Here is a 142,241-nt window from a genome sequence, read left to right as displayed (position 1 = left end):
CCTTGGACTTCCTTCAGGTTTGTAGAGAAATCTCTCCTGTCTGTTCCAGGCTCAATTGTGCAGATTTTTGATCCACACTCTATGGCCTGGTTCATTATTAGATATATGATAGCCCATGCTGGAAAGCCAGCATGATGTAGTGGTTAAGAGTGGTGGTTTGGAGCGGTGGACTCTGATCTGGAGAACTGGGTTTGATTCCCCACTCCTCCACATGAGCAACAGACGCTAATCCGATGAACTGGGTTGGTTTCCCCACTCCTACACATGAAGCCAGCTGGGTGACCTTGGGCTAGTCACACCTCTCTTAGAGCTCTCTCAGCCCCACCTACCTCACAGGGTGTCTGTTGTGGGGAGGGGAAGGGGAGATGATTGGAAGCCAGTTTGATTCTCCCTTAAGTGGCAGAGAAAGTCAGCATATAAAAACCAACTACTACTCCTCTTCCTCCTCCTCTTCTTCTTCTTCCCAATGGGAACCCAAAGTGGTTTACCTCATTGTTCCATTTTATCCTCAGAACAGCTCTTTGAGGCTAGGCTAGAAAGAGTAGCTGGCCCAAGGTTACCCAGAGAGCTTCGTGGCAGAGTGGAGACTTGAACATGGGTCTTCCAGAGCCCAGTCCAACACACTTTAACCACTACAGCACACAGATAGGCTCTCAGAGATCTACAGAAAATCAAATCGATTGCCAACAATCAAAAGGCAAAAAACAACCATCTTTTCATGGTATCTTGCCAGCAGTTAAGTCTAAAAGGAAATTTTATTCTTGGCACCTTCAAGGATGACGGCAGCAGCCCAAGTTACTTTGAGGGTTGCATGAGAACAAAACAAACCCCTTAACGTGTGTTGCAACAAGTTTGTTGGATCAAGGCATTTGTTTTCTTAGTATCATCTTTCTTTGACCACTGATTTAGAACTGCACATATTTTTGTTAGGATTGCACAAATCTGTTGTTTTGTACATTAGGAAATCCCTTGGTTGCAATATAATCTTATCTTACTTGACCCCAGTGAGGCAGAGAGAGTTGCCAAGGCCAGGCATGAGCAGGGATTCAAAGGAGCATAGCATCCCCTGCCTCTCAAAGTACAACTTCACAGTCCCACAAACAGCTGAGCTCAGGAAGTCCAAAGCTGTGACTACAGGTGAGCAATTCCTCCCTGGCTGTAGCCCACACTCTGTGCATTGAGCTCTGGACGTGACAGTAAGCCATGCCAGGAGCGTGACAGCCTTACACCTTGGCTGCCCCGTTTACGGGATATTGCAGCGCACAGATTATGCTTTATGGATTCAGGAGCAAGCGCTCGGCAGAGAGGAAATGAGCTCAGGGCAGTGGCAGGTGTCTGCACAAGGAGCCCATTCAGGAGTGAAAATTACAAGCTTCCAGAGAGTAGGAAAATGAAGCAGAGGAAGAACTGAACCACGCTCCAGCCCAACTGTGGAGAGGGGAGCGCGTGGCAGGAGGGTTGGCCCCTGGCAAAGTGTAGCGCCAAGCCAACACTCTCCCACTGGCTTCCTGGCCAGCATTGCTTCTGGCTAGCAATCTGAGCTAGCTGTTACTAGGTCATTCTCCATGTAGACCTGGGGGTTGTTTGCCTTTGCTTTCCTCTCAAGAAATTTGCATATGCCGAGGAGCAACAGAGGGGTTTTTCCTTAAAGAACTATGTCAATCCTACTTCAGCAATCGGTCACCAAGCTGAGAAAATGTGACTGAAAGGTATTTGCCAGGCCTGTCTGACTTGTGTGTCTGGTTGGTTGCCCTTGATTCAGGGCCAGGGCTGTTTGACAGATGCTGAGACCACTGTAGGTCCCACTTGCAAGCCCCTGACCCGCCACTCCTTAGCAGCCTACCACTATTTTCCACTAGTCATAGATAGGGTTGCCAACCTCCAGGTACTAGCTGGAAATCTCCCGATATGACAACTGATCTCCAGCCGATAGAGATCAGTTCACCTGGAGAAAATGATCACTTTGGCAATTGGACTCTATGGCATTGAAGTCCCTCCCCAAACCACGCCCTCCTCAGGCTCAGCCCCCAAAACCTCCCGCCGGTGGCGAAGAGGGACCTGGCAATCCTGTTCATAGATTAGGAATTAAGGCAGTTGTGACCGGCTGTGGGGAGCCAAGTCTGCCGCCCACACTGATCTCTTGGCCATTGTGTGCCTCCTAAACCCTTCCAAATAGTCTTCTGTGCATCCCCCCCTCCATTTTTAGTCCCCAGCCCCTGGCAAAACAGTAGGAAGAAACAGAATAGACATCAAGGACAACTAAAAAGCACATGAGGAAGAAAGCCGGAGCATGAGGCAAACAGCATTTTATTAACAAATGGTACCACTGCTCTTAAATTCCTCATAATTCATCCCATCAATCATTCCTATTCAGTGCCTGTTTCAGGTTTTGGGAGGCCTTGGGCAAGATGTCCTTCTGGTCCGTCCCCCCCACTAAGCATGCTGCCCTGTTGTGTGCGTACATATACATGCATAACACATATACACACAAAAACCTCCACCAGGTGCAAGGAGCAACAGGGTCTATATCACACTCCGTTCATGCTGACTTTTGACACAAGCCCTTATCCCCCTTTTACAGATGGGGAATAGAGGCTGAGAGAGAGGGCTATCAGAGCTCCAGACCAAACTTTCTTGCTCCTGTCCTGGTAGGGTTGCCAGCTCCAGGTTGTGAAATACCTGAAGATTGGGGGGGTGGAACCTGAGGAGGGTGGGGGTTGGGGCGGGGAGGGACTTCAATGGGCTATAATGTCATAGAGTCCACCTTCCAGAGCGGCCATTTTTTCAGGCAAACTGATCTCTGTCACCTAGAGATCAGTTGTAATAGCAGGAGATCTGCAGCCCCCACCTGTAGGTTGGCATCCCTATGACCTGGCCCAAACAGGTGGTTATGTATTACATGCGTTATTAATTTACTCTCAGAATCTGGGTTTTCAGGCGATGAAATCCTAGAGGCCCTGGAGCCAGGAGCTGAGGGAAAGAGATGGTGCTCAGCATCACCAATGGCCACCAGGCAAGCATAAAAGATCACCCACTCCCCTCCCCCCAATTGGGACAGAGCCAAAGAAAGTCTGACTTCTCAGGCACGGTTGCTACACTATAAGCCGTGCAGAATTCACCACCCTGTGTGATGCACATTCCTGTCCTCTGGTGATGATTGCCTTTCCCCTTGTAGGAGGATCCAAAGCAGCCTGGTTCTGAGGCGCACGAGGGTGATCCGTGGGGTCAGCAAAGTAACTGTGGTTCCTGCCTGCATGGGGGAAGTTACTGGCAACGAGAGGGGCTGCACAGTCCCAGATACGTGCAGAGCATGAACTGTGCCAGGAAAAAAAAGGGGGGGAATCTACCCACGCATTGCTTGGCTATTACAGGAAAAGGTATTTTCAGCTCAGCTATTCCTGATGTATCGCATCTGCTCTTTGCCTGTGCTTGCGCAACACGCACACACCATAATCCAAAAACACAATCCACGCAATACCTTTTATTAGCACCAACCCAAATAACACAAAACGGTGTCCGTTTCTCCAGAATTCTTCATCAGGTTGGATGTTTAAAAATAAAGGGTGGGGGGTGGAGGCAGAGATGTGTCAGATCTTGCAAGCATCCTGTGGGAAGCAGTAGTCATAGCCTGAGACATCTCTCTCCCCTCCCCTCCCCTCCCTCCCTCCCTTTTTTAAACATCCAGTCTGGTGAAGGTTTCTGGAAAAATTGAAAGTTGGCACACTGTTTTGTGTAATTTTGGTCAGGTCTAATGAAAGGTATGATGTGGTTTATGTCTGGGGGTTTTGCTTTGGACCCATGCAGCTACTTGCATACCCTGGACCCCTCCACTGTAGCCATTCTGTTAGAAGTTCCACTGAGAGAATTGCACAGAAGATTCTCTTTCCACATCACTCTGGCTGGGTTGCAAAGTCTGGATCTATTTTGCAGATGTGGACATTTTCTAATTATATGTGTTTTTTTTAATTGGGGGGAGCAACTGGTGCCATTTTTAGGACTTTTCCATATGTCCCCCCGCACACTTCATGGAAGCATCCTGCAGCTCTTTACTCCTGCAGAATCCCTTCCAAGCACAGGAGATCCATCCTTCATCTTTTCCCCTTTCTCCTTTTCTTTTATTGCTGTCGGCACATCTGCTATTTAGTAACTGCAGGTCATGATGCATAACTTTTCATCTCTGGTGAGTCTCATCTGTAGGGTTGCCAGGTCCTTCTTCGCCATCGGCGGGAGGTTTTGGGGGCAGAGCCTGAGGAGAAGAAGAAGAGTTGGTTTTTATATGCCGACTTTCTCTACCACTTAAGGCAGAATCAAACCAGCTTACAGTCACCTTCCCTTCCCCTCCCCACAACAGACACCCTGGGAGGTAGGTGAGGCTGAGAGAGCATGACTTGCCCAAGGTCACCCAGCTGCTTCGTGTGTAGGAGTGGGGAAATGAATCCAGTTCACCAGATTAGCCTCCGCCGCTCATGTGGAGGAGTGGGGAATCAAACCCGGTTCTCCAGATCAGATTCCACTGCTCCAAACCACTGCTCTTAACCACTACACCACGGGGTTTGGGGAGGGGAGGGACTTCAATGCCATGTAGTCCAGTTGCCAAAGTGGCCATTTTCTCCAGGTGGACTGATCTGTCGGCTGGAGATCAGTTGTACTAGCAGATCTCCAGCTAGTACCTGGAGGTTGGCAAGCCTACTCATCTGCTCAGCCATGAGGGAAGAGCAGAGAGACACCAGAGGCTCCAAACAACCTGCAGAGGACACGGTGCTCCTCTTCACAAGAGTCTCTCTGCAGCCTCTGCAGTGCTCCCTCCTCTGTCTGTCAGAACATTGACCAAGCCCGCCTACAGCACTCTCGCCTGCGAACAAACTATGTGTCTTATCCCCTGATCCAGTCCAAGGGGAATAAATCAACTGGCTTTATGCAGGAAAACAGAAGAGGCTGTCATGGGGACAGATGCAGACATTTCTGCAGGGGAAGGCAGTGAATGCATAATCACATGTTGATGTGGGGAGTTGGCAGATGTTTCTTGAGGAAAGTTGTCATGGTAACGGAAAGCTTCAAAGGGGACAAACAATGACTCAGCGAGCCAGGCCCAGTCCTATCAGACAGCCTGGGGATTCCCTCCCTGGGGCCTGTCCTGGCCATATATGGGGATGTCCAAGAGGCCATTTTTTTCTGTATGGGAAATGCAAAGCAGCAGCACGTGGTCTCCCTGCAGGAAAGGAGGAGCCTCTTGCCCAGACACCCAGTCAGTTGGCCTGCTAACATTAGCTCTGTTGAGAGGGGACTGCCTCTCCTTTTCTGTGCTATTTCAAAGGCTATGCTTTCCTGCACCAATGAATAGGGTTGCCGGATCCCTCTTCGCAACTGGCGGGAGGTTTTGGTGGCAGAGCCTGAGGAGGGCAGGGTTTGGGGAGGGACTTCAATACCATAGAGTCCAATTGCCAAAGCAGCCATTTTCTCCAGGTAAACTGATCTCTATTGGCTGGAGATCAGTTGAAATAGAGGGAGATCCCCAGCCACCACCTGAAGGTTGGCAACCTTACCAACGAAGGTCTATCCAGTGTCTCCTTAACTATTTGAATCGCTGAACCCATAAGACAGCCATTGCATGCCAGGAGCAAAGACGGCTGGCTGTGGACCGTAGGACTTAGCGTTTACATTCTGCTTTAGAGCAGTGGTCTTATTTATTTATTATTTTATTTATTTAAAACATTTATTCGCCACCTTTCTGCCTTAAGGAACTCAGCATGGCTTTTTGTGTAAAAAAAACCACCCAGCAACCATTAAGAATACGTAAAGGACAATAACTGTAAACCACAATTGAGGACCGCCAATAAAAAGAAAAACTGGTCAAGTGTTTTAACCTTTCCAGACCCAGGACCCATCTTCCAACACTGAGACAACAGCGTAAGATGCATTGAGCTGCACCCACGTGACAGGAAGAGAAGCCAGAGGCAGAGTACATGCAGAACATTGGACTAGTGGGGATGGGCCAGAGGAGAAACAAGGCAGGGGAGAGTTTTTGTATTGGTGGTGGTGGGGAGTATCTAAATCTGCCTGTACTATGAAAGCCAGCATGGTGTAGTGGTTAAGGGCAGTGGTTTGGAGTGGTGGACTCTGTTCTGGAGAACCAGGTTTGTTTCCCCACTCCTCCACTTGAAGCCAGCTGGGTGACCTTGGGCTAGTCAAACTCTCTGAGCCCCACCTACCTCACAGGGTGTCTGTTGTGGGGCGGGGAAGGGAAGGTGACTGTAAGCCGGTTTGGTGCCTCTTTAAGTGGTAGAGAAAGTCGGCATATAAAAACCAACTCTGCTTCTTCTAAAGAGGAATCCCTTGCAACATGCGTGACTCGCCTCGCCAATCCTGCTGCTCTCAACATTTGTGCAAAGAGGCATGGCACTCTTGCTTTTCCACACATGTGCGCTAGGAGGAGGTACCTGCAAAAACAGTAACAAAATGGCTGTTCTTATAGTCACTTGTGACCTACATGAGGGTCTCAACCCAAGGAATGAATACCACTGATTGAGAGCATCCAAAGCACAGGCTCAGTAACAAGGGCAACGGTTCTGCAAGACAGGGCCCTGCATATGACAGCTGCAATGGCAGAGCCCGAGGCAGAAGAGTGGCCATTTTCTCCAGGTGAACTGTTCCCTTATCGGCTGGAGATCACTTGTAATAGCAGGGAGTAACGGTTAAACTATGGGGAAGTTCATGTAAATTTTTATGAATGGCAATAATTCATTATTGTTATTATAGATGGAAAGATATATTTAAGTCTGAAGAAGCAGAATTCTATACCCGCGAAACAAGATTAAAACCAGGGATCTTGTCACATTGTGGCGCAATTGCGCCTTGTGAATAGTGTCAAATGGAACAAATCTTCTGTGAGCGTTATACATCCTCATCAGCGGTTGCTGTATAAGCAAGAGTTAACAGCAACGCAGAGCTCCGGAGGACGTTTTATGATTGGCCAGCTGGTGTCTTACAACACGGCGCGGCGGATTGCGGTAGCCAGTTAGAGAAATATTTTGTTCCAATTCCTTGGCGTTTTGAAAGCTTCACAGTGGAAAGTGCTACAAAATTATACAGTTGGGACGATCTTTACTTATAAGACATGGTTCTATGTTGTACTATATTGTTATAGAGATATTACTGTATACTTTATTTCGCTAGTGGTATAATTTGTAACTTAATGAAATAAGAAGAATTGCAATACAAAAAGAGATTGCATAAAGTGGCTGCGTGTTGATATATATTTTCCGTAAGGAAATTTACCAAAGTACCTGGAGGTTGGCAAGCCTTTGCCCAGGACCCAGAATCTCTATGACTGCCCCTGGTTTTGTTGGTCAAGGGCTGAGCTCTGTGAGAAGCCGAAGAACGTGCAAGTGTGCTCTCCAGCCCTGCCCAAATTGTGGCCCATTTTCTTTGTTTATGGTCTGCTCCCATTGCCAATGGATATTCCCTTTCCTCCATCCCATTCCCAAGACGCTAAAGAGCAGAGCGAAAACATGTTGTTCTTGGATGACACTGACTGGCTTTGTCACAGATCCAGGCTTCAGCAGAGAAAGCAGTATTAGGGCCCAAAGGCAGAGGGTGGAATTAACTTCACATGAACACATGAAGCTGCCTTATACTGAACCAGACCCTTGGTCCATCAAAGTCAGTATTGTCTACTCAGACCGGCAGCGGCTCTCCAGGGTCTCAGGTAATGGTCTTTCACATCACGTATTTGCCTAGTCCCTTTAACTGGAGATGCTGGGGATTGAACCTGGGACCTTCTGCATGTCAAGCAGATGCTCTACCACTGAGCCACAACCCCTCCCCTGTGACATGCTAATTTCTGCCATTATAGAGCAGGGTGCTAGGTCAGGGAGATGGCAGAATCTCTTCCAGGGCGAGAGCACAAGGCAGTGGGCAGTTGTGGAATGGGTTTCCTGACACCTTAGAACTGGGACTGGTTTGGGCACGAGATTGGAAGCCAATCCTTGGCCTCCCACTAGCGGTCGTCAAGTTATATTGATACAATATTTGCACATCTCAATCCATCCCTGGTTGTGGCCCAGAAGGTATTTGGTAATGTTTGGTTCCACAAATCTGCTCCTGAATCCCTCAGGCCTTCCCCTGCCTGACTTCCTAAGTCCCTCTATTCCCCCTTACAACAATTACAGAGCTGGAGGCAGCAAGCCATTTAGTCCCATCCTCCAACTGTAAGCCAAGACCTTTGGCTGCCCCTCAGACAGCCCAGTCTAGACTAACCTGAGCAATTCAGAGTGCCAGAAGCTGAGAGATGGTACAAAGAAGGAGGGGGGGACCTTTACAAAAAAACAAGCTGGTACACGTTTCCACAAGGTGCACCACAGGAGGAGGAGGCAGTGTGGCATCAACTAAGCATTGTCCTGGGTGGAAATGCACACTGACCTTTACCTTCAGGCTCCTGCTCAATACTATCCAGGTGAGCTACCTGGGTACAAAGAACACAGCTGGAGCCAATGGCTTCCTCTTAAGTTCTGGTAGCAACATGCGCAGAACATATAGAAAGTCTCACAAACACCAGGAAGTTGTCAGTTATGATATTAATGGGAGCCTTGTGCAAAAACATCACAGGGCTGCCTCTGGCGGCCTTTGATGCAGTCGCCTCATCCATTCCCTCCTCCATCAGTGGAATGGGCATAATGACTGTTTATTTGTTCTCAGACTTGTGTGTTGCCCTGGTTTGTTTGTTGTCTCCAATCCTGCAAGGCACAGTCAAAGCACCATATCATTATATGAACTCTGCCCTGGAGCAAATGGGAATCCACCTTCCTCTTTCCATGCCCACAGAGGAAAGCCTGAAGCCTTGTTACAATGTGGTCTTGCTCCTGGGTAATCTTTTTTTATTTTTGTATTTTAGTGTGTCATCATTAGTGGCCTCAAATTGCTTTCAAGATAAAGCAGGTTGTCAATGCATGAAATTAATATCAATAACTTTAATACTGTCCAAGACCAGCAGATAAAAAATACATACATAGTAACATGAACATTAAATTAATAAATTGCAAACCAAACCTGCCCCCCCTCCATAGGGTTGCCAAGTCCCTCTTCGCCACTGGTGGGAGGTTTTTGGGGTGGAGTCTGAGAAGGGCGGGGTTTGGGGACAGGAAAGACTTAAATGCCATAGAGTCCAATTGCCAAAGTGGCCATTTTCTCCTGGTGGACTGATCTCTATCGGCTGGAGATCCGCTGTAATAGAGGGAGATCTCCAGCCACCACCTGGAGGTTGGCAGCCCTACCCCTCCATGATCAAGAATGGGCACCCTCAATGTGGTTGCAGGTATGCTCAGGAGCTTTGGGTCCTTCCTAGTTTGTCCAGAGATGTTGGAAACTGTGTACAAAGGAAGCTCTGGACTTCCACTTCTTGAGGAATCGAGAGCCACTGCTCCGGAGAGGCTACAGAAGGTGAAATCATTCTCGGAAATGACTTGCCGAGAGCACCTAGTTTCCTGCCCAATTCTTCAAGCACTTTCTCATTCAGGTTCACTTCAGGAGAGAAGGCTTTGGCAAAAGCTTCAGTTGAATGTCACTGACCTACATACTCCTCCCCAGACACTGCCTGTGGCTCTAGCTATCAAAACGGTATGGTTATGTAAGCAGAGATTAGGGATCGCATTCTGCGCTCTCCTCCTGTGTAAACACAGCTGACTCCGATTTGCTCAAACATGCAAGATTCCACTCCATGCAGAGCCAGCGTTGGGAAACTGCCATGCCTCTCAAAGGCCGCCGAGGCAAGAAAGCGCCTGAGCACAAAGACGGACGCCTCCCCTCTTGGACGTAGGGATGTGTCCCAGTCTGCTCCACAAAGCTTCGCAGCAGGACAGCTGTGGCCGTCCACCTGTCTACGTGGCCTGAGCGGTACACTGTTGGGCCTAAGCCAGCCAGCTTCACGGGAAGTAAACAGCAGTGCAAATGGCGCCCACATGGGGACACACACCCTGGCGCAGAGTTGATCCAGTTTCCTCAGGCTGTTTATGGCCACTCTGAGATTGTTGTGGCGTCTTCCCTCCTCTTTCCCTGAACCGGCTGGATTGCAGACGGGATGGGCAGAAGTCCCCTCCGGGAAGGGCAGAAACAGCAGCGGGCCGCTGAGGCTTACTGGGCAGGCGAGACAGAGTCTCCCCCCCACCCTTCACGGGGATTCTAATTCTATTAAGCAGCTCAGTTGCAAGGAACGGGGCCTTGTTTTCAGTTTGCACTCATTGCCCCCTTTCTAGGAAGGAACAACTAGTAAGCCGGGCTCACACCCTGGCGAAGAAGGCACTTCATGCTCTTTCTTCCTTGACAGAAACTGTCTGCTCTTCCTTTGGAGAAAAGAACATTGCATTGGCATTGTGTCCTTGTAAGAATATCTGTTTATTTACAAATGGGCCCAGCTGACTAGAGGAGGGCAGAAACAAGGAACCTGGTAGGCAGGCAGTGCTGGTCTTGAAGCAACGTCGGTGTCCTCAGATTCCCCCACAGCCAAAGCCAAGCAGTTGCTTTCAGCTTTCTCCTTTCACAAGCTCTGCCCCAACCTGCTTGGGATGTATGTTCCAGGCAACTGCCATTTTCACATCTCTGTGACATTGTTCCCCATCAATGACCAGGGCCTTTCAGAGCTTAAAGGAGTGATGCCCCAGCATGCTAGGCTGTTGAGCTTTATGGCTCACTCCATGCTCGCAAGTATCTTTTTCAAATTAGAGGCCAGCTTCTGCCTTCAAGTCAAGGGCATTGTACTCACATGGCACCCCAATGTGCCTGACTTAGAGCCATGCTTCCATAACCAACAGCCTCTCCTCTTACTTGAGATGCATTGATGACATCATTGTCTTGGACCCACGGAAAGGATACCCTTGTGAAATTCCAGGGGGACTTTGAATATCAGCCCACTATTAAGCCCATGCAGTAGATTGTCTTTCTGGACACCCTTCCACAACTATGCAATGGACATATAAACATTGTTTACCACTGGAAACCTATTTGCTTCCAGCTACCACCTGAAGCACCCCACGTGATGTACAAGCCATGATGTCTATAAGCCAAACTTCTGCTTTGAGCTATATGGACAGGAACAGCCTGTAGCTACTCTGACCACATCTTTTATTCTTCTGACTAGATCTCATTTGTAGGTGTTTGCTGCATCTTAATGTAACACGCCTGCCTCTTGGATTGCATGGAGTGCTGGCTTCACTAGGACAAACATCTCCTCCACTGAAGGTAAAAATTCAGATATCTGAAGAATTGAGCTCTGTGTCACAAACGTTTCTGCCACAATGAAGTTGTTAGTGTTCAGGGTCAGGTCGCTAGCCTCCAGGTGGGGCCAGAGTTATAACTGATCTACAGGAATCAGCTTCCCTGGAGGAAATGGCAGCTTCAGAGGATGAACTCTATGGCGTCACATCCCCACTGAGCTCCCTCTTTTCCCCAGACTCCATCCTCCCCTGACATTGCCCCCAAATCTCCAGGAATTTCCAGCCATACTTCAATATGCTACAAGATGCTTTGTTATTCTTAAAGGAAGGGTCACTTTGCATAATTTAGTCACAGATTTAAACAGGCTAAAAGCTGGGTTGCCATGGGCTGCAACCACACATCACTGTACATTGCACTAGGATTGCACTACCATTCATTTGCTTCTGGATTGTGTCTTGTCCACACAGGATAATCCAGTTGCTAATGATTACTTTAGTGCAACAACAGCATAATACCCAATAATATCTGGATGCAGTCTTAGTTTGCTCTCAGAGGTTGCTGTCCTCTGTTGTGGCCCACACCTTGTCGAATGGCCTGCCTGGAGAATTCAGGAAGGCCCCCACACTTCTGTCATTTTGCAAACTACATAAAACAGAATTGTTCAGGAGGGCATTTTTATAAAGGGAATAGGGCCATAGTCTATGCCGCGGTGTACGTTGCATGTATTGCCTATGCGTTGTATGTGCTATCCCGCTCTTACTGTGTTGTTTCTACTTTTGTAATTCCATTTTCTGCACTGTTTGACTGACGTATCATGTCTGATATTTACTTGTGTTGGTTGTAATGCTGATTGCATTGTTTTATACCATGATGTAATCCACCATGAGTCTTGGTGAGAAAAGTATGCAATATATAAATACATAAAGTCTCACCCTTCCTCCAAGGAGCTAGGGCTGACGTATCAGATCCTTCCTTTGATTTAGCCTTGCAATTGCCCACCAAGGAAGGTTAGGCTGAGCAAGAGCACCTGGCGCATCCAGCAAGCATCATACCTGCATGGGGATTTGTACCCAGGTCTCCATGGTCAGGTCCAAGAGAACTGACAGGAGGTTAATGAGAGATACCTACCAACAATGCTTATTTTCCTTCCCTTTCTGAGCTTCTTCATGTACAGAGTATGGAAGTCACTGTCAAAGTCATTCCCTCTACTCTAGGGTCGCCAACCTCCAGTTACTAGATCTCCTGCTATTACAACTGATCTTCAGCCAATAGAGATCAGTTCACCTGGAGAAAATGGCTGCTTTGGCAATTGGACTCTATGGCATTGAAGTTCCTCCCCTCCCCAAACCCCACCCTCCTCAGGCTACACCCAAAAAATCTCCAGGTATTTCCCAACCCAGAGCTGGCAACCCTACTCTACTCAATTGGATATTTGCCCAAGAAGTTGGCTTTGCTGGATCACCCAGCCAGCTAATAGCTAGATGCCCCACGGCTGGTCCTGCCCCAATGGCAATTCAGCTGCCTGGAAACCAAATTTCATTCACAGATAGTTGGCATCCCAGACAACCTGTGCGGAGGCAGAGGCCCATTGAATTTGTTTGTCCACTGTGGTCTGGTTTGGGAGAACCCTCTTTCCTTCATGCATTCTCAAAGGCCAGCTACATTCTCCCTACACCGTGGGAAAGATTCCCCAGTAGTGCTGCTTGTGCTTGTTTATAATGTTCCCTTTTCTCTCTATCCCAAGAGGCTACTATTGTGATAGAGTCTAGAAGGCTGTGCAACAGCCAGGCTAGGAGGAGCTGGCCCAGTCCCAATGGCTGTGCCTGGGCCCAGCGCCAGCCAGCTCCAGAATTGCCCGGAGGGCTAGGGTGGGGATGTATCCCTCAATCAAACAACAACAGGATCTTGCCTTGCTAGGGCTCCAGACTTTCATAGTCCTTGACTCTGACAAGTGGCTTAAGGGCCTTTTGAGGACAAAAGCTGAACACATTTGAACTAGTTATGCAGTATGAAGTCCAAACACACCTTGCAAAAGCCGGCAGAGAAAAATAGATTGTGTTTTGCATTCTTGGTTCCCTAAGTGGCGGGAAGTTCAGGGCAAGCAGTTCCTTTGAAAGAGAGAGTGTGGGAGTCTCCCTGGGATGCTGTGTAATAATCTGCTTAGATATACAGGTTGAGCAGGTGTGCTTGCAGAAGCAAGCACTAGGCAGGTAGTACTAATATACAACACAACAGTCCACCCCCCCTCCAACTCCTAATCCAGCTTCCCAGCTAAATTTCAATGCTGTGCAGCAACATTTGGGTGACATGTGACAAGAAGAATGATACTATTAATGCTACACAATTATTTATTTATTTACTTATTTATCTGCAACATTTTTAACTCACTCATCTCTAACGAAGATATTACATATTAGATATAAGTAAAACGCCAACAACAAACAGAATAAAACAGCAGAACTCAAATATCACCATCAAACCCTGGATTCTTTGGGCCCAGCCTCCGACATCAGTAAAAAGTATGCCGAAATAATTCAGTCTTACATTGCCTCCAAAAAATAACCATGATTATAGATCAACCTCCCCAGGGAAGTGCGCCTGCTCTCCTCACTTTCAATCTTTAGGAAGCAGCTGAAGATGGTTTTATTTAGTACTGCATTCTATTAAAGCTTTCCTAAACTGTGATTTTAAATTTTGAGTTTTATGTATTTTATTTATATTATAAGCTGCCTTGAGCTCCATAAGGAAGAAAGGTGGCAAATCTTTTTTTTTTTTAAGGCAGGGGCCTTCTTAGCAGCCCTACGTTGGTTTTGCTACCAAGAGGAGGTCACCACAGAAAAAGCTCTGTTTCTAGCTGACTCGTGGCCAGTTTGTAGGCATGTTGGAATTTTGAACAGCCTCTGTGGAATATATCAGGCAGTTGGTCCTGTAGATATGTGGGTCCCTGCCATGAAGGCTTATAATAACCCACCTTGAACCAAAACTGGAATCTAACTGGCAACCAGCAAAATATATGTGGCAATGGTGGCATATTAGGGTTGCCAGGTCCCTCTTCACCACTGGCGGGAGGTTTTTGGGGTGGAGCCTGAAGAGGGCGGGGTTTGGGGAGGGGAGGGACTTCAATAACATAGAGTCCAATGCCAAAGTGGCCATTTCCTCCAAGTGAACTGATCTCTACCGGCTGGAGATCATTTATATTAGCAGGAGATACTCCAGCTAGTTACCTGGAGGTTGGCGACCCTATGACATATGTATGTTGTGGCAGAATCCTGATGACAAACAGGCTGTAGCATCCTGCACAAGCTAACATTTCCAAATCATCGTCAAGGGCAGCCTCATGACAAGTGTGTTACAGTAGTCTAGTCTTGAAGTTACAGTGGCATAGATCATTGTGGCCAGATTGGCTGAGTCAAGTAAGGAGGCAATATAGGAGCAAATATCATATGTTTCTGTGTGCCGGAGAACCGTGAGGCATTCTGGGATGGTATGTAAATATACAAATATACCTAAAACGCGGGTATATGATTTCATTTGAACCCAAACCTCTCCAATCAATAGAAAACAGCTACTGCTCTTGCTTACAACAGTGCCTCCTTCTCAGAGCAACTTCCCCGCTCTCTGCCGACACAGAGCAAACTTTTCTTGTCCTGTTAGCTCTGACGCACATCGGTCACAAGCTCCCAAGGCGCTGCACATCTGGAAGGAATCAGGCTGCTCAGCTGCAGAGGGGGGCAGGAAAAGCTATTTATAGATCAAAGGTTGAAAACAACAACAACCCAGCAAGAGGAGCCAAAGTTCCCCCTGTTTTTCCGAAGCTTGTTTTCAATGTTTCCTCATCTCTGGGATGTGCTAAGTCCATCCCAACTTTCCATTGGGCCAGTTCCCAGGCACACATTTCTTGGAAACTGATGCGGCGGAAGGCCCTTGTCTTCAACCATGGCCTAGAACACTCTTTTGCTGAGGCAGCAACTCCGAGCTGCTGTTTATAGCAGACAGATATAGACCAGACCAATGATGAGCAGAAGGGTGAAGAGAGGGATATATGGCAAGGGGAGGGGAAGAGCCACAGAAGGAAGCATGCCAGAGCATAGTACAGCTGGAAGAAAGCAAATACCCAGAAGAAGGAGAAGGAGAAGAAGAAGAGTTGGTTTTTATATGCCGACTTTCTCTACCACTTAAGGGAGACTCAAACCGGCTTACAATCACCTTCCCCTCCCCACAACAGACACCCTATGAAGTATGTGGGGCTGACAGAGCTCTAAGAGAGCTGTAACTTGCCCAAGGTCACCCAGCTGGCTTCGTATGTAGGAGTGGGGAAACCAACCTGGTTCACCAGATTAGCATCCGCCACTCATGTGGAGGAGCTGGGAATCAAACCCAGTTCTTCAGATCACTGCTCCAAACCACTTATCTTAACCACTACACCAAGCTGGGGGACATTTTCAGATAGTGTCTCCTAACTAGGTTTGCCAGCCTCCAGGTGGGGCCTGGAGAACTCCCCAAATTACAACTGATCTCCAGACTACAGAGATCAGTTCTACTGGAGAAAATTGCTGCTTCAGAGGGTGGAGTTTATGGCATTATACCCTGCTGAGATCCCTTCTCAAACCCCACCATTCCGTCTCCATCCCACAAATCTCCAGGAATTTCCCAACATGGAGTTGGCTACCCTACATCCTATGGCTAGGGAGACAGACCTGTCATTAGCAGTCAGAATATGTGAGACTGGCAGCTGCCAGACTGGTATGTGAATATGAACACTGCTGAATGCAGAGGAGGGAAGTCCAGAGGCCATTGACAGGTGGGATCTGGCCGAGTAGTATGTCAAAAGCTTGAGCAATAACAGCAGCTGCTGGTCCATGGACCAAGACAACTGAGTGTAGGGTTGCCAACTCTCTCTTGAGAAATTGCTGGAGATTTGGGGGGTGGGGGTCAGAGGTTGGAGAGGGAGCTCAGCAGGGGTGTGTTGTCACTCTAGGATGTCTGTTTCTGCCAGACTCTACAGGTTCCATAAAATCCATTCTCTGAAGCTGCCGTTTCCTCCAGCGGAACTGATCTTTGTAATCGAGAGATCAGTTGTAATTCTTGGAAGACTGCAGGCCCCACCTTGAGGTTGGTAACCATAATTGGGGGGCGAGTCAGAGGAACCAGTTCCAGCAAATACAACTTTTCTGAAACTAGGAGGGCTATGCCAAAGAGGATTAGCAGGAACAGGATGCTTGGTCAATATCAAGATCGCAGCAGTTGACTCCCATGTGCTCTGGGGCCCCAAATCCTTCACCAGCTCTACGTGGGGCAGAAGCAGGCATCTCTTGAAGGCAGGGAAGCCACCACTTCTGAACTCACCCAAACACAGGTGCCTTCTTAGGGTCTCCTGCCAGCTGAGCCAAACTGTTTATTTTAGGTTGCTCACAAAAGATGTTTTTGTGGCTTCTGAATTTGTGCATTCAGCTGCTGTTAGGATTGGGAAAGAGCGTGACACATAGTGCGTGTTTAGGACATGGCCTTATAGATCCGCTTAATGGAGCAGCTGAATCACTTGTGTCTTACCGGCCTCCTTGCTCTTTCTGCTCTTAATTTCTGCCTTGGGCATCAGTGCTTTGGGAATTTCCCAACCACTTTTCTGCTGGCCTTTTTGAGCACAACAACATTATAGCATCACCTGATGCGACTGTTGCCCTCCTACACGTATGCAAAACCGTTCCTAGGAACCTGTGCTCGCAAGGAGTCAGTAGGTTTTCTAAATCCTGGAGGGATAAACAGCTGTGGTCAGCGAGGGGGGCACGGGGAGCAGAAGGAGAGGAACGGGAACAGTGTGGAGGAGTACGCAGCGGGCCAGGTGACTAAACCGTGCGGCAGAAGTGTCATAAGTGCCTCTCTGCATGAGCAGCATTTCACGTCTTCCTTGCTCCATCCCACCCACATCTTCCTGATGCCAAGTAAGGAACTGGGCGTTGGGCACAGGGCAGGTATAAACACCGACTCCGTTGCAGCCTTTCCGGTTCCCTCTGGAGTCTGGCTGGCGCTGGTTGAGGCCGGCTCAAAACCCTGGGAACTTCCCGTATGTGCAAAAACAGCTAGGCTCCAGTACAATGGCAGAACATAATCCGGGGAGGAGCTGGGGAGGTGTCCGAGGCTCTTGTGACGACCCCCATCTGACATAGTCACTACCTTACCAGTACCAGGAAGTAGTTCTTGGCTCCCGACTCCCTATATAAATGTCGTCACTGCATTTACATTAACAATTTACACGCTTCTAAAGGGGTCATAGGTGGCTTGCATGTTAATTCCTCAGGGTTGCCAGGTCCCTCTTTGCCACCGGAGGGAGGTTTTTGGGGTGGAGCCTAAGGAGGGCGGGGTTTGGGGAGGGGGGACTTCAATGCCGTAGAGTCCAATTGCCAAAGCGACCATTTTCTCCAGGCGAACTAATCTCTATTGGCTGGAGATCAGTTGTAATAGCAGGAGATCTCCAGCTAGTAATGGAGGTTGACAACCGTATAATTCCTACATGGAAGTAAAACATGAGAAATTTGGGGAGAAGGACTTTGAATGTCTTGTATTTGCTCCCAAAATGATTTCCTGTGACAGGGGAAAAAACAAACAGCACATGTTGGCACGCATAATATGTGGCACACACTCCTTGTAGCACCTTGTGTGAATGTACGAGTGGGCCAGGCCCCACAGGGATTCTCCTTCCAGCTTGGCCAATGCTAGCCCAGTTTCTTCATTGTCATCATGGGTAGGATTGCCAGCTCCGGTTTGGGAAATACCTGGAGATTTTGGGGGCGGAGCCTGAGGAGGGCACGTTTGGGGAGGAGGGACTTCAATGCCATAGAGTTACTGGTGCCAACCTCCAGGTACTAGCTGAAGATCTTCCGCTATTACAACTGATCTCCAGTGGATAGAGATCAGTTCACCTGGAGAAAATGGCCGCTTTGGCAATTGGACTCTATAGCATCGAAGTTCCTTCCCTCCCTAAACCTCACCCTCCTCAGGCTCTGCCCCAAAAGCCTCCTGGCGGTGGTGAAGAGGGACCTGGCAACCCTGCATAGAGTCCAATTGCCAAAGCAGCCATTTTTTCCAGGGGAACTGATCTCTGTTGGCTGGAGATGAGCTGTAACAGCAGGAGATCTCCAGCCACCACGTGGAGGTTGGCAACCCTAATCATGGGGTTCTCATGGCTTCCATCCCTAATAGGTTGTTAGCCACCCTGAGCCTGGTCTCAGGGAAGGGCAGGGTATAAAACAAACAAACAAACAAACAAATAATAGCCTGACAAATTCACAAGCCATCAGCCATACCGGAGTGCTGTGAAAGACCTCATAAAATGCCCTTTACTCCATCCTGTGCCCAATGCGCAATCTTTCTCCTACAATGCCCATGTGGCATGTTCTGATCTGGAGCACTCTGCAAGCTCTTGCTGGCTTCACCAGGAGAGGAACTGTCATTTGATCCACGGCACCAAACACAGCTCCAGCTTTCTGGCACATGCCAGTATGACCTACACAGCAGTAAGCCCCAGCCAGAGCCAAAGGCTGCTGATGTCATGGAGACAGCCCTTTGTCAGAGGGCAAGTCAGGAGGGCAAGGCCTCTGGCAGGAAGTGTGTGTGTGTGTGTGTGTTTGGGGGGGGTGATCAAACACAGCTGGGCTGCCTCTGGAAGAGAGGCGGGTGTCCTGTGTGCATGAGCCCTGGGGGGCAAAAGGAAACAAAGGGGCTGCCCACCCCACTCAAGAGCCAAGAGGAGCCTCTGCTTTATGACCCAGACCATAGGAAGGTTTGACGTCAGGCATTTCCTAACACGCTGTAAGAGGACTGGAAGCCTGCCCGATCCGCAGTCTTAACAGAAGAAAACAATTGAAGTCAGAAGGGGAAGCAATTGGTGAATGTATTGATGGGCTTGTTTCAACTGTGAATGCAGCCTAATTTCTGAGGCTAAGGTGGCAGGCAAATGCGCAGTTTAATCATAATGAAGCATAAGCATAACTTGAACAAAAGAACCCCCAATCCTGTCACATTATGCTTCACATAATAGAATGGGGAAAGATTAGCATGCAAAAGACGCCTCTAGAAGATGTGTGTGGTCCTGCCCAAGAAAGGGCACTCCAAAGTGGGGAAGTATCCTTGGGGAATGCTACTCTGGGTGTCCAAAAGATGTGTTTGGCACACTAATAGTCTATTTTTAGATGATGAAGCAGAAGGATTTGCTATTTTGAGCAAGGTTCTCCAGAGACTGCTGGCGGGCTGACTCCATCTGCCATGGTATGATGTCATTTTGCTCAATCCCTTTCAAGCGGGTTTCTAGCCTGGGTTTGGAACAGAGACATTTTTTCTTTTCACATAAAATACCCAAGGTGTTTTACAAAATATACAACAGCAGTTTTAAAAAATCACTGTACAACAATAAAACATTAGACTACTGGCAAACATAAAATCGAAAAGTATAGCAGCAATAATTGGTTGCTGTGGTTGATTACCTTCACTTGGACAGTAGGGTCCCTCTTCACCACTGGCAGGAGGTTTTTGGGGTAGAGCCTGAGGAGGGTGTGGTTTGAGTAGGGGAGGGACTTCAATGCCATAGAGTCCAATTGCCAAAGCGGCCATTTTCTCCAGGTGAACTGATCTGATTTCTCCAGGTAGAGTCTGATCTGGAGAATGGGGTTTGATTCCCCACTCCTCTACCTGAGTGGCGGAGGCTAATCTGGTGAACTGGATTTGTTTCCCCGCTTCTATACATGAAGCCAGCTGGGTGACCTTGGGCAAGTCTCACTTTCTCAGCCTCACCTACCTCACAGGGTGTCTGTTGTGAGGAGGGGAAGGAAAGGTGATTGTAAGCTGGTTAGATTTTGCCTTAAGTGATAGAGAACGTCGGCACATAAAAACCAACTCTTCTTCTTCTTCCAAGTGACCTTAGACAGGAGCAATATTTGGGGTGCCTAGAAACCTGCACAGCAGCAAAGCAGGCATGCTTCTCAGTGGCAAAGGTGTCCAAGTTTCCAAAGGCCCCTGACCTCCCTCAGCACGTTACCGGAGTAGTTTCCATTTGCAAAGCCCACCCCCAGGACCCTGGCTGCTCCTGCCCTGAAATGCACAACCTTTGAAGTCGGAGCAGCTGCTGCTGAAGAGTGATGGGCAACTGTGTGAAGCGAGGGAAGAGCAATGGAGGACAGGAAGGGCTCTCTCCAAGTGGTCTGGACGGCAGCCAAGCGGGCAGAGTCCCAACTTGCTATCCCTAACAAGCATCACTACAGCACATATGGAAAACGAGCAAGGGAACCCTGCAGCTAAAGATAAACTGGACATTTTCCCATCAATTGCTGGCCTCCCTACCTTGCCTGACCCCTGTTGAAATTACTGCCTAATGGGGGTTGCAACATAGCAGGCCTTATTGCGGCAAGTATGTTGCAAATTATGCATGCCATCTAATACTTGATATAGGTTTTGTCCGCGGATGCATAAATAATGAGAGCTGACACCAGAGCTGGGATAATAAAAGGGCCAACTTTATTTAATCGTTCAAGAGGGATCTGCAGCACACAAAACCAAAACATCCCCAATAACTGACTGCAGTGCGGGCCATTGCAGGGATGCTGAAGAGTCAGGCCTCCTCTTGCTTTTGCATCCCCGTTCTTAGGGCGAGACCCATCCTGGCTCTGAGCTCCGAGCCGTCACATGTGGTACGGCTCCTGCTCTTCCTTGCCAAGCCTTTTTAGTGCTCGAGGGAGGTGTAAATCTCCACCCCGGCGCTATTAAGCACTTTACCTGGCCCGCCCTCTTCCCACATCAGGCCAAAAGATGCAAAAAGACTGGCTCTCTTTCGCACCACCGCAGCCAAATGCGCCCCTCCTCTCACTTTGTTGAAGGTGGGGTGGGGGCAGTCTTCTATTTATTTGGGGGGCAGATTTTAACCTTTATTGATTTTATTGTGTTTTATTGTACAATTGCATTGTGTAAGCTGTCCTGAGCCTGGTTTTACTGGGGAGGGTGGGATATAAGTAAAATAAATAAATAATCTGCATCCCCTATCCAGAAGCTGGAGGAGACACTTGTGCATCAGGTAAGCATCTTTTGGGGCAAAAAGGCCAAGACTCCTGTGGCACTCAAAAGACTAATTAATTGGCAACAAAGCAGAATCATATTCTTCTTAGCCTACTGACTTCAATGGCTTTAGAAGGGTGTAATTCTGCTTAGGATCTGTGAATCTCCTTTGGCACAATCAGGTCTGTCTGAGTCTACATGGATGTTTCAGTATTGGCTGTATGTATGTCTAGCTGACCACTGCTGGAAACAGCACGTTGGGCTCAATTAGACAGGCTTTTGGTCTGATCCTTCACGGCGGTTCTTAGGTGATGCCTGGCTTTGCTCTATTGTGGATTCTTTCTGCAGGGAACTCTCAGTGCACAGGTATGAAGCCAAAAGCCTCACTTACGTGAGCTTCACACACCTTCTCCCCAGCACAACACATTAGGAGAATGAATGTAGGTCAGTGATGGCAGCTTAAGCCTTAGCTGTAACATCCCCACCCATATCAGCCCTTCCCTGTTACAGAAAAACATCCCGGCTCCTGCACCCTGGGAGAGGGGAGGCCACTGTGCTGGGGTATAGAAGGCGGAGCTGCTCCTTTAGGAGGTTCATTCACCCTGAGGAAATCAATGATACTGTTGATATTCCTGGGTGGGGAAGTGGGTGGGTCGAAGGGCAAAGCGTATCTCATCTCAAGGGCGCCTGCCTGCCTGCTGCCAAGAGTTGCCTCCAGTTCTGCGGCCAGTCCTGAGTGAATGCTGCCCTGAGCCTTATCAGAAAACTCCAGATGCTCAGAAAGGCCCTTGAGAGGCGCTCTCAACCATCACCTTGTTTCTGCACCTCTTTGAGGGATTGTTTTTCAGAGTGCTTAGAATTTGCTGACGTACACATATGTCCGGCTTATACTGTCTCCTTACGCATTGAGTTGGTCAGTGTTTGGATCCCCAAAAACTCTTGCAGTGAGTATAAATATTTCCTCCAGGCTGTTCCACTACATAACGAACTGTGTTAATAAGCAACCTGAAAGGTGGGGGGAGAACTAGTACCTTTAATTAAGCTTACTTGCTCTGATGAACAGACCAACCTGAGTGCAACTCGGGGTCATATTGAATTTTGCATCCCTGCTGATTATACTCAAGAATCTCATTTTTGAGTTTGCTTCTTCCTTGTGCAAATAGGGCCCGCGAGTCTCTATTTCCACATAATTTTCTGCAAAAAAATTCCCTATAAAATGTTTCAATTTTTAACATTTTAAATTGTATATACATGATGCACATACATATAAATGACATAAAAGTTACAAATGCATCAGAAACAGTGTCAACAGAGCTGGGAGGGGGGAAATGCCCTCAGTGACCCCCTACAAGAACAAACAGAAAATGGCATATTCATACATCACAGTGTGCAAATTAACTTTCAGAAGGGCTCAGCTCATCCTCAACACTTTCATGTTTCTTAAAGCTACAAAAGTCTCAGTCATATTATTGCTGAAAATTCTGGAAACTGAGATGAGCACCATGAGGGATTACTCCTACAGGCTTCAAACTGTACAGCTTTGTAAAATGCCAACTTTGCTGGCTAAAGCTTAACAAATTGTGTTCAGGCAGAAATTCTGACATGGCCATCATGAGGTCTTTCGAGAGGATGCCCCACCCCACCATGCAGCTGTTGAAAGGCTGATGTTCAGTTGGTGCAGATATAGGCATCTTTCCTCGCTGTCTTGGTATTGGGCATGAAGGTGGGGCCTTGGGCTGTGATAAAGTGCAATGAAATGAGCCCGTTTCCTAGTTCCTAGACTTGAATGTTCAGTCTCCCTAACGGCCAATATTCAGGGAACAGCTCCCCCATCAGTACATAAGTAGAGTCATCCAGTCCAGGATTCAGATTCCAAGTGTGACTAGCCAGGTGCTTCCTGGAATCATGTACGAATGCAATAGCGCTATCCTATTGAGAGTCTCCAGCAACTGGTGTTCAGAATGTACTGTCTTTGAATATGGCAGTTCTGTTTATTTATCATGTCTAACAGCTATACAACTGGGATGGATCAGCATAAGAACATAAGAAAAGCCCTGCTGGATCAGACCAAGACCCATCAGTTCACAGAGTGGCCAACCAGGGACCTCTAGGAAGCCCCCAAACAAGACGATGGCAGCATTACCATCCTGCCTGTGTTCCACAGCAGCTAAGATAATAGGCATGCTCCTCTGATCCTGGAGATAATAGGTATGCATCATGACTAGTATCCATTTTAACTAGTATTGTAACTAGTAGCCATGAATACCCCTTTCCTCCACGAACATGTCCATTCCCCTCTTAAAGCCTTCCAAGTTGGCAGCCGTCACCACAGTTTGGGGCAGGGAGTTCCACAATTTAACTATGCGTTGTGTGAAGAAATACTACATAGACAAGCTCCCATTAATACAGCAGCCCACAAAATAGCTCCAACGTTAACCGTAGCTACAGCTTGGTCCCCAAACTCTGCTGCTTTCACAAGCCATTCTGTCTGTACACTGAGCCAGGCAAGGCATGGATTCACTTGCAATGGACACGAGGTGCTGATGTACACTCGCACAAAGTGACTTTTTGCTGTCCCTCACATGTACTCAGTACACCCTGTGGCTGGTGAGTCCTGTCGCTTGACTCTTCCCTCTCTGGCACTTTTCTGCCAGTTTCTTGTCCTAAGATTATTTACCAGAAGTTTTTTTTTCTTTTGCAGAGTTTTGTCACCTCCATTTGGAAAAGCTCCCTCAGTCCTCAGCCTAGTCACCTGCTGAGAACATAGGGTTGCCAGGTCTCTCTTCGCCATCAGCAGGAGGTTTCTGGGGTGGAGCCTGAGGAGGGTGGGGTTTGGAGAGGGGAGGGACTTCAATGCCATAGAGTCCAATTGCCAAAGTGGCCATTTTCTCCAGGTGAACTGATCTCTATCGGCTGGAGATCAGTTGTAATAGCAGTAGATCTTCTGCTATCACCTGGAGGTTGGCAACCCTATGAGAACACCACAGGGAGGGTCTAGGACAGGGGTGTCCAAACTTTTTTCAAAGATAGCCAGATTTGATGTAGTGAACATGTGTGAGGGCCGACCATTTTGCCTGACATTCTTAATTAAATTAATTAAATGCAAATTAACTATTTTATGCAAAGTTTATTGCAAACGGCATACTTATTATGCCCATAACCACAGACTGCACCACAAAAACCATGGCTACATTCCTTCCTTTCCCCAAAGCCCCTTTCAGCTCACTGGACACTCCCCAGCTTCTAAATCTCCAACCTTCCTTCTGTAGGGAGGGAGCAGAAACTCTTCCTCCCCCCTCCCCCCCCCCCCGCTCATGTGCCTCTCTGGGACTGTCAACTCTCTCCCTTCAACCATGCCGGGGGTATTCTGTCCTCCCCTCATCTGAGCCAGGAAATAAACTGGTTTTCATTCTCATGGAGTCCAAGATTCAAACACTCTGACATCTCCCGTGCAGGGAGGAATGTGGAGTTTTTCTCCCCATGAGAGCCAGCGTGGTGTAGTGGTTAAGAGCTGTGGTTTGGAGAGGTGGAGTCTGATCTGGAGAACCGGGTCTGATTCCCCCACTCCTCCACATGAGCGGTGGAGGCTAATCTGGTGAGCTGGATTTGTTTCTCCCGCTCCTACACACGAAGCCAGCTGGGTGACCTTGGGCTAGTCACAGCTCTCTTAGCCTTACCTACCTCACAGGGTATCTGTTGTGGGGAGGGGAAGGGGAGGGCGATTGTAAGCCACCCTTAAGTGGTAGAGAAAGTGGGCATATAAAAACCAACTCTTCCCTTCTTCTTTCCTTCTGACCTCTTTGCTCTCTGCTTGGGGCTTTGACCTCTGGAATGAACATGGGTGTCCTCTGCTGACTCTGCCCCGTCTGAACGCACCTCATTTCCAAACACGATACATGCCAGGAGTCATTTATTTCCCCCACCCCATCCCTTCTTTCGAAGCAGCCACTTGCCTTGGAGAGAACCTGCTGGGAGGGTCTGACTCCAAACACTCCCTGCCCCCAAATCCAGCCCCCTCTCCCCCCTGCCTTTCCTTGACTCACAATCCCCCCACTCAAGACCCATCCAGTCTCTCCCCTCCTCCCTCCCACCCACCCTGCAAATCTGGATCCCTTGCGAGGCCTCTGCAATGCAGGGAAGGGGCTGCATCTCCCCCACCCCACCCCAGCCTTCTGCAGAGAGGAAGGAGGAGAGCCAGACGGAGCAGCCCCTCCCCCACTCCCAGGCGTTTAGGTGTTTGTGTGTGTGGGGGGGTGTCTTTCCTCTCCCGGATTGGGGCCAGCCTCTGACCTCCCTTGCATTTCCCTCCCCCCCGCCACCTTTCCCACCTTCGAGTCCCCCGCAACCATCCTCAGGATCCCCCTTGACCCACTCGGGAGGAGCTGCTGCTGCTTTTCCATGCTTCAGAACAACAAAGGCCGTGTCCCCACGCACGGGCTCTGGGTAGGAAGGAAGTGGCCTCTAGGGTTTCAGACTCACTGGCCTTCATTCCGGGGTGTGGGGCTGAGACAGCCAATCGAGGCGACCCTCCACCCAAGTGTCACCCCCTCGGTCAGGGATGCAAAGCACAGGTGCAGCCCCCAGGCGCCCCCTTTTCTCTCTCTGCAAAACAGGCTGGGGGGCCGTATTAAACCGGCCCAGGGGCCGCAATTGGCCCCCGGGCCGGACTTTGGACATGACTGGTCTAGGACCATCCAGGACCTGGTTAGACAGCAAATAGAACTACGTGGAGAGGATTTCGATTGCCTTAAAGACAACTGAGGTTTCTTTTACCAGAGACTGCTTCCTTTTGTCTTCCAGGCAGACTTTGACCTTTTAAGAATGCCTGTTTGCCTTTTATGGTTTTCTTGTTCCCTAGCCTGACATCCTGTTGAATTTCCTCAGATCTTTGCCACGCTGTTCAAGCATCACCCCTTTTCTTGGCTTCTATAACTTCTAAGCAGAGCATTGTGCCTCTGGACCCACTTTTAAAAAATTTAATTCTAATGAATCCCTTCACTTTTTAGATGCTTCCTGTTTTGAAATCCCATGTTATTGTGTTAGACTTTCTGGACAACTTTCCACTTACGTAGATGTTGCATTTGATTGCTCTGTGGTTGCTGTTCTCAGTCAGTTCAACAAAATGTGAATCTTGAAGTAGGCCCTGGTCACCACTCAGGATGATCAAGTCCAGGAACAACATAGCCCTTTGGAGCAGCAGCTCTAAGGGAGTCATTTATGGTATCTAGAAATATTTTCTCATTGTCACAGCCAGAATTTAAGCAGTCAGTGTGAGGGTAAAGTCATTACCACACTTTCTCCTTTGGCTGCCTGCCTGATTTCTTTCTCCTCAATGTAACGATCAGAGTTTTTTTTTTGGGGGGGGGAGATATTATATCCTAGCACTTTACTACGTTACTTTTCAATCCTCACATCTCCACCTACAGTGATTTTGTGGATTGTTATAATGGGAACTTAGAAAGATCATCCAGGTTTCCCAAAGGACTGATTCCAGATGCTTGTGAAGGAACTCAACAGGTTTAATTTACATATATACACTTTGGGCCTAGAGGCCCTATCTGCAACAACTCCAGCAGCCATCTTAACTACCACATTACAGCTTGTTCTTCCCAGCCACCGACAGGAGGCCCAACAACTCTCCTCCAAACGTTAACTCTTCTCATTGTTACTCTTTACCATTCCTTTATTAATTTTAGGTTTTCCTATTTATTGGACTCTGGTCCCCCTTTTGACTTGCAAAGCAACACCTGTACAGCCTTCTACACTCCTCCCATAGGAATACTCTACATGCCAACAGGTATTTGACATTCCCACAATATGTTCTGTTTAGCACCAAGCACTCCAGGTTGCCACTTATACATTGTGACCTTCTCGCCAAGTCCTCTGTATGTGTATTTTCCTCTGCAGCCCTTTAGTTTCCTTAAGAGGCTGACATTGCCAATACGTTCTTATTTCCATTTTAGAGGACATGGAATGTTGATCTCTTCATCACTTATGGATGAGTCTAAATGAAGACAAAGTATACCTTGGCAATAAACATGCAGAAGGAATCTTTACCACACCATCATTTAGATGATGATTTACCACATCATTTAGATGATGATTTACCGCACCATCTTCTTCTTCCTGCTTCAGCTCCCATCAGTTTCCCCCCAGGCATCTTTAACACATTTTTACTGCAGCTTAAGCTTTTGTGTACTACAGCCTACTTCTTCAGGTGCTATGAGTGAATTCTCACTATGCCATCATTTTATGAAGTGCTGACCTTGGTGGATTTATGTCTTTCCACACCTCTTACATAAAATGCAAGTAGCACATGAACCTGGCAATTCCCCACACTTCTGACCCAGAGCTGGCAACCCACAAATTAGAGTTGCCAGCTCTGGATTGGGAAATGCCTGTAGATTTTAGGGGTGGAGCCTGAGGAGGGTGGGGTTTGGGGAAGGGAGGGACATCAGTGGAGTATAAAATGCCATGCAAACCACCTTCCAAAACAGCCATTTTCTTCCAGTGAACTGTTGCCTGGAGATCGCTTGAAGGTTGGCAGCCCTTACCGAAAGGGGCATGGAACTGGAGCCCTCTTGGTGCAGAACCCAGTTTCTCCTAGTAGATCCAAAACAGACACCAGTGCCTATATGGTTTTTCAAAAGTGATGGAAGAAAGGGTGGGAAGCAGCCGGGCCTCTGGATTTCCTGGCAACTCCCTCCCTCCCCACCCACAAACCCTGGCCAGTCTGTTTTCTTTCAGGTCAGTTGGCAACCCTAGATCATACAAGCTGGTTTCTTTTATTTTTCTCAGATGTAAGGTTATACATACAAAGATGGTTTGAAATCACCATTAAAGGGGGGAAAAAGCGAGATGTGCAGTTGCTGTGGCAATTGGAAAGCAGGCATCCCATTCCCAGTAGCTGCCCGCTTCCCCTTGAACTTGGGCCCCCCTCAAGCTCAAGTAAGGGCTGACACTGGCATTTCTCCATCCCTCTTGCCACCACCCTTTTGCAATGCTGAACAGACCCGCCCCCAGATCAGGCTGAGCCCAGGTCAAGCCACGTTGTGACTTGGGCTCCCCCTTTGCTTTGTTTCTGTAAGAGCAGGCACTTGGTACAACCTTTGCTGCCCTGAGAATCAAGGCTTGGACCTGGGCTGAGCACACTGTGGGACTCTCTCTGCATAAAGTGCTTCATTTCTCCATTGCAGACGGAAGCCTGATCTGGGTCCAGACTCAAGCAGCCATGCTCAGTCCGGGAAATAGCAGGGCAGATAGGAGAGGAGGAGGGAAGAGTGAAGGGCCTTTCCTCCACTCCTCGGGAGTAGTAGCAGGATGCAAGTAGGCTACTGGAAGGAAGGGACTTGCCGCCATGCAACCCATACTATCACTGAAAGGGAGGCATCAATAGAGGTAGTAACCAACTAGAGCCCAAGATAAAAGATGACAGGAGGTATTTGCATAATATTTATTTATTTCATTTATATCCTGCCTTTCTCCTAAACGGGGACCCAAAGCAGCTTGCATCAATCTCCTTTCCTTAGGGTTGCCAACCTCCAGGTATAGGGTTGCCAACTGCCAGGTAGTAGCAGGAGATCTCCTGCTAATTCAACTGATCTCCAGCCGATAGATATCAGATCACCTGGAAAAAAATGGCCGCTTTGGCAATTGAACTCTATGGTATTGAAGCCCCTCCCCTCCCCAAATCCCGCCCTCCTCAGGCTCCGCCCCAAAAATCTCCCACCGGTGGCAAAGAGGGACCTGGCAACCCTATCCAGGTACTAGATGGAGATCTCCTGCTATTACAACTGATCTCCAGCCAATAGAGATCAGTTCACCTGGAGAAAATGGCCGCTTTGGCCATTGGACTCTATGGCATTGAAGTCCCTCCCCAAAGCCCTCCCTCTTCAGCCTCCACCCCAAAAACCTCCCGCCGGTGGCGAAAAGGGACCTGGCAACACTAGTCCCTCCCTTCCCCAAACCCCACCCTCTTCAGGCTCCGCCCCAAAAACCTCCCACCGGTGGTGAAGAGGGACCTGACAACCCTACTTCTTCATTTTATCCCCCACCATTTTATCCTGTGAGGTATGTTAGGCTGAGAATATGTGACTGGCCCAAGGTCACCCAGCAACCTCCCATGGCACAGTGGGGATTTGAACCTGGGTCTGCCAGATCTTAATCCAACATTCTAACCACTACACTTCAAAGGGGCCATGATTTAGGGTAGCCATCTGGTCCAGACTACCGAGATCAGTTCCCCTGATCTCTGTAGTCTGGACCAGATGGCTACCCTAAGTCCAGCTTTAGAGGGTAGGCTTTATAGCATTATGCCCTTCCTAACCCTGCCCCATTCCAGGCTCCACCCCCAGAACTCCAGGAATTTCCCAACCCAGCGATGGCAACCCTACCATACTCATTCACCCTTCCTTGAGGTCATCCATTTGGTGACATAATTATAGACAAGACAGTTACACTCAGATGAAAGCTGACTCATCTTCTCCGTGGAAATGGGTTTACGTTCCAAGATCTCAGTAAAATTTCAGAGGGAAAGTCTGCAATAGAAGAAGGTTGTAGAATGACCTTCCTTGAAGGATTTTTAAGGAGAACAAACTCTTCAATCTCAGCAGGAATCTTTCATGTACAGAATAGTTCAACTGAGGGCAGAAAACTGGACTGAAACTCCGTTCATTTCTCCCTACAGCCGTGATTCCATTGCATCATATGTTGCTCTTCACTCCCTTGAATGAAAGAAGTGGCTGAGAGTTGTGTGGTCCTGCTGCCCTTGTGGACCTGGGGCTTGACAATCAGGTTCCACTGAAGACAGCTGGCTGGATGCCACCATGATGGGCTCCTTCTAATTTCTCAGACGGAACTGGGCAGGTTGCTTCTCAGGTGGAATGCTCTCTGACTGCCAAGTGCCTTGTTCTTCCATCAGGGCAGAAGTGATTTTCACAACCAGCTGTGCACATGGTTGAACTCCCAACCCTGCAAAGGCGAGAAGCCGACACAGGAAAATAATCGAACTGGATGGGTGTGTGTCTGTGTGTGTGTGTTTGTTCTGGAGGTTCCCTGGCGCCCTTGATGCTGCTCTCTGTCAGGGAAATGCAACATGAACCTCCTGCCCTTTAATCTGGCATTAAGAAAAGACCCAAGTGAGAGAAAGAAAGGAGCTCTGTTTTCCTGTGATTATTTGCATAGTATGGACTTACCAGCTAGCAAGGGGCCCTGCTTGGATGCCAACCCCTTTACAGGAGGGCTTTGGTTCGCTAGACAAATATCTGCAAGGTGCACTCAGGCAAACAGCCTAGATTCTGCTCTGGTCCCTTAAGAAGGGCCTGGATGGTGATGTTCAGCATGGCTAAAAAGGTAAAGGTAGTCCCCTGTGCAAGCACCGGGTCATTCCTGACCCATGGGGTGACATCACATCCTGACGTTTACTAGGCAGACTTTGTTTATGGAGTGGTTTGCCAGTGCCTTCCCCAGTCATCTTCCCTTTACCCCCTGCAAGCTGGCTACTCATTTTACCGACCTCGGAAGGATGGAAGGCTGAGTCAACCTTGAGCCGGCTACCTGAAACCAACCTTTGTTGTGATTGAACTCAGGTTGTGAGCAGAGCTTGGACTGCAGTACTGCAGCTTACCACTCTGTGCCACGGGGCTCCTTCAGCATGGCAAAACCCCATGTTTTTGCATATTACTGAATTCATTCATTTGTTTCATTTCATGTTGCACCTTTCATCCTGTACATAGGGGGTTCTCTGGAGGCCTGCCATCCAAGCCCTGGCCAGACTCAAACCAACTTAGCTTAAACAACATGGTCTGTTTCATATACCTTCAGACCATCTCCTGGATGTTCTGGGTATGGACAAGGTGGGATTTCAAGGCCAAGAGAAACAACGTGGGCTTTCAAATAGTGTCGCGGTTCATTGGTTTTACTTACTTTAATGATACTGTTCATGTGGCCAGTTCGGCCCTGAACAATGTCACACTGACACCAAAATAAATAGGGGAAAAGAGGAACTATCTAAATAACCCATAAGGAAATTAGTATTTTTTAATCTTAATTGACTGGGAAAGAAAGTTGGCGACTGCCAAAGTAGTATTAAAATCCGCCCCTGCTAAAAGAACCCTCAGATTATCCAGTTCAGAGACAGATTCCTGAATAAAAGGCTTTATTCATCTGTCTCTAGCCTTGTTGAGCAAGTCACAGCTAAACAAGAAATGCTGAAGAGTGTCCATTTGGCCAGAACTACATTGACATACTCTCTCACAGTATGGTACCCTATTTAAATGACCTATTAACTCCCCTGATGGGATGGCATTGTTCATTGGTTTTAAACTCTGGACTTAATAGTCCACACACACACACACACACACACACACACACACACACACATTTCTTTATATGATAGTGTATACATAAGCTATGAAAATATAGCAGGCTTTTAGGGAGGCCCCTGCTGAGCCTGTGAACAACTGCCATGGATTTCCCCCCAGACTGCCCTCTTTATAGCCCTCGGTCTTGCAACACTGGGCAAGCACACAGGTATCTGGGAGTGAGCTCCAGGGCTTCCCTGCCCATGCAAGCAGGCATAATTGTTGCTTTGGCATGACAGCGCTGAGTTTCCCTGGCCATCTCAACCAGGCACAAGGAAATACTTGAGACTAATCAAGACACACCTTGTTGCAACTGGTTTAGGGTTGCCAGGTGTGCAAGTGTCCAAAGATTTCTCCTAATTGGGCACATGACAGAGGAGATGTGGTGTGACTCCTCGTAGAGCCTGCTGCACGAGAGACCTGTGACTTGATTGGATGGAAGCCAGGAACAAAAGAAACCATCCCAGACAAGCAAATGCACTGAAATGCCCTTCACTGAGAGCATCCTTTTTACCATGGGATGTGAGGTCCCTCAGCACAGAGGCTTTGTGTCCTTAAAACCTTAAATGTAGACTTACACTATTAGTACTTCTCAAAACCATTCAGTAAAATAGATGAGTATTATCATCCGCATGTTGCAGATGGAAAGCTGACAAACCGCGGCTGAGACCTGAAACGAGGATTTCTTGACTTCACACCTCAGCCTCCTAAGTAATAAGCTAAATTTAGGCTAGTATAACGGATTGCGCTATGTCAATGATGGGTTGACCAATGGTAACCACCTCAGCTGGCTCGCAGGCCGGATAAGAGCTCTGAAGGGGCCGGATCCGGCCCGCGGGCCTTATGTTTGTCACCCTTGCTATAGACGGTGCTAAAAGGACACAGCCCTGCTCCATTGCACTTGCCCACAACAAAGCAAGGCTTGCTGCAATTAATGCTGTAAGGCTATTCATCAGCTCCAAACCAAGGCAGGTTTGTAGAGGTTTTTCTCCACCTTGGGTTCGAAACTGGATAACTTTTTTACAGCATCCACATGGTGATGTTGTACTCTGATTATCCCTTTTCCAGTTTTCTCCATCCTCAGTATGCACTTTCCCAAACCCGCTGTACTACGGTCTTTTCAGAAAGAACAGAGGTCCAAACTAAATGTTCACTTTTTTAAAGAGTTGGGCCCAGGTTTCCCTTACCCAACTCTGGTTCCCTGCAGCCACACAGCATCTGTGGGGAATGGCTGTTGAAAAATAAAGGAGAGCTCATTTGGGTTCGGAATGCCACCACAGAATGCCACCGCTCTGCAGCTGAGGGGAGCCTAGACCCAACTCTTTAAAAAAAAGGCAAAAGTCTAGTTTGGCCCACAGTCCAAGGAATGGTTGCAATTGTCTCATACATGTTGGTGGCATTTCACTCCCATCAGCCCTTTGCAGGAGCTATTTTCCCAACATTTTTTTCTGCCATGTCTACTGATGACTTTTTTTAAGTAATTGGAATTAGGCTGTTGTAACCTATCAGCACTTATTTATTTTTACATCAAATTTTACTTCCTCTGAGTTACCAATTTTAATTTTTTTAATTAAGTCTCCAGCCCTTTTGGTTGCAGAAATGTAAGGGGGAAATATGGATAGTTTTTTTGTTCTGTTTGCGTTGAAAGAAATGGGAAGGGAAGCTTCAATGTATGTTAATATTTGCTATAGTACTATAACCGTCTATTGCTACTTATCTATTTCAAATTTATAGTGCTATAGCACATTTATTAAGAAAAGAACAACAAAAGGAGGAGCCAATGAGTTGCCACAATATCCATACCCCTGAGATCCCATGCAGAGTCACAATGGAGCATGTGTGGAAAGGAGAAGTTGGGGGGAAAGTCAGAAGAAAGAAAAGTCTCACTTGTGGAAGCCCCGTTGCCAATGTGCATGCCTCTGCATTAGCAGCAGTGATGAAAGCAATACGGAGAATCCTTCCTTGTGTGGAAGTGGCCCCAGGCACTTTCACAAGGCTGCAGAGACTGCTTTGCATCTCATCTTGCAAGTTCCTGGTCTGTGGTCAACTTCATGATGCAACAAAAACTAAGCAAAATGCTGCTCCCTCTCTCCCGTGGCAATTTCATTCATGGCTTGCCTCAGAAGGAAGCTCTGGGAATCTAGATAACCATATCAACAGCCATACTAGAGAATTCACTGCCTGGTATAGGACAATGGGATTTTCCAGGAAGGCCATAAATTCATTGTCTCACAAACTGATGTTTGTCAGTCGCCACTGGAGCACAGCTGGCTGGATCAGTTGATGTTTGGTTTAGATGGACACCAACATCGTTTGCAGATAGTATCTACTAAATGGGTTGGTAATCAAACCTTAATAAAGCAATAATGTCAGATAAATAGCAGAATGAGGGAACTCTAAAATCACTTTCCAAGCAAGTGCGTAATACAAGTGCGTAATACAAGACACAAGGTCAGTTACCCAACTAGAAGTCTATTACATGAGCATCTTAGTAAATTTGCCTGTGGCCACGGCATTGTCTTTGTGCTATCCTTTCCATTCTTATTTGCAAGCAGAAACCCCTACATCTGACCAGTGTTGCGCATCTCGTAAGCAGCTGGAGGTAGGGTGGGGAATGGACTGGACTCACTTTCAGCGAAGGGACCCACCCCTTCCCTGCTGATTGAAAAGGAATGTTTGTGTGTCTCACCCAGCATTGCTGACGGCATCTGCTGAAACATGAGAAGCGTAAATGCTCAGAGAAGTGATTTAGATCATCAACACTGTTTTGAACAGTTATGCTATCATTGCATACCAAGAAGTTTTAAAGATGTGATAATGTAGACAAACCCCTCTGTACAAATAAGTCGCACAACCTCTTCTTAAGTTCATTGCTGGCAGTCAGTGACCTAGGAAGCAATGAATTGAAAAACCATTTGGTTGAGCCGCATGAACAGTTTTTGGAAGCCAAGAAGTCTGTACAGCAGGCTTCGGTGGTGCCTGCTCAGTCCAAACAGAGCTTGGGCTGTCAACACGAGGGATGCCACACATTTTGTATCGAACGTGCACAACAGTTGAACTTACTGCGTTCGACTATGAGGATAAAGCATTAGCTGACCACTGGGTCTGTTCAGTTTGGCACTGAATGAATTGAATGTCTGCCGAACAGATTTTGCATTGGTTTTTCTTCAAACTGTGCACGCATGAAAATGCCGCCAGTTCAAACAGATTGGCAGCCATTAACGTCACTGAGGAGTACTTAAGTGAACATGGAATGATTTTTTTAAAAACACAGTATTTATTTATGGTTGATTTATATACTTTGTGACTGATTTAACTGTCTATTTAAACAATTGCCTGCTGAGCAGCGACATAGCAAGGGGGAGAGTAGAACTCAATTGGGCTGAGAACGCGCATGTGTTGTGCTGAATGGCACTATTAAGAAAGAACAGAGTTAAGCAACTTGCTGAAAAGCCACAACCAGGTGATGAATTGATGAACATTAAAAAAAACCTGGCTCCCTGTTTACAGCTGGGGAACAGGATGTGAGTCGAAATGGCAGGTCTTCGAGCATCCCTAGTCAGTACTCAAGGGGGAATTTTTTGTTTATTCCAAAAGACAAGACAATGTATTTTGATGATTTCCCATTTCAGCATAATTCAGCATAATTACAGTTTCTCATCTCCATTGTACAGACAGTGTGCCTTTTGGGATATCTAATATTGCTTTCCAAAGTTTATTTTCAAACCAGGTTCATATCCGTTGGTCCTTAGTGTCCCCATAGCTCAGCACCAAACAAAGCTTGCTGATGTAATTTAGATTCAATTTTTTGTTAAAAAAAATGGGTCTGATCTGCTTGCTCCAGAGTTTTAGGACACCTTGGCAGGATTATTCCACCTTCGGCTTGATCTATGCACAATATTGTTCCCAACTGCCAGTACAGGTAAATAAAACCCTGCAAAAGCAAGCCGATTTGCTTTGTCCTGTGCTGCGCAAATCAAGTCATCCCTGCATGCTGAACAGACTGAAGGTCAAACAAATGGCTTTAGTTTTCCCATTGCTGTTATTAAGTAGCTCTCATAATAATAATTACCTAGAACAGGCCTTGTGCACAAGACAGCAGCACCAGGTCATCAGCATATAACCAAATGGATAATTTCTGTCTGCCTACCACTGGTGGGGAAAATTAATTCCCACGAAGATCATATACCACTGTAAATTAAATCAAAAGCAAAGAAGGAGGCCAAATGCACCCCTATGTAATTTCTCCTATTTTTTTGGGGGGGGGGGGAGGGAAGAATTAAAAGGGAAATTTCCAGTAACAGGAAATTAAAAATCAGGCCAAGGCCAATGGTGCAAAATAGGTAAAAGATTTTTTATTATTCAGAATAAAAATTCCCTGTGTGTTTTGCCCAGGGGTCTTCTTCAGGGGACTCTGTTGTTATTGCAGTAGTTCTTATGAGCATGAAACTGACCAGTCACTGTGAAACTGACCAAATAAGCAGCCTCATAGTATTCCAGCATTCTCTGGCTAGTACACTTGCAAATGGCTTCAAGGGGAGGGGTTGGATAAAGGCGGGGAAGGATGAGTAGGAGGGAGGGAGAACCGAGAATATGGGCATGGGGAGACAATCCTGAAGTTAAAGGTATGCACTGGAGTAGCAATCAAACTGGCCTCGATGCTGCCATTAACCTCGTGGTAAAACAGCATCCTGAAAATGCAGGAGGAACACGGGGGAAAAGCGAAGTGACTTCTGAAGGTCCCAAAAAATGTGCATAATGAAAACGAAGCCTTGAAGAAGTTGGGAGTTGAATGTGACAGAAACAACCCATGCATAAAAGGCCTTTCACTTGTGTCTCCAAAAGTGGAACTCAAAAGAAACCCTCCTTGTTAACTCTTGCCTTGACCCGTTGCAATACTAACTGTGGCCAGTGATTCTAGAGTTCTAGCCAATGAGAACACAGCCTTCAGTTTCAGCTACAGCTGGTCCTGTCCTGACATGAACCAGGAAATGCAAGGCAGTGGAGGACTCTGATCACAAGAAGGTCTAATTTCCTGCAGACAGAGCTGCCTGCCAAGAGCCACCACAGACCCTCCCCCACCATCCCTCCCCCACCCCATCCCCTGCCGGGACCTAGAAATCCTATAGGCAAAGCAGGGGAGGGGAATCTTTGAACACTGTCTGCCCAGGGTTTCTCAAAACCTGGAACCGGCCCTGTATTACACCATAACACTGCTGAGAGGTGGCACCATTTCTATCATTAGCTGATAATTCCTTGTGTCCTGATGGATCTGTAGTTGCATGGCTGGACTAGTGAGCCTCTCCTTTGGACATGTACGGGGAGCTTCACAGCCAATTATCTGAATCCAGTCCCTCTTTCATTTTCCTCTCTGATAGTAGCAACAAGGACAGGGCTTTTTGCACGCAGGAGATGGGGGAGAGGGAGAGAGCCAGGCTGGGTGGTGGGGCTTCTCTGGACTAAGGCAGGTGGAGCCCTCCCTTTACAAGCGGGCCTTGTGTGCCAAGCTGAGCGAGCGAGTGGGAAGCCCACTGCCTGGGTAATTATAGCTCAGCGCCTTTTATACCCTTCGCCCTAGGCTGGAACAGGAAGGAAGCCTGCAATGCTCTCGTCTTACGTAACTGAGGCCTTTCTCTCCCACCCCACCCCCTGCTGCGTGTGAATTGGTCTCATATGACGAGCCATGAGACAGTCACCTTGTTTGTGTGAGGCTAAACCACAGCTTCTCTTTTGCAGCCCTGCTGTTGCCCAGCAGCAGCAGCCGGCTTGGAGGGGACCAGCCTTCCCAGGAGAGGCAAGCCTTTACCCCTTGGGCAGATGTTAACACCCAACCCCGATCTGCTGGATCTGGGGGGCTCTTGGCCTAGTGCTCTCCATGGGGTTCCTGATCTAGGAAGAGTCAGGACAAGAGCTGCCAACTCCCAGGTTGTACCGGAGTTCTCCCAGAATTAGAACTGATCTCCAGACTACAGAAATCATATCCCTTGGAGGAAATTGAAGTTTTGGAGTGTAGTCTCTATGGCATCAATCCTTGCTGAGCTCCTTCCCCAAACTCTGCCATCACCAGGCACCATTCCCAAATCTTCATGAATTTCCCAAGCCAGGGTTGGCAACTCTAAAATTGAGAATCCTCTCACGTGCCTACAGTCATCTCAGGTGTTCCATGAAGAGGGAGGATGGTGATATCATTGGGTGGTGTTCTTTGTGCCCATCTGGAGAGCCAGTGGGGTATAGTAGTGTCATATTAGGATTTGGGAGACTCAGGTTCAAATCGTTCGTTCTTTATTATTACAGTCCACGACCAGTAGGTACATAAATGTTAAATACAGAAAGAATAAAATTTATGTACAAATGATCTTGATAGACACAGGGTAGTCCTAATAAACACCAGCTAAAACTGCACATATCTGTCAACAATTTAACACTTTGATATTCTCCTGGGCAAATACTAGAGATTAAGTCGTCTCTGGTTCAAATCCTCACTCTCCCATGGAAGCTTGCTGAGATTGAGGAGTTTGGCCTCTGACTCCTTTTAAACACTTCAAGGAAGGTCATTCTACAACCTTCTTCTATTGCAGGGTTCTCCCCTGAAATTTCACTGAAATCTTGGTCTCAAACCCATTTCAGCAGAGAGGATGAGTCAGCTTTCAGATGAGTTCAGATGCATTGTATATAACTATAAAATGGATGACCTCAAAGAAGGGTGAATAAGCATGGCTCCTTTAAAAACACTTTGAAATACACCGGGAGAGCCAGACTAGGATCTGGAAAATACAGGTTCGAATACCCAGTGTGCCTTGTTAGCTTGCTGGGTTCCATTGGGCTAGTCGTACATTTTCAGCCTAACCTACATTACTTCTCCTACTTCACAGGGTTGTTATGTGGATAAAATAGAGGCAAGGAGAGCAATGTAAGCCACTTTGGGTTCCCACTTAGGAAAATGGCAGGATATAAATGAAGCAAATAAATAAGTGAATGAATGAATGAAATCTTGGGACCTTGAATCTGAGCTCTCCTCAGCCTAGGATAACCTCTTAATTGACTCTGATCTAGCCCTCTTCTCATCTCCCTCACACACACAGAGTCCCCACATCCCCCCAACCAGCTGAGCAGACCCTGATCTCCGCACTGCAAAGTACCTGGGATGCTCACGTGTGTGGGGGGAGGGGCTGCGGCTCACTGTTAGAGCATCTGCTTTGCATGCAGAAGGTCCCAGGTTCAATCCCTGGCATCTCCAGTTAAATGGACTAGGCAGGTAGGTGGTGTGAAAGACCCCTGCCTGTGACCCTGGAGAGCCGCTGCCGGTCTGAGTAGACAATACTGACTTTGATGGACCAAGGGTCTGATTCAGTATAAGGCAACTTCATGTGTTCATGGGGGGGGGGGGGTGGCATGTGGAATAGCACCATGCTTTGGCTGGAGATATTTTCTCTTAGCCTGAGACAGACCTAGCAGAAAATGCTGCTCTGGACCCTAATTAGATGACACATCCTGGCCTCAGGGCCCACCAAGAAATGCTGACAGTGTTGATATAATTGAACGCAGTTTCCCAATCTGTTCCCATCTTTGGAACGAGATCACAGCCCACAAAAGCTCAATCATGGAAATGGCTTCGCCACTGAAAGCTGCTACCCTGATCTTAGGACTTGTACCGCTGGGCGAAGAAAAGGAGAGGTGGTTATAAAGACAGGCAATTCTAATTGGGGAGAGCACCTAATGCAAAGATATTCAGTTTCTCCTGCCTCATGCTGTGGGAACCGGCAGTCAGGGAATATAGAGTGTGCAGCACTGGAGTCACAACCAGCCTGCCCTGGCCTGGATATATCTGGTAGGGGAGGGGTGGCAGAGGTGCCCTTATTGTGCCCTGTGGGAGTGGATAGACCTCAGACATCAAGCCATGTTGCACTGGAACTGGGGTTACGCTGAACTGGAGCCAGAACACTGTTCTCTGTGGTTTCCTTGCTTTTCAAGGGTAGTTTTCTACCCCTCCCGCAGCTCAACACAAGCAAGCGAGGCAGGAGTTGACTCCTATTTTCACACACACACACACACCCTTCGTCTGGTGCAGCTCATCTTGTCTGCAAGAGCCAGGGACAGCTGGCTCTTGTTTTGGTCCTGCAGGTCACAAATACCCTTGAAAGCAGAAGCTGAAGCTCTGCCGTTGGTTCACTGTGTTCTTTCCAGCTTCCGTGTTTTGAGTGACTTTAACCACAGAGGGGGTTGTGGGTGCTGGCATGGGGCCACCTTGCGTTTTGTTGCACGGAAGGATGGTGCCTCCGTCCCCAGCACGTGTTCTTCAGCTCCACTCACTGAAGTTCCCAGCCCTTCTGTTCTTCAATGGTCCCCAGACTCCAAAAAGGAAGGCCTGAGTCACCATTTACAGTCTCTGCTCCATGGCTGGAGAAAGCAACGTGATACAACACGGCTAGGCGGTAGAGACCAGCAGTAATGTTGTACATGCATCTGGGTGGCAAATAAAGCTGTAAATAGGCAGACTTCGCAATGGGACAGGCAGGGCAGCTGCCCCAGAGCCCTGACCTGGGAGGGCCCATGCTGTGGGGCACCCAACCACTGAGCTGCCCTGCTTGCTAGCTACCACTGCCTTCTCTACCACCATTCTGACTACTAGGGTTGCCAGGTCCCTCTTCGCCACCAGTGGAAGATTTTTGGGGCGGAGCCTGAGGAGGGTGGGGTTTGGGGAGGGGAGGGGCTTCAATGCCATAGAGTTCAATTGCCAAAGCAGCCATTTTTCTCCAGCTGGAGATCAGTTGAATTAGCAGGAGATCTGCTAACTACCCGGCAGTTGACAACCCTACTGACTACAGAATTGACAACAGCAAGAGATGTCACTCAGGCATTAGCTGAGTGTAAGGTGGGGATACACCCTACAGCTGATTACCGGCTGCTGCCCTGAAGCCGCCCCATCGATCACACCCAGTGATTCTGGGACTCCATCTTTGAGTTTTGCCCATGGGCCCAGAATCAGTAAGACTGCTCCTGAATCTGTATAGATCCTGCCAAGGAAAGATAGGATCCCACCAGAACTTGCTGTTCTTGGAGTTTGATAAGCTGCTGTCATATCCTTCTATACTTTTTGATGGTATTCAATGACTCTTTTCCTTCTCCTTCTCTGTCTTCTTCTTCTTCTTTTGGTAAGATGCTGCACTCAATTAGAGGCTGGATATATATTGCCATAATTAACAATCCTGAGTCACAATGTTCATTTTTCAAATATAAAACAAGTTTCTAGTCCTTGTGACAGAAGAAAATTTGTTGAAAACATGCGATTATTGCTAGGTGAACACTCAGAAGAGACAAGAGAGCTAACCAGGATGTCCAGTGAGCGTGGAATCAAGATCTTGATGTCTCCTGCAACACCCTACCACCTCTCCAGTATCCTTCAGTCCCTCCCTCCTTCCCTCTCTCTGCTACCTGTGACTTTGTAAAAAAAATAAAAAATAAACCCAAACTACATTGGATCCCGGAAGTTGTATTAAGTCTGCAAAAATAAACAAAAATATGCAGATGGTTTTCTTAATTTGCATAAACCAGACTGTGTGCTAAATCTGAATCACAACTGCATCCTTGCAAATTGTGGGAGTCACTTTCTGATCAAATTGTACAGCAGACAATGCATGCAGCCCCACTTAAAAAATGCTCTGTGCATGGGTACAAAGCAGAGGCAGGCTTTGCAGCCATTTGAAACCACACACAGCAGGGGGCAGACATTACCACGGGGGTTACCCGCTGACTGTTTTTGTGCCTTTTCTGGATATTGTTTACACCATCCTGACAAACGGTGGTTCCGGACAGGATTCTAGTTTTTCACCATTGAGCTGAAGATTTGCCTGCACTTTTTGCAGAGGGTGCAACAGAACACCCTCTCTGTGTGGGAACGGAGGCTTAAGCTGCTCTGGGAGGAAGGGAAGGGGATAAACAGCATCTTCAGCAGTTATATAACTTGCTGATGACGTGACGTCCTCCCAAACGCGGTGTTCAGCAAAAGGGCCTTATCTGCTAACCACAGGAGAGCATGAAAGGAAAGAGCTAGCAATTATTAGGGGCACTGAGGCAGAAAGGGGCACAGGTTCTGGCTGGCTGGTTCAGGAAGGGGTGGGGAGAAAAAGCTGTGCCCACAAGAATCGATGCACCCCGATGAGAAGCGACAAGGGGGAGGGGAAGCTTGCAAGAGTCTTGTTGCTACAGCAGCCCTCCATACAGGATGCAACAGCGGTAAACATGATCAGCTAGGCGCATGTTGCTTCCTGTCACCAAGATGGGCCAGTCTGTTCCCAAACTGGGGCTATTCACAACCAAGGAGAAGACCCAGGGCAGTGGCTGGGGGTGGACGGAGACCAGCAGCTGTGGCCTTGCTGGAGCTACACAGACAGGCTATGCCAAGGGAATGGGATCCCCCACTCCCTACACTCACCCACAAGGTGGGCAGATTTGCACCATGCCGATTCAATCCCCTCTCTTTACTCTGGCCGTCCATGCAGGTCACCTTCATTTCTATTGCATCTCATGTGAACTATGCAGGCGATCAGTTTTCTGCAGGCAGTCTGAGCCAGAGGAGACTTAAGTACATGGCCAGGCATTGCCCCAGAGCTGAGGCTAGCCTGCAGGTCCCAGCCCAGCCAACAGCCCAGCCACAAAGCCAAACCCTGCAGATCCTGAAGTCTTCTCCCCACTTAGCTGCTGCAAAGGGGCACTGGCAAATTTTAGAAAGCAAAAAGGTGAATCCTTTCAGACATGTGAAAGAAATCCAGTGAATGTATGTGTCTCCGGTACATTCTGTGGGTCCGGGGCACCCTCTCAGGCTCAGGTAGGGACGTCATTCAGCATACCCTCCAGATCAATCCTAGCTAAGAAATGCTTTCTTGGTGGTTAAGAGAAGAGTGCCATCTGCTGGCCCGTCTTATACCCCAGCAGGACAGAACTTGCACATAATGCCTGGGTTGCCTTGAGTGACACAGAAAATAACCACTTCCCTCACCAGCACTCCAAGCAAGCACACACTCACAGCTCCATAAGTGATTGCTACAAGTACCCAGTAGGACTAGACCACGCTTTCCTGGCACTGGAGGCTGTCTCTCTCATGGCCTATGCAAGGGAAATACCAATTCCTCCGGGCCTCTGAACTGCTCAGAGCATCCTGCCAGATGTAGCCTTTTGGACAGGTAATTGAGCCCCTGACCCCTCTGCTCAGTCTGGGGCATACATGAAAGAAGGCCTTGTGCCTATAGAAAACACCCTTTGGTCATTTATGCATGGGTACCTGGACTCACGTTCACTCCCTGTCTGTCTCAGTTGTTCCTTGGAGTTCTGCATGAGTTTTCCGTCCATTAGAAATGACCTTGTTGTCAGCCCTCGCAATGTCCTGCTCTTCTCATTCTTCTGTTAACCTGACTCTTCCCTCTCCCCTAAACTCAGCCCGGCTGAAATCTCTGTGCAGAAGGCAAAGCACGGGACACAGAAGCTGGCTTTCTCTCACAGCAAATTACAAAGCAGTGTGTAAAGAGGTGGGGATTCAAATGCTTCCTGGGGGCTCTTTCTGAGCAAAAGAAAGGCTTTTTAAAACTGAGGCTTGGATTTCTTCTCCCCACTCTTCCTTTCAGATTGCTCCATTTTTTGTTTTTGTTTTTTGTTTTTTTGTTAAAATGCTTTTTTATGCAGCAATTTTGGGGGGGGATTTTCTCTCACAGTGAGCTCTGCGAAGTAAGCCAATTACAAAGCAGCATTTAAAGGGGCAGGACTTGATTTGAGCTTGGAGACTGCTGGTGCAGAGATTCCCAAGAGGAAAGTGTGGGTCCAGCCAGCAATGAACCTGAGGTAAAACTCCACTGCATAAATGATCTTTGTTGCTTTCATCCAGAGGCCTAAAAGTCCATGTAGGAATTAGCATGATAATTGTCGTGCAAGTGGTCAGTCATTCCGGTATCCCAGGACTGAACTAAAAGAAGGCTCCGAGCCTAAGGCCATTAATGCATGGCCGTTTTGTCCTGAGAAACTCCCGGGCATGCAGCGAATCTGCCATGTCAACATGCATGGCCGTCTCCGGCCTGCGTGTTTGACCCGGCCCACCCCGGTGCTTCCCCAAGTTTTTGAGTTGCTGTTATTGGGACTTAAACTCAAGCCCCACTGCAAAGCCAAGAGTTTGCTGGAGCGTTAAGCTTCTGGGTCAACTCCCCGACAGAGGAGAGCCACTGGCAGAGCCGGCGGCGGCAGCAGAGGTACCTTTACGGCAACCAGACCCCGTGCCCTGACTCTCCTCCTCTACCTGCCGCTGGCTTCCCCTCACCTCTGGTGGGACAGCATGGTGGAGGAGCGCAGAGCCATGCTGCTGCCACCTGCCTCCCCGCCTCTGGATTCTCCTCACCTCACCTCCAGTGGGACGGTGGGACAGCGTGGTGGAGGGGCGCACAGCCATGCCACCGCCTCTGCCCGCCTCCCCGCCACCAGATTCACCTCACCTCGCCTCCGGTGGGACGGTATGGTGGAGGGGCACAGAGCCATGCCGCCACCTCCACCGGCTGCGGGACCCTGCGCCTTTCTCTCCCCCCCAGCAGCGCAGCTTATCGGTACATGCATTCAATTTTTTGAACGCGTGATCAAAAGGGGCGCTACAGAGGAGGGGCAAACAATTTTAAAACAGACCACGAGTTAACAGCCTAAGCCTCCATTCAGTTTAGTCCCAGGAATAACTCTTTGTAATGTGTAGAAATGACTGTAGAATCTTCCCTCCTGTGTGGTGTGTTCCCGCACTGGGTTTTTATGGCTTTTAAATTGTAACGCTATAAAATGGTTTCATGTGGGGTGGAGGGTGGGGCAGTGGCTGTTTGTCCCACGAGGCCACAGAAGGCTCCATCTGGGAGCCCTGGGCTGGCTGAGGGAGGGCATTCAAAACACTTCACACTGCACACATCTGCTTCCAACATTCGGCATTCAAAACTTCTTATTCTCAGTCTCTGTGGAATGCAGTAGAGCACAGAGCATGTTACATAGACTGCTTAAGCAATAAGCCCTTTATAGAACTGAAATGGTTATGTTGCCCTCCTCTAGATACATTGCCTGATTGCCTGGCATTTGCTCCAGAGAGTCAGGCCTTCCTCTGCATGGGCGGAGGGAAGCCATGTACTTGCTTCCCTCCATTCTGCCACTTGCTATGTGGCTTCCCACATCTGGGTTGCTGGGGAATTGTATCGACTTTTTGAGTAGCCCACTGGAAATGGCTTTGCTTTGGTGTGGTACTTATAGAATCATAGAATCATAGAGTTGGAAGGGACCACCAGGGCCATCAAGTCCAACCCCCTGCACAATGCAGGAAATTCACAACTACCTCCCCCCTCCACACTCCAATAATAACTTGTTTAATGATTTCACAGGATCCTTGAATCGATCATAGGAAGCTGGCTTCTACCAAGTTAATCCATGGGCCCATCTAATCCAAGGGTAATCAAAGCAGATAATGTTGTGGGTGACTCCAGCTACCCTCACGCTGACCAGGTAAAGATGCACTTGCATCATGCTGTTGAAATGAGAATCCTAGACATCACAAATGACTGTGCAATGTAACAGCTGGTCACAGAGCCTACTGGGGGGGAGAGTAATCTTGAACTTGGTTCTGAGTGGGGCTCAAGACGTGGTGTGAGATGTAGATGTTGTTGCACCAATTGGAAGCAATAACCAAAATGCTGTTAAGTTCAGCATTCATGTCAAAGGAAAGTTACCCCTAAAGTCTAGGGTGGCCAAAGTCTAGGTACTAGCTGGAGATCTGCTATTACAACTGATCTCCAGCCAATTGAGATCAGTTCACCTGGAGAAAATGGACAGTTTGCCAATTGGACTCTGTGGCACTGAAGTCCCTCCCCTTCCCAAACCCCACCCTCCTCAGGCTCAGCCCCAAAAACCTCCTGCTAGTGGCAGAGAGGGACCTGGCAACCCTACTAAAGTCCGAAACAATACCATTCAATTTTAAAAGAGGGAACTTTACAAAAAAAATGATGGGACTAGTTAGAAGGAAGCTGAAAGAGAGTCAAATCCCAAGAGGATGCTTGGAAGCTATTTAAAACCACACTAATTGAAGCCCAGGTAGAATGCATTCCCCAAGTTAGGAAATGTACTGCCAAGTCTAAAAGGATGCCGGCATGTGAACAACCCAAGTCGAGGAAGCCTGTGCCTGAGGGCAGATGCAGTTCCATCTAGCTGCCCTCCCTCCTCCCCTTGTGTTTTAGTTTATGCCATATTTTGTTATTCTAAATCCTTACTCCCTTTCGCAGATTATCTTCTCCCCTTCCCTTCCTTTACTCTCTCCCTCTGTTAGTTCTCCTGCTAATGTGTTGTTTAAAGGGTGCTGATGGAACAGAATTTTATTAGTCATTGGGAGTTTTAATTGTAAATTTATTATGATTAGAATTGTTGTGAGCCACCTTGAGCCCGATTTAAAGATAGATAGATAGATAGATAGATAGATAGATAGATAGATAGATAGATAGATAGATAGATAGATAGATAGATAGATAGATAGATAGATAGATGCCTACTTTGACTCGGCAGACCTGGCCATGCTAATTAGGTCCCTCTTCTCCACCAGCGGGAGGCTTTGAGGGTAGAGCCTGAGGAGGGCAAGGTTTGGGGAGGGGAGGGACTTCAATGCCAAAGAGTCCAGTTGCCACAGCGGCCATTTTCTCCAGGTGAACTGATCTCTATCGGCTAGAGATCAGCTGCAATAGCAGGAGATCTCCAGCTAGTACCTGGAGGGCGGCAACTCTAATGCTAATCCATACCACAGTAACAATAGCAGAGCTGGATGCCAGTTCTAAGGCTGTGCTCGGTGAAAAGACTTCCCGAGTATGGATCTTAGCCTCCCCGCTCTTCATTGCCAGGGAGGGTTGAGGTAAGCTTAGCGCAAAGGCAAGTCTCAGCCTGACCCCAACCACTACGCTCTCTCCTCGCACCTGAAAGTTAGCAGGAAGATTTCCTCTTTTGAGTCCTGCTACAGAGGAGAGCTTTTAAATTGGAAAACTGGTCCCCAAAGAGGCCTCTCAGACTCTTTGTACTCTACAGGAACTGTGCCGCCCCCTCCTCAGCAGTATCTATGGCTTATCATGTACCGAATCACAGAGGAAAGAAGGAAAATTCTAGGTCTGGGTCTCCTGGTTGAGTACCTTGTGTTTGCTCCTCAGCTCAGGAGCAAAGTAGTTTGCACTCATTCAATACAGAGCTCAGATTTAGGTATCTCAACATGCCTGGATGGTTTATGAAAATCTGAATGTAAAATTCGACCCCTCCTACTTGGATTCAACAAAGATCTTCCTGTAATGGATCAGGTTCTGTTTTGGTACAAAGCAAAACATTAACATTCAGGGCAGTCTGGTGTGTGGCTGGGGTCCCAGAAAAACTAGGGAGAAAGCTTTTGTTAAGGAAACAGAAGCCTTCCAGCACTAGGTTAAGGTCACGTCTCCTCCCATTCAGAACACTGATTTAGAAAATGTATATCCCACTTTTTCCAGAGACCCTTTTCAAGATGGCTAATACAAATACCATAAAATAATTTTTTAAAACCCATAAAATTATCAATATTAAAACAAGCCATAACAGCAAGCCATCAAAACAACATTAAGCAGTCTAAAATCATATTCTTAAAACAGTTCCTTGGACTAGAAACAAGCCTTAAAATGGCTAAAAAAGATGGGACACCAATTAGAAGCCTAGGTAAAGAGAGTAAGAAGGAGCCCTGTGGCACAGAGTGGTAAGCTACAGTACTACAGTCCAAGCTCTGCTCAGAACCTAAATTCAATCCCAAAGGAAGTCGGTTTCAGGTAGCCGGCTCAAGGTCGGCTCAGCCTTCCATCCTTTCAAGGTCGGTCAAATGAGGACCCAGCTTGCTGGGGGTAAAGGGAAGATGACTGGGGAAGGCACTGGCAAACCACCCCATAAACATAGCCTGCCTAGTAAACATTGTGATGTGACATCACCCCATGGGTCAGTAATGACCCAGTGCTTTAAAGAGGGTAAATGTTTTAGCCTATAACAGTAAAGTTAATTTCTGGCAAGGTTTAAAAGGAGGCATTCCAAAACCACCACTAAAAAAGTCATCTTGTGTTACCACCCACCTTATTTCTGCATGTGGGCAGCACTGAAAACAAGGCTTGGGAAGAGGATTTTGTGTGTGTGACTACCTGCATACATAGACCTGGGTACTGATCTGAAGTTAGGGTTGCCAGCTCCGGGTTGGGAAATACCTGGAAATTTTGGGTGTGGCACCTGAGGAGGGCAGGGTTTGGGGAGGAGAGACTTCAATGCTATAGAATCCAATTGCCAAAGCAGCCATTTTCTCCAGGTGAACTGATCTCTATCGGCTGGAGATCAGTTGTAATAGAGGGAGATCTCCAGCCACCCCCTAGAGGTTGGCAGCACTATCTGAAACTGACCACTACATCCAGAACTGAGATGCAAAGGGAAACAAATTTGACATGCCACCCCCAAAAGAAAGAAAGTGGCCAGGCCCTCTCAGTAGTGGTTGGGTGATATTGCTGGACCCTTGGAGCAGGATAGGTTGGTCCACACAACTCTATTCCAGATCAACAGCCTAAGCCAGCATCACAGACCTGTAACAGGATTTCCTCTAGAACTCCATTCCCTACTGACCTTAATCTTCTAGGATGCAGGAGGGAGGGGGCTCCTCTCCTCTGAGCACACAATGTGGATTGTAGGGCAGCAATGCTAAGCAGAAGGGTTGCCAGGTCCCTCTTTGCCACCAGTGGGTGGTTTTGGGGGCGGAGCCTGAGGAGGACAGGGTTGGGGGGGAGGGACTTCCATGCCACAGAGTCCAATTGCCAAAGGGGCCCTTTTCTCCAGGTGAACTGATCTCTATCGGCCGGAGATCAGTTGTAATAGCAGATCTACAGCTAGTACCTGGAGGTTGGCAACCCTACTAAGCAGCCATAGTTCATAAACTTGGCTCTGGTTGTGCTGCAACCCAGTTTTAAATTCCAGGTCTCCGAGGCACAGAGAGGGAGGTGAGGGCTTCTCCTACCACCACCACCCTCCAAGCAGGATTCTGTGCCTCTGGCTGGTGCAGCAGGGATGGGGCAACAGGGAAAGACGACCTTGCTGAATTTCTGCCTGCGGAGCTGCAATCAGAGACACAGGAGCCCCGCTAGAAAAGAAAGGTGTCCACTCTTATGTCCCACTGAAGGCGAAATGAGCCAGGTGTCCGTCATGAATGTCCAACTGTGCAACATCAGCATCTGAAGGAAAGAAATGCTGCGGGTGGGGGTGGAAACCAGGAGTGGCACCCAGGGCTTGTGAGAAATCCCTGCAGCTAGATGGACAAGAGTCAGATGGGGCAAAGCCCCATCTCTAGGGTTGCCAGGTCCTTCTTTGCCAGTGGCGTGAGGTTTTTAAGGCGGAGCCTGAGGAGGGCGGGGTTTGGGAAGGGGAGGGACTTCAATGCCAGAGAGTCCAATTGCCAAAGCAATTTCCCCAGGGGAACTGATCTCTATCAGCTGGAGATCAGTTGTAATAGCAGGAGATCTCCAGCTTGTACCTGGAGGCTGGCAACCCTACCTATCTCCCCAGCTTCCATTGCATGCCTGCAACACAAAATCGTGACCCGTCCCCCAGAGCTGTTGTGATGGGGAACACAATCAATTTTCGACACAACCGAAGCACAGTTACACACTTGGAAGAGAAGAGAATATCTAACAGGCTGCCTAGATCATCCAGGGTCCCAGTCCAGAGTCGAACAGCAGCCATCCAGACTGAAGGAGCTGCGCCTTCCAGGGGCCTCTTGTCTGGGGCTGGAGGCTGCAGTCTTGGCTGGGAGGCCGTCTTCATGAGAGGGGGGCTCACTGGTTTCATCTGGCAGCCTGTGAGAAGCTAGGAACACCACCGGTGGGGAAGAGGGAGAGATTTCCACGCAGAGCTATTTTAAGCTTCTTTTATGGAGACGTTGGCCAGCTGCTCACTGGAGTGTTCGCTTCCTAGAGATCCTGAAACTCAGCCTGGGGTTTCTTTTGTGTTTTTTCCCTCTCAGCACCTTATTAGCTGCCTCTCTGTGAGAGGAAGAAGGAAGGCAGCCGCCATTTGAATAGGCCACCTCACTCCAATATCAGCACCTTTAAAATTGCTGGTTGGGTTGTACTGAAGGTAAACAAAGAAAAAATGGTGGTATTTGAGGGTCCGGCCCCAAGTGAGCCATAGTTTAAAAGCCGATTCTAAGTGCAATTCATGTTATACAGGTGCAGAACTGAGGCACAGAAACACGAAGTCCCAAAATAGAGATCCTGAAGATTTGTTGGGGGAGGAATTCAAGGCCAGAAACCAGCCGATGGACCACTCAAGAGCTAATGGGCATATGTCCAAGCACACAGAAACAGCATTTCTATTTGTGGATTTCCACTAGGGTTGGGAAATACCTGGAGATTTTGGAGGTGGAGCCTTAGGAAGGCGAGGTTTGGGGAAGGGAGGGACTTCAGTGGTGCCGTATAGTCCACCTTCCAAAGTGGCCATTTTCTCCAGGAGAACTGATTTCTGTCACTTGGAGATCAGTGCTAATAGCGGGAGATCTCCAGCCGCCACCTGGAAGCTGGCAACTCTAATTTCCTCCCATTTCTCCGTCCCACTGCATATCCACACTTTGTCTCCTATGTTGTTCCTGAGGGTCCTTGAGCCCCCCCCCCCAAAAAAAAACATTTCAGAGAGTTCAGTGGTCTGCACTACAAGAGGGAAGCAGGGAAGTCCCACTCTGCGAAGTCCACAGATGGCTTCATACATGCAGGGGGCGGGAAAGAAAGATAGCGATGGAGAGACCAACAATTTCGGGCCAATTGATTCGCTCTGGGGGTGGCTTTCTAGGGACCGGTGGGACCACATTCCCCTTTTTTCATGTCCTTAGATTGTCTCGTCTAGAGGAGGGCTTTCTGCCTTGTAAATTCCCTCATATTTGAACAGTAGATTTCTGAACGTCAATTGTTAGGTGAGTATTTCTCAGGTCACGGGAATGTTTGGTTGTTTTATGCCTCTATGAAACTGGGATCACGGGCACACCACGTGTAGAATGGCAGGCAGGCCTGTGGGTGTGTGCCAGCTTTCTCCTATCGGTGTGGTGTTTGCTGTCAGGAGACATTTGTCAACTACCTGCTCTGGCTTTGCAGTACAGACCTGAAAGTGTATGCCTGCAAGCCCAGTGTCATGTTGTGGTTGTGTACATTGAGTCAACGGAGCATCTGGTGTGAGCCCCCTGATGTTTGTTGGCCCTACAGGTCAAGAGAGTGAACTGGGTCTTATTTCTCATCTCCTGTATCTTTGCAAGTCTAGCTGTTCTTGTGAGAATTCACAAGGGGGGGGGAATTTTAGGAAATTACTTCCTCCTCCAGACCTCCCTTGCCAGGCTACTATAAGCTCTTGGGGGTTAAAGGAAGCCAGTGTCCTCCCCCCTGCCTGTTCTGCTTCCCCCTCCTTTAGCTGATGCTCAGTTATGTTTCTCCTTTCCCACTCCACCTTCTAAATACACCTCCCATGCAATGCCTGGTTCTATGGAGCAACGAATCTGCAAAAAAGGCTGTCCAGCTGCCCCCCTCCCTGTGGGGAGCTGAGAGGTATGCCTAGGAGGTGGCTTCCTCCTGTTCCACCACAGGGTTTGTCTTGGGATTCAAGTAGGGTTGCCAACCTCCAGGTAGTAGGCTCTGCAAACTGTAATATATTATAATAAAATATCAAACAATCAGTTAAACAATGTAACACGACACAGTGAAACAGTGAAAATATGAAAAAGTGACTGATGATGACAATGTTGTATACAAAAATGGGCCAAAACAAGCAACAAGACAAGTGAAGTACTTGTTGCTTGTTTTGGCCCATTTTTGTATACAACATTGTCATCGTCAGTCACTTTTTCACATTTTCACTGTTTCACTGTGTCGTTACATTGTTTAACTGATTGTTTGATGTTTTATTACAATATATCACAGTTTGCAGAGCCAACTACTGTTTATTTTTGCAGCTTAACTATACAGTCTGATTGAGTAGTTCATACCACAACCTCCAGGTAGTAGCTGGCGATCTCCTGCTATTTCAACTTATCTCCAGCCGATAGAGATCAGTTCCCCTGGAGAAAATGGCAGCTTTGGCAATTCGAATCTATGGCTTTTAAGTCCCTCCCCTCCCCAAACTCCACCCTCCTCAGGCTCCGCCCCAAAAACCTCCTGCCGATGGCAAAGAGGGACCTGGCAACTCTAGATTCAGGAGATGATCACTGCAAGATGCATTCATCTCCTGTGCTCTAAGCACTCGAAGTGGGCAGCTTGCCCCTCCCTTGGTCCCACAAAGCTACTGGCTGGGGTTTGAGAACAACTCTTTATTTCCAAACCAGCTGGCTAATACTCTCAGCGCAGGAAATGCAACCAAGCCTTTGCGGAGAAGGGAATTTCCTCTCTCCCCAAGGATCCTTCAGCTGCAACAGGGACTCCACCTGAGGCAAGACATTGGGCTCAGGGGATGTGCTGTTCTTCTCCGCAGCTAATCCCCAGGGACTAGGCTTGGAGAGGGCTGCTGAGGTCAATTCTCAGCCCTTAACCACAGCCTCAGGCTGGAAGCCTGCATAGTAACAGGCTTGTGTTTTTGCTTCTTTCTTCTTCTCCCCCTGCACCCCAGTCATTGGTAGGGTTGCCAACAACCTGGGGGAAAAGTGTCCTGCCCCCCATTTTGCCTTCAAGTCTCATCTGACATATGGCAAACCCTGGTGGGGTTTTCAAGGCAAGAGATGGCCAGAGGTGGTTTGCTGTTGCCTGTCTCCACATCATAACCCTGGTATTCCTTGGAGGTCTCCCATCCAGGATCGACCCTGATTAGCTTCTGAGATCTGACAAGATCAGGGCTCCTTCCTCTTTCACAGAGGCTTAATAGGATGTTATTCACCAGGTGGTATTATTTACCTCCATGGAAAGCTTCAACTGTCCATTTCCATCATATTAAACCTGTGTTAAAGAGGCAAGACATTTCTTCTCCAGGTTGGTGTTAGCCACCCTAGCCATCAGAGAACTTGCACATGTGTGGCACTCCCTGCAGCCGTTCCTGGCCACAGAACACCCAGGCCTAAATCTCTGTGGCTTTTAGGGAATTAGTGGGGGGGAGAAGGGTTTTTGTATGGAAACAATATGGCTTTTGTAGGGGTTCTCGCATGTCAGCACTCCCATGCACACAATGTCGACATTACTAATAGAAGGTGCGGCTATGAATCCCAATCCTTGGAGATGTCTCAGGGAGACGCCCAGCCGACAGAGGCCATGGATCCACGGCATGAACCTCCCTGGCTCTCCTCAGTGTCTGCAGCACAGTCTTTATTTCTCCTAAATTCTGTATCCGAGAAGGGCCAGAGTACGTGAATCCAATTTACTCCCATTTGCTTATCCTGCATGTCTTACTCAAGGCGTGTGACTTCACTCAATTGTGCACAGACGTAAGCGGGGGTCTGGCTAAAAATTCAGCATCCTGACAGCCTTAGCTGTCTTGATCTTCTCTTACAAAAAGCCGTTGTGCAGTACTTAAGTTGCAAAGCCAGGCCCATCGTGCCAGTCCTCAGTAAGCACATTCCTTGCATGCACAAATTATAATTTATACCAAATACTACATTCAGCTTTTTCTTGGTGCTCTGCCTCCTCTTCACCACCTCCCTCTCCCCCTTTAATTCTGGCACTGAATATGCCAAGCCTGCCCTTCCGCTGTCAAGGTCCAGGCTACCAAACAACTTGGAGTTTTGGCAAGTAGCCTGTGCAGGCCAAGAGGGCAGGAAGGGTACAAAGATAGGGGGCAGGGGGTGGGTGGGACCAGCAAGCTGCAAGGAGCAGAGGAGCGGCACACGTTGTGCTCTGCACTCGCTGTTGTCCCAAGAGGCAGCACTCGGGGTCAATGTTTAACCAGGGATTATCGGGGACAAAACGGCTGAGGACACCAAAGCTGCCCGGAACACCTGATCGGAATGTTACTGGTGCATTTCCTCACCCCTGCCAGCCGGTGAAGCTCATGAGCCCCTGGCTTCATCTGTTTACCTCGGTTATCTGGGCAGAGAAAGGACAGCCTGTCCTCGCTTCTGAGTAGGGTTGCCAACCTCTAGGTAGGGCCGGGAGATCTCCTGGAATTATAACTGATCTCCAGATGATTGAGATCAGTTCCCCTGGGAAAAAATGGTTGCTTAGGAGGGTGGACTCTATGGCATTATACCCCGCTGAGGTCCCTCCATTCCCCAAACCTTGACCTCCCTGGACTCCTCCCCCAAATCTCCATGAATTTCCCAAACCAGAGTTGGCAACCCTTCTCCTGAGGAGAGCCTGGATGGTCCTCGGTCTGGTCAGCCACCCAGCTTGCTTGCATTCAGACTCTCCAGGAGGACCCCCAACCAGGGAAGTCTTTAGCACCAGCAACTCCTCTCCCACCAGGGACCCTCGCTGACATAGGGTTGCCAGGTCCCTCTTCGCCTGAGGTGGAGCCTGAGGAGGGCAGGGTTTGGGAAGGGGAGGGACTTCAATGTCACATAGAGTCTAATTGCCAAAGCAGCCATTTTCTCCAAGTGAACTGATCTCTATCGGCTGGAGATCAGTTGTAATAGCAGGAGATCTCCAGCTAGTACCGGGCATCAGGTTTGTGCTGCAGGGGTACAAACCCCAAAGGACCTCACATAGAGTTGCCAACCTCCAGATGGGGCCTGGAGGCCCCCTGGAGTTACAACCTATCTCCAGACTACACACATTGGTTCCCCTGGAGAAAATGGCTTCTTTGGAGGCTTGTCTCTATAGCATTATAACCAGCTGAGGTCCCTCCCTCGCCAAACACCAACGTCCTCAGGCTTAACCCCCAAATCTCCAGGATATTACCAACCCTCAGTTGGCAGCCCTAGGCCTCAGTGCCAAAATTCAAGCAGGTTGAATAGTGGGGTTGCCAGGTCCCTCTTCGCCATGACGAGAGATTTTGGGGGTGGAGCCTGAGAAGAGCGAGGTTTGGGGAGGGACTTCAATGCCATAGAGTCCAATTGCCAAAGCAGCCATTTTTCTCCAGGTGAACTGGTCTCTATCGGCTGGAGACCAGTTGTAATAGCAGGAGATTTCCAGCTGCTACCTTGAAGTTGGCAACCCAGCCGAATAGCCAGAGCCAATTTCATATTGCTCGACCCCAGGATCCAAGCATAAAGGATGGGGCCACCACAGAGAGAATAGCAAGGTGGGGTCACAAGCAGAAAGGATTCTGTTTCTGTCCCTACTCCAAACAACAAATCCAGGCTTCAGATCTTATCTTGTTCAGCATCTTTTCCTAAGGAAACACCCCTGTGCCACCCCCAATTGTGTCAATTGTCAAACAAAAACATATTTTTTATTTAAATTGGTATTTGAATAATAAGGATGGCTCCTACTCTGTGCTGTTATCTTGTTTAAAATGTTGTTGTTTTATGGTTTTATTGACATGGTGTTCACTGTCTTAGTGATTATATGAGTCACTTTGAGAGCCTCAGGGCTGGAAAAAATGATAATTAAAAAAAAAAAACCCTGTTAATCCCTTGCTTCAGTCGGATGTTTTTGTGCATGTCTTTTTTGCACTGCATCATGGGATCTGCCATCTTAACACCCCACAGATCACACCACATATGTAATTTTGCTGTGGCTGTCCTGCATGGTGGATTTTTCTATCGCACAGAATGCCCTAAGAATACGAAAAGAGGTTTGGCAGGAAATGTCAAAATGTTATGAGACTAAAGGTAGAACGAGAGCACAGAATTCTTATTGGCACAAGAATCATAGAGTTGGAAGGGACCACCAGGGTCATCTAGTCCAACCCCCTGCACAATGCAGGAAATTCCAAACTACCTCCCCACACACACACACACAGTGACCCCTACTCCATGCCCAGAAGATGGCTAAGATGCCCTCCCTCTCATGAACTGCCTAAGGTCATAGAATCAGCATTGCTGACAGATGGTCACCTAACCTCTTCTTAAAAACCTCCAGGGAAGGAGAGCTTACCACCTCCTGAGGAAGCCTGTTCCACTGAGGAACCGCTCCAACCATTAGAAAATTCTTCCTAATGTCTAGACGGAAACTCTTTTGATTTAATTTCAACCCGTTGGTTCTGCTCCAACCAACAGTAATGACAATAAAAATTTGCTGGAGAAGGGCAAACCGGGGGTGGGGGGGGGTTGTTCATCAAAAACACACAGGACTTGTCAAGGCCCTGACAATGTTGAGAGCAAGGGATGGAAGTGCTGGAGCCACAATATTTCAGCCAAATTTGAGTGTTTGCAAATTTGGGAGAGAAATCCTACACGGATTTGTCCTCCTCCAGCAACTGTTGCTGTTGCCAGGACTCTGGACACAGCTATTTCTTCCCGGGCTGAGTGTGAGACACCCACGTGGAGGACTGGAAAGGTCAGCAAGATGTTGCTTATGAAGCAGGACAAGAGGCTTTTGTTGTTGTTGTTGTTGCTGTTGAATGTGCCCATTCAGCATCTCTGCAGAGAAACTCCTTCCCGGAGTGCTCCAGCACACCTCCTCGGGCGGGGCTGTGCCACCTACAGCAGCACCTTCCTTGCACATGTGGTGAGTAGGCAAAGCAGGGTGACACCAAACAAAACACTCAGCAAGAGAACAAGAAGTCCTTGACAAGGCTAAACTTCCAGATTGTGCAAGGAGGTGCTGGGGAGGGTGTTCCCAGCTGGAATAGCAGCCTCCGGAGGGTGCCAAGGGGTGGGGCAGACTTTCCCATGCCTCCTTGCTGTTATCAGAGCAGAACCTAGGCTAGTACATTTCCACATGTCCCCTGCCAATGGTGGCATGGGGGGGGAGCACGGTGACTTGCCAAACACCCAGCTTGGAAAACAACCCCACTGAGCACAGCTGCTGCCCCAACTCTGGAACTTCTGCCTAGGCATTATACGTCTGTCAGCAATGACCTTGGGCACGTTTACACATGCTGAATAATGCACTTTCAATCCACTTTTAATGCACTTTGCAGCCGGTTTTACTGTGTGAAATGGCCAACTCCAATTGCAAACGATCGTTCAAGTGCACTGAAAGTGGATTGAAAGTGGATTATTTAGCATGTGTGAAAGCACTTGTCTGGGGGCCACAACTCTCTGGACCGACTTTCCTGGTAGGAGATGGAGGTGCCCAACAGCCTGAAGAAGATTGTGCGGCTGGCCTGCCGGGTGAGGTTGCTAGATCTTAAGGCCGGAGCAACATAATGGATGGCTTGATTACCTTTTGAAGGCACCACCCAGCACACCACCAATGTGCAAACAGATTGGAGGTTGCCAGGCTCGCCAATAGTACTTGTGATGCACGCAGGCACAGTTTTAAGTCTTCCTTCTCCCACCATTACCTTAATATTACTGCTCTGGAGACAACCAGCTCATTTGTTGATTAGAGAATCCATAAAGAAATGATTGATGGGGGTTTTAAACATAGAATCAGAGCTATTGTCAATTAATTTTTTTAAAGTTAGAAGCCAGTTTTTAGTTCTTTTTTTGCCTGCAAGACTTGCCTCTAATACCAGATGTAGAGAGGAAGAAGCATACTGGAGGGTTACAATAGTATTCTGTGTGCATGCTCAAATGGGCTCTTTCATAATTAAAATGGCAGGGTTGAGGTCTGGGCATTAGGGAAAAAAGGTTCCAGAGCAGCCTTGTTCAATACAACCTGACATTAACTTTTGATCTTCAATGTAAATGTGTGTGTGTGTGTATAAAGTGCCGTCAAGTCGCAGCTGACTTATGGCGACCCCTTATGGGGTTTTCAAGGCAAGAGACTAACAGTGGTGGTTTGCCAGTGCCTTCCTCTGTATAGCAACCCTGGACATAGGGCTGACCCTGCTTAGCTTCTGAGATCTGACAAGATCAGTCTAGCCTGGACCATCCAGGTCAGGGCAATGTAAACATGCATAAGTGAAAAAGCAAACACCTGACTTTGTCCAAAGCATCTCCGAGCCAATTGCCAAAGCCCAGCCCATCTCTCTCCTGGTTCTGATGGTCCAATGCATTTGCACACAAATGAAGTCTGTCATTTTCATGATCGTCTATCACAGAAACAGGGCAAAGTGGAAAAACCTGCACTGTCAAACTGAATTCCTTCCAGCCAGGCCCACTCTTGTGGGAGAACACTTCAGAGAGGGGGGAAAACAAAAAAACCTTGTGCCAAACTTTTGTTGGAGACTGTGTTTGCTGTTGTTGCCGAAATAAAACAGCAATCTTGTGGGATGATATGATCCTGTTATGTAATGTAAAGATGGCAAGTTAAAAAGGGAACATGGTGATGAGAAGCAGCCAGCTTTCTGCCGCAAAGGCTTTTGGCTCCAGCCTCCAAGGCCACAAGCCTCAACATTTTCAGGGTGTTCCGATCTCCCCCTCCCCCTCTAGGGTCTGGTTACATAACAATATAAAATTGAGAACATTTTTCTCCGTTGCTGTCATATTGTTTTGCTCTTTGTCTCTCTTCTCTTTCATTCGCTTCAGCTGAAGTTGACTCAGGCACCATACTGCATTTCCGTAGAGCTGGTTAACATGGGCAGAGCCTTGCGGCTCCCACAGATTCCTGCTGATCCAGGAGGAATCTCTGGGAGTAGCAAGGATGAAACAGGGCTATGGGGATTGCTGGGATGCGTTGAGTCTGGCCGTTCCCCAGTTTGAGAAATGCAGCCTGGCTGTGCTAGAACCTCCCCAAAACATTCAACAGCTAATGTTTGGGCACCACATCACTGACAAGTGTGGCAGTGACTCCTTTCACTGCCAGTGGGGTTTCTGCAGGAAAGAATTCTTACTTATTTAGATATTTATATCCCACTTTTCTCCTCAATGGGGATCCAAAGAAGCTTAAAACAGTGTGGTGTAGTGGTTAAGAGTGGTAGTTTGGAGCGGTGGACCCTGATCTGGAGAACCGGGTTTGATTCCCCACTCCTCCACAGGAGCGGCGGAGGCTGATCTGGTGAACTGGATTTGTTTCCCCACTCCTACACATGAAGTCAGCTGGGTAACCTTGGGCTAGTCACGCTTTCTCAGCCCCACCTACCTCACAGGGTGTCTGTTGTGGGGAAGGGAAGGCGATTGTAAGCCGGTTTGATTCTTTCTTAAGTGGTAGAGAAAGTCGGCATATAAAAACCAACTTCTTCTTCTTCATTCTCGCCTCTTCCATGTGTGTGTGCCAAAAGTGCCATCAAGTCATAGTTGACTTATGGTGACCCCAGCAAAGGGCTTTCAAGGCAAGTGATTAAGCAGAACTGATTTGCCTTTGCCTTCCTCTGCAGAGTCTTCCTTGGAGGTCCCCCTTCCATGTATTGACCCAGCTTAGCTTCCAAGATCTGACGAGATTGGGCTATACTATACCATTCTACATCCCCCCTCCTCCATAGGCCCAGGGAATTGTTACTTTGGTTCATGCAGAGTAGTGTTTAGAGTTTTGCTCAGGTTCACCACTTGCCTGGTGGGGCAATGTTCAGCTGAGCTAAATGTTACCATCTAGAGGAAGACTTGCATCCTCACCTCTGCGTTGAACTATAAGTTCTGGCAATCTGGGGATGGGGTTGCCTTCGTTTTAGCCATTTGGGACACACAAATGTTATCTGCACCTTTGACTGTTCATGAGGAGGGAAAGAGTTGTGCATGAGAGATTCTCCTTCAGGATCAAGCTCCCTCAGTTGGGATTTGATTTGAGCAAATCTGGAGAAACAGCAACTTGACTCGTGAGGACCTTTTCCAGGCAGGTGAGTAGGTGGGAGTCAGGTAATCGAGAATGAGAGCTCCTATCTTGGCTGAGACTCCTGCTTCTGTGGCCGGTGACACTGAAATTCAGACTGCCTTAGCCTGGGCCATTGGAAACAGAGCACCAAAGCAGAGTTCCCCTCCCCCTCCTCCCCCAGATTTTTTTGTGAAGTCTTGTGAAAGGGCAACTGGCATGTAAAAACACCCTGCTCTCCTTCCTACCAGGCTTAAGAGCTGCCCTGGAGCTTAGGAGGGGAACAGGCCAGGTACTAGAAACACCAGAATGTATAGAAGTACACAGCCACCAAGTTTCCTACTACTTCTTGTGCTTCATGGAGCCCACAGGATTAATTCTTAGGAAACCATCCAGGACAAGGACAAAAGCAGATCAGATTCTTCAATATTCTACCCACCGATGTCTTCAGGGATCTATTGGACTGCAGATCTCAAAATGGCAGCCCAATCCCGCAAAGGGCAGCTGTTGCCCCTAGGACCTCAGCAGGGCAAAGTAAATAGGGTAGAAGAAGAAGAAGAGTTGGTTTTTATATGCCAACTTTCTCTACCACCTGAGAGTCAAACTGGCTTACAATCACCTTCCCTTCCCTGCCCCACAACAGACACCCTGTGAGGTAGGTGGGGCTGAGAGAGCGCTTAACTTTTCTTAACTGTGACTAGTCTAAGGTCACCTAGCTGGCTTCATGTGTAGGAGTGGGGAAACAAATCCAGTTCACCAGATTAGCTTCCGCCGCTCATGTGGAAGAGTGGGGAATCAAACCCGGTTCTCCAGATCAGAGTCCACCGCTCCAAACCACCGCTCTTAACCACTACACCACGCTGACTCCCATTCAAAGTCAGCTTCCTGAGGTCTATTTGGGCTTTGAGTCCTGGCACTCACCACGCTAGTGACAAAAGACTTTTAGGGCAAGTATGGCCTTTTGCTTCTCACACCTAACTTGTTAAACAACTAGATCTTTGGGGTTCAGCTGGTGGGAAGTTCCAGTGCCCAAATATGCACTGGAAATGACGTGCCTCGTCTCACAGCACACACATCAAACGATCTCACCAGGTATCTTTCACATGGGCTGCCGCCGCAGCACAGCCTGTACCATTTCCTTGGCAGGGTCAACATGAGATTTTCCCTTCACCTGTTTTCCTTTGGGGGGAGTGAACTTTCTCCCTGCCTGGCTCCTAAGATACAGCCTGTTATCTTCAAGGTCCTGCCTGAGGAGCGGCCAGGGTCAGATTCCACGTCCTTGGAGGAAGCAAGGCTTCCAGAGCAATGATGCCCACTATCTAGTCCCAACACATGTGGGCATCACCTGCCAAGTATCCCCGCACAGCCAACAGGCCTATTCTTGCTCTCAGGGCCGCCGTCTGCAGGCAACAATGCAAGGAGTTGCCTAAAGGTCAAGGTAGTCCCTTGTGCAAGGAGTTGCCTAGCGATGCAGAATTCTTTCCCTGCTAACTTTCCGCCTGTCCTATAGCTGTGAAAAGGCCAGGAGGCCTGTGAGGTGGCTCCCTGTTATCTGCTCCTGCCTGGCCTGGAGACATTTAGGAAGATGCCGGCAGGAGCAGGAAACGGCGCTTCCGGCTTGGAGGGGCCGAGCATCCTTCAGGCCTCCCGATGCCAGATGGGACCGATCCCAGAAGCACAGCTGCTTTCCCAGGGCTGCAGGCAAACACAGCGTACCCTTAGAGACTAACAAAAATATTTTCTGGCAGGGTATGAGCTTTCGTGAGCCACAGCATGAGCTCACGAAAGCTCATACCCTGCCAGAAAATATTTTTGTTAGTCTTTAAGGTGCTACTGGACTCTTGCCCTTTTCTACTACTGATCCTATCTGAAGAAGTGAGCTGTGGCCCACGAAAGCTCACACCCTGCCAGAAAATATTCTTGTTAGTCTTTAAGGTGCTACCAGATTCTTGCCCTTTTCTACTACTGCAGACTAACACGGCTACCCACTGCGAATTATCTTCACTTGTTAGCCTTTAAGGTGCTACTGGGCTCTTGCCCTTTTCTACTACTGCAGACAGACTAACACGGCGACCCACCGTGAATTATCTTCAGCGTACCCTTGACTGCCTGGAGGGGGGGGGGAAACCACTGGGGAACATCTGCAGCCCCGCCCTCCCCGCTCTGGGGCCGGCGTGGGTGGGGAGACAGCGCCGCCGTGCGGCAGCAGGAGAGGGCGCACCCAGCTGTTTCTCCGCCCAGCCCGCCCGCTTTCGCTCGTTCTAGCCGCAGAGCGCCTTGCCGTGGAGCCGGCGGCGCCGGGGGAGCTGAGCCGCGTTGCCATGGAGACGCCCAAGGCCCGCCAAGCGTTGCGCTCTTCTGCAGGCCCAGCCAGGTGAAGGCCACAGCGGGGCCTCCCGCAGACCTCCGGCCCCCCTTTGCACGCCCCGCTTCGTCGCCCACCGCCGCTTCATGAACACCTCCGGAGCCCAAGGAGGAGCTGCTGCCTCCGCTTCCTCCCGACCGGGTTTTGTAGCTCAGGAGGTACAGTGTTGAGACCGCAGGGTAGACTTCCCCTGACTATGGAAGCTCCACTGATTTAGCAATTTCGCAATAACCTCTTTTCCTTTCTGTAAAATGTACTAGGACAGCCAGGGGATAGCTTGCTGCTGGGCAGAATAGCTCTGTGTGTCTGTGGGCTAAGGGATTGGGGCAAGAGTCATGGAGGGTTACAGTAAACCGTAACAAGAACTTGAAGGCTAGGGGAGTGGACCTGTTCACGGAGGAGAGGGCTGTTCATGGCTACTAGTCAAAATGATGCAGACCTATTCTCTCCAGGAGCAGAGGAGCATGCCTGTTTTCTTAGGTGCTGTGGGACACAGGCAGGATGGTGCTGCTGCAGTCGCCTTGTTTGGGGGCTTCCTGGAGGCCCCTGGTTGGGCACTGTGTGAACAGGCTGCTGGCCTTGATGGGCCTTGGTCTGATCCAGCAGGGCCTTTCTTATGTTCTTATTCACAGTGGGTCGCCGTGTTAGTCTGTCTGCAGTAGTAGAAAAGAGCAAGAGTCCAGTAGCACCTTAAAGACTAACAAAAATATTTTCTGGCAGGGTATGAGCTTTCGTGAGCCGCGGCTCACGAAAGCTCATACCCTGCCAGAAAATATTTTTGTTAGTCTTTAAGGTGCTACTGGACTCTTGCTCTTATATTCTTACGTTCACAGTGCGAGTGCGGGCTGGCAGGGCAGGGTTGCCAATTGACCAGGATAACTAGCTGGACCTGCTCTTGCGTCTTTGGTAGCCGCTTGACTGGTGAAGCTTTCCACTGCTTGGGAGATTGAATGCTGATCCTTACATTTAAGACCCCATCTTTCTCCCCTCACAGAAGTGGAGAGTAGGAGTAAACGGAAAGTTCTAGGCAATGGACGGAAATAATTCCTAGGCTAGGGTGGGCCATTTCCCTTTACAGGTGCCAGCTACATTGCATAATAGTTTAATATTTTAATGTTAATCTTTTATATTTGTTAGCTGGTGTTATGTTGCTTTTAACTCATTTATATTATTTTAATGTTGTAAGTCACCACAAGACCCTTTGGGTGAGTAGTGACTTAAAAAATCAAATACATAAAATAAGTCTGGTGTGGGGGGGCGGCCATGGAGGACAAGCAGAGAGAAGCCCTGGTAGCGCAGCTAGCGCTGCAGGGGCCACTCTGCTCACACCAGGCCAGCAATGCCAGTGATGGAAGTTGGCACACACATTGCCCCAAAGGGAGTCTGTTTCCATTGCTGGCATCACCAGCCACGTCTGAGCAGACTAACCTGTGGAGGACGGGCTTGCAGGGCCATGGGAGCCACCCAACATGTAGTGGTTAAGAGCGGTGGTCTCTAATCTGGAGAACCGGGTTTAATTCCCCACTCCTCCACATGAAGCCATCTGGGTGAGCTTGGGCTAGTCACAGTTCTCCGAACCCTCTCAGCCCCACCTACTTCACAAGGTGCCTGTTGTGGAGAGAAGAAGGGAAGGAGATTGTAAGCCGGTTTGATTCTCCTTAAAAAGGTAGACACAGCCGGCATATAAAAACCAACTCTTCTTCTTCAGTTGCACTTGCTCTTCTGACCCTGGGTTTCCACAGCGATTAATATCAGGGCCACTGCTATTTAATTTTACTAGGAGAGAGACAGAGTTAGCAATGAAGGTGTGTATCACACCAAATTATTCAGGATGGCAAGAACTAAAGCTGTTTCTGAAAATCTCCAAAAGGTTCTTTCTAAACTGGGTGAATGGGTGGTGACACAATGTTGGAAATCAGGTTGTCTTCACAGTGGATGAGCTCCAAGTATTAGGGAAGTACATTTCTTTCCCCCACCCCACATCCCAATATTTTGAGGCTGCAAATAGAGTCTTTTGATTATGGCTTTCCTCCCCCTCCCCTCCTTGTTTTGTGGACTTTCCATCTATTGATTATGGACTGTAGCTTTTTGTGGAAGATATACAGCTGCTTTTGTCCTGCAATTTTTATGGTTTCATTTTTTAAAATGTGATAAGCTTCCTTTTGAAATGGGGAGTGCAGCATAGAACCACCTTGAATTAAGTAGTGGTGTCTGAAACCCCTTTCATTTGTCTCCAAGCAGGACAACTTGCCTGCCCTTTGTGACATTCTGAGATGATCCTGGAATTGTGTTGCAGGAGCAAACCAAAGGCTCCTCTAGAGCAGCATACTGTTTAGGACTGTGGCTGGCCAGATGTGTGGTGTAGAGGTTAAGAGTGGTAGTTTGGTGCTGTGGATTCTGATCTGGAGAACCAGGTTTGATTCCCTGCTCCTCCACATGAGCGGCGGAGGTTAATCTGGAGAACTGGATTTGTTTCTCCACTCCTCCACATGAAGCCAGCTGGGTGACCTTGGGCTAGTCACAGCTCTCTCAGCCCCACCTACCTCACAGGGTGTCTGTTGTGGGGAGATGAAGGTGATTGTAAGCCGGTTTGATTCTCCCTTAAGTGGTAGAGAAAGTCAGCATATAAAAACCAACTCGTCTTCTACATGCCTCAATCACATGTTCATTTAATCTTCTGTGCTGGAAAGGGTCACACCTAAAGAACAGAGGTGCAAAGCAGGCCTCTTGCATCACTTCCCTATCCCAGTAGCAATTGCCTTGCCATGGCAGCCCAGGGAGTATTAGGGTCCCAAGGTCATAGTCCTTTCTATGATGTAGTACTTGCCCCTGGTTGGCCAGCTGCAGCCTATCACCCAGGGGCTCCCAGGGATCTCTGTCCTCAGCCAATGACATCAGCCTTGTTGCTCTCACTCTGGTCCAAGCCAAAGCCAAGATGATGGCATAAAAAGCTCCTCCATCTGGAGGCCCCTCCCCTTGCAACCCTCCCACCTGCCTGTCCTCCTTCCTTCCATCCTTCCTCCAGACGAATAGCCCAAAGACAGGACAGAGGGACAGTGGAGGTGGCTCCTAACCATGGTCACCTGATGTGGTGTTTCTCCTAGGGAGAATGGAGAACTACGAGAAAGTCCACAGGATCGGCCAAGGTGGGAGCGCAGAGGTTTTTCTCATGAAGAACACAAGGACACAGGAGCTGTTTGCCGTGAAGAAGGTCAAGATCTGCCCAAGTAAGAGGCTGCAGAACAAGGAGGCTGTGTTGCAGGAGGTGGCCATCCTGTGCACCCTCCGGCATCCCCACGTGGTGGCATGCCACGACAACTTCTTTGACGCAGAGAAGGATCATGTCTTCATAGTCCAAGACTACTGTGACGGCGGCTCCCTGGACCAGCACATTAGGATGAAGACAGAGGGCTACTTCCCCGAGGCCACCATCTTGGAGTGGTTTGTGCAACTGGCTGTGGCTGTCGAGTACATCCACTCCTTGAAGATCCTGCATCGAGACATCAAGGCCTCCAACGTGTTCCTCACAAAGACACGGCTGCTGAAGCTGGGGGACTTTGGCATCGCCAAGGTCATGGACAGCACAACGGACATGGCAAGCACCTTCGTGGGCACCCCTTACTACCTGAGCCCCGAGCTCTGCGAGGATGTGCCCTACAGCTCCAAATCTGACATCTGGGCGCTGGGCTGTGTACTCTTCGAGCTGTGCGCGCTGAAGCCTCCCTTTAACGGCCTCAGTTTGGGCAGCTTGTTTAATAAGATTGTGAAGGAGGACTACGCTCCTGTCCCAGAGTGTTACTCAGAACCTCTGCACAGGTTGGTCCAAGTTATGCTGCAAAAGGACCCGGAGGAGAGGCCCAGTGCTGCTGCCATTCTCAACAACCAGTATGTTCAAAAGCACCTCAGACTCTTCCTTCTGTATCAAGAAACCCAGCTCCTGAACAAGCCACATTTGGAAGCATCACATGATGGAGATGGTAGTGGGCTCAGCCCACCTGGACTGCACCAGACAGGGCCACTGGGCTATGCAGGTGACACAGACCAAACGGTAGTATCTATACCGCTTCGTTCTCACCAGCAGCACACTGAACACCGTGACCCAGAGGATGTCTCTAGCACCCTTAGCAGCAGTTCTGATTATTCAGAAGACTTTGAAAGCACAAGCACTTCCTCAATTAGCAGTTCAGATGAGGATGCTACAGAGACCACGGAGACACCCACTGAGACTGGTAAGTGGGCAAAGGTTTAGCAAAAGAATGGACCAGTGGATCAGAGCGGAAGGGGATGCAGGGCAGCGACATGGTGAGCCAAAAAAATCACGAATCAAAATGTTTTCTTGCAAATGTTGGTAATTCCTGCCAACCCAGTGTGTGTGAACAAGATCTTGGGGTAGGGGTGGGCCATAAGTTAAATATGAGCAGCCAGTGTGATGCAGCGACAAAAAAAGCTAATGCACTCTTGGGGTGCCATCAACAGAGGCACGACATTCAAATCACAAGATGTCATACACTGTACACTGCATTGGTCAGGCCATTCCTGGAGTAATGTGTGCAGTTCTGGAGGCCTCACTTCAAAAAGGTTGTGGGCAGAATCGAGCGGGCCTGGAGACCAAGCCTTATGAGGAAAGGCTGAGGGAGTTGGGAATGTTTAGTCTGGAGGAGGTTAAGGGGGGACATGATTGCTCTCTTTTAAGTACTTGAAGGGCTGTCACTTAGAGGATGGCAGGGAGCTGTTCCTGTTGGCAGCAGAGGATAGGACTCGCAATAATGGGTTTAAATTGCGGGAGGAAGGGTACCAGCTGGATATTAGGGAAACAAATTTTTACAGTATTAGTTCGACTGTGGAATCAGCTACCTAGGGAAGTGGTGATCTCTTTCTCACTGGTAGTCTTTAAGCAGAGTCTGGACAAGCACTTGTGAGGGATGCTCTAGGCTGATCCTGCATTAAGCAGGGGGATGGACTAGATGGTCTGTGTGGCCCCTTCCAACTCACCCACTCCTTTTCTTGTCCTTGGGGACCCAAAGTGGCTTACAACATCCTTCTCTTTTATTTTTTCAATTAGTCAATCGTGCAAGTTAGGTTAGGCTGAGAGCGACTGGCCAGTCACCAACAAGCTGCTGTGGCAGAGGTGGGATTCAGACCCAAATCTTAGCCTGACACTCTAATCATTATTCCACACTGGCTTCACATGTCAACTGGCATCTTTTTTTTTTTTTTTTAAACAGCTCTGATTGTGCGGCCGTGATCCTGGCATCACATAAAGATGACTCTCATGCAATTGCAGTTCTACCATTTCTAGGCTAAATCATGCTCCGATTCCGTTGTGGGCAAGTCCCCAACAGCATTCTGGTTCCCTAGGCTTTTACTGCTGGACCCGTCTGTAGCTCCTACCCATATCCTCTCAGGTGTTCCCCAGATACGACAAAGTGATCAGTCCAGGCAATTGAGAGACAGAAGCCATGATTCCTTGGTTCGAGTACGGTCATGTCAAGTCCCCTCTATTTTGGTTCCCTTTGACTACTGTGACAGCTGTTGGAACAGGTAAACAGGCTGAGGGACTCCCCTCCCTGTAGCACCTAACCCCCCAAACCACCCCAGAGAAGTTTCACTCCCAGGTGTTTATTTGCAGGGCAGGTGTAAGCAGCATAGGTGTACCCACTGCAAATTGACCCACGCTGCAATCTGGCATGATTAGTTTCCTTTCTCCTATGCAGGGAAGTAGATAGCTGAATAGCAGGAAAGGGGGCACTATTATGATACCCACTAAACCCCCCTTCCCATTGTTCACTGGTACCAAGAAACTGTCCTCTTATTCCTGCAGACTCTGAGGATGAGTGGGGGCTGAGCAGTTATCCTGAGGACTTTGAGGATTCTGAGGAAGGCCCGGAGGAATCAGAGAACCAGTGTAGTCTGCAGAAGGCCAAGTTCTCCTCCCCTCTGGGCAAGCTGCAACCAAGTACAGGTAAGGTGGGTAAGGAACTCTAGATATGGACTGGGCAAAGAGAGGGCTATCATTACTTCAAAGAAACAAACACCTTGCTCCATATAGATGGCTTCATTCCTGTCTCCTCTGCTCCCCTCTCTACAAAAAGCAAAAACAAAAAACCCACCCTTGCCTGTTATCTCATCACGACCATCTGGGTTCTCCATTACTCACTCCACCCACTTATACACCACACAGCCTGCAGCCCGGACCCCAAATCATTCTATTCTGCTTTTCCCCATGAACGGCTATTACTTTCACCTCCATCTTCTCTGGCCTTTCCTGCCACCTAACATCAAAATCTCCAGCTCTTGAGGACTGAAAACATTCCCTATTCCACCTATAGCACATCAGCTAAGCAGTCAGGGTCCCATTAAGAGCACTGCTTCAGTTTGACTGTTCTTCTTTACAGGTGAGGACAGCAGCTGTGGAAGCGAGGAAAACAGCTGGCCCCACAAGGGCTCGCAACCTGCAACTGAGCACCAGTGGGACTCTACACACTTGGAGACTTGTTACCTGCTCCAAAGCCTGGACCTAGAAAACACCTAGAGGAGTATGGAGGGGTGCTAGTTTAGATACCCCACAGGTAGTCCCATCATGTGCCAGCAGCTGGAGCTGGTTATGAGGGGTCACACTGTTTGCTGCTGTGGCTGTGGCTGGAGCTGCACAGCCCACTCGTTCCTCAGGAGCAGATCTCGCCTGCCCCGCCCCCCAGAGGCTCTCAGGCAGAGTGATGGGATCACCTGACCTCCCCTCCACACTGTGAGGCCACAACTAACACTGGACCCTGAACAGCAACCCAGTTGACATCGTAGCAGTATTGAAAGCCCACTATAAAAGAGATTGTGGCCTTGTCAAGAGACGTTACCTAGAATTCTTAGTGGTGGATAGCTTGGCCAACCCCCTCTTCCCAAGTACCCACCCAATGTCTCTCATTTCTACAGTGACTCTGATCTGTCAGGAGCAGCCAACAATTGCACTGCTGCATTCCCAGCTGGTGCAGGTTCCCAGTTATCAACTTGATTCCGTTTTGCCTAACTCCCACACCTTTAGCATCTTATATGCCCCTAGATCACTGCCTTTTTTCCAACAGAGAGACGCCCCAAAGTGAAACTTCCTCACATACTCTGTCCCAATCCTTTCATGAATAAAACAAAGTGGGACACTTTAATTGTTGGATTCTTGGTCATGTCTGTGAAAGTCTCCCACTTCCAGCTACAAGGAGACAGGTTGAAGCTAAGGATCAGGCATGGGTAGAGATAAATATTTGTCCAAAATAGCTGTCAAAGCTTTTTGACAACCATCGCAAAAGCACTTGCTAAAGGAAGTGAGAACCAGCAGGGATCTCTAATGAGCAGACTTGCTGGGGCTGCCTGCACTGACACAACCTCCAGCATTCTCCAAATAGTTTCTTCTCTGGGGCTAGTTACAGCAAGAGGACACAGACCTCTAAGAGAGCAGTGGGACCTCAGTAGAGGGCCTCTGGCCCTAGTGCCCTACAAAAAAAGTTCCACCTACTTGTGAAGATTATGCTGTCAAACAGGGGCGGGGAGAGAAGTATACTTTGCCAGAGTGGGAGAAAGCTTTGGATTCAGGTGACAACTGTATAAATCTGGAAGATAATTATGCCAGTATGTTGTAGGGGTTAAGATCTAGGAAACTTGGGTTTGAATCCCCACTCTTGTTTGAAAGATTGCTGGGTGACCTTAGGCCAGTTATACAAACTGAGCCTAACTTACCTCACAGGGCTCTTGTGAGGATAAAATGGAGAGGAGAAAGATGTAAGCTGCTTTGGGGCTCCAATGGGGAGATAGGCAGGGGTATAAATTAAATAATCCACCCGTCCCCTTGTCTTGTACCAATAGGTTCAAGGACATCGCCAGTGTCTGAGAAGTGTGCCTTAGTTGCTATATTTGCTAAGCAAAATGGTCAGTTATGCTACAGAGATTGCCTAGTGTTAGTGTGGCCAGGAACCCACAATGATCTGAAAATACAAACTTGTAGACATTACCTTAGACACAACTGATGACACTGACTTCTGCTGCATGAACTTTATTTTCAGTAGCGTAAGATGCAGCCCTCGATTGGCCTTACCGCAGCAGTGAGGATTGTTTTTCTAAGTGACTTAAACATCAGCCTTCTCTAACTGAAAGTCAATTTTACCATTTGAGGGGGGTTCTGCCTCAAATCATGAACAGAATGTCATGGGAGAGGGAAGAAAGATCCCAAGCAATGTTTGGAAAAAGTTTTATTTGTCAAAGGGTCTATGGGTGGATCTCTGTGCCAGCATTCCAGGGGCTCAGCCACTGCTCTGTTTGGCTGCCAACCTCTTGTCTCTCTCTTCAGCAATGGTGAGACGGATTCCCTTTCCGCGAGGAAGAGAGATCCAAGGCTTGTTACCCTGAAGCGACAAGGTGAGAAGTCACGATCTGGAACCACTGACCCTGCTCCCCCCTTTCTCAGAGAAGAGTAGGATGAGCCTCCACCAGTAAGATCCAAGATAGGCCACAGAGAATATCAGCAACAGCTCTCTCAATGAAATAAAGCCCTTGTGGATTCTCCTCCCCATTCCCCACTGGCAATGTAGAGGCTGGAAGCACATCCACTGAGCTCAGAGGGAACTCCGGCATCCGCTACAGAATGCAGCCCCACAGTGGACCGGCTTTGTCAATAAACTCCAGATTCAGTTTTGTGGCAACCAAGCAGGTTAACAGCCTAACCCCCCTTCTGAAAACCCTCTTACCTTGCCAATGACAAAGATGTTGGACAACCTGGTAGCAAAGCTGTTGCCATTTGCATCCTTCACATGAACCACATCAAATGAACCAGGATGCCTCTCCCGGTTGGTGATCACACCAATACGACCCAAGTTAGCTCCACCAGTCACCATGCACAAGTTACCTGTGGTGGGAAGGCGAGCAAATTATCAGACCCTCCTGTGCACACAGCCCTGTTAAGCAATGACTAAACCTGGCCAGCAGTCACAGAATGTTTCCTGCCTCCCAACCACCCCACATCCTCAGCCTTCCGCTTTTTGCTGCCTTTTACTCAGGCAGGCACACTTGCCATGAGAGTCCAGCTGTGGCTCACAGACCAACAATGCTGATCTTCTGCCAATTGCCCTCAACCAGAGTCACCCTCAATAAGACTGCAAAACAAACCTGTGTCAAACTTAATGAAGTCTGTGATCTTGCCGGTCTCCAGCTCAATCTGGATGGTGTCATTCACCTTGATGAGGGGGTCTGGGTAGCGGATGGTCCTGGCATCATGAGTTACAAGGTGAGGGATCCCTTTGGTACCTACAAAGATCTTCCTCACCTTGCACAGTTTGTACTGCAAAGACAAACCAGAGGAACAATTGCAACAAGCAGAGTCTCATGCGGGAAGACCCCATCACCAGGCAGGGTACTCTGGCTGTCCCCTTTTTACAATTTTTAAGACTGTCAGTCTAGGAAGACAACTGTTTCAGCCAATGACAGGGCTCTCACTTTTGACGGACTGCAAACGCAACCCACATATTTGGTGGTGGGGCTGGTATAGATTTTTGCACAAACCACTGTATCCCATAGTAACTCCAAAAAATTTCAATTGAGAGAACTACCAACACTCCTCAGGGCAAGCCAAGCTCTTTCCTGTAGACTCATCACCTTTAGAGATGACAAAATGGCTAGACACACCCAGACCACTGCATCCCACAGCTCCCAAATCATCCCAAGCATCCACGAGGCCAAGGACTTACTTACCTTTGCCTCTTCTGGGGTGATTCGGTGAACAGCAAAGCGGCCTTTCGTGTCATAAACGAGGCGGAAGTGTTCAGCTGTCTTCTCAATGCTGATTACATCTGACAAGACGAACACATAAGTCAGAAGCATTCAGCAAAAAATACTCGGCCAGGTCCTATCCCCATCAGAAAGTTGACTGTTGTCATGGCTTCAACACAATGTGCATTCAGAAAACCCATGATGTTAAATACAGCACACCTCCAGAAGAAAGAAACTACTGCCTATTCATCACAACCAGACCTGCAACATAGAATGAAGCGGCTGACGGTTTCCCAAACAAAGCTGAACACTTTCCTTCTTTACCCAAGAGTGTGCATTAGTGATCACGAACCTATGCCCAAAATCAGAAACTATCATAGCAGTCCAGTGGAAAAATGTGCTCCCACCCTGCCCCAATTTCGCTTTTGATATATTGATCCAGTGTTCAGTCTCTGCTCACCCATGAAGCCAGCAGGGTAGGTGATATCTGTGCGGACTTTGCCATCAATCTTGATAAACCTCTGCATGCAGATCTTCTTGACCTCATCACCAGTCAGGGCATACTTAAGCCTGTTCCTGAGGAAGATGATGAGTGGGAGGCACTCCCTTAGTTTGTGGGGACCTGTTGATGGACGAGGTGCCTAGAAACATAAGGGCCATGGACAGTCATGAGCAAGCTATCATATTCCAGCAAAACTACCTTCCAAAAGAAAGGGGTCCATAAAGTTGGCCCTGGGACAAGAACTTCACAAGTATACCCTCTCTTCAAACGAACTGGTTAAAAGTACTCCTCTAGTAAGCTCCTTCACAGTATAACAAGTTCAAGAATCTAGAGCTCAGCCAAGACTCTTCATGTAAGCACATGCAAATAGGTTCTTCATTTCTAAAGCACTGGGGGTTGCCTCTTCAAACTGCTCAAATGCAGCCTTCTCTCTAGTGTCAGCCTGCACTGGCTTCCTAAGTGGACACCACACTGCAGCCCATTATACACTCCAGGTCTGCATCAGTCTCAGTTTTAGCAGCAAAATTAGCACAACGCTGCCAGAAAACCCTCTTGCCTCTACAGATGAGGGTGAAGGGAGGGCAAGTAACTGCAGAAAACACAAATGTTCAAAAGCTACAACTTTCCTTAGAGGAAAACAAAGATCAGACTAGATTTGCTCCAGAATAGACCCAAACTAGATATAAAAAAGAGTAACCGAATAGCTCTTTGCTCTGCCAGACTCCTATATGGTGCATACGTCTATCCTACCAACTTTATACAAATATTTTTGCAGATAGAAATCTTCCACACAAACTTTATACAATTGACTCCTTGTATGAATTAACGACACAGAGAGCCAAGCTTATAACAAAACCACAAAATTGCCTTTCAGTGGGGGTTACTGCACTTGTATTCCCAGCGATGTATTAAGAGTTTGAAAAGGTTATAAAAAATACTGTTCGCACTTTCTATGTATTCCCACCAATGTATTAAGAAAAATGTATTAAAAAACTGATGTATTTGAAAACGTTATAAAAAATACTGTTCGCACTTTGGCCCCTTTAGCTGTGAAGACGTTTTCCAACCATTTATAAGCTGTGGTATCCAAAAACCCTTTTAAAGTGATTTTTTTTACAACATTTTCAAACTCTTAATACATCGCTGGGAATACAAAGTGCGGTAACCCCCAGTGTCTCTTCCTCTCTCAAGGTATAACTCATATGACACTTTTGCCAGCAACAGAGCATTTAAATCCACAAAAATGCAGAATAAGATTTAGGCTCAGCACTGCACCTTTCAAGCAAGAGTAGAATGAAGCTCCTGGTATCAACATCGTGCCCAGAGGCAAAAAATTAATCACAATCACAGCTGCCCAAGCCATCTTGAACCAGAGAAGAGGCAGAGTGTGAATATTTTAATACATAAACCCGCTGGGCCAAAATTTCCTTCACAATTACATTAGGTTCCCAATGACATTTTTTCCTAGAGTTAATGAAGGTTTTAGAAGACCAGCATAGCAGGAACTTCCCCAACTGGACAGTTTGCAAACGATGATAAGTCAATAAGGGCTAGACACAGCAGCAAAGAAAGCAACAACCTCAGGGAGCATGCAAGTTCCCCTATCAATGCAAACAGCAATAGTTTCCAAAGAGCAGGACTCAACCCAAATTGGTGACCCTCCTTTTATAAAGAAAGGCAAAGTGAAACATGCAATGTCCTTACAAAGACTCCCGTCAGTTTATCCAGCATCCAGTGCTTTGGAGCTGCCACACGCTTCAGGTGCTTCTTGGGTCCACGAGCCTGAGAAAATCAGAAGAAACAAATCACATCCTTGCTTTGGTCAAAGAATATATTTCCAATTACATCAGACAGGCAGCAGGTCTTAATTCCCAAGTAGCAGCTAAGGTAACAAATGGCCTTACAGTACCCTGCAACCTAAAATATTTTTCAGCAGAAGCTTTTGTGAACCTCAGCCAAAACCCACTTCACCATATACAAATAATTTGTTAATATATATATATATTAGCCTATGCTTTCTCTGAACAGCTCAGAGTGCTATAAAGCTTCTTCCCTCCATCACCCGCAATAATCCTGCGAAGCAGATTAGACTGAAATAGAGACTGGATTCTCACCAAGTAAGGTTCACATCAGAGATGGGATCTGAACCCAGGTCTCCCATACTAGTCCAGACACCCATTGCGCCACACTGCATACAATAAAAAGGTTGGGCTCTCTACCCACCCCACCTCATAGGACTGTTGTGAGGAAAACGAATGGGACCTCCCCATCAACATTTACCTTAGAACAAGGATAAGGAATAGAGGTCTCCATACTTCTCTGGAGTACCCCCTACCGCTGAAAAACCACAGATCCCGCCTCATGCCTATGTAATCCAGCCCTTCGCAAATAACCCCAAGCAGCTCAAAGAGGCTCCCCTAACCACGCAGGTGCCCAAAGGACTCACCTACACTCCAGTACGCTTTTGTAACAGTGGCCCAAAAGATCTCCTGGTAAAAATTGGCATCCAGACTGCTAGGGAAGCTGGGGGAAGGAATGTCTACCTAGATACAGGCTTGCTCTCTGTGTGCTTTAAGTAAGTGGGCTAAGAGTCATGGAGTGTCAGAGTGAACTATAAACAATGATAGGAGAAACTGGATGAAACTGCAACTGTACTGAGCCGCCTCTATGTCTGTAGTGCTATCAGCTTTACCCTGAACGTTGGTGGGTTGTCATATCTTGAATTTGGATAAATACCCCTTCCTCAGTATGATCGGGACTCAGAGATTTCTGCCCATTAGGGCCTCTGAGTCAGCAGCTGCAAATAAACTGTTTTCTTGAAATAACGATTTGGGTCTCTCTCCCCACCCCGCCCCCGAACCCCTGATTACCACAACATTTCCAAGGCACATGGAGGGAGGGTGGGTCGCTGTATCTACTCAGAGGCCGGTTCTCGGCCCATAGCCAGAGCCCCTCCCAGTGCCGAAGACAAGGACGCCCCCTCCCCATATCGGCACCCCCCAGTGGGGAAGAGCCGCCCGCTGCTTAGGACGCATCCCGGGGCGCCTCGCTCGGGGCAACGCCGCGGATGGCGACCGATCCCACTAGAGGAGAACCAAAGGCCGCATACTTACCATGGCCGCGCTCTGGTGAGAAAAGGGCAGCCACTTCCGTTCCGAGGCGGATATGCGACCAGAGAGCCAGGCTACGGCGGCCGTGAAGGAGCCACGAAGACCAAGGCGGAAGGGGCGGTGAGCAGCGTCACCTAGCGGCCACCGCCAGCATCGGAGCTGTTTCTGCGTACCTGTGTAGGTAGAGGCGAGACTGGCGTCCCAGGACGAGAACCCGCCCCACCCTCTCACATCCATCGGTAACTGATAGGGAACCTTGTAAGGAAGATGTTCTGCAAGATCTTAGCATCTTCATGCCCGGCATGTCTGGGTAAATTGGCGTGTCCAGCTGCATCTGGTTGGCCCCAGAGGAATGTATTGACTCCTGTTTATGGAGGTGATAGGGCTGACAATTGAAACCAGCGCCTTCTGCATCCAAACCATTGTAGGTAAGCCAATAGTAAAATTCCAAAAAACAACAACAGTTGTGTCATACCTTTTTATTACAACCAAGCCCAGAACTATTCATCAAGCTGGACCTTAGTTAAAAAGGGTGTGTGTGTTACAGGATGTGTTTCAGACTACATTGTTTTAGAGGGTGTTGGGTGCATCTCTGTTTGGCACAAATTCAGTTCCCAGAATACCATGACGAAAAGGAGACAGCAGTGGAAGCAATCACTTATAATTAGTATACTCAAGTGCATGTTTCTCTGTGGGGGGCAGATTTTTATTCTGAAGAAAAAGAAGAGTTGGTTTTTATATGCCAACTTTCTCTACCACTTAAAGAAGAATCAAACCGGCTTACAATCACCTCCCCCCCCCCCATAATAGACAGCCTGTGAGGGGGCTGAGAGAGTGTGATGCCCAGGGTTACCCAGCTGGCTTCATGTGTAGGAGAGGGGAAACAAATCCAGTTCACCAGATTAGTGTCCGCCACTCATGTGGAGGAGCAGGGAATCAAACCCGGTTCTCCAGATAAGAGTCCACTGCTCTTAACCACAATACCACGCTAGCTCCATTATCTGCATGATAATGTCCTCATTAGGGGCTCAGTTTGGTTAGAAACTACTGCTGAAACGAAAGAAATGACAACAGGAAGAGGGACAGACTAGCAGGAGGGAAAGTAAATATGAGAAGAACCAAGGAAGGAGGATTCCCACTCTCCCCTAGCCTCATCCAAGCCAATCCCATTCTCTGACCATCTGCCACAGCCAGAATATCCACATGCCCACAATCCAAATAAAATCCATTGTGCACACGCTCATGGATTCCCTCCGTGTTTGCTTTAGCTGGATTTTCCTATCACAGTTCCCTATCCTGTGAAGACGTGCAAATAACTAAGGCCACCCACCACAATTAATTTTTATTGTATAAATATCAGTGAGCTCAGGTGACTACAATATTAAATTTAAAAAGTTTTCTTGGTCCCTTCAAAAATTTAACGGTGCGATCCAACCAGCTTTTCCACAGGTAAAAAAGGGAAAAGTGGGTCACCTTTGAACACCAAAAATGCTATGCTGGTGTGCACGGGACCTGCACAAACCAAAGACAAGTGAGGGGGGGGGGCTGTAAGTAAGGAGGGGAATTAGCTGAGATTGAGTGAAAACTCTGGCTGGATTCAATGTAACATCTCCAATCCCCCCACATTTAATTGAAACTTCCTTTCAAAAATATCTATCAGGAAGAAGAGTATGAAGAAAGTCAAATTTGCACCAGCTCCCAAAAATCTCTAGCCTGCTTTTCTTCCAATAGGGCCCAAAGCAGTGTACCAATTCCACAGTAAAAACCACATAAGAAGCCAAACACAAACCTGCATCATTATCCATCTTCAGATGCCCTCCTATCAAGCTCACCTTGCAAAGCTTCCTAAAGGCTAGAAGGGTGGGAGCATTCCTAATGGCCTCACGCAGGCAACTCCAAAGGACTGGGACTGCAGCACATTTTGCTTGCTTGAGTCAAGAAAACATATTGGAAAGACTGAAGCTGCTGCAGGAATTTATACTGGGAGAGACGGCCCCTTCAAGAAGGTGGGCTCCTGCCATGAAGAGCTTTAAAATGTAATAACCAGCACTTTGAGTTGAACTTGGAAACATACAGGCAACCATCATTGCGATCTCGAAATAGGAGTGTCATGAGTGAAAGGGTGATCTTCAGACAACAGTGAAACCACCTTATTCTGAACTACTTGTTGTATATATTAGGGATGACCTTTTAAACACTGCCTAATTCTGTAATCCCCCTTGATCCTCAATGAGATAGGTGGATTATAAATGAATAATTTTTTAAAAAAATAAACCTCCGAGTCAAGTTCAAGCATGACCCAAGGTGGTTCGGGGTGCCACTCTCTATAAGACCTGCCTTATCTTCAATGGACTGGAGGGAACTGGGGCTGGTAGTTTCAACAGGCGTTCCCAGGGTCTCTCCCTGCCACCAGGACTTTGTGCCCTCCTCTCCTCAAAAGGGGACTGTGCCGAGCCCAACGTGGTATGGAGAATCGGGCAGTCAGCAGAACCTCTGAAGGACCATGCAAAAAGCCAGGCAGCAAATATATCAAATACTTTATTTTAAATTCAAACAGTTTTGAAAAGCCACCTCTCCCTCTGGTGAGGAGGCAGCCAATCCAAGAGGCAGAAGGCCCAAGGCCCACCCCCTCATCCCCAGGAGTACAGCGCGCCCCTGCCATGGGACAGGCAAGTTGTACCTGCGGTCCCCACAAAGTAGATAAGAAGGTAGAAAAATGAGCACCTAAGCCAAACACAGAAATGCTACCTCCCTTCCTTAAAAACCATCATAACAAGCCCCCACCCCCAAGAATTTGCTACTACTTTTTAAAAGTGGGTAAGACAACAGCATCGATGGTCATGGCAGAGGGGTGGCAGCGTCTTCTTCCAAAGTCCACCTGCAGCAGCAAACTGCATAGTTCTCAGTCTGTTTGGCCCAGGAGAAGTGGTAAGAGGAGCAGTCCTTTTCCTCCTACACCACATGCTTCAGATTCCCTGCAAACAGAGCAACATTCACAAAGCCCTTCTTCAGCAGGGAGGCGAAGGCTGAGTCAGCCATAAAAAGCAGGGAAGGGCACACACAGGGAGTGAAATTGGAGGGCCAAATTACTTAAGGCACTGGACAGCCATTCTCAGATTTTCAGACAGGTATTTTCCCCACAACGCGCAGCTACTGGGAGGAGAGGGAACGAACCTGGGGTGCGGCATTAGGGAAGAGGAGTTAGCCCCCTGCTCCCAAGTTGTTTATGCAGAGAAGGAAGTCATCTGTCCGTATTTTGCCTGTCCTTTCCACTGGGAGCTTAAAGCAACTTGGAAGGGGGACAAGAGGGCTTAGGTATGGAAGGGGGTAAGGAGAGTTAAACTCCTCTTCCCCAATGCTATGGATGAGACAGAGATCAGGGGCCCCACATATGCTTCTTGCATGTATGGGTATCTGAATACAGATCTCCAGTGCCAGGTGCAGCATGGCCCTGAGTGCCCTGCCACCCAAAGCTACTCTCAGGGTGAATTAGACAAGAGGTTTTAAAGGCTTCTATGTTTGAAAGACGCCACTTTACGAATGAAGACAGTGACAAGGATTTGTGGGCTGATCAGCATCATGTTATTCTGGTGCCAGAGACCCCTCCCCCAATTCCTAGCTGCCCCATTTAGAAATGTGTCCCATTCACAGCAGATATAGCCTCTGGAAAGTGGGAGGGGGGAGGAGGTTTAGACAAGGCATCATGCACGAAGTGCTACTTAAAAGCTACTGGATGCAAGAATGCTTTGTTGCATGCAGGGGGGGGGGGGAAGGACTTCCAGCAGTGTCCATATAGCAAGCCCAACATGAACTCCAACCCCAACAGATTTCTCACATGAGTGAAATGCAGCTTGGTTAAATGGGGGGAAAGAGAGGCCAAGTTCGGTGACTTCCCCAAGAGCCCTCCCAGTCTCCCCAATCCTCCTTTGCCCCCAGCGAGGAGGGGTCTGTTCCGCTAGAGACCTCACCTTTTACACAGCTGAGTATGTCCTGGATACTCTGAGGACTGTTGCGGTCCGGCCTGCAGCTTGGTGTGATTTCCAACACATAATCAGGGCCATATTCTGTGAAGAACTGAAAAGGGAACCGAGGGAAAGGAAGGATAAGGAGCAGAAATGCTGCCATTTCTGGCAGGTGGAAGTGGGGCAAGATGCCCAGGAAGGTCTTGGGGGAAAGCAAATGAAGCCCAGCAGGCTGACTGCCTCCCCTATCCCAGCTCCATCCCTGATGGTCAAGGCAAAAAGGCTGCTTCCCCATGGGGGGAACCCAATCCCCTTCTGCCCCCTGCATTCTTCTCTCTGCCCTTCATCCCTTGGCCTCCTTCTCATGGGCAGACCTCTGATTTTAGTGAGAGCAACCATCACACTTTTCAGTAAAAGTTTGCCAATTCAGACTTCTCAGCTGGGAAAGCCCAACTGAGACACCTGCAGGCATCGTATTTGAGTGCTTTTGTTTTTACACCCTTCCTGGCCCCCTTTGAAAATGGGTGCCAAAGCTGCTGTCAGAACTTGATATGGAACACTGTGCCATGAATGTATGAGCCTACTTTTATACCAGCATTTCAGCAGAATTTGAATTGGGAGAAAATAAGGCCTCACCAGTGGGCAGAAAAAGACAAAGGAATTATTTCTTCACACAATGCATAGTTAAATTGTGGATCTCCCTGCCTCAGGATGTGGTGATGGCTGCCAACTTGGAAGGCTTTAAGAGGGGAGTGGCCATGTTCATGGAGGAGAGGGGTATTCATGGCTACTAGTAAAAATGGATACTAGTCATGATGCATACCTATTCCCTCCAGGATCAGAGGAGCATGCCTATTATACTAGGTGCTGTGGAACACAGGCAGGATGGTGCTGTTGCAGCCATCTTGTTTGTGGGCTTCCTAGAGGCACCTGGTTGGCCACTGTGTGAACAGACCGCCGGACTTGATGGACCTTGGTCTGATCCAGCATGGCCTTTGTTATGTTCTTATGTATGTTCTTATTCCTACAGGTTTCGCAAAATTTGATTGACAATATATTTTGCATTTTCCTCCCCTAAAAATGGTGCAAAGGTTTGAGCTGAAAATGCAGAATTGTATCCTGAACCTATTTATTTCTGACATTTCAATGTTCAAGGGAGATACCATTAAATTAGTAAGCAGGGTGTGAGCAGGATAGTGGGCAAGCTATATAGAACCTGTACATTTGAGTCACAGCAGCACTTCTAGATAGCCAACCGACAACAGGAAAACACCACTGGGGGGGGGCAGAGATTAACCCCTTCCCCAGTTCATTTTTAGGGTCCAGATACTATTTAAGTATTTGAAAAACTGCATGACGTCCATTCACGGATCTCCAAATGCTGTATCTAATGCCCTCAATCTCTATGCTACCCCAGTACAAAAGACCCAGACATAAATCAAGGCAGTGTAGGGTTTTTTGTTTGTTTATTTTGGTCTTTAATACCAGAGTTCTTTATGAAAACAGGGAAGCCCAGGGAACCTGACTGGCTTTTGAAAACTCCTGGAAAAGGATGCAGATTGTCTCAAGATTTTTTGTTTTGTTTGAGAACAAGCCAGCCTGCTGCTGCAGAGACAGTGTGCTATTGTTATCCGATTGCTTTTAACAAGACTGTATTGAATGGCCAGGACCTGAAATGACTCTGCTGTTGTGCACAGAGGAAGAGAGGTCACATTAGCACCTCACCTCATGATCTGGGATCTCAGAGGATAGCGTTTTCCCAAGAATGACTGCGGTCAAATATGTCCAGCAGCGAGCTGTGTTGGCCAGATGGTATCCTCCTGTGTCCAGGACAGAATGTCAAGTCAGGAAGAAGCAGAAAGACAGGCAGTCATGATGGGAACGGGTGATAAGCAGGAACATCTCTTTGCATTTGCACTCCAGAGAAATAAGGTTTTTCATTTTCAACCCCAGAAACACAGGCCTGGCGACTGTACTTGTAACCACCTGGATTCTGCAAGCTAGCTAAAGTTCTGACATTTAAACACCAACTGCAAGCCCTAATGGTTGGTGGCAAAAAACCTACTTGGGTTAAATCTGGGGTTCAGGTATCTCCAAAAGCTTACCTGTTCTGATCGGAAAGCCCTTCTTTCTGCCTAGGGGCTGCCAGCAGTAGAAGGAAAGGCACTCTGCACATGCATGAAGTTTCTCATATCCTGGGGCTGATCCCTGAAGACAGCCCCGTCCCAGACTGATCCCAGAGTGAACTGCCTGGAACCACCCTCCACTCAGAAACCAGGCAAGTGGACACAAGAGGCATGATCAAGAATGAGGTTCTCCCTGCAAGTCCCACTGAAAGGACTGGGAGCTGCAAAGCGGAGCTGCGGAGAACTTCCTGTGGCCGGTGCCTTTGTCACCCTTTAGCCACTACAAAGGAATCACAACCAATGTCCCTGGGAGACTCTGTCCCCACTCACCTCCTCCCAGGATGAGGGTCGGCAGCTGCCAGTGCAGAACATACTTCAAGCACCGGCCAACACCCACGGGGGTCAGGTTAAATGAGCACATGGGGTCACCAGCAATCGTATCAGCTCCCAATTGCAGGACCACAGCTTCAGGGTTGAATGCCACGTAGACCTCCTTCAACACCCTGCAAGGAAGAAGACAGGCTATTACCCTGCATGCTTCTTTGGAAGTGGTACTAAGACCGTGTCACTAAAATATCAACGACCGGGCACCCTGGGTCCTTTGCCATTTTAAGCACCACGTGGAACTCTAGGTTTACTGCAGGTTAAAATCTCTGGCACAAACAAGAATTTGCCTCACACAGGAAGGGAGGTCTCCATCTCTCCCCGTGAGCTGGCAAACTGAGGTCAACGTTCTTCCCCCAGGAACAAGCAGCCTAAAGTGCCTTTTTGTTGCCGAGAATTTAGAGGAAAGAGGTCAAGTGACTGAAGTGCATCAAATGAGGGAGAGAGGGAGGCCATAAGGGCAGGCTGGAAAAAGCCAAACTCTCACATTTGTCCAGTGAAAGCCAAAACCTGAGATGCCTCCTGGGGAGCAGCAAAAAGCTGCAAGCCTTTCAAAATCTCACAGAGAATCTAGGAGTGTTCAAGGCCAATCCTAGAGACTTAACTTGAATAATCAGGAAATATCCTGCTTATGTACAGCAGGGCTGAAAAGGACAATCCCTCACACACGCAGACGATGCTAATCCCCCAAAGTTAGGCAGGCAGGCAAAATAAGCGGGGAGGAGAGGGGGGTTGAGGATGATAAATTACATGCTGAGGAGAAAAAGCTGATGATCCAGGGAAGACTTTGAAGGAGGAGATACATCCTGTTTTGATGGCCTCTGAGGAGGGCTGCATAGATGAGCAGAAACTACCTAATGCTAAGAGCAGTTTGACAAATGGAACCAATTATGGGGGGTGGGGGTGTGCCTCCCCTGGAACTCTTCAAACAGAGGCTGGACCGCATCTGTCCATTACATTCAAACTCTGCATTTCTTGAAATGAGCAGGGAGGGAGGTTGGGCTAGATGGCCTATAAAGCCACTTCCAGCTCTAGGGTTCCCTGACTCTTACGTCTCACAGATCTGATAGTATCTCTCATCTTGAACGCCATCCTGGATGGGCACATTGACACTGTAATAGCGCCCTTTTCCCAGGCCCACATCAGTCACGTCTCCTGTTCCTGTGCAAGGCAGAAAAGAGAATGTCACAAACTCAGATTAAAGAGACCGACAGACAGTGTGTGGGTCTGTGTGTGTAGGGTGCTTTCTGCCATGGCAGATATACAAAGGGTCACCGCCATTTGCTCTGCAAGTGCCTTGAATAAAGTGAGATGGCAAGTTAACTGGACTGAGGGCACTGCCTGCCCCAAAGGTACCGTGGCAAGGATGGCAGGGCTGGCATGAAACAAAATGGCAGCACTGAAGTTCACTCACACCCTCCAGAATTTGGGACAGTCTCGCTAGGCATCCTGAAAAAGCAGGGCTGTCAAGGGCAAGAGAAGGAGCCGGCCAGCAGAGGAGAAAGGATGATACCAAGCCCCTTGTCTTGCCCTGCTCCACAGTACTGACAATCTCCAGAGCTCTCTCTGCAAGACCAACACCATGTCATTCTTTGCAGTGCTGCATCACGCTAACTGTGGGCACAACACATCCTATGCTCACCTGCATGTAAGGATGAACCAGTGGCCTAAGGCAGCTTTGCATGTTATAATGAAGCTGATTTGGGAAAACTAGGAGAGGCTTTGGCAGAGCAAACGTTGTCGCACATAAATCCAAGGACCAGCAGCCACACACTCAACTCTGGGAACATTACCCAGGAAAACCAAAGTGACAGATGCAAATCCAAGGGGAAACACACAGTTAAAGAAATGGGCTGCCTCTTACATGTTGTACATTTCCGTGTATCAAAAAGCCTCACTTGTTCCTGTAAGTTGCAGGATGGAAACCACAAAACACATTGGGATTCCTGCATCCTACAAGTTGCAAGATGGAAACCACAAAACACATTGTGGTTTCTGCATCCCATTTCTCTCACCAGAAGCAGTGGGGTGGTGGGCAGGGCAGTGATAGAAGGAGAATCACAGATGAAACGAAGGGAAGAAGTTCTCAGTGTAACAAAGGATCACTTGCCTGGGAAAAACCCTGGTGAAAATTTGTGCAGAGAGACCGTCATGACTTTGGAGGTGAAACTGAAAGCATCTTCAACACCTGAGTGGGCAAGAGAAAGTCAACACAGAAGGAGATGCTAACCACTCTGCATACAACTTGGGCATCAGCTATGCACGGGCTCACCATATGAGGGTCCAGCCCAAGAAGATGCATCCCTGGAGCTACGGATGGAATGGAAGAGGTGCATGTGGGGCCGGAAGGTGGCCCAACTGCACACCCATCTGAAGCCAAGCTCAAACATGGCCTGAATGGGTCCTGACTTTGAAAAGCAGGAGGTGGCATCAGAGGGTCCTACCATGTACAGCTGCTGCCCCCAGAATTGGGCAGTCCATTCCCATAGCACCATAAATTAAGGTAACTTTAACATATGTCAAAATGCGGAGAGTGCGGGGGAGCTTCCCAGACAACCGCAGCACAAACCAATCAGAAAATATGGGATGCCAAGGGGAGAGATATACAAAAAATGAAATACACCATAAAAGTCTGTAGATTGGCAAGTGTGAAACTGGGTATAAACGAGGCCTCATTCCAGCCAGGCAACAGCTGGCTTTGTTCAAAGTTGCGACAAGGTTCCCTTGGAGCTGCAGCCCAGACTCCCAGATGAACCAAGAGGGGGACCACAGACACCCCACTCTCTACACAGGATGTTCTGGATAGCCACGCTGACTTTGCCGCAATATGTACAACTAGCTAAGAGAGAAGAGCCCTTCACTTGATTAATATCCTCATTGGCTCGTGTCTTTGGATGAGTTTATCCTAGTCAAAGTCCCCTTAATGGACCAGGAGGATGGGGGGGTGGGGGTGGCAGCCCTCAAGTTCTCTGTTAGGCCATAAGAACTCTGATTTAGCCCACTTCAGTGCACGTAGGCTTTGTTCATAAGGGGGGGCTGACGAAGGCAACAATGAGACTAGTGTCAGAAGGCTACTTACCATCCCCATGATGCACATCCAGGTCCACATAGAGGACGCGGTCAAATTTTCGCCGCAACTGTAGGATGCCCAGAACAGCATCATTCAAGTAACAGAAGCCGGAAGCTTCATCTCTGCAAACAAAACATCACGTTGAGAGGTGGACCTATTAGCAGCTGCCATATTAATTCTTCACAGCTGATGAACCCAACAACCTCTGTGCCATTTGTGGATAGAGAGAAGGCAGGTCTTCTTACAGAAAGATTATCCTTTATGAAAAAGGAGGCAGCACAGGACAAATATGTTATTGCATTAAAGAGTAAACAGATGAGTCAGCAGCCAACCAGCACAAAGAAGGACATGTCTGGAGAGCAAACTGCCCACTCTGTCAGGCAAGGTAGACATTCTCAGCTTCTGAAGCAGGTAATCTGGGCCAAAGAGGGCTCAGGAACATTTGTAGCAAACTAGGCCTCAGCCTCCTCTTCTTAGGAGCTCTGTATGCTCCTGCCACAGCTGCTGCTCATTGTGCCATTCAACCAACCTCCTCTCCCACCCCAAAACACACAACAACGCAACTCTCCCTCTCACAGTGCTATCTTTCTCCTCCTGCTGCACTTTTGGGGGGGAAACGTTACAGCCTGCCAGGCATAATTCAGACACCAGCTAGGAAAAGATAAGACAAAAAGGTGCGTCCTTACTTCTTGGCGTGATGCCACCCTCCAGCCCAGTTGATCGCTACCTTACACTTGCCATCCACCAGACACTGGGCTGCTGTAATGGTGGCTCCTCCCACGGCAGCAGCATAGTCAAAGATCCCTTCCGTGGCGGGGCAGTCATAACCTGCAGAGACCACGGGTGGGGGGCTGTAGCAAGGCACGAAGAGGCCCCCTGGTGTAAGTGGGTCCCCAGCATACCGACTGCCCAGAACCCTTCCACTTGGTTGCCCTGCCCTGCCTTCTGGCGTGGGACTCACCTAGGCCATGAGCTCCTCACCTAGGCCATAATCCACAGATTCTGGATGGTCATCATCACCCTCCTCGCTGACCTTCTGCAGGTGCTGCAGGTAGGCATCCGTATGGAAGCTCGCCATCTCTTCCATGGAGGCCACCTTGGGCCGGACTACCCTAGGAAAACCAAGAGGAGGCAGAGAGGTAAAGCTCATCCCTTGCATCACAACCAGCATAGAAAGAAGCAGGCTAGAACAAGGTTCAGAGGCAAAAGAACAGGGCACATGCATAGGTGGATACTAGGACCCCTTCGACATCTGATCAGAGGATGCCTGCTTGAATCTCCCTCTCCAGGAAAGCTTTTTGGCTCTAAGGTGACATCACATTAAATTCTGAGAAAATGAAACCTTACCACATATTACTCAGTTATGAATTACACAAATTATAAGAGCTGTCCATAATGTTAGCATTCAGAAAATGGAAAACTCAAAGAACAAAACCCCACAGCAACTGGCAGACATTTTCATAATCTTCAAACAGCTCAGATCCAGAAGGCCTTCGGTAAGGTGTGTTGCTTCCACCTACCTCATGTGATTGAGCAGGGAGTATGCTTTGATCAAGGAATGCACCATGCTGGCCTGTAGGGAAGACATGTACAAAGAGAGCAACTGATCTTTTAAAAAATGTTTATTTTATTTCATTTATACCCCCACTTTTCTTCCAAGTGGGGAACCAACGTGACTTACAACATTGTTGCCTTCTCCATGTTATCTTCACAACAACCTTGCAAGGAAAGGCTAAGAGTGTGCGACCAACCCAAGCTTCCATGGCAGAGTGGGGATTTGAATATGGGTCTCCCAGATCCTACTCTGACATTCTAACCACGAAATAATGCTGATTCTGAGCGTAATTCAATTGGCCTTATAGTATCTCAAGCCCAGCACTCTTCTCTTTCAGTGCATATACAACTGCATACACACACACACACAGCCATTATCTGCCTGTCACAACACCAAGCATTGTGCCAATGTCATCCCCCTCTGCTTGCAATCAAAAAGACACGTGAACACATGAAGCTGCCTTATACTGAATCAGACCCTTGGTCCATCAAAGTCAGTATTGTCTACTCAGATTGGCAGCAGCTCTCCAGGGTCTCACTCCATACATCCAGGGCAACGAACTACACAAGCCATCCATGACCCACACAGCATAAAGAAAAACTGTCCCTGGTTTGAACACCACAGCCCAGACCCTCAATCTGTATTTTGTAGTCTCAACTGGAAATTAGTTTCTCCATTCAGTCAGTAGCTCTGTGTGAAATTATGGTAAACAACAAAAACCAAGTGTTTCTGACACTTCTTCAAAGGATACAACTATACTGAACTCTGAATTAAAAACAGCTTTTAAACACAACTCTCCACAGTCTTCCGCCCCATGTACTATTTCTTTTCACAAGGAGCATAGGTGCCCAGCCTGGCCCCTTCCAAGGTCTTTACCAGCTTCACAATAGACATTCAGTTGGCGCAGTTTCCGTCGCCCCACCCAATCACTACCAGTTCAGTCTTAGGAAAATCTGCAACAGTAGAATGTTTACCTCTCACACCATGCAACTGCCAAAGCAGGTGAGCCGGCACCTGCTCTGCATGGTCTGGTTTCTGCCGTTTTAACATCGTTTCTGATGTATATGGAATTATACAAGCACTAAAACACTTTCAATGTAGCAGGGGGGGTGTTCTCTCAGCCCTTTTTAAGCTTCTCCACAGCTGCTATTACCGTAACCGGCGTGGAGACAGAGAGCCAGTTGCAGTGGCTGGAGTTTTCGAAAGAACCGGATTCAAATCCTCCCTCAGCCATGAGTGAGTCACCTCGAGCCAGCCATTCTATATTAGCCTGTTAGTTAGTTATGAGGATGAGGAACAGAGAACCGTATACGCCACTCTTTTCAAGGAAAGGTGAAAACAAACGCAACAAAGCGGTCGTTTTGCTTCGCCCCCCAATGGGGCCGGAGCTGGCCAAGACAGTCCAAGCCCTTAATAAACCCATAGAGACCCAGACCGGGTAAGGACAACGCTAACCCTCCCTGGAGAGCAGTGGTTCCCAACGTGCGGCACATGCCCCACAGGGGGGCAATTTGATTTTTAAGGGGGGCAATTGGAGAATGAGTTATTAACAGTGAATTTTTTTTTGCATTTCTTATGGTTCTAGGGTCCTCGTATACAGTATATAAATATATATTGTGACATACACATTTTTAAAATTAAAATCTGAATGTACACGGCGGTCAGCTGGTGACAATGGAGAGGGGGAAAGCCCGCTAAGAATTCTATGTCACAGGGGGGGGGGGGATCAGGATTGTAGAGATGCTTAGGTGGGGCATGGCCAAAAAAAGGTTGGGAACCACCGCTGTAGAGGAACAGCAGCAGCAACGACGACTATCGCCCCAACCCCTTCCAACCTACAATGTATTTGCCCCGTGACCAAAGGGGGGGGGGAGATGGCTTATTATCCCCTGCCCTCTCGACCCCTGCCTCCCTGCCTCCCGGCCCACTTCCGGCCACGCACCCGCTGGGGGACTTTGCAGAGGACGTCACACCGCGCGACGTACTCGGGGCTGTACACATAGACCGGTGGTGGGGCAGACGGCTCCGCCATTTGAGCCCCCGTAGCCGCCCGGCCGGCTGCTTCCGGGCTAGGAACGCAGGTTGCCGCCCAGACGTTAATAGGGGGGTGAAGACTTCCTCTGCCGCGGAATTCTGGGAAATGTAGTTCCACCAGGGAAGAAACTTCCTTTTCTGAACGGAGGCCACTCAGCCATGGTTTTACGGCTCTTCACCTCCGAGGCTTTTATTGCAATCGGGAGATCGGTATGCACGTGTTATTGGTGGTGGTGGTGGTTTAAATTCCACCCCACGTCTGTGGCTTGATCTCACATGGTCCTAAGGGATAAGAGTCCCCTCTGAGGATAGGCAGAGTATTTCTAACTCACTCTTCTGTGAAGATAATTCGCAGTGGGTAGCCGTGTTAGTCTGTCTGCAGTAGTAGAAAAGGGCAAGAGTCCAGGAGCACCTTAAAGACTAACAAGAATATTTTCTGGTAGGGTATATGAGCTTTTGTGAGCCACAGCTCACTTCTTCAGAGCAAGAGTCCAGTAGCACCTTAAAGACTAACAAGAATATTTTCTGGCAGGGTATGAGCTTTCATGAACTAACCAAGTAGTAGAAAAGGGCAAGAGTCCAGGAGCACCTTAAAGACTAACAAGAATATTTTCTGGTAGGGTATGAGCTTTCGTGAACCACAGCTCACTTCTTCAGATATTCATACCCTACCAGAAAATATTTTTTGTTAGTCTTTAAGGTGCAACTGGACTCTTGCCCTTTTCTATCACTCTTCTGTGTGGGCATGTAAAGTGTAGGGTTTTGATGGCAAGAGACTTAACAGAAGTGGTTTTCCATTGCCTGCCTCTGCATAGCGACCCTGGACTTCTTAGTGGTCTCCCATTTGAAGTGCCCTGGTTGTCTTATAGAGTCCAATGAAGACAACTAGGAGGAGGTTAAAAAGAGCAACAATTCTTTATTTAGCTAAACACAGACCTGGGGGTGAAATAACCCACAAATAAGATGCAGAGTTACTCACCCCAGAAACAAAGGAAGCTTAGGATCATTTATGCATTCGCACGGGGCAGGCCCATGGCTGCTGACAAGCAGATTGATACACAAAAGCACCAATGCACATTAAATGTCTACTTCACTCTAATTAGCATAGCCATAGATATTGCCCGAAGCCGTCTCTAAGCAAGTTTTAGGTCTTGTGATCTTGGAAGTAGAAAACACATTCCTAAGGATGAAGGTACCAAGCAGAGAGAGCATGATTTTTTGGTTCATGGCTCCCGGATGCCAACTTCCCCAAAGCTTCCATGTGTGTGCATATGAGTACATAGTATTTTATACCAGCCCTTATATCTGGGCATTACACATTCCACTACTAACCAGGGCCAATCCTGCTTAACGTCTGAGATCTGGCATAGGCTTAGCCTGTAGCATCCAAGTATCAATCTTAATCTTTTAGTGAAACAAGAACTTTCTGAAGTTATTTGGGCATATGTGTGTGGTGGAGCCTAGAAGAAGGTGGTACATTTGCTGGCCCATCTCCAGGCAAAAAACGTTTTATAAAAGTGAGGGAGATTTCCTTCCTTCTCCTGCAGAAGGATCACACTTGATCTCTAGTAAAAGGATTTCTAATAGCGGATGTTCAGAAAGAACTCTCTCCCACGAAAGCCCTTATCTGAAGACTAAGCTTCAGGTTTGACTATTTAAAACAGTTATATATTTATATATTCAAAATGGAAAAATATACTTCCTTTACTTTCCACAAGGCTACTGTGGTCATTTACCAGCTAAATTTCCATTTCAGTAAAGTATTGGTTATTAAAAATTCTTCCCTCCATTCAGTATTACACTTCAGCCCACTGATAGGTTTGGTTCTAATTTCACCATTACCAGCTAGTGCATGATAAAACACAAAACAAAACAGTGATGAAATAGAGGTATTTAATTCTAGGCTTTTTCAATCTTCACTTAAAGGTACAGTTTTACAATTTTATTAGGGGGTGGGGGGACAAAACAAAGCCACACACAAAAAACCTCCCAAAGAGCAAGGTATGGAGTGGAGTTTCCAGAAGTAATACAGCTAATGAGCCCTGGTTGAATAGAAAGTGCAACTGGATAATTCGGTAAATTATCACAAAGTGCATTGCAATAACCAGCCCAAACATGTAAACCCAGTAAACACATTTATGAGATACATTTTTGCATCCCAGATTGAGATGGGTGGGTACATCATCCCCTGATTCCTTCGCAAAAGATTTGGCACTTAAAACCAAGCAGGCAAGCACAACTATCACACTTATTGATTCACACTAAAGTGGGGCCATGTTACCAGCCAGGAGCTAGGCTTGGAACACAGCCCCTTTCTGGAGCTCATCCAAGCCTGCTGTCTTCTAGGAATTTAGCTCTGCCCCTATGCTTAGCTCCTTTGTTGGATGGGAAGCCTGGAGTCACATATTCCTGAAGTGGCAACATGCCATCACCAGGGATTTCAGTCCTTTCATGGGCTACAGCGGGCTCCCCCTTCCCAGAAAGTCATACTGACATTTTAAATACTTGGCAAAGACATTTATTTCAAACACGCAGTGGTAACTTTCAGCCCTGGAAACTGCATCTCACCATAAAGACCAAGCACTTTCCTTCAAGGCTTGTTGATTTGCTGAGAATCAAACAACTCTCCCACGTGGCCCACGGCCAATCATTTGCCTTGGAGAAGGGCAGCTGGAGCCTTAAGACACATCATCTTAGTGGCACATCCACCCTCACCAGCTCATCTGCTGGCCAAGGCTGGCCATGCGAGTCAGAGGTCTGTTTCAAGCCTTTTGGCAGATCCTCTCAGTGGAGGCAGGAAGACAGACCAAAAGCCCCCACTGAGGAGGAGGAGAAGAAGAAAATGCTGAACCCTCATCTTCCTGCAGTTGCGCTCACTGACACTGGCGTGCACTTGAAGTGACTTGCATTTGGCAAGCTGCTTCTGCTCAGACAAGTAGTTTGTACATGAGATGGTTTGTGGTACATGATACTGCCTTGATTGACACAAAGCAGCCAAAGTTCCACCCTATGGTCAGGGTGTCAGCGAGTGAAGAGAAGTACCCTGGGGCTAGTGTTGCTGGAGAACAATGGGTGACATTAAAGGCACTCAAGGCGTTTGTACTGGAGAGACTACAAACAAGACTAGTACCCTAGGTAAGAAGCAGCAGCATATCTGACTGATCAAAGTCTCACAGAGTGCAGGTAAAAATCCCAGGTTAAATGGAGAGAAAAATCCTATCCAGTAACAAAGTCTGCAGCTGCATGCAAGTAGGAATCCCCATAAAAACAGATGCCCAGAGCTTGAGAAGCCCTCTTGACCTCTACGTTCAAACTCCAGCAGTAGGGTTGTGCAAATGGAAGCCATCAGCCTGAGGGGGATCCCATCCCAGAAATCTCTGCCTGAAAAGCACAGAACCTCCTTGAAGCAAAGGGGGTTCTGAATATCCAGTATTCTTGATTGTGTGCAGACGCAGCTCCTTGCACACAATACATACTTCCTGCAATGCTCAGAAGAGTCCCTTTCTCATCCCAAGGCAGACATTGCAGCACAAAGTTAATCTCCAGTGGTGCTGCCCCAAGGCAGGTTCAGTCACCAGAACCAGATGGCTTTGCTGAGGAGAGGTGATCCATCTGCCAACCAGATAGTTCAGTGCTGGCCTTCAACCCTAAACATAAATCCCCAGGTTGTTCTTCCAGCTCATGCAGAGAAACCCAAACGGGGCTACTGCATGGTACAGCCACTGCTGGGGAGGAACTCCTGCACATAGGTGACCACTGCTTTGGAGAGGTAAGTCATGGTGCCAAACCTGCCACTAGGGGCGCTGTCATAGAGCAAGGTGCAGATCCCTGTGGCTGGGTCCCTTTCCAGCATGTTGTCATCGGCGCCCAGGGCTTTCTGTTTCAGTGGGGAAGGAGAAGGAAGAGGAGTTATTGCTGGAGTTTAGCATTCAGAGCTGACATTCCCCACTCCCCCATTTTATAACTCTGCTGTTCTGCAAACAAACTCAGGCACGCCTTTATCCATCTCCCATGTTTCTTGGAGGTTGCACAGATTGCTTTTACAGAGTTTGGACATTTAATGTTGGCAACCCTACTGAAACCTCCAGGTACTAGCTGGAGATCTCCTGCTATTACAACTGATCTCCAGCCGATAGAGATCATTTTCCCTGGAGAAAATGGCCGCTTTGGCCATTGGACCCTATGGCATTGAAGTCCCTCCCCTCCCCAAACCCTGCCCTCCTCAGGCTCCGCCGCAAAAACCTCCCACCGGTGGCAAAGAGGGACCTGGCAACCCTATGTTTCAGCCATGTAATGGGGTGGATCCAACCATCCTCCGAGGGCCTTCCTCCAACATAAGTGGCTCTTCATCCAACGGAAAAGCCACTAAAGTTGGAAGAATGATCCTTAGGATGGAGGAAGGCTTCAAGCATGGGGAGTATTTAAACTGGGGAAGGCTCCACAGATTGAATGTTGCAGCTTAGCATTTAATGGCAGCATATCCCAGCCCCCAACATTCCCACTCAGAACAAGGCTGCGTTAGCTTCGAACCCCCAGCCTGACCAAGGGAGGCCTCTACCTGTTCCTCGTAGAATAAGTCATTTGCAAGGTGCACAATCTTCTCCACCATAATGATGCTGCCGAGGCAGTGCACTTCCATCTCCGCCAACATTGTCAGGACCAGAATGGCCTCGACAAAGAGCTGCCGGTATTCTGGCTGGGGAACTTTGTTTAGGACAGACTCGACATGGACTGCGAACTTGATCTCTCCTGGAGTCATCTGTCGGGTTTGTGGTGGGGGGGAATGCAAACAAGGACACACAGGAAAAGAAGAACAGCAGGTAAGGCAACCAGGTGGTCCGCTTGCCAGAAGGCACAACCCAACCTGCATGATCCCTGCATATGCTGGAAAATGTTCTGCCATACCTCCAAGTACTCTGAATCACAGAAAAAAGCGAGCCCCCAAACCAAATAAATGGAGGCAGATGGCAAGGCAATAAGAAATGCACAGAGCCTCCTCCTTTGCTTTGCAACAGAGACCTTCTGGCCTTAACAGAGGAAAAACAGCCACAGGGGAACAGCTGAGCAAAGAGTCCATGGGGCGGGGGGTCTGAATGCAAAACATTTGCACCACTGGGCCTCAAAATGCAAATGGAAGGTCAGCAACACCCCCTGCGTTTGCATCTCTTGGGAGCCAAATGGAAATACAAGCACCTCTGCCTTCTCCACCAGCTCAGCAGAGGCTCTGAGCAACTCCGCAGCTGCCTGGGCAGGAGCTCCTGGCCCAGAGAGAGAAGAAGAAAGACCGAGTGCCACCACTGCATCAGCACAGGGAAGGAAGGGAAGAGGCCGGTGACTGAGAATAATTTGGGGGGAAATAATATCACCAGTTTGCAGCACAGATACATATGACAGAGCCTGTACCGCAAGCCACAGAGGCCCGTCAGCTGACATTTACAACTGGTACAAAAGCAGTCACATCCCCAGAGACATCACAGCTTTAAAATAAAGGTCAGCAGAGCTAATGGGACAGGTCCAAAAGTATGTCCGAAGCGGGCTATTTTTCAGACAGTGGAGCAATGGCCTAATTCTAGTGAAGAGAGCAATGACTAGTGGACAATAGAATACCCTGCAAGGAGAGAAAAGAGAGCGGAAAGGAGGAGACTGAACTTTTACCTCTCTGGTTGTTGAAGATGGAAGAACAAAACCTTCCACAGACAGTCCATGGCACTGTAGACAAAGACCAGAAGAGAAGTTAAAGAACATAGCAGTGCATGGGGCCCGTCACTCTGTGCTAAATGCATTTCAATTACAGGAAGGTGGATTTTTATATTCTTTTTATATAGTGCATCATTTTATCTCTTGTAGCTCACTGCTCTGTCTGGCTCAGGAGCACAGGTATTCCTGCATCAACAGAGACCACTTCCACAGAAGGTATTATCAGAGCTGGTTTCTCTCTCACATGCACAGAGGTTTTTCTGGTCTATCTCAAAGCCTTCCACAGACAAGGACTTGATATCTTCCCCCTGGATGCACTCCCCTGTCCAAATGTGTGGCTAGAGAGCATTTTTCCCACTAGCAGTAATAGAAAAAAAAGCTCTTTTAACATATTGCTCCTTAAAAACGCACAACATTCTGGAAGTCTTAGCTAACATTTGCCCTGCTTGGATGACAGCTACTGTGATCCCAGCTCCAAAGCAGGGTTAAAACTAGATGGCCTTAGACAGGGAACAGGAAAAAAAAGGGTAGGGAGAGACACAAAGGTACTCCAGTAGCCAATTGGCCTCCAGGGGGCCTTTTAAAAAGGTTATTAGTAAAAAATTGTATATCTGCCCCTTCTATAAAGCTCAGGTGGCTTGAGGGTTCTCACCTTCTGCAGGATCTTCCAAACCTTCTGGTAGAATCCCACCGGGACCCTGTTGAGGGCCCCGTCCAGCCGCCGGCGCCTCCGCCACTGACCTTGGCGCCCATCCTTGGAGGGATGGTCTTCCACTGTGCCACTGCATGGTATGGAGTGTCCAGATAACTGAGAAGAGAAAACAGCTTGTCCTGGGGCTGGCCAGAAGGCAGCAAAGCCAAGGAGTCCCCAGCCTGGCACACACAGCTCCCCCAACAACCAAGGAAGAGAAGCCTTCCAAGCCCAGCCCCATTGTGTTCACCACAGTGCTGTTTTACCTGAGAAGCTTCCAGGCTAACCTCCAAGGAGTGCAAACCACCAGACTAGAAATGAAGGAAAAAAGAAAAAGAGAGAGAAAGAAAGAGAAGAATGTATCGTAGCCTGCTGAGTGGATCAGGACATGGTAGCAAACAATGCATGGGTACAGGCAAACAGAAGGCCAGTTGGGTTGGTCTCCGAAGACAGTAGGATTAGAGCTGGTTTAGGACATGAAGCTGCAGCTGTCTTCTGCTAAAGCGAAGCTGTGACAAAGATTTAAAGGCCCTCTTATTAGAAAGTTAGCAAGGGAAGGTGAAGTAGGATGCCAGGATGGTCTGGAGCAAACACCATCTTTGCTGGGTCTTGGTGTAACAACACATGAGCACATGAAGCTGCCTTATCCTGAATCAGACCCTTGGTCCACCAAAGTCAGTATTGTCTACTCAGACTGGTAGTGGCTCTCCAGGGTCTCAGGCAGAGGCCTTTCACATCACCTACTTGCCTAGTCCCTTTAACTGGAGATGCCAGGGATTGAATCTGGGACCTTCTGCATACCAAGCAGATGCTCTACCACTGAGCCACAGCCTGGCACTGAACCTGGGTGCAAAGTCCCCATCCGTTTGTGGGCAAGCCATTGCGGTTGGCAAAAGAGAACAGCTGTGGCACCTCTGGGCTGTTGGGGGTAATGGTTAAGAGATGGGTGCTGCTCCACCCTGCCAGTGTGGTATAGTGGTTAAGAGCGATGGTTTGGAGCGGTGGGCTCTGAACTGGAGAATTGGGTTTGATTCCTCACTCCTCCACATGAGTGGCAGAGGCTAATCTGGTGAACTGGATTTGTTTCCCCACTCCTCCACATGAAGCCAGCTGGGTGACCTTGGGCTAGTCACAGCTCTCTCAGCCCCACCAACTTCACAGGGTGTCTGTTGTGGGGAGGGGAAGGGAAGGCGATTGTAAGCCGGTTTGATTCTTCCTTAAGTGGGAGAGAAAGTTCGCATATAAAAACCAACTCTTCTTCTTCAAGGTTGCAACATGCATGTTCCCCCACAGAGAAAAGGCTCTTTTTTTTACTCCGAGGGAATGGGAATAGGGTAGTTCATTTATTTAGATATTTACACTCTTCTTTTCTCCCCAACGGGGACCAAAGTGGCTTACAACAACATTCTCTGCTCCTCCACTTTATCCTTACAACAATAATCCTGTGAGGTGGTGAGAGAGTGACTGGCCCGTGGTCACCCATGGACTTTTACACCTTGCTCCAAATCAGCCACTACACTATGATGGTGCAGCAAAGCCTTTGCCCTCTCAAGTACAAGGCACTGAGCACTGCAAGGGATAGTTTCTGCCAGCAGCAGAACACCTCCCATTGTCTGTCAATGAGAAGCAGAGAGGCCAACAAGCTTGCAAAAGTGCCGGCACTGGGCTTCACTGGAAGCCTACAGGACAGGATTGATTGATTGATTGATTGACAGGATGATCTTTGGACCGGGCACCCAGGACACCTTTTTGAAGCCCCACTGAGATCTTAATTCTTCCACACTGGCTTGCCAGACTTGATTCTGGAGAAAGTTTCAATAGTCTTAGTAATGAAACGGAAGTTGCATTTACAAAACTTCTCCTTTCACCTATTTTTAAAAAAGGCACAAGGAGCAAGTTTGGCAGAGGGGAATGCAAGCTTGACGCCACACCAGCTCACTCGCCCATTGGCTCATGCAGGCTTAGAGGCTTCCGCAACTGGGCACAACAGTGGCAGCATTAGCTGGCGTTTGAAAGGGGCAAGGGGTTCACCTTAAGCTCAGGCACAGACTGCCTACGCTTATCCAGTTGCTGAAAGAGAAAAAGAAGAAAGGAAGGGAGCAACAATGAGTTTAAGTCCTGGCAATAGGATTGCCCAGTTCCCCAGAGTTCTTGTCTCAGCTGCTGGGAGTGTACCCGACACCCTGGGCATCTGGTACCTAGAGAAGAGCCCCCTGACTGGCACAGGAAGCTTGGGCTTCAGCACCACCCCCAGCCTTAGCACAATGGGAAGGCCCATTTGCAGGATCCCTTAGCGGCAGTCTGAGTCAGACGGGCATTGGTTCCAGACCACCACCCCTCTTCACAAGCTTCCTACAGGCCGGTCTCAACTCTAGTACACATTTGCATCGAAAGACAGCGGGGGTTACCACACTTGTATTCCCAGCGATGTATTAAGAGTTTGAAAACGTTATAAAAAATATTGTTCGCACTTTGTTTGGCCCCTTTAGCTGTAAAGACATCTTCCAAACATTTATAAGCCGTGGTATCCAAAAACCCTTTTGTGTGTGTGTGTGTGTGTGTGTGTTAAGTGCCGTCAAGTCGCTTCCGACTCATGGCGACCCTATGAATGAAAGTTCTCCAAAATGTCCTATCTTTGACAGCCTTGCTCAGATCTTGCAAATTGAAGGCTGTGGCTTCCTTTATTGAGTCAATCCATCTCTTGTAGGGTCTTCCTCTTTTCCTGCTGCCCTCAACTTTTCCTAAAAACCCTTTTAAAGCGATGTTTTTTACAACATTTTCAAACTCTTAATACATCACTGGGAATACAAAGTGCGGTAACCCCCAGCGTCAGCTCACATCGTTCCAGCGTGGTCTGCACTGGGGGGAGGGGAAACAAGTTACTACTTCCTGAAACCGTACCTGATATCCCTGCAAGCAGACACAACCTTTCTACATTCACCCTGTGGGCTTTTTTTGGTTTGAAAACTACATGATAATGCAAGTGGGAAACAATGTTTATAATTTTACAAAACGAAACTGAAAGAAAACAGAGGCAGAGAAAACAATATTTGGGTGCAGAGGAGAAAGAGGAACCTGTGAGGACCCCCTTGGTGGCTTGAGAACCCCACAACACACCGAATGGTAACCACTTCAGCTGTGTGCCTGACTCCGCCTGACCTGCTTGATTTCACTTTTGAGCCGGACGATCCCAGCCCGTTCGGTTTTCGTTGCTCCCACTGGGCCAACTTCACGGATGGAGACAGTTGGAGTCAACGCTGAATCCAGGGAGCGCACTGCAGAATGAGGGAGAGACATTGTCAACATCTGGAAAGGCCCCCAAGAACCCAGCTTTGTGGTCCATGAGACTTTTATAATCTGTGCATTCTGAATTCCCATTCTGCACAAGAATCAGTATTCACACAAGCCCACCAACACTGGGCTTCTGCCAATCAACTGCTGGCTAGAATAGGAGCATCCAAGCAGGGTGAAGGGTGCTAGTTTCCAAGTGCCAATTCTCTAAATGCTACTACCAATTACTACTGGCTCACAGAACAGATTTTTGCAATGTCACAAAGGAGGTCTGCATGTGTAAAGGTTGCATCCAGATTGGAACTTTTCAGAAAGGAGAATTCCACAGCCTATTTAGAAAATGTATACGCTGTCTCCAGAGACCTAGGCAGCTCACAAACAAAACCAATGCAACATAATGGAATAGGGCTGTAGTTCTCTGCAGTTATTGTAGGCATCACTTTACTGCTCATAATCCCCTTTCTGTATTGTTTATAGCATACCTTGCGTTAGATAGTTTGTTGTTCACATTGTTCTCTAATCCTAGTGCTACTGCAATGTTTATTGGTTGTCTTACGCAGTTTGATTACACCGTATTATTTCCTATAATCAGCCCTGAGTCTCAGAGAGAAAGGTACACTATAAATGAAATAAATAGCAGCTTAAAATGATATTCATAAAACAATTCTTGAGCTAGAAGCAGACCATTAACAAAAAAAGCTAACAGAGCTACAACCCCTTCCTGAAATGTTTCGACCTGCCACCTAAAGGGAAGCAAAGCAGGTGCCAAGTGGGCCTGAGGGGGGGTCATTCCAAAGGGTATGGTTTGCAAGTAATCAAGTGGAACGAGAACCCTCAGGCAGGCAGTTAGGGCAGTTCAGTCTCTTTCTGATGAAAGGGTTTAAAAGCATACTTTGTAATCTGGGGATTAAGGAGAATAGAAATACAAGGAGCAGGGAAAGAACCGATCGCAGGAAGGAGAAGCTCTGCTGCTTGCAGAGCAGACAGCTGAGAGTGGGCATCAGCACATGGTCAGCCGATCAATCATGGTGGGCATTGCTGATAAGGCTGGGGGATCTGGGTTGACCAGAGTAAAGGCCTGATCAGCCTCCTTCCCAACCAAAGCTCCTTAGAGCCGCTACACTCACCACTTCTCTCCACACCAAACTCCTTGCCGCTGAGGATGTGATGCAGAAGATTTTTCATATCCGAAGGGCTGAGATTCATCAAACTCTCGGTGGCTTCCTCAGCTAGAGAAAGGGAGAACCAAGGTGGGAGATGCCTCCCCGCCCCTATCCAGTGCCTATTGCTTACAATCAACAGCAAGCCCACAGGCATTCCCAGCAAAAGAGGACTCTCACTCCAGGGCAGAGGAGGCTGCTGGGAAGCACCAAACAGAGTGCTTGCTCTAGGTTATACACATGAACACATGAAGCTGCCTTATACTGAATCGGACTCTCGGTCCATCAAAGTCAGTATTGTCTACTCAGACTGGCAGCGGCTCTCCAGGGTCGCAGGAAGAGGTCTTTCACATCACCTACCGCCTGGTCCTTTTAACTGGCGATGCCAGGAATCGAGCCTGGGACCTTCTGCATGCAAAGCAGAGGCTCTTCCACTGAGCCACAGCCTCTCCCCATATGACAAGCCTTGCCTTGCCTTTTCTGGCTGAGTGCAAAGAAGGCCACCCCTAGGGTTTCACTCAGGAGGCCATTCAGAGGCCAGACGCCGCTACAATCAAGGAAGGGCCTCCATCCGCCACAGCAGCACATGGTCAGTCAGCACAGGTTCACCTACCTGAGCAAGACAATGACTGAGCCAGCTCAGTCGCCATCACCTGGATGATGAGTCCAATACGCAGACGGAACATTTCAGCAAAGAGGGCCGGCTGAGTCCGGATGTACATGGCTAGGTAAACCATTATCTCCTGCGTGGAGAGAGAAGGGGGACATCTGGTAACTGCTGCAGCCCCCAAGTGTTCCCCTAGTCAGGAAGCAGGTTTCCTTCATCTCTCACCTGAGTCAGGATGGACACGCTCATACTCTTTTCACTGGCTTCATCAATCAGGCGGGTGAGCTCCTCATAAGGCAAAGGGCTGTGGGGGGAGACAGCGCTGGAGATGAGGGGGGCCCTCAACATATATAACTATGCCCCAACACTATCAGATCTACATCCACACAGACTGAGTATTGCGCACAAGATAGGATGCATGTCTGCCTGTTTCCACAGCCATGCCGTTCCATAGTCAGGATGGTATGTCTTTGGTGCATATATTTTGAGTGCGAAATCTAATACCCATGTCCTTTTCTTACCTCTGCAGCTTCCTCTCCTTGCTCTCTAATACCTAATAATCGTACATACAAAAAAAGCTCTGCATATATCTTAATATAAGGAATAAAACTGATACATTTTATATCTATAAATTATTGATCCTGCACTAAGCAGGGGGTTGGACTAGATGGCTTGTATGGCCCCTTCCAACTCTATGATTCTATATATAATTATGCAAATCTGAAATGCATTCTGTATGGGGGGCAGAATATGTATGTGGGGCAGAATATGCATACACGTGTCCAGCTTGTGTATCCTCCATGCTGCTTTTCAACCATGGGGAAGGGGAGGAAGGACAACCTTTGAAGCTTCTTAGAGATACACAAAGAAGTCACCGTGGCCTCTCCTCTGCTGGCACAGGTACTTTGAAAAACCTCTCAACTAAGGATGGTGGGACAGAGCAATGGAGCAGGCCCCTCTCTCTGGGCCCATGTATGATGTGTGTCTCACAGGGACTTGCAAGTCACTGCCCACCAGCCCTTTCCCTCTGGCTTTCATGGCCACGTGCACCCAAAACAAACCCACACGCTTGGCACAAAACCAGTAAGTCCAATGCTAACTGTGCACCATGCAGCTTTCGGGTCTAGCCTGGCAGCAAAGGGGGACTCACGCAGAGATGGTCTTCTCACGAGGCTCAGGGGGAAGCCCCACAGTCAGGTGCTTCTGGTGCGACAGCAAGCTGGTGCAGGCCTACCAGAGGAAGAGAAGAGGAGTTGGTTTTTATATGCTGACTTTCTCTGCCTTTTAAGGAGAATCTCCTTCCCTTCTCTCCTCACAACAGGCACCTTGTGAGGTAGGTGGGGCTGAGAGAGTTCAGAGAGAACATCCAGCAGGCTTCATGTGGAGGAGCGGGGAATCATACCCTGTTCTCCAGATTAGAGTCCGCCGCTCTTAACCACTACGCCACGCAGGCTCTCTGTTGGGCAAGTTGTCAAGTTCCCCCTTAGGCAGGATGAGTGTAAATGAGGCCTGATAATTATTCCTTAGCAACATTATAACAAAGGGACAAAGAGAAAGACCTCTGTTGGCCACTCTTGTGCTGGAACCAGTCTCTGATTCAACATCCTTTAGTAGGTTATTCTGTGTTTTTGCAACAACAACAACAACAACAAAATAGACATCAGAAAAGTCAGTTCCTCCTCTCAGGTTGGGAGCTGTTACCTCATCGAGAGCTTCCACCTTCTTTTTCAGGATCCCAGAGATGTACCGGATCAGGGCCCACTGGCAAGTGGCACCAACTTTGCTGTATAGGTCTATCAGGAGATCAGTGACTGTGACCCCAGATTCACCATAGATCTCTGTATCCCAATCCGGCCCTCTACAAAAAAAAGAGCCACCATATAATTCAGAAAAGGGTTCAACTTCCAGCCAAGCTCTAATCTCTGCACACCAGCAGGAGCCCAACTTCCTACTCTACATGTTTTGATTCAGCCATCTCCGGCCTACAATGTTCTCCTAGCTTCCACCTCCAAAAGGGCAGCTATCATTTTGCAGATCCACACAGCCAGATCAGCTTAATCATGAAACCACACACCCAGCTGCAGAACTCATGTCCAGACAGTAATCAATCCAAGATGGCGGCAGCCATGATGCAGAAGCCTCATGGATTTGACAAACTGGGTGAGGTAACCTGGGAATTTGGCATTGTCCGAGAGAGGCAGCATATGAAAACCACAAGACTAAGATGTCATGCTTGCAGAAAAATTGGCCTAAGACCCCACCCCTCCAATCATCCACTGAAGTTACCTTCCCTTCATCTATTCTGGGTGTAGGACTGATAGCAACCTTAACGCAGGGGCTACCTGAACCACCATAAAAGGGCAAAAGGGGGCCCGCCCATACTCCTACTTGAGGGTGTAGAGCATATAGAGGTAGTTGGCCTGGTCCTGCAGGGAGTGGCATTCACGGAGCTGATCCACCAGGGTCTTGCAGTCCACATTCCCAGCTGCATCCTTAGGGAGGTTCACCTCAACATGGATGGATGGCTTGGGGAGAAGAAGAGGCCAGACTGACTTCAGGAGGACATTATGCATGCCCGTGTCCTCCCCCACTCCCAAGAGTCCCTCTGTCTGGCACGCCTGATGCAGCCAACGAGCACAAAAGCCACAAAGTCAACACATTCTAATCAGACAGTTTGGGATGAAACATGTCAGGGAAAGGTAGGTGGGACCGACAGTTCACAAGAACTGCAACAGGTTCTTTAACTATGGACTTCCCCTTGAACACATGAAGCTGCCACATACTGAATCAGACCCTTGGTCCATCAAAGTCAGTATTGTCTACTCAGACTGGCAGCGGCTCTCCAGGGTTTGAAGCAGGGGTCTTTCACATCACCTACCTGCCTAGTCCCTTTATCTGGAGATGCCAGGGGTTGAACCTGGGACCTTCTGCATGCCAAGTAGATGCTCTACCACCGAGCCACAGCCCCTCTCCTTCTCAAACAGTAGAGCATCTCAGACCAAGACAGCAAAATCCAACAGCCTCACCTTAGTGTCTTGCTTCTGCACGGAGCCCAGCAAGTTAACAGATGGCTGAGAATCCAGGAACAGCTTCGAAGGGATGTACATGCCGATATCTGCAAGAAGCCAAATGCGCACAGAGGTGCTGGAGGGTGCAGGATCCTCAGGGTGTCGCATTTCACTGAAAAGGCCCCAAGGCCAGGTAGATCCTGACGTAACTCAGACGGGGCCAGGGACTGGATGAACAGCTCTGTGATGGAGAAATGGGTCTCCAGGGGGGCGGGGGGACTTGACATGGTGCACAAAGCTGCTGCAGGATTGGAGGCCTCTCCCTTCTTACAGCAACTTAGAGGACTCTCCGAGTAGATTTGCTGGTTAATTAATAGAGCATTCAGAGGCAACTCAGGTTAATGTACATGTAGAGATGTCAGCTCCAGCTCAGGAAGGAAAAGTTTGCCATAAATTCTCCCATGACAATGGCACAATAAGGAAAGAAAACTGTACCTCGGGAAGCTGCTCTTTTTGTGCAACATTTGAAGAAACAGAAGCCACCGAAAAAATGGGGGGGGCGGGATTTGTGGGGTCAGTTGTGGCACCAGCAGCATTTTAACTTACTTTGCACATGCAGGTCTTTAGCCTTCGTCATCAGGGACACGAGGTCACGAGTGGTGTGCACCGCTGCACGGAAGCGGTGGAGCCCCCGCTTCTGACCCGACTCAGAGAGGGTGGCCTTGGGAACCGTGTGCTCCAGGAGGTGGTCTAAATACTGGGCAACTTCGTCACAGATGTCACCTGGAAGAAAGACTATGGGTTACCTTGAGCTCAGAATTCTTGTGGGGGAAGCCACCTCTGCAGATGCCTAGTGAACACCTGGCATGCAGGGCCTTCTCCCAAATAAATCCGGCACAAAGGAACAGCAAAGCCCTGCCATTCCCTTCTTGCTCAGGATCAGTTTTTACCCATGAACCTTGAAGCAGTTCTTGCACCTTTCAGGTGTGCAATGTGAATGTAACCCCACCACCACCGGCTCATCTGCATTACAAATTCCCCTCTTCTGTTTCCTCTTCTACAGGAACAGCTGTTGACTCACTTACGGGCACAAATAAAACAGGTTGTCAAAGCAAAGCAACGTGGGTGATACATCCAGGGTTCACAGAAACCCATTCAATGCCTGAATCCTTCCCCCTGACCCCAGAAAAAAATATCTTCCCCAAACAGCAGGATTCAGGGGCTTAGAACCAACTAGCTGCGGTTTTGCTCCACCTGCAGCAAGGAGTCCGGATCAGCACACAAAACCAGCACCATCTCGGACTGGGGAACAGAGTCATGGCTGCCCCTCAGCCCCACTGGCTCTATCCAATCGCAAGATACCAGTGTGTCTAAGTCATCCAAGCGACAAAGCCCAGTGGCTGCGCACTAGCAGCCCCACCAGCAAGTACAAGAGAGAAGCGATCACTTCAGAAAGAGAAGAGGCTGGCACCACCACTAGCTGTGAAGGTGGAAGACTGACAGCAGCTGGCCAAGCGCGTGACCCCAATGGTGGGGATGGGAATAACATCTCAGCTCTTCCGCAGCTCCATCAGAGGCTTCAGGTTCTGCATTCATGGCAGAGGAAGATACATGCAAGGGAGCCACGCTCCTGGGGACAGCAAGCCATTCTTTGCTTGGAACACTCCCTGCTGGTTCTCTCCCTCCTCCTGTCATGTGCTCACTGGAAGACTAGGAGAATCAGAGGTCACCCACCCTCCAAAAATCAGCAGGAGACTAACCACAGTTAGGAAGAGTATCTCCTGGGGAAAAGAGCTCCCTCCCCAAATAGTGTGAGCACAGAAACCCCCCTCCCTGACCATTGCTTGTGTGCCATCATGTTCCCTCAGCCCAAACTTCTGCTCATTGCCATGCTTTAGATGAGCTGTTGCAAACAAACAGGCGGGGGGGGGGGGGGACAAGCCAGCCAACCACGCAGGCAAACCCCGCATGCACCACTGCAAACTCACAACACTAATACCAGCATCCTAAGGTGGTAGGGAGGGTGTGGCCACAAGCCAGTTACAGGCACTGTTAATGGGATGAAGGGATTGACAGAGGAGTCGAAAGAAGAGAGGAGAGTTAAGAGGATTGTTTGTGTAGGCAGAGGATTGTTGGCAGTAGCAGAGAGACAGGTCACGAGAGCTTAAGAACTGCTGCAGATGGGGGATCTAGAGTTGGTCAGCTATTTGGAGCACCTTTCATCCTGGTATGGGGGGGGGGGGGCGGCGGCAGCAAAAGATTGCAGACCTGTCTGCTCACCCTATTCTTCTTGACTGCAACATGGGCATCTATCATAACATGTAGTCAAAAGGTCTGTTAGCCATTCCTTAAGGATAAGGTAGCTTTCAAATTATACAGAACTCTTCCTCAGGCAGAATGGAAAGGGAACTAGAGGTCTGTCTTAGCCAAACTGTTGTATTGGCCAAGGAGCTCACACCCGTTAGTCTGTAAATCTCTGCATTTGGTTTGCACTTGTTAACAAACCTACTCAAACACCCCACTGCGTAGCCCTTCCCACTCTACCGGAGGTGTCCTGTGCAACTCAAAAACTTGCACACACCTCCTATATTGCCTTGCATGTTGCATCTCTCCCTCACCCTTTTCCAGCAATATTATGACAACAGCTATCTGTCCCAAATAAAATATTCAGGCAGTCAACAGCATCACTCTTAGCAGTTGTATTGTCCAAGGTTCATCTTCTGTACTGGCCAGGATTTCATGGAAAGCTCTTGTGCACTGAGCATAGCATGGACTCAAGAGGTTTACCCTCCACTGGGCACCTATACATCTATTCTGTCCCCTTTTCTTCTGCCCTTCCATGATGGGCTCCAAGATCAAGTCATCAACCTCAACCTGCAGTTAACTTTAAGAGCAGTGAAGCCAGGCATGTAATTGCAAAACCCTTTTTACACTACCAAAGCTGTTAATGGGAAAGGGGGCATGGCTCAGTGGTAGAGTACTTGTTTAGCATGAAGAACGCCCCAAGTTCAATCCCCAGCATCCCTAGTTACAGGAACTCGGCACTTTCAAGATGACGTCAAGATAAGATGTGCCGGCTACAACTCTCCGCAAGTTAAACTTATTTTGATCTTTTAAATGGGTTTACATCTGTAATTTGCAGCTGTTTTCTCTTAATTGGAAAATTAACCCATACAGGAACTCCAGTACTGGGAAGCAGCGCAGAGAGTTGCTCCCAGTCAGAGGAGACTTATTAGGCTAGGTGGAACAATGGCCTGATTGGAAGGGCCCCAGTTTTCTGTGCAGAATTTCTCAGTCTCTGGCACTCCCAGCTCAAGGGTAGCACACGCCAGAAAGCCTCTGCTAGAGTGGGCAATACTGAGCCAGAAGAAGGTCCAAAGGATCAGAAGTCACATACGGCAGCTTCATAACTTCATGTGAACAACTATTCAACATTTCCAGCAAGATGCCCCAGTCCAAGAACTTCCAGCTATTCATGGCCAGTTCAAAGAGCCTCTCAGCTCTACAGTTCTGTCTTGCTAACAGGATGGTAAAAAGGTTAGAGAAGGAGAAGGTTAATTAAGTGGCAGGTAGGAATCAAAGGAGTGTTAACTCGAGGGAGTGAGGCACAGGTCAGAGGGCTGTGGGCGTTATGGGCTGGATTAAGAAATCCACAGCAGGTCCCAAGTGCAGGGAGGGGGCCCGACCCGTCTCCTTACCATCTTCTGACATTTGAAAGCCATGCAGCCAGTCCTCAGGGTCTAAATCGCTGAAGCTGTCAAGGCTGAGCCCATAGTCATCAGCATAGAGCTTACCCTCCGGCCCGGGGTCCATGAAGCTGAGGTGTGTGCGACACGAAGTGGTGAGAAATTCAGACAACCTACCAGTCTGGATCCTGGGGGGGAGGGGGTGGTTAGAAAGGAAAGGATAAGAAAGCAAGAGGCAGCAGGCCGACGTCCTCTAGTTCAGGAACAAAACAGCCACCCAAAGAAACAGGTCACATTTCCCAGCTACAGGGTAAAAGATCTCTTTCCTCCTTTGCTTCACTACCAACATGAACCATAGAATCAGAGTTGGAAGGGACCACCAGGGTCCAACCCCCTGCACAACTACCTCCCACACACCCAGTGACCCCTACTCCGGCCCAGAAGATGGCCAAGATGCCCTCCCTCTCATCATCTGCTTAAGGTCGTAGAATCAGCATTGCTGACAGATGGCCATCTAGCCTCTGCTTAAAAACCTCCAGGGAAGGAGAGTTTACCACCTCCCAAGGAAGCCTGTTCCACTGAGGAACAGCTCTGATAGAAAATTCTTCCTAATGTCTAGATGGAAACTCTTTTGATTTAATTTCAACCTGTTGGTTCTGGGGCAACAGAAAACAACTTGGCACCATCCTCTATCTACCAGGGCAAATATTTTGCTTCAGGCGTTTTAAAAACACCCCTGCCCTGCTCCAGTGGCCACATTATAATCCATTTAAATGCTTAACTGACAATTTGGTTTTAAAAAATCCCAAAGCACTGTTCTAAGAATGGTGACTTTGTGACTGCCACAAGGGCCAGCCAATAAGCAGACTGCACAGCCGGCTTCTCCTGGAAAAACAGGAATGGCCACTCGCTCCTCAGCTGGATTCTGTTTGGAAGTTTGCCCACCTGTCCAAGAAGGGATGAGGGCACATTTCCAGTAGCTGTACATCTACCTTTACCCTAACTCCAGTTAGTTCAAGCAAGTCTGGACCTTTAGCCAACCCATCCTCCTAGAAACTTAAAAATATCCCGTTTTTAAAAAGTTAAGTGTCTTCTCTTCCCTTAAGGGCTGTATCATCGATGAACAGTATTCCACAGCCAGGGTCTGCAAATACACTTGCTTTATTGTAGTATTATTGGGGAGTGGCTGTGACTCAGTGGTAGAGCATCTGCTTGGCATGCAGAAGGTCCCAGGTTCAATCCCCGGCATCTCCAGTTAAAGGGACTAGGCAGGTAGGTGATGTGAAAGACCCCTGCCTGAGACCCTGGAGAGCCGCTGCTGGCTGGAGTAGACAATACTGACTTTAATGGGCCAAGGGTCTGATTCAGTAGAAGGCAACTTCATGTGTTCAGGGTTTGCTTGCAAGAGGCTAACCCTCTCCTCACCTTGCCCCTCCAAAATATCCGTCCTGCAGCTTCCGCAGTGTGGCCAAGACAGCTGAGTGGATGCTGGTGCCAGTTTCATCTTTCACATGGAGAGGAAAAACAGCACAAGAAATAGCAACAATCCAAATGGGGGGGACAAGCCCAGCCAAGATCTGTTAACTATCTGAGTCCACCAACTGCCTTCTTCAGAAGGAGAGGAATTGCTCATTATCAACTTCCTGCCCTACTAAAGGCTGGGATTTCTCTCTCCTGAAAGCCCCCCCTCAAACTGAGCATATGTATAGAAATTGGTTTGTGCATTCCATTGTGTGGACAGAACTGAGTAGCAGCCTGAATAGCCCAGTTTGTACATGGATGGGAGACCACCAAGGAAGTGCAGGTTTGCAATGTGGAGGAAAGCAATGGCAAACCACCTCTGCTCAGCTCTTGCTTGAACACCCCATTTGTAGGCTTGCCATGAGTCAGTGGGGGCTGGACGTACCTTCTTCTTACTGAATTGAGTAATGGCAGAGGGGAGGAAAAACATACAAATTAAGGAAGCCCCAAAGCCTTTGTTGAGCAAGGCAGAAACCTACCAAGCATAGTATGCGAGATGGGGAAGGTGATGGTTGGACGTCCTGTCATCCTCCAACGGCTGCACAGGTACGAAAGGTCTGACCGCAACATCTCCACAATCATCTTGTTGTCAAGGGCCAGGTAGAACTGCTGCTGGTCTATGAACTACAGGGAAAGCAACAAAGCTAATGAGAAAGAGCTCCCCAAAAAGGGGGTGGGTCAACATGGACAAGGAAAGCAGGAGAGAGGGCAAGGAAGCCAGAAATGGCAGTCTCTCAAGGTTGTTTGGCTCATGCACCACCCTTTTTTCTTCACTATCAGAGCAACAGGAGGCTGAACTCATTATTGAGATGCGCTGTCTGCATGTTTAAGTGGCAGTTCTAACCAACAGCCTTGATTACTTAGAAAAACTGTACACTGGGTTGGGAAAGAAAAAGGTGCAGAAGGCAAAGGTTACATTCCTCACACATTATTTCTGAAAAGTGAGCTTTAGTACAGGGCATGTTCTGCTTCCCTTGAAACCCAAGGCTTAACTGGGTACAAAGAAGAAGGATGAACACTGTGAAGCCAAATTAACTAACATGTTTCGTGCTCATTTGAAGAAGCCAAACTCGTCTCTAAAAAAAACACTCCCCCCCACAAGCCAAAAGGTTCTCAGATGCTCACAAGAGACACGTTTTTCCAGCATTTTCTGCTGTTTCTCTGAATGTACAGCAGCTTTTGGGATTCAACTCTTAATTCCCCCCTGCACCACCAGGAGCTCCAGCCTAACAGCAGCCTTATACCCACCTGCGGAGTGAAAGTGAAGATGTTGTTCCTGATGTCATAGAACTTAGAGGTCCCAAGAACACCCATGTGACGGAAGGGCCGCCCACTCAGGTTCATTCGCTTGTTACGACCTGCAAGAGACCAGAAGTGGAGAGTTGTGGTCACCAAAAGGAAGGGAAGTGCTGGGGGGGTGGGCAGGGAGGTTCAGACTGAGTGCAGGAGCTAACCTTTCACACCAGTTAGGATCATACCAGACATGGAGCTGGATCCAGACTAAATTTACAAATTCTATCGCTCCCCCCTTCCCGCCAACTCAGAGAAGAAAAAGGACACCTCTGGATACATTTCTCAGATCCCACTCATGTTGTTCCTCAGGGTCCCCTATCCCTAGGGTCCCCTATCCCCAAACAGCAGAATTTCATGGAGATTTCATGGTGGGCTGCAGTGGGAGGGGGGAAAGGAAGTACACTACTGAAAAATGCTAAGCATTGGAGGCAACAGAGAAGCTTCACAGCTCCAGGAGCCAGACACGCAGCATCCATCCATCCATCCAATCAAGCCCATAACATAGTTCACAAACCTATCTGGCTAGAACCCCATCCCTAGGAGAGCAGCTTAGTCCGGGCTGCATTGCTGTCTCCGTGCAAGAAGACCACTGGCCCCAAGAAGTCTGGCAAACTCCTCATCTGGACCACTCCACCCATGGACCACCTGAACTTCCCTTCCCCCCAGCTCACCTAGTCGGGCATAGATGTGACTGAGGATTCTTGCCGGCTGCACTCGGATAGGGTAGACATCGGCCACTGTCTCCACCTCAATGTCCTCTTTCCGCAAGATGGCCTTAATGGCATCTGTCTCGGCTAGGATGCACACTAAGGGAGAGAGACACAGTGCTCAGCAGCTGGACAGGGTGATCCAAGGAACCGGATGTCCCCTTCTCAAGAGTTTTCAACATCCCATTCCTCACTTGCAAGGTTCTTAGTCAGTCAGTATAATCGTTAGAATCCCAACCTGGCCGCCAACACAGAGAAGAAAAAGGACACCTCTGGATACATTTCTCAGATGCCTTCCAATGCCAACAGACAGCAGAAATGGGAAACCAGGAGCTCTCGTTGCCCCAGGAAGAATGTGAAAGGTGGCACAGGGTAGTGAGGACCATCCAGCCACAGAGTTTAAAGAAAGGTTGCAAAAGACATGGGCTAGGCCAATAGTGGGCTGGCATTTAGTGTCACACTGAATGACAAAGGAAGCTGCTACACCAAAAAAACACCTCTCCTTCCAAGGATACCCACAGAGCAATACATCCAGCATGAAGCATTTCTTTCTCTTCACTTTCAATGAATTTTATCTGGGAGATCCCAACATGGGGGATCAGACACCTACAGCCACAGCTTCACTTACCTTGGACCACCACATCTGGTTTCACAACAGTTGAAAACCTGCGGTTCAGAGGGTCAATTTCCCCAGGAGCCATAAATCCCTGTAAGCAGAAGCGGATCACATTGTGGGATATGCTGCCGGACTGGCCCTTGCACAGTGAGCCTGCCAATCATAGACAAAGGAGCCAGGGATTAAGCTGGACCGCCACAGGAAGAGATTACACCAAGCAGCCACATGGGAATACCAAAGTTTACCGTGGGCTCATCGCCGTCACAGGATCTAGCTTGAAGACAAGACCTCACTGTCGATGAGCCCACACAACAGATCATCCCACCACACAAAAAGCATAAAGGCTGCACAGCGACAGCTCCCAAACAAATCATGTAAGTGAGCCACAGAGGAAAGGAGTCTAATGGACAAAGGGGTCCGACAGGATCAGACCACAGAGTCTCACCTCTGCCAAGAGGCAGCCCAGGATGTAGAGGGATTGACCCCACATGAGTGGCAGCTTGCCCAACGGGACACGGTCGACAGTGTGAGGGTTGCAGTACTCTTCCTCTACCTGGGAGAGAAAACTGGGAGGATCAGAGCCAGGAGAAGTTGAAAGGGCAGGAGTTTGCCAGCGATAGGGTGATACAAATCAGGAGGGAGAAGAAGCATCAAGGAGGGAGTTCGACTGGTTTTCGAGAGAAAGAAGAGACTGTTGTGTTTATAAAGGTTAATTTGGCCTTACACCAGGGGTGGGGAACATCAGGCCCGGGGGCCGTTTAAGGCCCGCGAAATCATTTGGTCTGGCCCTTCGTGGGTCCTGGCAGATCTGTAGTTCAGAAGGATCTAAGACTGGTGATCCGCCCCCTCCCGCAGACAGGAATAGCCTCTATTCAAGGCAGATGTGAGTTTGTTTTGCTGAGAAAAGACACCTTTTCCCCCCTTGCAGAAGAGTCGTTAGCTATGGAGCTGCTAGGACCGCCCAAGAAACTGTGTTAACCCTTTCCCATCCAGGCCATGGAGAAACGTATTCCCTGTTGGATGCCTGCCTGCTTGCCCACGCCGGGGTGTGTGTGTGTCATCTGGGGCAGCTGCCTGCTTGGGACTTGGTTGGCTAATTTTAAAGTTGATAATTTTGTATGGCCCGCGAATGATGTTATAAATATCCAAATGGCCCCTGGCGGAAAAAAGGTTCCCCACCCTTGCCTCACACACTCATGACCAGTGAATTCCTGGAACCCTTCATTGAGGGTACCACTAGACAATACAAGATTCTGTATCGTGGATTAAACTACAAGTTTACTTGCTGTATAGACTTAAACACAGCCAAATCCACACCAGTAATAAAACTGTGAACACTTCATAAAGCGAGCAAGAAAGAGACAAACCGTCTAGATTTTCTACCCCATGTCGTCAAGCCAGTCATGGGAAATCATCCAAAATACTTTTCAAATAAAGCTGAATGTTATACAAAAAAGTAATACTCTAAAGGTTAAGAGAACTAAGAGTTATTTTTGGAAGCTTTAGAAGCTTGTGTTTAAAAACAATCAGGTATTACCTGGACTTCCATAAGAAATGAAGGGGGCAAAATGAAGCATCAGGTCAAGAGACCAGGAAAACAGGGAGACTGAGCTGGGGGGGTGGGGGTGGGAATTGATTCGCAACAACCTGCCAAGTCTTTGGCTGCAAATCAGTAGGAATTTAAAAACTACCCTTCTATTCTGCCTCTGCAGGAAAACTGCATTCCTTCATAGTTGTCCTGGACAAAAGGAAGTTTCCCAGAATCACATGGGCAAGAGGGAAGAGCAGAGCCACTCACCTTCTCCAGCGGGACACTGTACAGTTCAGGTATCAGCCGAATTCCATTTTTCCCTTTGATGAGGACCCCATCCAAGGCCTCTCTGTATTCTTGAACCTAGAGAGAGAGAGAGAGAGAGAGAGAGAGAGAAAGAGAGAGAGAAAGAGAGAGAGAGAGAGAGAAAAAGAGAGAGAGAGAGAGAGAGAAAGAGAGAGAGAAAGAGAGAGAGAAAGAGAGAGAGAGAGAGAGAGAGAGAGAGAGAAAGAGAGAGAGAGAGAGAAAGAGAGAGAGAGAGAGAGAAAGAGAGAGAAAGAGAGAGAGAAAGAGAGAGAGAAAGAGAGAGAGAAAGAGAGAGAGAAAGAGAGAGAGAAAGAGAGAGAGAAAGAGAGAGAGAAAGAGAGAGAGAAAGAGAGAGAGAAAGAGAGAGAGAAAGAGAGAGAGAGAAAGAGAAAAACATGGGCAAGAACTTAGCTGCACCCTTTGGTTTATTATCTTGGGTCCTTCTCAGGTCCATTCATGTCCGTAAACAACCCTGCTCTCCACTTATCTTCACATATAAGAAATATGTTCTCTGGTAGTTTCACATCTTATTCAGGGACCAAAGAGGCAAGTCCTGACCTCCAACTCTGAGCCTCCAGTACAGTAAGTGGGTCAAAGGGCAAGTGGTCACCTTTTTGCAGCAGCTCAGTACACAGGCAAAGAGCCGGACAGGCAATGCCCCTTCCCTGCAGAGGTAGTCAGACTATGTAATCCCAGATCAACTGCCTCTAGCCAGGACTGGGTGGGAGTTTTTGGAGACACCACTGGAACCACTTCCATCTGTCTCTGCGGCTATCTACAGGAGCAGGGGGGGACAATAATCTCTTCTTTCAAACACTGAGCAGATGAAGAAGGATCTGCAAACCCTCTGCTAAAAGGGTAAAAGCCCATTATATGAAAGACACCTATTTGTTCCAACTGAGCCTGTTTTTCCCTGTGGCTCAGAAATAACTTGAGGAGGAAACCTGGATCTTTGGCTTTCTAGGAGATACTACAGCCAAGGAGCCACTACCCAATGTGGGAGGGCTCGTTTTGGCAAGTAGGCAGAGATGCCGGAGGGAAGCAGATTCCTCTCTTGTGAAGCCGACTTCATTTCAAGCACAGATACCTGTCTCTGCTCGCCAACCCTGCAACAGCCAGCCCTCCTCGCACCACCCACCCCCTCCCTGGAAGCACTCACCTGCTCTGCATTGCCAGTGAAGATGCCATCAATTATGAGATAAGTCCAGAACAGGGGCCACTCACACTCAATATTCTCAAAGAGCTTCAGTTCTGCAGGCTCATAATAGAGGCGGTTCGGGTCCTGGGGAGAGCACAGAGGCTGTAAATGAAGCCGCTCCACCAACAGGCAGAAAAGGAGGAGAGCAGGCAGGAGGCTCTCTGAGGAAGTCTGCCAAAGCTTAAGTCTGGCTGGTCACATCCTCTCATGCTCATCATTACTCCAGTCCAGGAGTCAGACCTGCACGGCAGGTGGCCTGATAAACAGCACATCCATTTCTGTGAACCTTTCCTTTATCCCTTAGAAGCTCCTTGATCCATTGATCTTGAGCAGCGTAGTTTTAAAAATAAATCTTGCCACTGACAATGTAGCCTTGGGATCCCTGACACTTAATAAAAAAGGCATTATGTCAGACACAGAGGCATTAGATTTATATATTAAAAGGGGAAAGACATAACGTGATCTAAGTTCCTCATGAAAGCGGCATTCCAAGAGGGCATGAGCTAATGAATCAATAGAGCCAGAAGAGCAAGGTCAGGTCCTTTCTGGGTATGGTATGTTCAAAATTCTGACATTGGCTGGAATGACAGAAGGAATACCAGACCAGTATGCCAGCCCCCTCCCCGCCTGGTACATACTTCCTTTGGGGTTCTGTAGCCATCACGGAGAAACCGGCAGCAACCGTAGCGACCCTGAGAAGCAAGACGGGGCTTTATATTAGATTTGCAAGAAGACCATTCACATTTTTGTTTGCATTTTGTAAAGAGCAAGCTGAAAAATCTCCTGAAAGCTTTACAAAGCCTAAGGCACGCATTCTCCTCAAATGACAACAGAGGAGGGAGTGCAAGACTGAAACAATCCACAGGATTCCGCTTGAGAATGCTCACTTGTAGCTTGTAGATAATCTCCTGCTTGGTCTTCTCTGCCAGGTGGCTGTCCTCAACGGCAAAAGCAGGGTAAGAGGTGACTGAGAGGAGGCTGGCATCAATCTCCTTAGAAGTTGAAGCCCGTGGCAGCATAGAATGGAGAATAGACTGTGGAGGGAGAGAGGAAGAGAGCAGGAGCCAAATGGAATATAGGATTCAGCCACTTTACATCCCTTTCACAGGGTATGCGGAGGTCAGACCACATGAATCTGCCTTATAATTAATCAAACCATTGGTCCATGAAGCTCAATATTGTCAAAATACACAGTATGAAATCCACGAGTCAGAACACAAGTCCCCCCAACATACTCATGGTTTTGAGTTCAAGAGGAGATTCACCTTTTAAAAGCTCTCAATTTCTCTGGTCATCTACAAACAGGCCACAAGAGAGGGAGGGGCTTTGGCCTTCCCTCCCACAGTATTTTCACCATCAGAGATGGCACCCCTTTGCCTCTTCCTCTGGCATGTGTCCATCCTAGGGCTCGTGAAGCCAGACTTAGGGGGAAACAGTCCCACCCCAGCACTGTTGCGGGTGGAGAAAATGCCACGGGAGGAAAGCCAATCCTTATTAATTCTTTGGGAGGGGCTGTGGCTCAGCGGTAGAGCACGTGCTTTGCATGCAGACAATCCCAGATTCAGTCCCCAGAAGGCATCTCCAGTTGAAAGGATCAGGTAGTGAAAGACCTGTACATTACGGCAGGCATTGATTCTGTGTCGAACATATTCAGGGCTGTACCATACTGTTGTCCTACACAGGACACAATAACTATCGAAAACCCCACTCCTCCATCACTCTGGGAAAAGAAGGGTTTGATTCCCCAACTCCTCCACATGAGCAGCGGACGCTAATCTGGTGAACTGGATTCGTTTCCCCTCTCCTACACATGAAGCCAGCTGAATGACTTTGGGCTAGACACAGCCCTACCTACGTCACAGGGTGTCTGTTGTGGGGAGGGGAAGGGATTGTAAGCCGGTTTGGTTTTTCCTTAAGTGGTAGAGAAAGTTGGCATATAAAAACCAACTCTTCTTCATCATCCAAACCTGATTTTCCAAAAATGTGGCCCTGTCCAAGGTGTCCCAACTGCTTGTCTGGTCAACATAATGTGCTCCTCCCGGGAGTGGAAGGAAAACAGGAAGGGTCCCAGGTACCCAAAGCACAGCCCCTCCCCTTACCTGGCAATGCTGCACTTCGTCTGACAGCACATGGATCACCGACTGGGGCCCCCCCTTGGCTCCAAAGAGATTGAGCTCATCTAAAGCTTCTAGGGCCGCCTGTGGCCAGAGAGGAGACAAAGATCAGCAGGAGAAAGTAGCCCCTTCCCCAGAGGACAGGCCGCCAGGACCAGTCCTAGTAGATACAGCTTTTTAGGAAATCAGATCCATTCAGGGAAGACTAGTCAGTTGATGGCAAGTAGCTAATTAGCTCGATTAACCTTTTGTATACAAATGAATGGAGAGCGGACTCCGTCAGCCATGGCAACGAAAGAGAACTTCCATAGTCAATGATAATGTAGCTGGGCCATCCCCTTCAGGATTTGTTTGTTGGCTTCCCAGAGGCATCTAGTTGCCCATTGTGGGAAAGTGGACTAGGCAGGCCTTTATGAGAGACAGGGGGGAAAGACTCATTGCAGGCTTATCTCCCACCAGTGAAGATAGGTCCATAAAACCCCACCTTGTTATCAGGGAGAACCCTCAGGGCAGACCTCATCAGGGCAGTCTCAGCCTTGCTACCCACCCCCCAAAAAGACATCAGACCAACGAAACACCCTCACCTTTGCCATCCCCACCGAGCTAGCGTTCAGTTCTGTGATGCCTTGGTTTGTCTTGTCACCACGTTCCCATATCCCGAAGTCCTGCCAAAAATATACTGACATTAGTGGAGCAGACAGGGAGGCTACCAACCAGACAACACAACTGGAGGGAGGCAGGTACAATCAGACCCCGTGATGTTTAATCTGGGGTTAAGAACCATCTGCAAGACAAGCCCCTCTGCCTTTGAACTGGGGCTGAAGCAATGGAGGAGCAGGAGATTCTTCCCCCGCTGTACCATTCCCCAGATCAAAAGTTCCCCCTCTTCCTGGGCAGCAGTTAGGAAAAAGAGGCAGATGCCTGTCATATTTCCCCTTTGAAGAGTTGCTTTTTAGTGGCTTGCCTGGCTAGCCTGAACTCATCAGAGCTTGGGAGCTAAGCAGGGTCAGTCCCAGTCAGTACTTGGATGGGAGACCACCAAGGAAAACTGGGTTGCTATACAGAGGGAGTCCGTGGCAAACCACCTGTTACTCTCCCGCCTGGAATGCCCTGTGGATGAGGTTGGTTGCGACTTAATGACACATTCTTCTTTTTTTAATCACTGGTTGAATGACTTTGTTTTATTATCTTAGCTGTAAGCCACTTGGAGCACTTCTCTGGAGAGGCGACCTCTACATTTTCTAAATAAATAAATGGAATTTTGGCCCTCACAAACTCAGCAAGGCCAGTGCTGGAGGAACCCCACACAAAGCAGCATGGAAGCAACGCCTCCTGTCTTTTTCGGAGCCTGCAGCCACAGGAATGCCATTCTGCTTTTCCCTTGTGGTTGCCAAGAACGAAAGGTACCTGTTTCAGATTTAAAGAGCCAGGGCAGCACCCCGGTGATGGCAGTAAGCAAAGGCGGTGGGTGGGCAATCGCAAGCAATCATTTGGCCACTCCCTGCCTATCTGCAAGACTAATCTGTCACATCTGCTGTGGAACCAGCCCGCATGGAGGAGAAGTGTCTTAACGGCACAGTGACAGCAAGCAGGTGCTGCCACCAGATCCAGCACCCTTTGCAGCAGAGGTTGGGGGAGTTTACAGATCTGGGGCATTTTTCCAGCCTCCCCCCACTGTGCTCACAGCCACGCCTACAGACAGAAACCCAACACAGACTCAAATCCTGCACTCTGGCTGCAAATTGCAAAGCAAGCAAAGACACAAATACTGATTTTGCTTTGAAAGTTCCCCATACTAGAGGATGGCAAGAATGCAGAGACTAAAAACTGCCCTCAGATCACACCTGAGATTCCATCAGGCACAGACTATGACTTTCTTCCCCCCAGCCACGAGAGCTAGAATCTTGATTTTTGTCAAAGCAAAGCTTGGACTCATCATGACAACGTTCCATAACCAACTAATCAGTTCCTCATCTAGCCAGTAAACCTGCAGGTGCATGAAGGAAGACTGCATGGGACCTGAACTGCACACGCTGTCAACTTGCAACGGCACAGGGCCCCCAGATGCAACCTTCATCCTGTTACCAATTGTCTCAAGAGTGGAAAATCTTGTGCCAACCAGAGCCATGCACCAAGGGGGACTTACAGCGGTCTTGTAAGCAGCTTCAATGTAGAAGACAAGGTTCTGAATGAAACTGACTTCATCCAGGCTGTGGATGATGTGAAGCCCTGAAAGAGAGGGAGAGAAAACTCGCAGCAGTATGTACAAAAGGCATCCACGATGGCACTACACCTCTTTAGCCACAGGGGGATGAATCCCCATCTGACCAAGAGTAAACAGGTCTACCGAGCTCAGTCTCAGCTGCATGGTGGACTGATTGCCAAGGAAGCCTTACCTGAGGCCGTCATCTGAGCCAGCATGAGCAGGTAGAAGGATGTGGCATCTAGCTGCAGGTGGCCCCACTGGTCATCACCTATCACGGTGGCACAGGTGCTGGTGTTGTACTTGGCATGCAAGCAGTCCCTGGTGCTCTGGGTGTACTTGAAGGCCTCCACTTTGTCCACCTGAAGGACCCCATTGCAAAACATACTTGTGAACTTTCCCTTCAAGGTTGTTCCAAGGTAGAAGGGGGTGAGAAAGGACAGGGTGGCACAAGACAGCTGCACCAGGAGGCAGCCCCCAGTTAATTGCTTCTCGCATGTTGCCAGCCTGAAGATCAGCAAGTGTACAGCTCTGAACACATGAAGCTGCCTTATACTGAATCAGACCCTTGGTCCATCAAAGTCAGTATTGTCTACTCAGACTGGCAGCGGCTCTCCAGGGTCTCACATCACCTAGTCCCTTTAACCGGAGATGCCGGGGATTGAACCTGGGACCTTCTGCATGCCAAGCAGATGCTCTACCTCTGAGCCACAGCCCCTTCCCCAGGCTCTAGGTTTATAAAAGTAAAATCTGATAGGCTGGGACTCTGATTAACAAAGGGCCACAGAATTCAATTTCCAAGACTGTGATGCTGCAGACTGAGACACCTGGGCATGGCCTCTAAAGATAACGGCTCAGGAAGGGAACATTACAGCATAGGCGCCCTTCTGTACATGAGCACAGCACCAGGCGTAAAAGCCCTTGCACATCCAAGAAGAGCAAATCCCTTTTGCCAGGCCACCAAGCCCAGCATCCAAAAGGATCAGAACAAAAGCCCGTGAGATTGTACATGGGAAAGGACCTTTGCTCAGCCAGGTCCTGAACGCTGGAGACACTCCTGTCACCCCCAGAAAACAGGTGGGGATTCAAGGCCGTACCTGCCTCATCATGCACTGCAAGATGCCTCGCATCAGCTTCACCACGCTCTGCAAAAAGGAAAGAGAGAAGAGCCTCTTGCAAACATTCCAGAGGGCCAGAGCACTTGCTCAGCAAAGGGAGCTTGCTGGTGACCTTTTGAAAGGCCCAGGCTGTAACCAGAGCCGAGGCTCACGCTCTCTGTGGCATTTACTTGCTGGGCTACAACAGCCTTGGGCAGGGCAGCTACAACTGTTGCAAAAGAAAGAGTAATGCCAAGGGTACTTGATATTCTGGCAATTTGAGGGCCCAAAGGCCTGTGCTGGGACAGAGTGTCTGGTCAATAGGGTAAAATTAAGCTAGCCTTATCCCCAGGGTGCAGGTCTGGTCAAAGGGATTCCTGCCTGCACACCATAAGTACCTTCTTGTCCCTGAAAACAGGAGAGAGAGGTAAGATTACCAGGGTAACATCAGGTCATCATGCCAATTAATGCCACTCCTGTACAATCCTTCATTCAGGGCAACCACAGAAGAGTTGGTTTTTATATGCCAACTTTCTCTACCCCTTAAGGAAGAATCAAACCAGCTTACAATCACTTTCTCTTCCCTTCCCCACAACAGACACCCTGTGAGGTAGGTGGGGCTGAGAGAGCTCTAAGAGAGCTGTGACTGGCCCAAGGTCACCCAGCTGGCTTCATGTGGAAGAGTGGGGAAACCAACCTGGTTTTTCAGATTAGCATCTGCCGCTCATGTGGAGGAGTGGGGAATCAAAGCTGGTTCTCCAGATTAGAGATCATCGCTCCAAACCACTGCTCTTAACCTTCCTACCCTGTACCAGAGAACACTGGATAAAAAACTTTTGCACTCTCGACCTAGGGAGATTCATCTGACTCCCTCTATAGCTGCCTTTCACCACCCCAAAAAAAAAGGGCAGGAGGAAGAAATATGTGAAACCTACCTCACAGGGTTGTTGTGAGGATAAAATAGAGAAGATTATATGAAACACTTTGGGTACCCATTGGGAGGAAAGGAGGGGTATAAATGAAGCAAATACAATAAAATAAATAAGATGCCAGAACGTTGCTGACACCTCTCAAAACCAGGGACTTCTTCACAATGGCATCATTCTACACAAACACATCCTGCACAGGGCGATCAATACTACAGCACTTCCCTCTGCAGAACTTCTACCACCTCTTGCCGAAGGGGCAAGCTGCAAGAAACCCACGCCAGCCCTACCTGCTCCAGTTCATAGGCCTTTGCCTTGTCCTCATCACGGTCTGCATTCTTACGATATGCCAAACCCAGTGCCCAAACCGCCAGGACGCTGTAGACGTTATCCCGGACCCAGGCATCCTTGTGGTCACAGCTGGCTGGAAGCAACCCTGTAACTGGATTCTGCGGGGAGAATGACAGAAACAACGGCTTTCACATACATACAAGCCTCCCAGCAAAACGGACAAGCTGAGACTTCCGGACAGCCACATTGGTTCTAAAGCATGGGTTCCCAACAAGGAGGAATTCCCCCCGGGGGGGGATTTTAGGGTTCCAGGGGGGGAACTGGGACCACTGTTCAGCAAAGTGTGATGTCCTGTAGATTATGTACAATCTATAAAATTGTTGTTTGTTTTTTTGAGTTAGACTATCTTGGGAAGGGGGGAATTACATTCTGAACAATGGTGAAAGGGGGGAATAGAGCAAAAAAGGTTGAGAGCCACTGTAAAGGCATCCTACAACCAGGGCTACAGCCACAGGGGCAGGATTACTCCCCCCCTCCAGGATATTCCAGGCACCTTCCCTGGATGTTCAGCTTTCATTACAAAGAGAAAGTAAGTCTGCAGCAGTTTAACTGTGGAGGCATTTACAAGAGCCAGGGTGCCCGACATAGATGGGCTACCCTGCATACCGTTAAGCCAACTGCATCACAAAAAGGTTAGCTATGTGCCTGTCACCAGCCACAGCTAGGGAGATGGAGGAGTCTCTTCCATGCCACAGTCAAGCTAAGGAGGCAGGGAAGTGTGGCGAGCCGCTGCCAGTCTGGGTGGAGCAGCAGCAGGCCAGGGAATGCTTACAGTTCAGCATCCAGTTCCTGGTGGATCACCTCATGCTAACTGTTGGATTCTTACAAAGAAAGCTGGTCTCATTCAGCCAGTCATTTCTTGAGTTCTTAAGCAAAAGAGCAATTTCAGAATCACGGAATAGAAATTAGTTACTCCTGAACAATAAGAGATCCTGAGGATTCCCTCTGTCTTTGCAAATTTAAGGTATATCAGTGGCTCACACTAGACTGATTGTATAAGAGACTATCTCCTAGATAATCCAAGATTTGTGGGGGGGATAGATAGGAGTTATATGTCCTAGATGGAGTGGGGACATCTGGAAACTTGCACAAGTAACCTCACACTTGGAGAAAAAACCTACAAATTTCAATTCATTAATTCAACCGAAATTGTTTTGTAATGGCTTTGTAAGTGAGACAAGAACACTTGAGAATTTGAGTTTATGCAGTAGGCAGGGGACCAATTTCTATCAAAGGAGAGATCTCTTCTGTTTCAAGCCGGCACTCCAAATGCTCACCAAGCAGACAATACAGGCCAGACAAGCATCAGATATGTCTAACTTGTGAGTGAAAAAAAATTAATTATAAAACTACACCAGCACTGCATTTGCCCTCTTGCCTGGCCCTCCTTCTAAAAAGCAGTGGGCTGCTCTGGAACGATTCCCCCAGCCTTTACCAGAGCCCCTCTCTACTTTACCACAGCGCAGAGGCAGGATCACAATCACTGTCTGGAGCTCAGCCAGGAGGAACCACGTACATTGCTCAGAGGAACAGACAGCAAGTCGAGCACATTGAGTCACGAGTGCTGTGCCAACTCGGGAGAGGGGCACGCTACCCGCCTGGCTGTAAACAGCAGCCTTGGTTTTTCTTACATAAATGCCCAGCCAGGCTCTCCTTTCCCTTGGTCTTGCCAGAAGCCCAGGCTTCTTCATTCACTCAGCCTTCTTTGACCTTCCATTCAGATGTTTGGGGATACCGGTTGGGACATCCCCCGCTACGAAAGAGGAGGCCAGAAGTGACAGACAGCCTCTGCAGAGGGCAAGATGAAAGGGGGGCTTTGCCTTGCTGTAGTTTGTGGGGTGTGTGTGTGTAAAGTGCCTTCAAGTCGCAGCTGACTTATGGCGACCCCTTATAGGGTTTTCAAGGCAAGAGACTAACAGAGGTGGTTTGCCAGTGCCTTCCTCTGCACAGCAACCCTGGTATTCCTTGGTAGTCTCCCATCCAAATACTAACCAGGGCTGACACTGCTTAGCTTCTGAGATCTGACGAGATCAGGCTAGCCTGGGCCATCCAAGTCAGGGCAGTTTGTGGGGTAGGAAATGTCAAAATTCATCATTATAATAATGACCTACATATTTTGCAGGTTGTTATATTGTTAACTGACGTGTGCTGCTGCATTCATGTATCTCTTTATCTCACGGTTCCTCCAAGGAGTTCTAAGTGACATATATAGGTCTCCCGTCCCCATTCTATCTCCACAACAACCCTGGAAGGGAACTAAGGTTGAGAATGTGAGACTGGCCCAAGGACACACAGTCAGTCATGGTAGAATTGGGGGTGGGGTGGGCAAGTTAAATCAGACAAAAGCAGTTTTTTTGATGCATGTGAACATGTGCGCACGCACACTTCTTCCATCTGTCAGAAGTATGCCACTTAACTTCTTCTGAAGAAGAGGGCAGGTAACGAACTCCAGCAAAGCATTTATGGACAACTGCTTTATACCAAGTCAGACCACGGGTCTACCTAGGTCAGTACTGTCCAAGAGGATTTGGAATTCTGGTGAAATACACAAACTGCTTGAGAGGCACTGAATCTACCTGCAGATCAGCGCTCACCAATTACTTCCAAGTGACTTCTGTTTGTGAAATTCTAAGTAACCACACACAACCCAGCAAAGCCGCAGAGGATGTGAAGTGTGAATGTTATCACCAATGTAGTACATGAATGTAGCAAAGGATGCACTTCCTCGGAAAATGGTAATAATAATATCAGGGACAAATAAGAAGCCCCCCCTCCAGGGCCTGTTGTCTCCCATGCTTGCTGAATAGCTTAAGAACTGAAAGCTGAGAGGAAGACCAAGGAGGGCCAGCTCTGAAACAGGCTACAGCATACTCCTTACGTAGGGTCCCTGCATAAAGACTTCCCTGGGGCATCCTTCCGTGACATTGTGGGTTTCTTCCTGTTTCTCCCACACACACACCATTTTTGCTATATATAAGAGTGCTCCTTTCGCTCTCTGTCTTATAACAAAACAGCACAGTTCTGAAGGGCACTCATATGTGCAAGCCCTGACCTGGATGGCCCAGGCTAGCCTGATCTCGTCAGATCTCAGAAGCTAAGCAGGGTCAGCCCTGGTTAGTATTTGGATGGGAGACCACCAAGGAAGGCCAGGGTTGCTATGCAGAGGAAGGCACTGGCAAACCACCTCTGTTAGTCCCTTGCCGTGAAAACCCCAAAAGGGGTCGCCATAAGTCGGCTGTGACTTGACTGCACTTTACACACACACACACACACATGTGCAAAGGAAGGCATTGTCGTGCCAGGCATGAGATCGGGTTTATGCGCCTTCAGGAACACTCCGCACTTCCCCCTTCCCATACAGAGCATCTAGTAGGGACTGAGGAACGGGCAGGAGCGGAGGGGGGTTGCACAGCCCAACTTTTTTAAACGAGCCAGGTGAGAGAACGGCCACTGTGGGGGGCTATTGCCAGATATTAATAGAAACTGGTGCACCAGCTTGGCAAGGTGTTAACTCCCCTGCTACGTTACACAGCAGCACCCGCATCTTGCCTGGCAAAGGCGATTTGGATCTGCAAAAGCGCCTCCGAGGCCGGGGCTCTGCGCCAAGAGGCACCACCGGAAAAGGCTCCGAGTGCCTGCCACGAAGAGCGCCTCGCTTTTGAGCTCTGCCGTCCCCAGGCAAGACGGAGCAAACCCCAAGCTTGCAGGCGAAGGAGCCCCGATCCGGCACTTTCCCACCCTACGTGCCTTTTTGCAGGACTTAGAGGGGAAAGAACCAGAAGGGAGAGGGGGTAACGACCAAACCCCAAGCAGGCAGCTGCCCCAGATGACCCACACACACACACACAGGCAAGCAGGCAGGCATCCAACCGGTGGCGCGCTCGCCCACCTGGTGGCACAGGATGGTCTGTTGCACCAGCCGGGCGTAGCCGTCCAGCCGCACGCCGGAGTTGCTCCTGCTCCGCATGTTCGAGACCGGACTCTACAGCCGGCTCCTGCCACCTCCGCCGGCAGGGATGAAATGAGGACACGCTGGCTAAGAACTCGCCCCCGCGCCTTCTGGCCCTGCCCCCTTTAACCCCTCCATTGTCGCCACTCCCCCCCCCCCCCACCAGCCCTCTTGTAGTACAGAGGGAATACCTTTCTCCACGGCGGGTAGGAAAGAGTTAACACAGTTTCTTGGGCGGTCCTAGCAGCTGCATAGCTAACGACTCTTCTGCAAGGCGGGAGGAGGTTCCTTTTCTCAGCAAAACAAACTCGCATCCGCCTTGAATAGAGGCTATTCCTGTCCGCTGGAGGGGGCGGATCGCCACTATTATTATTTTTTAATTTTTTTTTTATTATTTCCCACTTAAATCATATTTAGTCCCATCATTCAATTAACATATTTGTATAACATAAACATTCTTTGTCTAATCACTACAAATAATTCTATCTTGTTGACTTCCCCTCTCCCCTCCTCTATCTATTTTATATATCTGTGGTTCCCTTCGTAATTAAGTTCTAATTCATTATAATATTTCATATATAAGTTTAACTATATATCACACTTTCTTATAATCTAAATTATCACAGTAATATTTTCTCCTACTTGGATTCCACTCTTAGATCCTTCTGAGCTAGAGATCTGCCAGGACCTGTGAAGGGCTACTTTCTTCGGAAGTTTACTTCTTTAGGGTTGTTAGTTTTAGATCCCCGGAGCGACGCGGGATGGGGACTCCGCCCGTGCGCGCCCCCTGGTGGGCAGAGGCGGAGGTGCTCCAGTTTGCTGCTGAGTGTTGCGGAAATTCGCTCGGCAAAGTCGCGGGGAGGAGGGAAGGAGGGTGTAGGCGCTGAAAGGAGGAGTTTGTTAGAAAAGCCTTCTGCAAGCTGTATCGAGTTTGTTTTCACGGTTTATTTAGTTTTTAGCAAAACACTGCAAACATGGTATCCCTTGGATTCAACAGAAATTTGTTTACTTCATTATGAAACATACCAATTAACTAGGGTTGCCAACCTCCAGGTAATAGCTGGCGATCTCCTGCTATTACAACTGATCTCCAGCCGATAGAGATCAGTTCACCTGGAGGAAATGGCCGCTTTGGCCATTGGACTCTATGGCACTGAAGTCCCTCCCCAAACCCCACCCTCCTCAGGTTCCGCCCCAAAAACCTCCCAAGTGGTGAAGAGGGACCTGGCAACCCTACACATGGCGTAGAGACTTGCATTTGGTTCGCAAGCCCTCATCATTTCTAGATTCCTTCAACTTAACCATGCTGATTGGTGCTTCTGCAACTTTTCGGATGGACTAGTGCCATGAGTTTTACATGGGGCTGCCCTTGGAGGCAACTTGGAATCTTCCATTAGCACAAAATGCAGCAGCTCATGTATGCGTGGGCAGCGCATGCTCCTTTTCAATCTCCTCTGTTGGCTTAGAGGATGCCATTAGAGATGCTGGTTTGGGGCCACATTCCCAAAGGCCTGCCTCTTCCTGGACACGCCCAACAACAGCATAGGGTGTTCTCCACAGTCCACGCTGACTCTGCCCTCCATTTATCAGTGAGGACAAGCATGTTGCCGTGATGGCACCAAAGCTTTTGTAATGGATCAGTAGAGGAAGCGTAGACACATCTGCAGGAGCCCCTGTATAACTTGGGGGATTTTTGTGTTTTTTTGTGGGCATATCAACTGCAAGGATCCCAAAAGACAGGAGAGCTTTTATATTAGCATTGTAATTTTTTGACTAAACTGAGGCTATCGAATTTGGTCACGTCATGAGACGACAAGAGTCACTGGAAAAGACAGTCATGCTAGGAAAAGTTGAGGGCAGCAGGAAAAGAGGAAGACCCAACAAGAAATGGATTGACTCAATAAAGGAAGCCACAGCCTTCAGTTTGCAGGATCTGAGCAAGGCTGTTAAGGATAGGACTGTTTTGGAGGACTTTCATTCATAGGGTCGCCATGAGTCGGAAGCGACTTGACGGCACTTAACACACATTTTTTTTGCCATCACAGGTATTTGGGGGCCATTGTAAATATATACAAAGTCCCTTTAAATAACGACTTATGTCCTTGTGTTACAGGTATTGTTGCCAACTTTCAGATGGGGCCTGGTGACCTCCCGGTTTTACAACAGAGATCAGTTCCTCTGGAGAAAACAGCTGCTCTGGAGGGTGGGGCTCTATGGCATTGTACCCCGCTGAGATCCCTCCCCTTCTCAAAGCCCGCCCTCTCCAGGCTCCACCCCCAAATTCTCCAGGTATTTCGCAACCCAGGTACAGGGGTAGTGTTGCTGTATTGTAATTATTATTAGGGGGTTAGGGATCAGGTAACTGCTCCACTTCTGACCAGAATGCCAGGCCACTCAGCAGAACAACTAGTTGCTCTTCATACTGGAGAGGACGTACACACCACAGAAAAAGTGGCCATTTTTGTAAATGTAGCCATTAAGACACAGTTCCAGATGGCAAAATAATTTAGATAACCAAAATTATACTATTTGCTGCTCTGTTTAACTGTTGGATTTTAAAGATCTGTTAACCATACAATAAAAGTTCTTCTTTTGTAATCTGGGCATCCGAGCATTTACATTGTTAGTATTAAAGTTGTGTGCATGTGTGTGTTTTAATTGTTGAGTATGGATTGTTGTATGCTGCTTTGACAGTTGGGTGGCTAGAATTATTTAAATAAAGATGTTTTCTCAAGAATTGCTCTGAGAGCCCCCCCCCCCCCAAGTATTCCCCACTTCCCCAGCTCTCAGTCACTATGTATTAAGGTCCTGTAACCTGGCTGGACATTTTATTTAACTGAATTCTGCGAAGTATGTACATAACTTGCATAGCAAAATTTTCTCTGGTAATATTTATTAAGGAGCCCCGTGGCACAGAGTGGTAAGCTGCAGTATTGCAGTCCAAAGCTCTGCTCATGACCTGAGTTCGAACCCGACGGAAGTTGGTTTCAGGTAGCTGGCTCAAGGTTGACTCAGCCTTCCATCCTTCCGAGGTAGGTAAAATGAGGACCCAGCTTGCTGGAGGTAAAGGGAAGATGACTGGGGAAGGCACTGGCAAACCACCCCATAAACAAAGTCTGCCTAGAAAATGTCGGGATGTGACATCACCCCATGGGTCAAGAATGACTCGGTGCTTGCACAGGGGACCTTTACCTTTTAATATTTATTTATGGTCCGCTTTTCTCACTGAGATTCAAGGAGTATTACACAGTGTAAGTCAGTGGAATCAACTGGATGAGGAGACATTAATAAACAATGTATTAGGACTAGGATTGCAGAAATCTGAAACAAGGCATAAGCATTAAACATGACATATTAAACAGTGCAAAAAAATTGTATTACTTAAGTAGAAATACAATACAGCAATACAGTGAGAGCAAGATAAAGCATACAACAATAGATAATATATATTCCCTTTATTGTTCCCTTTATTGAAGTATCTTCCTTGAATCATTCTGTGATAAGGCAGGCCTACTCCCTTTATAGATATGCCCTCCTTTTCAGTTATGTGGAAAGCCGGGAGCCTTCCTGACCTCAGGCAGGCCATTCCATGGAGTAGGGGCCACTACAGACAATGCACACGTACTACACTTGTTGATGTTGCAGGCTGGCACCTCTAGAAGGCCCGGTTCAAATGAGCCAAGTTGTTGTATTGGGCATAGTGGGAGAAGGTGGATCTGCAGTTATGAAGGTCCGAGGCCATGAAAGGCTTTGTAAGTTATAGCCAATACCTTGAATCCAACCTGGTAACTAATGGGCAGTTGGTGGAGTGACTGCAGAATGGGTGAAATATGCTTGCCACATCAGGGTCCTGATCATAACAACCAGGCACATTTCCAATCAGCCAAGATTGCTCTGGCAGCTCCAACGACAGCTGCTCAGCCTGGGACTTCTTAGCACATGAAAGTGGTGGCTTGTAGAAAGAAACACTTGCCCAAACCTGAGTCCCAAAATCCGCTCAATGGCTTTGGACCCCTAATGCCAGTAGCCACTAGGTGGCACCTTAGTGCCCACTTGTGACTTGCTCTGTAAGGAATGAACTGAAGTTTACCAGCAGGAGCTGTAAGATTGTTTTCACACATGCAACACAATCCTAAGCAGGTTTATTCAAAAGTATGGCACTTGTTTACTGTGCTCAGCATCACAGGCTAAAAAGTGCCAGAGGGAGCCTACGGCAGCAAAACCATTCGGAAGTCTTGTTGTGGCAGAAGCGTTTTTGGATGCAAGCCCACTTCCTCAGATGCATGAAACAAAACCTAGGGAACAGGATCAATCCAGCCCATGGAAGTAACTCTGGTTAGGATTGCACTGGAAATCTCCTTTAAAATGCCACCAGGCTCTTTTATGTTTCAGCCTTAAAGGTGGCATTCAGAGCCTCCTGGTCTATTCTGCAGTGAATGTACTTTATGCAGAAGAAACCACAAAAGGCCAGTGTAGCTAAGGCAGGTTTTGTGTGTGTGTGTGTTAAGTGCTATCAAGCTGCTTCTGACTTATGACGACCCTGTGAAATAATGACCTCCAAAATGTCCTATCGTTAACAGCCTTGCTCAGGTCTAAAGCAAGTTGTACGGTTGCATTTTTAAAAATCCTATTCCAGGCCAAAGCAGTTTAAATCCACAAGATACAAAACGAGGACTTCAAAAATATAAATGTGCATTTGTGGCTAAATTTACTTGTTTTTAAAAATATTTTAAATGTTGTACATGCTGAAGAACCCACTTTATTACTGTTTTATGTTTAGGATTGCCAACCTCCAGGTGGGGCATGGAGATCTCTCAGGCTTACAAATGATCTTCAGACTACAGAAGCCAGTTTCCCTGGATAAAATGGGAGCTTTGGAGGGTGGACTGTACGGCATGATACCCTATTGAGGTTCCTCCCCAAACCTTGCCCTCTTAAGGGTCCACTCCAAAATTGCCAGGAATTTCCCAATCTGGAGTTGGCAACCCTATATGTTGGTTTATAATGGCACTACTATGGTCTCTGCTTCAGCCCCCACCCCACAGACACACATACAGAACTTCAGCTATTTAGTGCCCTGATGAGCATCACTTCTCCCAGGCAGCTTGACTGTGGCGCTGGCAGGTGTGTTGGGGGAAATGAATTGCCCTTCTCGGCCAGGCTCCTGCTAACATGCAAAGGGGCGTCCCCCTCTGGCACAGCAAGACCTGGTGTTGTGTACACAAACAGTGGCTTGGCCCAGTTGCACAGAGAGGCTATTAGTGGAGTCATCTCTCTAGGGCACTGACCGGGCAGACCCTCTGCTAGCAAGCTCCTGGGAATCAGCTATGTTTGTTCTACAGGGAATAGATGTGGGACTCTGCTGGCCACAGGGAAAGTCCAATTGCAGGGACTAACCCGTTCATGGCTGAGGTTTTCTGTACTTGGGGGCATTTTTCCTCTGGAGTCACTCTCTAGGGTCATCCTCCTTTGCAAACTTTCCAACAAAGGCTTTTTGCTCTTGGCTTCCACTCCTACCATGTCCCACTTTGGGACCCCGGTGATGGTGGCACCCCATACAAGGGGGAGATCAGAGTCCTAAGTCCTAAGCAATGATTCCTCTTTAGCCTGTATCAGGAAAAGACAGCTCTCTTGTAAGGCAGATTAATTGTTCCTTTTTCCACTTTCCAAGTCCCGGCAAGCAGCTAGCCTCACCCTTGGCACCCAGAACTTACCAGGTGCAAGTTTAGCAGCTGCACACACTACCCCTGAAAGGATCTGGCTGTTACAGCAAAGGTTATTAACATGCAGAGCTGCCTTTTATCGAGTCAGTAGGATTGCCAACCTTCAGGTACTAGCTGGAGATCTCCTGCTATTACAACTGATCTCCAGCTGATAGAGATCAGTTCACCTGGAGAAAATGGCCGCTTTGGCAATTGGACTCTTTGGCATTGAAGTCCCTCCCCTCCCCAAACCCCACCCTCCTCAGGTTCTGCCCCCAAAATCTCCCGCTGGTGGCAAAGAGGGACATGGCAACCCTACGAGTCAGGCCATTGACATCTCTAGCTGAGTATTGTCTCCCTTGCCTTGCAAAGGGTCAGACAGAGAGGTGTCACTCCTTACACCTGCTTCCCAAGATCCTTTACCTCAAGATTCTGGGGGATGAACTGGGGACCTCCTGCATGCAAAGCAGGCGCTCTGCTCCTCAGCTACGGCTGGGGCCCCGCTTGATAAATGTTCCGAGCAACACCTGCAGATGCACCTTGGCCCAGTGGAGAGACAGGGCTGATTGGGAGGGGGTGTTGGGTGACAGTGCTGGGAAGAGTTGGAAGTACATAGGGGCTCAGCAGCTCCCTCTTATTTCATCAAAATTCTAGCAAACATGCCAAGCCTAGAATCAAAAATAAATAAATTTATTAAATTCAGCCCAAGACCAATAAAAATTGAATCAATATAGTAATTCAAACTTCCAGTATATCAAATAACTTTTGAGAAAAGAAAAATTTTAAAATGATAAATTCACAGAATTATACATTATCTTTAGAAAAATTATAACTAAAAAGCCTATTTATGGCTTACCCAAGTTTTCCTAGTTTTATAATCTATCCATCCAAATTTGGCGACATTGAAAGTGATCTCTTGATTCTTTTCTGTAAGCATAACTAACTGAGAGAAGAGTCCTTCTATTTTTGCCGGGATGGTGGGAAATTATGGGGATAGTTTCCCTAATATGAGTATAGATTTTACAATAAAAAATATATGCTCTAGGGACTCGATATTCCCATCTCCACATAAGCATACACATTCTTTAGATGGTAAACCTCTATATCTACCCTCAAGAATTGCTAAGGGCAGCATACCATACCTTAATAAGGAGAAAACCCTTCTATGATCAGGGTTATCTAAATGCTTAACATAAGGTATCAAAGCTACCTTATTTAACATGCCTGGATCACAAAGGAAACTCTATCCAAATCATGCTGCCTTTCAATAACATGCCAACCCATCTAGCTGATTATTGTCTCAGTGCCTGGCGGGAGTGAGGTCCGACTCCGAAGCTCTTCCCTGGGGCCACTCTAAGCCAAGCCTGGCCCCCAGTGTCCATTGCATACCAGTCTCCAGAGCCTCCCCATCTGAAGTCCTTGAGCGAGGAAAGAAAGCACAAAAAGGATGCCAGGCCCCGCAACGTCCCTCTTCAGGATTTGACCTGGGGGTCTGCACAGTGCCCATTCCTAGGAGAGAGGCAGACAGCACAGATGTGAGTGTGGCAGCAGTCACTCTTCCCCCTTCCCTGAGTCTCCTTTTGATCTCTGCCACGCTGCTTGCAGGCCAAGGTGCTGCCAAGTCGCGAACCCTTTCCCGTGGCCCTGGGCAGTGCCTAGCCCATTTGTTCCTCCTTGGAGATGATGGACACCTCATACTCACCGGCACACGTGGGTGCTGCACTCCAGCCCTCGCCTGCAGAAAGCACCCAGGGGTTTGCTGCCCAGGGTCCTCCACAAGGGAGTGGAGCATGCAGCTCGACGCATGAGCAGGTGCCAGCTAGAAGGAGCCCTCTTGGGAGCAGATGCCATTTGGAGCTCCTGCCCAGCGAAGGCTCGGCCTCTGGCATGCATGGCCAGCACCTGCAGAGGAGGGAATGCCAAAGAAGGGGATGGACTTGGCAACAGCTTCTCAGTATGAATCTGTGCTGCCACAACAGCTTGCTATTCACCCTGATTCGATGCGTACCTATTATCTCCAGGATCAGAGGAGCATGCCTATTATATTAGGTGCTGTGGAACACAGGCAGGTCGTCTTGTTTGTGGGCTTCCTAAAGGCCCCTGGTTGGCCTCTGTGCGGACAGACTGCTGGACCTTGATGGGCCTTGGTCTGATCCAGCATGGCCTTTCTTATTATCTCTGCCTTTGTGGTTATACCCCCATTCATGCTCTGGACTGCCCACAACCTTCAGCCCTTTCTACCCGGCTCTCACCACATATTTCATGAACTTTCCCCACTCCAATTATCTCCCTCTCTCTCTCTCTCGTTTGTATTGGCTGCTTCTTCAACAGCATGTCAATGGTCCAAGCTTAAGCCAGGTTTCACTTGGCCTTTAATACCCAAACTGGAGCATCCATGAAGACCCAAGCAATGGACCTGCAAGTACTAATCCTTAATCCCACCTGTGCAACAACAGGTAGTTCATGTGGTTGCTTGATAGGCTGAGAAACGTTCTCTGTACATGTTTGTGTTGGAAGCTTTCCCCTTCTACCAGAGAGTGTTGGGAGCTTTTAAAAAATGGGTAATTGTTCTTGCGCAAGGGCACAATAATGTTATTACAATCTATTGCCACAATCTACTAGTTCCACTGAAGTCTTAGCTCTCTCTCTTTTTTTAAAGGTAATTCTCTAGTCCTTTTTGAGGAACTACTAGTGGATCACAGCAATGGACCTTTATAAAGTTACTGTGCTATTTCTTAATAGCAATATTTTTTTACAAAGACTTCTGATGGTGCAGTAGGGGGAAATGCAGGGGAAATGGCAGCCCGACAGAGGAAAGTGTGCACACCATTCCTGTTTGGATGCTTCACTCCCAATGCAAATGCCTCTGCATTTTTAGCAACAATGACCTGGAAATCCTCACCATGTGAAAGCAGCCTCGCTCAGCAAATTAAGATGTGGCCCTGGGAATAAATCCTCCCGATTAAACCAAATCCTTAGAATAGTGTCCTTCTCCTCCCACACAAAACACACATATGGGGACCAAAATATTTGCTTCACAGAAGGAGCTGAGCAGCGAGTTGGGAGGGGAGAACAGGGCTCAGAGCCAAACTCTTCCCATTTCAGCACAGGTTGACTTTTGCAGAAGGTGTGAGGAAAGCCCCCAAAGTGTTGCCTGGCTTGCCAAGGGCTCTGACTCTTAACTACTCTTCCAAAGCTACTCTGGGTTTGCCGCCTTCCTATCCCAATCCCAATGCACCCATCTGACATGCTGTGACTCACTTACCTGCTGGGAATGGAGGACAAGGAGCAACAGCACCACGAGCACCAGGGCTGTCCGAGCACCGGAGGAAAGCACACAAGCCATGTCTCTTCACTGACCCACTGCCTCTGAAGTCACTGGCCTCGATGCCTGTGTTCCACCTCCTCCCAAAGCCAAACCAGCGGTCAAATCTTTCTGAGTTGCTAGTCCTCTGCCCCTGCCTTTTATCCACCTCTGGCTGTCTCCACCTCCACTCACCTCCCTTCTCCTCCCCCAGTTAAATCCACAAGGCTTCAAGTGGACAGCTTCGAGGCCCTAAGATAAAACTGTGCTTTGGGTATCTTTCCTACAAGTTGCCTCTTTTTCCTCAGTGGACACAGCCTGCTCTATCATGCTCTGCCTAGTCTCCAGCATGGCAAGATTCTCAGTCTGTGATCCTACACACCTGTTGGTGAGGGTCTGCATGGTACTCTTGCAAGCAGCCATGTTTGTGGTGTGGACAAATAAATTCCTGCTTGGCAAAAGCCATTCTGGTAGCAAGTGTCATATTCAAGAGTTAGAGGTTTACAGAGTTAAAAAGGAACATCCTCAGTGGTTATCTAGGCCAGCAGTTGGTAAAAGCAGCCATGAAAGCTGGTATAGTATAGTGGATATGAGAATGAGCTGGGATCTGTAAAGTCATGGGTTCCAGTCTCACCTCTGCCACCAATTGGTGTGGTGGCCTTAATATAAGCAAGTCACTCTTCGCCTCTGTTTCCCCTCTGCAAATCAGGGACAGTAACTTGGCTGTTGTAAGGATTACAGATACCCATCTGGAATTTAGACATATGGAATGAAAATCCATTATCCGTGCAGAAATAAATACATCTGCCTAATGACTGAACACTTGAATGCACCTGATGAAGTGAGCTCTGATTCATGAAAGCTTATTCTGGAATAAATTTTGCTGTTCTTTTGAAAGTGCCGCTGCATACGTGACATATGTAAAGTGTCTTGAGCAGTGGAAGTGACAAATGATGATATTCATGTCTCCAGGTGTTGGTTATGGTCCAAGGACTTGTTCACATGATCAAGACTCCCAGCTGCCTCTGTGACCAGTTCTCAAAAACAGCAGATGAAGTGGACTTCCGGTGCTGCTGCTGGGACGAGCACTCCATTTCCCCAGGCTGTCCTGGGAGAAATCCAAGTTTGCGTTATTTTTGGGGTACATAGATACCCCAATCCGACCCTTGCAAGTGGGTTGGAAAGCAGGAAATCCCTGCAGCCCGCAAACGCGGTTTGACCTCCCAGGTACTCTGAGGGGGCTTTTTTAAGCCCCTCGGAGTCCTGGACGCCGGTCCTGCGAGGGCACTAGGGAAGGAAATCGCCAAAACGCAACTCTGGCATCAAGCTCCACCCTCCACCACCTTAATACCAACATAAGGACTACATAAAGAAAAGAACCTCACCTCTTGACACCCAAGTGAGTACAAAAGAACTCTTCGTCTACTTACTGGAAATTTGAATAGACGGGGGGCTGATTAGAATATTTCTGGGACCCCCGCTCCTCCTTAATCTGAACTGAAAAAGTCTGATTTGAGTTATTCATCGGGATTAGCGACAGGAGCCTTATCAAATTGATCAGCCTAAACCAAAACAAAGAGTCGGAAGGACATCTTCTAGATTGACAAGAATTATCACCAATGAGAAGCTCCGAGGGAAGGGGAGAGTGATTCTTCTTCCTGATTTTCCGGCGAAAAGAATTTCCTGCCACGTTTGTAGCAAGGGAGTGCCTGGAACGGAAGACTCTCTATAATACCCTCTCTATCATCGGAACTAAAACAACAGGAAGTAGTCGTAGGACTGAATACGCGTTGCACTCGAGTCACCTTGAAATCATTCCTGAAGGAACAACCATCGAGATGAGACGGTAGAAGGTCCGCGGCACTAGCAACTTCCGGTATACTTCCTGATCAGCCCGATCTAGAGCGACCGACAAAACTCACTGGTATTTCAAAGTTTTAAAACGCAATTTTAAAGCTAATTTCGACTCTTTTCAACCCGAAAAAATTATAAGGCTATTGTTTGAACTATTTTCTTCTAATTAGTATCTTAAAGGCCCTGTCTGTGGACATGTATTTTACCAGCTTCTTTTGAATGTAAATGTCGGGAACTCGACCCCGCTCTGGTTCACTACACAGCCCTGCCTACACTAAACTAAGGGAATCATTACAAACCTCAACCATGGAAAAGAAATTACAGGACATGCTAACTAAACAAACAGAGGCAACAAATAAACAGTTTGAACAGATGTCTACACAGATGGCACAGTTGACTTCTATGATGACAAATCTTGGTCAAGCATCCCAAGCTATTAATCAGAAGTTGGATGTTGTTACAGGAGACTTGAAAGAAGTAAAAACTCAAATGACTGTTATGAAGACAGATATGCAAGCGATGGATGCATCAATTAAGAAAGTGATGGATGAGCATAAGGATACAAAGAAAAAATTAATAAGCCAAGAAAAACAGATTGAAACAATACAAACTGATCAGATGGCGGCAAAAAATCAAATAGCTATGATGGAGATGAGAGTGAAAGAGACTAATCTTCGTATACGCAATTTTCCAGATATGATGGGAGACAATAAAGAATCTGCACTACCAAATTTGGCCTATTTATTTCAGATAGATGAACAAGAATTAAAACAAGCCATTAACAGAATATACAGAATACCATTACCTGCTAGAATGAGAAGATCTAAGCCAAGAGATTTGATGATAGTGTTTTATGACACTAGAGTTAAAGATAAGATTATGAAGATTCACTATGAAAACCCAGTGTCAGCAGGAGATTCCTCTTTAATATTATTAAAGGACATTCCAAGGCATTTACTTTCACAGAGGAATAACTACAAAGACTTTGTGTCTACATTGAAAGCTAATGGTATCAAATATCGTTGGATCATGCCACAAGGTTTGGCTTTCACCTACAAAGAAATGAAAATGACAATTCTATCTCAAGCAGATGTGGGAAAATTTCTGAGAAAATACAAAATGGACCTTAAAGAATTACCCGGGGAACAGAAGGAGGAAGAAGAAGAGGAAGAAGAAGAGGCACAGGGTGCAGAAGGAGGCACCAAATTATAGACTTTTTACTTTGTTAAAAAATACTACACTATGGCAAAAGTAATTTCTTGGAATGTAAATGGATTGAATGAGAAAACCAAAAGGGCTAGAATTTTTAAATACTTACAGAAATATAAATACTCCCTAATTTGTCTACAAGAGACTCATATAGCTTTAAAGCATAAAAAATATTTGGAGAAACAGGTGCTTGGACAAGCATTTATTGCCTCAGCTAAAACTAAAACAAAGGGAGTGGTAATCTATGCCCATCCCAGTCTTTGTCCAGAATTATTATACAAAGATAATGAAGGAAGAATTGTAATTATTAGAACTAAAATATTGGGACAAAGGACAATAGTGGTTGGAATCTATGCACCCAATGAAGGGAAAAAATCCTTCTATGAAAAACTACATGACTTGATTGCCCAACACGCAAAAGATCAAATCTTATTGATGGGCGACTTCAATGGAGTTACTCTCCCATCTTTGGACAAAAAATCAAAAGCAAAAGACGTTAATGACGGATGCTTGCCTAAAACTTTCTTTTTTATATATATAAATTTTATTGGGTTTTATGATAGAAATTTTCCATTGCATTAAACAACATCTATAACAATATCAAATTTCAATTCTAACCTAAAGTTGTTATAATTCCATATCATATAATAAAAAAGAGAAAAGAAAAAAGAAAAAAAAGAAATGGAAAATTTTTTGACTTCCCCTATCTGCCTCTTAATAAAAAGTTCATCCCGTCCTAGGTAATCTAATCTTGATAAAATATCAATACCATATATAAAGAACCATAATCTGTTAGTAAATATAATTATGCTTATTCAATATAAAAAAGAAATCAAAAATAATCCTCTGGATCAGATTAGAAAATATTCTTCCATTCTTCCCAATTTTAACTCATATTCACAATAATGCATCCACGCCCCCCATTCCCCCAAAAACCGAACGTCATTTTCTTCATTTAGAATAGCTGTGAGTTTTGCCATTTCTGCCACTTCAAACATTTTAACAATCCAGTCTTTTTTCTCTGGAGTTTCTAGCCCTTTCCATTTCGCTGCATAAAGCAGTCTCGCAGCTGTTGTGGCATAAATCAAAAAGGTTCTTTGTGTTGCTAAGTCATCTGGAATCATACTCAATAACATCATTTCTGGTGTTTTGGATATGTTCTTTTGTAGTATTAATCTCAGTTCGTTATAAATCATGTCCCAGAAGTCTTTGGCTTTGTCACAGGTCCACCACATGTGATAAAAGGAACCAATTTCTTTGTTACATTTCCAACAAGTAGGGGACATCGTTTTATAAATCTTTGCAATTTTCTTGGGTGTTAGATACCATCTATACATCATTTTATAGATGTTTTCTCGCACTGACTGTGCTTTTATTCCTTTTAAATCTTTAGACCATAATCTTTCCCATTTATTTAAAACAATATCATGTCCCACATTTTGAGCCCAATCGATCATAGTTGGTTTAATCGTGTCCTGCTCACAGTATATTGTTAAAAGGAGATTATACATTTTAGAAATCAGCTTTGTATTATTGTCTAGTAGAATCCTTTGAAAAGGAGATTTTTCTTTAGAGAAACCTTTTTTTGCATCTTGTACAAAAACTGATTTGATTTGGTAATATTGAAGCCATTGTAAATCATCCTTAAGAAGTTGAAAGTCTTTTAGTGAGCATTTCTTTCCTTCCCAATTAATTAGATCTTGATAAGTAATAAATTTGTCTGGTCTAAGTGGGCGCAAAGTTAGCATTTCTTGGGGCGATATCCACATCGGTGTTTCTGGTTCCAAAATGTGTTTATATCTCATCCAAATACGAAGTAGAGAGGACCTGATTATATGATTACGGAATGTTGCTTGTAATTTAATTTTATCATACCACAAATAACCATGCCATCCACTTAAGTTATTATAACCTTCCAAGTCTAGCAAACGTACATTTGACAAATTCATCCAGTCTTTTAGCCATACTAAAGCTACCGCTTCAGCATAGAGTTGAAAATTAGGCAGTGCTAAACCTCCTCTAGTTTTTAGATCCACCAAGTATTTATAAGCAGTCCTTGGTTTTTTTCCTTGCCAGATGAAGTTTGAAATGTCTTTCCTCCAAGTTTCAAAATATTTTGTTTGTGATATTATTGGTAAATTTTGGAATAAGAAGAGCATCCTCGGTAAGACATTCATTTGGATCGTTGAGATACGTCCCATTAATGACAATTTTTTGTTTGACCATATAATCATATCAGTTTTAATCTTACCCCATAACTTGAGGTAATTGTTGGTTAACAGATCTTTATTCTTTGCAGTGATCCAAATTCCCAGGTATTTAACTTTGTTAGCTTTCTCCCAGCCAGTATATGATATAAATTCCTGTTGTTGTATTTCCGATAAATTTTTAAATATTATCTTTGTTTTTTCTTGATTCACTTTAAAGCCTGATACTTTTCCAAAATCATCCAAAGTCTCCTGAAGTATATTCATTGACTGTGTTGGGTTTTCCAAAATTAGCAGTAGGTCATCCGCGAATGCTCTCAACTTAAATTCATGTTTTTTAATTCTTAGCCCGCGGATGTCCTCCATACTTCTTAGTTTCACACATAGCGGTTCCAACACCAACAAAAATAAAAGTGGAGACAAGGGACATCCCTGTCTAGTCCCTTTCGTGATTTGGCAGTTATCTGACATTGATTCATTAACCAAAATTTTAGCTTGTTGGGAGGTATAAATAGCCGATATACCTTTCTGAAAACGATCTCCAAAATTCAATTTATCCAAAATCCATTTCAAAAAGTTCCAAGAGACCATATCAAAGGCTTTTTCTGCATCCAAAAATACAAAAGCCGCAGTTTGTTGAATATTATGGTCATAATATTCTAGTGAATCTAGTAAAATTCTTACATTGTCTTTTATTTGCCTTCCTGGTATAAAACCTGCTTGGTCCTCATGTATAAGATCCTTAATAAATTGCTTTATCCTACATGCCAAAACCGAAGCAAAAATTTTGTAATCCACATTTAAGAGCGATATAGGTCTGTAATTAGATGTTTTTTCTGGATCTCTTCCTTCTTTGGGTATCAGTGATATAAATGCGTATGACCAAGTCTCCGGGGATGTTCCCTCGTCCAAAATTGCATTGTAAAGTGAACCAAAAAATCCAACTAAATTGTCACTGAATGTTCTATAAAATAGTGCAGTAATTCCATCTGGTCCAGGTGTTTTATCCGTTTTTTGTCTCAGTATTGCTTCTTGTATTTCTTCCCTTGTTACTGGAGCTTCAATACATTCTCTCTGGGTCATTGACAAAGCTTTCATCTGTATTGAGTTTAGAAATTTATCTATTTTCTGTTTTGGAGTATTTTCTTTCTGATATAACTTAGAGTAAAATGAAACAAATTCTTTCTGAATTTCTGAAGTTGAATAAACTGGTCCTTTAGCAGTTTGGATTTTTGTTATAATCTTCTTTTGAAATGAGTCCTTCAGTTGTGTTGCTAAAAATTTTCCTGGTTTATTTGCATATTCAAAATACTTTTGTTTAGCAAGTTTCAGATTTTTATTCATTTCCTCCATTATTACCAAATTTAATTGGTGTTTAGTTGCAGGAATCTGTATTTGAATTTCTCTTCTCTCCTCTTCCTGTGTTCCCATTACCAATTTCTGCTCCAAATTTTGTAAATTCCAAAGTATGTTGTTTGTAAATTGCAATTGAGTCTTCTTCCAGGCCGAGTGTTTCTGTATCATAAAACCTCTCAGAACAGCTTTGAATGCGTCCCAAACTGTATTTAAAGAAGTTTCCCCATTAAGGTTAATTTCAAAAAAGTCTTTCATTAAAACCTGTAATTCCTTTTGTATCTTGTTGTCTTTTAAAAGTTTATCGTTCATTCGCCATCTAAATGCTTGTTTATTGTTCCAATCAAAGGTAACAGGATTGTGATCAGAAAAAGTTCTAGGTAAAATATGAATTTTACGTAGTTGCGTGAAAATTGATTTACTGGCCCATATCATATCGATTCTGGAGTGTGAATCATGTCTTGCTGAATAAAAGGTGTATTCTTTAGCTGTTGTATTCATTGTTCTCCAAATGTCTTGTAATTCTAATTCTGAAGCCATGGCAAAGAAAGTTTTAGGCAAGCATCCATCATTGATATCTTTTGCTTTTGATTTTTTGTCCAGAGATGGGAGAATAATTCCATTGAAGTCGCCCATCAATAAAATTTGGTCTTGTGCGTACTGGGTTATCAGATCATGTAATTTTTCATAGAAGGATTTTTTCCCTTCATTGGTTGCATAGATTCCAACCACTATTGTCCTTTGTCCCAATATTTTAGTTCTGATAATTACAATTCTTCCTTCATTGTCTTTATATACTAATTCTGGACAGAGACTGGGGTGGGCATAGATTACCACTCCCTTTGTTTTAGTTTTAGCAGAAGCAATAAATGCTTGTCCAAGCACCTGTTTCTCCAAGTATTTTTTATGCTTTGAAGCTATGTGGGTTTCTTGTAGGCAAATTAGGGAGTATTTATATTTCTGTAGATATTTGAAGATTCTAGCCCTTTTAGTTTTCTCATTCAGTCCATTTACATTCCAAGAAATTGCTTTTGCCATAATGTAGTGTTTTTTAGCAAAATAAAAAGTCTATAATTTGGTACCACCTTCTGCACCCTGTACCTCTTCTTCTTCCTCTTCTTCTTCCTCCTTCTCTCCAGGTAATTCTTTAAGGTCCATTTTATATTTTCTCAGAAATTTCCCCACATCTGCTTGGGATAGAATTGTCGTTTTCACTTCCTTATAGGTGAAAGCCAAACCTTGTGGCATAATCCAACGGTATTTGATGCCATTAGCTTTCAATATAGACACAAAGTCTTTGTAGTTATTCCTCTGTGAAAGTAGATGCCTTGGAATATCCTTCAGTAGTATAAGAGAGGAATCTCTTGCTGACACTGGATTTTCATAATGAATCTTCATAATCTTGTCTTTAACTCTGGTGTCATAGAACACTATCATCAAATCTCTTGGCTTAGATCTTCTCATTCTAGCAGGTAGTGGAATCCTGTATATTCTATTAATGGCTTGTTTTAATTCTTGTTCATCTATCTGAAATAAGTAGGCCAAATTTGGTATTGCAGATTCTTTATTGTCTCCCATCATATCTGGAAAATTGCGTATACGAAGGTTGGTCTCTTTCACTCTCATCTCCATCATTGCCATTTGATTTTTTGCCGCCATCTGATCCGCTTGTATTGTTTCAATCTGTTTTTCTTGGCTTGTTAATTTTTTCTTTGTGTCCTTGTGCTCATCCATCACTTTCTTAATTGATACATCCATCGCTTGCATATCTGTCTTCATAACAATCATTTGAGTTTTTACTTCTTTCAAGTCTCCAGTGACCACGTCCAACTTCTGATTAATAGCTTGGGATGCTTGACCAAGATTTGTCATCATAGAAGTCAACTGTGCCATCTGTGTAGACATCTGTTCAAACTGTTTATTTGTTGCCTCAGTTTGTTTAGTTAGCATATCCTGTAACTTTTTTTCCATGGTCGAGGTTTGTAAAGAGTCCCTTAGTTTAGTATAGGCAGGGCTGTGTAGTGAGCCAGAGCGGGGTCGAGACATTTACATTAAAAAAAAACTGGTAAAATACATGTCCACCGACAGGGCCTTTAAGGTGCTGGTTAAAAGATGATAGTTCAAAGATCAGCCTAATAATTTTTTCGGGTTGAAAAGAGTCGAAATTGGCTTTAAAATTGCATTTTAAAGTTTTAAAATACCAGTGAGTTTTTTCGGTCGCTCTAGATCGGATTAATCAGGAAGTAAACAGGAAGTTACTAGTGCTGCAGACCTTCTATCGCCTCTTCTCGATGGTTATTCCTTCAGGAATGATTTGAAAGTAACTCGAGTGCGACGGATATTCAGTCCCGCGGCTACTTCCTGTTATTTTAGTTCCAATGATAGAGAGGGTGTTATAGAGAGTCTTCCGTTCCAGGCACTCCCTTACTGCAAACGTGGCAGGAATTCGCCGGAAAATCAGGAAGAGAGATCACCCTCCCCTTCCTTCGGA

General features: G+C 47.6%; 4 protein-coding genes across 5 annotated transcripts; 1 reads left to right on the top strand and 3 right to left on the bottom strand.

Annotated features, from left to right (window-relative positions):
- Window positions 1–64,791: 64,791 nt before the first annotated feature.
- Window positions 64,792–68,214, top strand: LOC130485873 (uncharacterized). Its single transcript, XM_056859019.1, has 3 exons — window positions 64,792–65,911; window positions 67,504–67,644; window positions 68,078–68,214. Exons 1-3 carry the CDS (start codon window positions 64,792–64,794, stop codon window positions 68,212–68,214), a joined length of 1,398 nt encoding a protein of 465 aa, XP_056714997.1.
- Window positions 68,215–69,896: 1,682 nt separating this feature from the next.
- On the bottom strand, window positions 69,897–75,128 carry RPS4X (ribosomal protein S4 X-linked). The gene is made up of 7 exons (XM_056859900.1): window positions 75,042–75,128; window positions 73,633–73,710; window positions 71,887–72,067; window positions 71,409–71,506; window positions 70,827–70,998; window positions 70,409–70,566; window positions 69,897–70,066 (listed from the first exon to the last, which is right to left on the bottom strand). Exons 1-7 carry the CDS (start codon window positions 75,042–75,044, stop codon window positions 69,965–69,967), a joined length of 792 nt encoding a protein of 263 aa, XP_056715878.1. The 5' UTR covers window positions 75,045–75,128; the 3' UTR covers window positions 69,897–69,964.
- Window positions 75,129–77,951: 2,823 nt separating this feature from the next.
- On the bottom strand, window positions 77,952–88,202 carry HDAC8 (histone deacetylase 8). Of its 2 annotated transcripts, XM_056859217.1 has the most exons (11): window positions 88,078–88,202; window positions 86,101–86,153; window positions 85,562–85,692; window positions 85,267–85,408; window positions 84,590–84,702; window positions 83,621–83,698; window positions 82,563–82,671; window positions 81,457–81,629; window positions 80,726–80,820; window positions 79,007–79,112; window positions 77,952–78,013 (listed from the first exon to the last, which is right to left on the bottom strand). In XM_056859217.1, exons 1-11 carry the CDS (start codon window positions 88,165–88,167, stop codon window positions 77,991–77,993), a joined length of 1,113 nt encoding a protein of 370 aa, XP_056715195.1. In that variant the 5' UTR covers window positions 88,168–88,202; the 3' UTR covers window positions 77,952–77,990. The 2 variants fall into 2 exon arrangements, with proteins under 2 accessions (XP_056715195.1, XP_056715194.1); XM_056859216.1 differs by lacking the exon at window positions 83,621–83,698.
- Window positions 88,203–91,839: 3,637 nt separating this feature from the next.
- PHKA1 (phosphorylase kinase regulatory subunit alpha 1) lies at window positions 91,840–124,173 on the bottom strand. The gene is made up of 33 exons (XM_056859218.1): window positions 124,062–124,173; window positions 120,112–120,270; window positions 118,896–118,943; window positions 117,992–118,160; window positions 117,742–117,824; window positions 116,180–116,260; window positions 115,581–115,679; window positions 114,369–114,515; window positions 114,120–114,173; window positions 113,443–113,565; window positions 112,245–112,340; window positions 110,892–110,999; window positions 110,459–110,537; window positions 109,795–109,929; window positions 109,079–109,188; window positions 108,310–108,454; window positions 107,735–107,813; window positions 106,322–106,497; window positions 103,230–103,406; window positions 102,642–102,730; window positions 102,004–102,140; window positions 101,317–101,473; window positions 100,766–100,845; window positions 99,841–99,919; window positions 99,622–99,751; window positions 98,976–99,077; window positions 97,717–97,832; window positions 96,589–96,627; window positions 94,824–94,868; window positions 94,519–94,674; window positions 93,825–93,878; window positions 92,728–92,928; window positions 91,840–92,046 (listed from the first exon to the last, which is right to left on the bottom strand). Exons 1-33 carry the CDS (start codon window positions 124,137–124,139, stop codon window positions 91,873–91,875), a joined length of 3,705 nt encoding a protein of 1,234 aa, XP_056715196.1. The 5' UTR covers window positions 124,140–124,173; the 3' UTR covers window positions 91,840–91,872.
- Window positions 124,174–142,241: the final 18,068 nt, after the last annotated feature.

The sequence above is a fragment of the Euleptes europaea genome, chromosome 13 (genome assembly GCF_029931775.1).
Source record: "Euleptes europaea isolate rEulEur1 chromosome 13, rEulEur1.hap1, whole genome shotgun sequence".
Lineage (NCBI taxonomy): Eukaryota > Metazoa > Chordata > Lepidosauria > Squamata > Sphaerodactylidae > Euleptes > Euleptes europaea.
Note: the sequence above shows the minus strand (reverse complement) of the source record. Positions and strands in the feature narration are given on the sequence as shown.

Excerpts from the sequence above, each read along its gene's own strand:
- LOC130485873 (XM_056859019.1), top strand. The coding sequence starts at position 64,792 with ATGGAGAACTACGAGAAAGTCCACAGGATCGGCCAAGGTGGGAGCGCA. Across the intron at positions 65,912-67,503 it reads GGAGACACCCACTGAGACTG|ACTCTGAGGATGAGTGGGGG; the intron begins GTAAGTGGGCAA and ends TTATTCCTGCAG. Across the intron at positions 67,645-68,077 it reads CAAGCTGCAACCAAGTACAG|GTGAGGACAGCAGCTGTGGA; the intron begins GTAAGGTGGGTA and ends TCTTCTTTACAG.
- RPS4X (XM_056859900.1), bottom strand. Across the intron at positions 71,507-71,886 it reads CTACCCTGCTGGCTTCATGG|ATGTAATCAGCATTGAGAAG; the intron begins GTGAGCAGAGAC and ends TCGTCTTGTCAG. Across the intron at positions 70,067-70,408 it reads ACATCTTTGTCATTGGCAAG|GGTAACAAGCCTTGGATCTC; the intron begins GTAAGAGGGTTT and ends TTGTCGCTTCAG.
- HDAC8 (XM_056859217.1), bottom strand. The coding sequence starts at position 88,167 with ATGGCGGAGCCGTCTGCCCCACCACCGGTCTATGTGTACAGCCCCGAG. Across the intron at positions 82,672-83,620 it reads TTCACCAGGGTTTTTCCCAG|GAACAGGAGACGTGACTGAT; the intron begins GCAAGTGATCCT and ends TGCCTTGCACAG. Across the intron at positions 78,014-79,006 it reads CATACTCAGCTGTGTAAAAG|GGAATCTGAAGCATGTGGTG; the intron begins GTGAGGTCTCTA and ends CTCTGTTTGCAG.
- PHKA1 (XM_056859218.1), bottom strand. The coding sequence starts at position 124,139 with ATGCGGAGCAGGAGCAACTCCGGCGTGCGGCTGGACGGCTACGCCCGG. Across the intron at positions 118,944-120,111 it reads AGGCCTATGAACTGGAGCAG|AGCGTGGTGAAGCTGATGCG; the intron begins GTAGGGCTGGCG and ends TCCTTTTTGCAG. Across the intron at positions 109,189-109,794 it reads TCACATCTATGCCCGACTAG|GTCGTAACAAGCGAATGAAC; the intron begins GTGAGCTGGGGG and ends GGTCTCTTGCAG.